This window comes from Aedes aegypti, chromosome 2, assembly GCF_002204515.2.
Source record: "Aedes aegypti strain LVP_AGWG chromosome 2, AaegL5.0 Primary Assembly, whole genome shotgun sequence".
Taxonomy (NCBI): Eukaryota; Metazoa; Arthropoda; class Insecta; order Diptera; family Culicidae; genus Aedes; species Aedes aegypti.
Genome location: NC_035108.1, coordinates 136984330 through 137128508, shown reverse-complemented (window position 1 = coordinate 137128508; position 144179 = coordinate 136984330).

The following is a 144179-nucleotide window of genomic DNA, read 5'->3' as shown; positions in this document are numbered from 1 at the left end:
CAGTGACGAACTACAAATTTTCTCAATTTTCGAAAATTGTGAAAATTTTGTGAAAACTATAGGTTCAAAAGTTACAGATAGGTTGAATTTTGACATAAAAAATGCACCAAGACACTAAGTGATATATCAGAAAAACTACGCGTCGTTGCATCTTGGTGTCTTGCATGTCTTGTCGTGGTGTCAGCTTTTTCAATAGTTATCAAAAATTGAGGCACTTTGTAGTTCGTCACAAAAATATGAGAAAAGTCGGTTGAGAAACGGCGGAGATGTAGCTCTCTGAAGTTGACCATTTTGTATGGGAAAACGGCTTTGGTGCAATAAGTGCATTCTATACTGCTTTTCTTGACTCTTACAACCTATTACAATTACACTATCGTTATGTACATATTTATATCACAGTACCTAAGGTTTTCAAAGAATATTTGGCACAAATGAGCGTATAACGGAAATGTATTTCACAGTGCCAATTTTATCACAATCTAGTGGAATATTTTTACAAACAGAATGTTACATTCATGTTTCATTTATTAAATGAAACTAATCTGAATTTGATTTGAAGTTTTGTCTAAGTGCAACATTTGCGCAGAGTTATTAAAATTTAAAATGGTTAGAACACAATTTTAAATTTACTCTTGTTGAGTTTTATAAAATAATGAAATAGGATAAGGAATGATTAATAAACCTGTTCTCCGTCCACACATTTTGATGAACGGTGACAGTAGAAGGTTTTAAGATTTGTTTCGGCCTAATTAATATAACTTAGTAATACTGTCCACACCATAATTTGTACTATTAGGGTAACTCCTTCTTGCTATAAGATGACAACAGTCTGTATGTGTCGTCTCGGCACGATCGTTTCTCTCCAATCAATCAGCCATAGTGGAGTGGATTACAAAGGAAGACGTGTGCTCCCTTTCGAAGCGGTCGTGATGGGTGATGTCCCAGTTGCAGTTTGATGTTACACATTGGCGAGCGTGATAGGCTTTGTTACGAATATTTTAGTTCGATACCATAGCAAAAAAATGAACTTTTTCAACGAAAAATCATCATGCGGAAACGACCCATTGCATAGTGTAATAAATATAGCATGGCCGAGACGAAGCAAACCAAGATGGCTGGTAGGTAAATTCAATCATGTTGGAGCGAGTTGAGCGAGTTAAAAGAGCCGCTATAGCTTGCAAAAATAGAAATGATAAACCATAGAAGAATAATGTCGCTGGTGTTCCCTTTGTTCTCGCTCAGAAACATGTTGGGTATATAAGTGTCAAACTGCATACATTTTCGCGTTGACATTTATAGCCCCGCCTATCTCCGCCAGCAAAAGATGTTCCTACTGCGACGCCAGCGACATTCTTCTTCTATGGTTTATTACTTCTATTCTTGCAAACGATCGAAGAGTGAGATGAGAGAACTGCTGAGCAGTGGTGGAAAGAATCATGTCGTTTACGCAAAATGAACCAATATTAAGCAGGATCCACGCTCATACGCTCACGAGCCAACAGCGACCGATTTGATCACAGATTCTTGCATCGGAGAACCAGAACAAAACAAATGTAAAAAGAGCGTGATTGCTGGATGAGCAGAGTCTGCTCACAGCCGTTCTTTTTTCCTTTCATAGCTAATTTTGTGAATAATTGGATGGATTATGATAATAATAGATAGATTACAAACTAATGTACGACAGTATTGAGAAAATTGACCGATATGTGGTGTTATTGTAGAAATATCACAGGGAATCGGACGCGTGATTGCATGTCAAAATAAAATTATGCGATGCCCTTTACAGTATATGTGTTCGGGCGATCGTGAGCAAAGAAAGCAAGAACGCAATCGCACAAAATGAACCACCGATGCGGTGGCATTTTTCTGGTGTGCATGAACACACTCTGTTCACCGTTTTACAGCACTGCTGCTGAGATCGGAAGATATGGTGATAGGGTGACGACTGTTTATTTCGTTCTTAAACGCTAACAGCTGGCGCCAGCGGCAAAAAGTACAGACAACAACCTTTTGAACATTCAGTTTCTCTCACTGGCCGTCGAACGGCAACATTGATGCTTGTATTCCACTTACTTCATCGCACTACGCTGGATTTTAAAATTTCTCAAACTTCCAACACAAGCGCATGGAAGAATGATAGTCAAAAACTGTCAATACGTATGGAAAATAATGAAAAACGAGAATTACAAGCATAACAAGGGTTCTAAAAACATAAACACTCATTTCTCAGAAACGGTTGCATCGGTTTGTACCATTTTGTCACAACAGACTCTCATCTCAATGTATTGTTTTGACAATCAAATAACCGAACATGAGAAATATTCTGGAGCCTGCGATATTTACGTGGGTTAAGGCGTCGATCTTCCAGGGAATTTTGGAATATCCTTATCAAAACCGTTACAGATTTCTAAAACGGAAGAGTTTTTTTTAACTCGTGAAAAATAGTGCAGAAATCATGAGAATCAAAAAAAGTTATTGTGATTTGAATATTTATATGGGGTGAAAAAAATAAGTTGCCGGTAGAGGGGTTAATAACGTATAATAGGGCGATATTCAAAACTGAAAAGGCAATAGATGGCTCTTTTTCAATGGTAGTAAAAACGAAATCCTGGAGCAAAGAAAGCACCATGGAAGATGAACTAAACACAAAAAGTTATGTATTCATTTTACACTTGATTTGTAATCACTACTTTTTTGATCCAGTTTCCTAATTGCAAGTTTTTTTTTACGATTTTCATTATTTTCCATACGTTTTGACAGTTCTCCGACTACCATTTTTCCATGCGCTTGTGTTGAAAGTTTGAGAAATTTAAGAATCCAGCGTAGCGCGATCAGTGAGTGGCATACAAACATCAGTGTCGACGCTCGGCGGCCGGTAAGAGAAACTGAATGTTCGAAAGGTTATTGTCTGTACTTTTTGCTGCTGGCGCCAACTGTTAGCGGTTATGAACAAAATAAACAGTCATTACCCTATTGGATCCCGACTAGAGGTACATAACAAAAATATAATAAAATTTTATACGATTAAGATAATTTTGTTAGACACTTTTATCCACAGAAAATATTTTGATAGACACTGTTATCCACAGAAAATATTTAAACAAAAAAATTTCATAATGTCATATCTATTTTGAATATGTTTCTATCTGATTATTTTGAACAGTTTTATAATAAATTCAAACACATATCAGTGCATTTTAATAAGTCATGATATTTGGAAATTTACCTTTTTCTGTACTTTGTTGATTGATTGTTCGGTTTTAAGTTTTTTCATGCATTTTATTTCAATCTTATGCTTTATTGTTTCAACATTTACTTAAAATATATATCTACACTGTTGTTAATCATATCATTTAACTTTTTGCAACTATTAACTAACTTATGATAACTTCGTTTTTATTTGGGGAGAATGAAAGCCAAATCTATTGGAATTGTAAAACCATCCAAGCGTTAACAAAATGATTTGATCATCATTTAATAATTGACTTTTTGCAAGTAATTTAAAATCCAATATGGCGGCAAATTTTTTTTTTTTTTTTTAAAGGAGCTCCCATGTTTTCTCTTTGCTATCCCTTGCTATTGTTAAGAGGTTGATGGTGAAATTTCTGAGTTATGGCAGTTTGAGTGAGCTTAAAATAGTCAAAATTCGATGGGCCCTCAAAAACTGTATTAATTATAACTACGAGGGGTCCATCAGATCTTCCAACCAAATGCAGTTTCTTTACTTCCTCGATAAGAGTTTCCGAATGAGCATAAATTTGGATATTTTAAAAGACCAGGATCTCATTACGAGCACTCGAGTTTTTTGAGCGATATTTCAAGAAAACCAACAAAACTTCTTCGCAGGACGATCAATTTTTCTATGATTCAAGTCATCTACATTTGAAACTTGAAAAAATATCGCAACTGTTAGCAATTTGAGATAAAACGGCACAGACGCTCAAATTTGTACAAAAAAACCCTCATTCAAGCATAAGATCAAAGTTATCTGATCTTCCCTTAAAGTGCTGAACTCCACAAAAAAAAGCGTGGAGATTCGAACACGCATAGTCATCATTTGTTATATGACTGTCATCGAATTAGAGACTGTCATCAAATTAAAAGCGAAAACCCGAGAGTTAAAGTCGAGGAACGATTTTCCATAGATTCAGTCAACTTGTTTAATTCGCGGATGGTATGAAAATATGCGGGGCAGTTAGCGTGCACACCAAAGAGAATAAAGACAGCAGGTTAGATGCTTTGATTTTTTGAACTGAGGAGGCATGAACTGCATTCCCGATCACTGTAATCCTGTTCATGTAGATTTTGAATCCTCCCCGCTAACAAATTCCTTCTTGTAACAACAATGGAGATGCAAAGGTGATTTTGGTCTCTTGTAGTAGATGTCACACTCATAACCCTTGTAGTGTAATTATTTAACCTTAACATCCCCACAACATTATTAAATCAAATCGCTTACGCTTAGCAACGCTCAACCATTTTTCATTAAATCAGCACTTTATCATTTCCATAGAATTCAACGTTTTGAAGCTTTCTCACGACCATAAGTCTTCAACGGAAAATGTCTCCAGTTTCACAGTCTACACGCGCCATTCTAGTAGCGCTAAGAATGCTTACGTAGTAGAAAACCATACGTGGGAATATAGTATTTTTCGAGTCTCACCTAATCCACATTCCATCAATATGTAACGACAGAACTAATGGATAAAATAAACGACACTTGTGTTTTAACTTCAAACCGAGACAGATGTGTATCATCCGAAATCCACGGAACAATTATTCGCGACGGTTCACCACATGGCGACCTGTGAGCAGTGATTTTTGTGATACGAACTTTGAACCAATCAATACTGAAAATGGGAAAGTCAAACTCCAAGATAGTGAACAACAGCGGTGATCCACAAAATGTGATAATTAACCAATTAGAAGAACACTCGGAACACCACACTGCGCACGACCTAAAACTGACAGTGATTCTGGTAGCGGTGGTACTTCAATTTCTGCTCATTTGCTACCTATTAGGGTCGATGTACCAATAGCCGCATAGCTAAGAACAAATATTCGTATAAAATCGAAAAATAAAGCCTGCGGAATTATTTTTACATCATCTGAAAGCTTTTTATCTTGGCTTTGTGGAACAATTATGACACATACGAAAACTCATGTTTTTGTATTTATTATCGCTTGTGCCACTATAGGAACACATGTGCCTATAGTAGCACTATTCCTAATTTCTGTTCCTATAGTAGCACTAGCCTCACGGAATAGGCAAAACACAAATCAAAACCGTTTTTTTACAAAACTTTTATATTTTTCCTTTGAAGTGTGGATCAAAAGCGTTCGATTGATGTAAAAAAGTTCGTAATTTATCAACTATTTTGTTTTATAACAAAATAGTTTCTCTTAGTAGTGCTACTATAGGAACAATAGGTTAACTATAGGTGCAAGGGAGCTAAAATTTTAAGCAAAACTATTTATTTTGATCATTTTTTGAACAAAATCGAGCTGTGTGTCAATGGTACTTAGATAAACAGCTACTGATCTTCATGTCAAAAATTATTTTGCTACGATTACCAGCGAAACGTCCGTAAAAAGCCACTAGTGCGACTATAGGAGACCGTCCACTAAGGGAACACCGACCCTATTAAAAAAACATTCCCGCAAGCAAGCGCTCAAAGCAGCGCGAAGTGTGGCCCAGTTGCAACATGTGTGAAAAATACTAAAATGGGCCGACGGAATGCGTTGTGTTTGGTTTCAGTCGGAATGAATAATGAGTGACAAAAACAGTTAAAATATCCAGCACAGTGAAAGCATCCATAATGTTTCGAACTGGTTCTGCGAAAGTTTTGAATGGCAAAACTAGTGACTTCTAACAGTGGCAATGATTTGCGAAAAAAAGCAGTGCCTAACTGAAAAAAAAACAACAGTGTGCATTCAACATGTTCAGAACTGAAGGTACGAATGTTGTGAATCAACAGCAGAAAATCCCTTCAATAGAGAATAGTTCAAGTTCAATTCAATGCTAATAAATTCAAACAGTGTTGAGTGAATTCGTTTTTAAAAATGATATTGACGCAGACTGTTGCTCCATCAGAAAATAAGTGAACCTTTTTATGAAACATTGAACAGCTGAAAACAGTGACATGTGAAAAAAAAAATACTTACTAAAAGATTCATGAGAGAAGCCGTACACCAGAAACATGAACCCAGAAGAAGGATCCCAACCAGCATGTCGAGACGAATCATAATGTAAGTTACTTTAAGTTTTCTTATCTTTGTAAAAAGTATAATCGTATAATCATGACCTATCAATGGGTGTGACACAGAATAAGCTAATCATTGAAGAAGGAATAAAAGTGTTAAATTCAATCTTAAGAAATTTGAATAAAGCTCCAAATAGGAGATACAGAAGATTAACGCTAGAATTAAAATTGAATAAAGCTAAATTGACTAACAATAAAATTATAAACACTCTAGCTGAGGTAGAAGCTGATCTTGATGAATCAGAATTCAATTTTCTCAACAAATGCTCTCGACAAGTATACGGTAATATACATGTCTTAATATCGTCCAAGTTGGAATGGGCTGGAACACACAAAATTAGTTTGTTTTCGATAACATATGCAATTCTTTTTATAAACAAATTAAAACAAAAATCCAAACTTGTGAAGCCTGTACCTACCTTGATACCTTGATGGCTACAGCGTAGCATCACGCCATTGCCGGGCGTATTGTAGAGCTCCATCTTCGTCGGTCTTGGGCGAAACTTCTCCAGTTGCCCCGAACGTTTAGGGTCGCCAGGTCCTCTTCCACTGCGTACAGCCAGCGTATTCGTGGTCTTCCCCGAAGTCGCCGGCCTCTACCTGGTTCCCTGCTGAATATTATTTTCGCAATTCTTTCTTCCGACATTCGCACTAAGTGACCAGCCCACTGAAGTCTGCCGTATTTTACACGATTGATAATATTCGCATCTTTGTACACTTGATACAACTCGTGATTCATGCGTCTGCGCCACACACCATTTTCGAGTTTCCCACCGAGTATTGTCCGCAGCACTTTACGCTCGAAAACACCGAGAGCTTTCCGGTCTGACTCTTTCAACGTCCACGCTTCGTGCCCGTAGAGAGCCACCGGAAGAATCAATGTTTTATACAGGGCGAATTTAGTTTCGGTTTGCAAGCTGCGGGACCTAAGCTGGTTACGTAGTCCGTAAAAGGCCCTATTCGCAGCCGCAACACGTCTTTTCACTTCGCGGGAAACGTCGTTGTCACATGTCACAAGTGTTCCAAGGTAAACAAATTCTTCAACAACTTCAAACACATCCCCATCAAACACTACCTCAGCACTTACACCACCATGCCTGACTCTATCTCTACCTGCAACCATGTACTTCGTCTTGGTAGAATTGATGGTCAGGCCTATCCTTGCTGTCTCCCTCTTCAGAGGCACGAAGGCCTCTTCCACTGACCTGCGATCGATTCCAATCAGGTCTATATCGTCCGCAAAGCCAAGGAGCATGTGCGACCTTGTGATAATAGTGCCATTTCTTTGCACGCCAGATCTCCTAATAGCACCCTCAAGTGCAATGTTGAACAGTAAATTCGAAAGTGCGTCTCCCTGCTTCAATCCGTCTAACGTCACGAACGAGGTTGACACCTCGTCTGCGATCCGAACACTTGATTTCGAACCATCCAGCGTAGCACGTATCAGCCTAATTAGTTTCGCCGGAAAACCATTTTCAGACATTATCTGCCAAAGCTCATTTCTTTTCACTGAGTCGTACGCCGCCTTGAAATCAATAAACAGATGGTGAGTCTGCAAGTTATACTCCCGGAATTTGTCTAGGATCATTCGCAAGCTAAACATCTGGTCCGTTGTCGAACGGCCCTCACGAAAACCAGCTTGGTATTCGCCGACGAAGGACTCTTCGAGCGGTCTCAGTCTGTTAAACAGGATGCGCGACAGAATTTTGTACGCCGAATTCAGCAGGGTAATTCCTCTGTAATTGGCACACTCCAGTCTGTGCCCTTTCTTGTAGATAGGGCGGATGAGGCCATCCAACCAGCCGGTGGGCAATTCTTCGTCCTCCCATACCTTCAGAAGTACTCGGTGGATCGACTGGTAAAGCTGCTCGCTTCCGTGCTTGAGAAGCTCGACCGGGATCTCGTCCTTCCCAGCAGCCTTACAGTTCTTCAGCTCGCTGATAGCCTTTTTAACCTCTCCTATGGTCGGTGGGTCCACAGCTTGATCGTCATCATCTATGTTCATCCTGTTCCTCGCTACATTTCCATTCTCACCGTTCAACAATTGCTGAAAGTGCTCCTTCCACCTGGCAGCCACCGCCGTTTTATCGGTCAGCAAATTCCCTTCTCGGTCATTGCACATGGCGGGCACTGGTACGGTATTGTGCCGCGCACCATTGACCGTTGCATAAAATCTCCGCATATCATTTCGGTTCATGCTTTCTTGTGCGTCAGCTACCACACTTTCTTCATGCTGCCTTTTCTTTCTGCGGTGGATTCGCTTTTCTTCGGCTCTCGCTGCCCTGTACCGCTCTCTGTTCTGTCGGGTACCGGCCACAAGCATACGGCTTCTGGCAACATTCTTCATGTCTGTCACCCTCTGGCACTCTTCATCGAACCAGTCGTTCCGTCTTCGTCGTTGACCAGTGCCGATCACTTCCCGCGCCGTTGTTGTCACAGCTTCGTGGATAGGGTCCCACAGGCTGTCGACGTCTCCAGCAACGTTGACTCTTCCCAACTTCTCGTCTAGTTGCTGACGGTACTGCGCAGCTACCCCACCAGTCGACAAGCGTTGTATATTGAAGCGTAGCGTTCTGTGTGTTGCGAAACTCGTGACGCTGGATAACCGCGCCCGAATTTTAGCTACAACGAGATAATGATCCGAGTCGATATTAGGGCCTCGGAAGGTCCTGACATCAATGACATCTGAGAAATGTCGCCCATCAACCAGCACGTGGTCTATTTGGGAGCAGGCATCGCCACTCGGGTGTCGCCAGGTGTGTTTGCGGATATTCTTTCGTGCGAAGTAGGTACTGCTGATTGCCATCCCTCTAGCAGCAGCGAAGGTTACTAGCCGCAGGCCATTATCATTGGTAACGGAATGAAGGCTTTCCGTTCCAATAACGGGTCGGAAGAAATCTTCTTTCCCGATCTGCGCATTTGCGTCGCCAATGACTATCTTGACGTCTTGTTTTGGGCACTCTCCGTAGGCCTTATCCAGGCTCTCATAGAACTCATCCTTCATGTCATCGGGCTTATCGTTCGTTGGCGCATATATGCTGATCAGGCTGTAGTTGAAGAACTTGCCCCTCATTCTCAACACACAGATTCGGTCGCTTACCGGTTTCCACCGAATAATTCGCTTCATCTGCTTCCCAATCACTATGAAGCCAACTCCACGTTCTGCTCTGTCGCCACCGCTGTAGTAGATGTGGTACTTGAATGAAGTGTTGGCGATGGGGTCCACCGCTCGGAATTCGCGTTCTCCGGTTCTCGGCCAGCGTATTTCCTGGATAGCTGCCACGTTCACGCCGACATTCCGCAGTTCACGAGCCAGGAGCCCAACACGCGCGGGTTCATTCAAAGTTCTCACGTTCCAAGATCCAACTTTCCAATCGTTGTCCTTTATTCGTTGCCGGGTCTGTTGCCGTAAAATCAATCCGTTTGCTCTACTTTTGCCTTTCTTGGTTGGTGAAGAGTCTTCGATAAGCCACCTAACCAGGGTTGCGCTACCTACATCGTGCTAGAGGGGCTGCCTCCTCGATGCTGACACGATACAGCATCGTCCGCTTGTTCTTTACATGATGACCACGGTCATAGCCATCACAACCATCCACCTTTATCAGGGCTTTGGACCTGTAGCTCTGGTTCTCAATAGTTTCAAGTTCTTTCGGACATGCTACTATGGTGAGCCGTCATGCGCTAGCGGTGAAGCCTGTAATACAACCAAAAATGGCAAAAATAGATATCAAAACGGGTACCTCACTCATTGAAATATATGAAGGTAACCCGGAAAAGTTGGACAATTTTCTTGATTCGGTAGCGCTTTTCGTTGACTTAGTCGACAGCGCAAACGCAGAATCTACACCAGCGGCACAAGCAGGAGCTAAAGCTGTCGCGATTCGTTTTATCAAAACACGTCTCGCTGGTGCTGCAAGACAGGCAGTACCAGAAAACGCCACATTAAACGAACTTGTAGATGCCTTAAAGCAAAATTGCTCTTCAAGAAAAACCGCCGATAACATTTTAGCTAAGCTGAAAAATGTTAAGCAATCTTCAAACACAGAAGCATTCTGCAATGAGATTGAAAAACTTACTCAAGAACTAAAATCAGTTTACATAAACAACAAGATCCCGATTGATGTAGCGACAAATATGGCCACCAAAAGTGGTGTTGATGCACTAATTTCTGGGACTAAAAACCCAGACACTAGGATTATTTTGAAAGCTGGCACGTTTACCAAATTAAATGATGCCATCCAAAAACTGCAAGAAAATGAAGTGTCGACTTCTGCCGGCCCACAAGTGTTCTATCAACAAAAGAACTGGGGTCGTCCATCTAACAGAGGCCGTTCATCTTACAGAGGTCGTTCCTCTTACAGGGGAAATGATCGACGAAATTTCCGATCTTCACCACCACATCAGCATTCCCAACGCTATGCATACCCACAACAGAACTACAGCCGACCACAAAGAGGTTTTAACAGACCTTTTAATAGAAATACGGTTTACTATGCACAAAACAATCAGGCTCAACCAGGGCAGCAGAATAATAGTGCGAATCCGCATGCGCCTGAACAAAATAGAAATGATCATCATGCTCATCCCCAACAGCAACAAGTACCAATTGGACAAACACAACATTTTTTATAAATCCATCGAGGACAGTTTTTACTGTTAACTTGTCCTCGCCTAGTTATGTACATATAAATGCAGAGTTTTCAGATTCGCAATGTCAACTCATTGTTGATTCTGGCTCTGAAATTTCTCTAATTAAGTCTAATAAAATTAGAACAAATCAAATATACAATCCTTTTGATAAATGTAAAATATCTGGAATAGGAAGTGGTGTTACCGAAACTCTTGGAAACACTTCAACATATATTAACTATGATAACATTAGATTTAATCAATCATTCCACATTGTAAATGATAATTTCCCAATACCAGCAGACGGCATCCTAGGAAGAGATTTTCTAACCAGGTACCGGTGCTGTATAGATTATGACAGTTGGCTACTGTCGATTAATGTCAATGATGATATAATTACTATTCCAATCAATGACAGGAATAACAGAAACATTATTCCGCCACGGTGCGAAATAATAAAATTAATGCACTTACCACAAATCGTTGAAGACAGTGTAATAATAGCAGGTGAAATTCACCCTGGTGTATTTTACGCAAATTAAATTATCAGTAAAACTAGTTCGTTTGTCAAATTTTTAAATACAACGGACGATTCTGTCGCGGTTCCAAGTAATTTCAACCCGCAAATATTCCCACTAACCAAATATGATGTAAACGGCAATCTAAAGGCCAATAAGTCGACGAAAAATAGAAAACGAAAATTATTGAATGAATTAAAGCTTGATCATTTAGAACCCAACTTAAAAGCCAATGTAGAACAGCTTTGTACGCAGTATAATGACATTTTTTCACTCGATGACGACAAATTGTCTACGAACAATTTTTACAAGCAAGAGATCAAACTAAATGAGCCAACTTCGGTATACATTAAAAATTACAGAATACCGGAGTGCCACAAGGCTGAAATTGAACGACAAGTAAAGAAAATGCTAGATGATGGTATAATCCGCAATTCATATTCTTCATTTAACTCTCCGGTTTTGCTAGTCCCTAAAAAAACATCGGAAGGAGATAAGAAATGGCGATTAGTAGTGGACTTCCGCCAATTGAATAAGAAAATCCTTCCGGACAAATTTCCATTACCACGAGTTGATGAAATCCTTGATAATTTAGGCCGAGCGAAATATTTTTCGACGCTTGACTTAATGTCAGGATTTCACCAAATCCCACTGGAAGACGAAAGCAAAAAGTTCACTGCCTTCTCAACTGGCACTGGACATTTTGAATTTAATAGACTGCCATTCGGTCTTAATATAAGTCCTAATAGCTTCCAACGCATGATGTCGATTGCGTTGAGTGGCCTTCCATCTGAATGTGCTTTCCTTTACATTGATGATATCATCGTAGTAGGATGCTCGATAAAACACCATATATTGAATCTACAAAAAGTTTTTGACCAACTAAGAAAATTTAATCTGAAACTCAATCCTCAGAAATGTCATTTTTTCAAGAGTGATGTAACGTATTTGGGTCATCACATATCAGAACAGGGTATATTACCCGATAAATCTAAATTTTCAGTTATATTCAATTACCCGGTGCCCAAAACTGCAGACGAAACAAGAAGATTTGTTGCTTTTTGCAATTATTATCGACGTTTCATTCCTAAATTCGCAGAAATAGCTTGTCCACTTAACAAACTGCTTCGAAAAAATGTAATTTTTAAATGGGACGAAGACTGTCAAAATTCATTCAACATTCTAAAGAACGAATTACTTTCACCGCGTATTTTGAAATTTCCAGATTTTAAACGTGACTTCATACTGACAACAGATGCCTCCAAAATGGCTTGTGGAGCTGTCCTTGCTCAACGGTATGGTGATACGGAATTTCCTATCGCATTTGCCAGTAAGGCATTTACAAAAGGAGAATCTAATAAGTCCACACCTGAGCAAGAGCTTCTAGCCATTCATTGGGCTATTACACATTTTAGGCCGTATCTTTATGGTCGAAAGTTCTATGTTAAAACAGATCACAGACCGCTGATCCATTTATTTTCTATGAAAAATCCATCAGATTAGACTCGCATCAGATTAGACTTAGAGGAATACGATTTCGAAGTTATTTATATAAAAGGAAAGACGAATGTAGTTTCCGATGCATTATCTCGAATACAAATTAATGCAGAGGGTCTTAAACAATTGTACGTTATAACACGTGCAATGAAAAAAAGGCAAAATGGTGCAACCCCTATCAGTACTCAAGCACAGGAACCTGATCAATTCCGAGTGTATGAGCCACTTGGTAGCCAGGAAGCATTCATGCTGCCAAAATTATCATTTGTGAGAAACAGTGATAATACTTTAGATGTTGTAATATACAAGAAAAATTACACCAAAGGAACAGCTTTAGGCTTCTAGATTCCGATAAACGGAAATAAAGAAACAATATTAATGCATATGAACAATATTTTAAAAGAAATTGAAAATGGGGCGCCCACGATAAATGCTAGTTATACCAGAGAAAATACTGGACGGAACATACCCAATAAGATAGCCATGGCAAAAAGTGACATAATATTCAAATATCTAAGCATGGATCTATTTAAGAAAATCGGTAATTGTATTCTAAGGAATACTACCGTATTATTATTTAAAAAACCCAAGGTCTTGACAAGTCGAGACCAGGTAAATAATATACTACAACAATTTCATAACTTGCCAACAGGAGGACACTTAGGTATTAACCGGTTATACCGAAAGGTGAAATCTATGTATACATGGCCTAATATGAAAAAATGCATTGTTGAATTTGTCAATGCATGCACATTATGTAAACACAATAAACACTTTCCTAATGTGAAAACAAAACAAATAGTAACAACAACCCCAATGAAACCGTTTGACGTTGTGTCTATAGACACCGTTGGACCGTTTACAATGACCGAAAACGGAAACCGATATGCGATTACCATGCAATGCGATTTCACAAAATATGTGATAATTGCCCCAATACCAGATAAATCAGCGAATACCGTAGCTAGAACTGTCATAAATAATTGTATCCTTCAATTCGGTCCCATGAAAAGTATCAAAACGGATCAAGGTACCGAATATAAAGGAGTATTCGATGAAATTTGCGATCTTCTTAAAATTGACCACACATGCTCTACGGCATACCACCCACAGACTATTGGTGCATTGGAAAGAAACCATAGGTGTTTGAATGAATACCTTCGGATTTTTTCCAATGAAGCGAGAAATGACTGGGATACATGGATGCCTTATTATGCGTTCTCTTACAATACCACTCCTAACGTAGATCATGATTATACTCCCTTCGAATTAGTTTTTGGAAGGATATGTAATACTTTACAATCAACTGATACTAAAATTCAACCTTTATACAACTTTGACTCATACGAAAAGGAACTAAAATACAGAATGCAAGTAGCACATACAAGAGTCTTAGAGGAAATCCAGAAAACAAAGAGCAATAGAACAAAATTTTTAAACGAAAATTTACATACAACACCACTTCAAGTCAACGATACCGTTTACCTAAAATTGGAAAATAGACAAAAATTAGATTCACTAAATGCAGGTCCTTTCAAAATTTTAGATTTAACCGAGTCTAATGTAGTAATAAAAATTGGTAATAAAATATCTACAGTCCACAGATCAAGATTAATTAAACGTTAATTATTTCAAATATTTGACTCCAACGTTCCCGAGAGGGGGAAGGATAAGGTATGAATGAGAAATTTATACGAACAAACTAAAAAAAATAAAAGAAAAAATAAATAAAAAAAAAATAGGAAAAGACAAAAATGTTAAATCACAACATCAGAAGCGAAAGATCATGTAAAGAATAAAAGTGTATTTTTTAAATTGTTTGTAAAGGCTCGAACAATGCTAGTTCCCAAAATCAATACAAAAGAACAACTCATTGTATTACGTTGTTCTCCGCTAACGGGGAAGGTGTAGTGTAATTATTTAACCTTAACATCCCCACAACATTATTAAATCAAATCGCTTACGCTTAGCAACGCTCAACCATTTTTCATTAAATCAGCACTTTATCATTTCCATAGAATTCTACGTTTTGAAGCTTTCTCACGACCATAAGTCTTCAACGGAAAATGTCTCCAGTTTCACAGTCTACACGCGCCATTCTAGTTGCGCTAAGAATGCTTACGTAGTAGAAAACCATACGTGGGAATATAGTATTTTTCGAGTCTCACTTAATCCACATTCCATCAATATGTAACGACAGAACTAATGGATAAAATAAACGACACTTGTGTTTTAACTTCAAACCGAGACAGATGTGTATCATCCGAAATCCACGGAACAATTATTCGCGACGGTTCACCACACCCTTCTGTTTGCTGATGATCGTAAGGACGTGTATGGAGTCATTATTGTCTTATCAATGTTAGGAGTTCTGGAAAGTGTGCATCGAATATAGATAGTGGTTACATCTGTTAGTTTTCGAAAATTCCTGGGAGACTGATATGGAAGAAAAGAGAAATATTATCAAAAATTCAATAAATATGCTCACGGCGATGATGGAATTTTCTACATCCTCATAAAGAAACTTCCTGAAAATAGCTTATCATTCTTAGTTGATATATTTAACAAATCTTTTCAGTTGGCATATTTTCCTGACAAATGGAAAAATGCTAATGTAAAACAATCCGTTTGCTCTATTTTTGCCTTTCTTGGTTGGTGAAGAGTCTTCGATAGGCCACCTAACCAGGGTTGCGCTACCTACATCATGCTAGAGGGGCTGCCTCCTCGGTGCTGACACGATACAGCATTGTCCGCTTGTTCTTTACATGGTGACCACGGTCATAGCCATCACAACCATCCACCTTTATCAGGGCTTTGGACCTGTAGCTCTGGTTCTCAATAGTTTCAAGTTCTTTCAGACATGCTACTATGGTGAGCCGTCATGCGCTAGCGGTATTCTAATTGCTTATGTTGTATCAATTATAAAACCAGACAAAAATCCTGCAAAAATTTCAAGCTATCGTCCAATCAAATTGCTCTCCTCCATTAGTAAACGTTTTGAGTTACATAGAATACCCAATGTTGAAACATTCGAACAAATGTCAAATAAAATAATATTTTTTTTTTTTTTTTTATTAGTATCATTCCAAACATTACATTCATTCCTTATATCTAGGTGTTCTGTGTTATTTGACAACACTATCATCCTAATTTGGTAAAACAAATTTAAGATTTAATTAACATTTTGTTAACAACATATTACAATTCATTTGCCGTAGCAGTTCAGTTTTTTTACAGGTGAGTTGATTTCACCTGCTTATAAGAGAAAAAAAATGTTTTTAATATACTTAACCTAACTTAACCTAAACATATAACGCATTAATCGTGGCAATAGAAGATTGTAACGATTTTTGCCTGAAATTATTTATTATTTTATTTGACATTTGTTCCAATGTTTCAACATTGGATATTCTATGTAACTCATTGGTACTATACCAGGGAGGAAGCCTCAGAATCATTTTTAAAATTTTATTTTGAATTCTCTGCAGAGCTTTCTTCCTGGTATTACAACAGCTAGTCCATATTGGTACAGCATACAACATGGCTGGCCTGAAAATTTGTTTGAATATCAACAGCTTGTTCTTAAGACAAAGTTTTGATTTTCTATTAATAAGGGGATAGAGACATTTTACATATTTGTTACATTTGGCTTGAATGCCCTCAATGTGATTTTTGAAAGTTAAATTCTTATCTAGCATGAGCCCTAGATACTTAACTTCATCTGGCCAATTTATTGGAACCCCTCTCATCGTGACAACATGTCTACTTGAAGGTTTCAAATAAAGAGCTTTTGGTTTATGTGGGAATATTATTAGTTGAGTTTTGGAAGCATTAGGAGAAATCTTCCATTTTTGCAAGTATGAAGAAAAAATATCCAAACTTTTTTGCAATCGACTACAGATGACACGCAGGCTTCGTCCTTTGGCGGAGAGGCCTGTGTCATCCGCAAACAAAGATTTTTGACATCCCTGAGGTAGCTCAGGTAAGTCAGATGTGAAAATATTGTATAATATTGGTCCCAAAATGCTGCCTTGAGGCACACCAGCTCTTACAGGAAGTCTTTCAGATCTGGAGTTCTGATAATTAACCTGAAGTGTACGATTTGACAGATAACTTTGAATTATTCTAACAATGTATGTTGGAAAATTAAAGTTTTTTAATTTTACGATCAAACCTTCATGCCAAACACTGTCGAATGCTTTTTCTGTGTCTTGAAGAGCAAGACCAGTTGAATAGCTTTCAGATTTGTTGGAACGGATCAAATTTGTTACACGTAAAAGTTGATGAGTGGTCGAATGTCCATGGCGGAATCCGAACTGTTCATTGGCAAAAATTGAATTTTCGTTGATGTGGGCCATCATTCTGTTCAAAATAACCTTTTCAAAAAGTTTACTGATGGAGGAAAGCAAACTGATTGGACGATAGCTAGAAGCTTCTGCAGGATTTTTGTCTGGTTTTAAAATTGGAACAACCTTAGCATTTTTCCATTTGTCAGGAAAATATGCTAATTGAAAACATTTGTTAAATATATCTACTAAAAATGTTAAGCTACTTTCTGGAAGTTTCTTGATGAGGATGTAGAAAATTCCATCATCGCCAGGAGCTTTCATGTTTTTGAATTTTTTAATAATTGTTCTCACTTCTTCCAAATCAGTCTCCCAGGCATTTTCGAAAACGTTCTCTTGATTGAGAATATTTTCGAACTCCTGAGTAACTTCATTTTCAATTGGACTAGTAAGTCCTAAATTAAAATTGTGCGCACTTTCAAACTGCATAGCAAGTTTTTGAGCTTTTTCGCAATTAGTTAGTAATAATTTGTTTTCCTCTTTCAATGCCGGTATTGGCTTCTGAGGTTTTTTCAAGATTTTCGATAATTTCCAAAAGGGCTTAGAGCCAGGGTCCAATTGAGAAATTTTATTTTCAAAATTTTTGTTTCTTAATTGAGCAAAACGCTTTTTGATTTCTTTCTGCAAATCCTGCCATATAATTTTCATAGCAGGATCGCGAGTGCGTTGAAATTGCCTTCTCCTCACGTTTTTAAGACGGATCAAGAGTTTAAGATCATCGTCTATAATCACGAATTCAAATTTTGGAATTTGGACATTTTGGAATTGCAATGCTCCGGGCTTCAACAATGGAATTTGTTAAAGTTTCAAGAGCATTGTCAATATCAAGTTTAGTTTCTAAAGAAATGTTAACATCAAGATTGGAGTCAACATACGTTTTATATATATTCCAGTCGGCTCGTAAATAATTGAAAGTGGAGCTGATAGGATTGAGAATCGCTTCTTGGGATATTTGAAATGTAACAGGGACATGATCAGAATCGAAATCAGCATGAGTAATCAGTTGGCTACAAAGATGACTAGAGTCGGTTAAGACCAAATCAATCGTAGATGGATTTCTAGAAGAGGAAAACATGTAGGGCTATCAGGGTATTGAATTGAGAAATATCCTGAAGAGCACTCATCAAATAAAATTCTGCCGTTGGAATTACTTTGAGAATTATTCCATGACCGATGTTTGGCATTAAAGTCACCGATGACAAAAAATTTTGACTTATTGCGAGTCAATTTACGCAAGTCAGTTTGGAGCAAATTAACTTGCTGCCCAGAGCATTGAAAAGGCAAATAGGCAGCTATGAAAGTATATTTACCAAACTGTGTTTCAACAGAAACACCTAAAGTTTCAAAAACTTTAGTTTCAAATGATGAAAACAGTTGATGTTTTATACGCCTATGAATGATGATTGCAACTCCCCCACATGCCCCATCGAGTCGATCATTACGATAAACAAAAAAGTTAGGATCTCTTTTGAGTTTAGATCCAGGTTTTAAATACGTTTCGGTAATAACTGCTATATGCACGTTATTAACCGTAAGAAAATTAAACAGCTCGTCCTCTTTACCATTCAGAGAACGAGCATTCCAATTTAAAATATTTAAATTATTATTTGGATCCATTAGAAAAACGTAATCCAATAACAATTTGATTTGTAAATTTTACACCTACTTGGACTGCTTCAGTCATAGTGGTGGCTTTGAACATTGCATCAATCATTAGATTCAATTGTTCAGTTAGAAAATTAAAATCAGAGGCAGACATGTCATGTGATTTCCCATTGGAATTTCCGGTAGACGAAGAAGCATAGTTACCTGTGGCGGTAGGGTTTTTTCCATTTGATTTGAAACAAGTAGAATGGGTACCCATGGATCGAACAGGGGAGGAGTTCGAATTTCCTGCTACGATATCGGCAAAGGATTTGCCGTGGGTAGATACATTCGAAATAGAAAGATTCGAACGGCTACCCGACGGATTAAAATTAGTTTGTGAATGAGCATGATTATGATCTTCCTGATGGGTATGATTCATGATCAAGCGATCGTTAACTGAAAAATGAGCATTGTTCGATACTCTACCAGGCAAATTCCGGAAACGACCGTTATCGTAACGGATATTATCTTTCATCTGCCTGGCACGAGCCTCAATGACCTTTTTGCGTGAAGGACAATTCCAAAAATTGGACTTATGGTTAGCCCCGCAATTACAACATATGAATTTGGTGGTATCTTCCTTCACTGAACAGACGTCTTTGGCGTGAGAAGAACCTCCGCAAATCATGCATTTAGCATCCATGCGACAATTTTTTGTACCATGACCCCACTTTTGGCACCGACGGCACTGAGTGGGGTTCTGGTAATTTCCTCCAGGTTTCTGGAAATGTTCCCATGTCACACGGACATCAAACAAAAGTTTTGCTTTTTCTAAAGCTTTAATATTATTTAGTTCTTTTTTGTTAAAGTGAACTAAATAAAATTCTTGAGAAAGCCCTTTCCGAACAATGTCAGATTGGGTTCTCTTTTTCATAATGATTACTTGGACTGGGGAAAATCCAAGTAAATCATTTATTCCATTTTTGATCTCTTCAGGTGATTTATAGTCACTTGAGAGACCTTTCAAGACAACTTTGAACAAACGTTCAGTTTTGTCGTCATAAGTAAAAAATTTGTGCTTCTTCTCTTCAAGATGTTTGAGAAGAAGCTCACGATCTTTAAGAGTTTCCGGCAAAACGCGACAGTCTCCTTTCTTTGCGATTTGGAAGGAAACCTTGATTCCCCTAATGGAGTTCAAGATCTCCTGCCTAAATCCCCTAAATTCGGAACAACTGACCACGATAGGCGGCACTCTTTGCTTCCTCACTTGAATCAAAGAGCCTGGGCTAGAGGCTGCTTCGATTTGGTGTTCGGAAAATTTGTCTAGAACATCGAACTGATTGCTCATTTCGATACAATTATTCATTTCACCCTTGGAAGAAAGTTCGCATTCCGGGGAAGCGTCCTTTCTTCCATTCTTGCCACGTGTAGTGACAGTTTTAAAACCCACTTTTTTGGAAGGAAGTAGTGAATTCAGAGATTCACCCTTCCTTTTGTTTGTTGTTGATACCATGTTTAATTAATAAACGAAAGAAGACGTGACCTTCGAAAGGTTTTTTTCCCAAAACGGTGTCCAAGAAGGATTACCACCGCTAGCTTTCGCCAACGGGTCCAACGAAAAATCGAAAGCACGGGTCCAAACAAGGATCGTAAAGGGATCAATAGTAGAAAAAATAGTACTGAAAAGTACTGTTTTAGTAGCACTGAAAAGTACCGTTTTTAATTTTAGCACTGAAAAGCACTGTTTTTGTAGCACTGAAAAGTACTGTTTTATTGCTTTAGGTAGTTTTTAAGAAAACTTCCAAGAGCAGAGAGAATTCGTGTACGCACAGCACGAAGGTACGATGCGCACTTGATAAAATAATTATTAATTTCAGGCAAGAATCGTTACAATCTTCTATTGCCACGATTAATGTGTAATATTTTAGGTTGAGTTAGGTTAAGTCAATTGAAAGCGTTATTTTCCTTTTATAAGCAGGTGAAATCCACTCACCTGTAACAAATCTGAACTGCTACGGCAAATGAATTGTAATATTTTGTTAATAAAAACTTAAATTTGTTATACCAAATTAGGAAAAGAGTTGTCTTAAAACACAGAACACCTAGATATAAGAAATGAATGTAATGTTTGAATTGATACTAATAAAGAAATGTTCTACCGGAAACTAAACCAGAAAAGTATACCATGTCATGGATAGTTCCGCAAACTCACTTTGTATCATATCTCATCTAATTAAACATTTAAACATTGTCTTAAATCTATCATTAGCAAGTTTTCACCTCGCTTCGCACCGAAACACTTTTACGCACAGGCCGCCAACAAAAAACACTTATCTCGGTAGAAACTTCCCGACAATTCGAAGAGTGCTTCCGGCGTAGAATTTGTGCTGAAAAATGAAATTGCGACCACCCACCTCACCTCACCGAATAGCTCAGAGAGGAGTCACAGAGATAGCGCGATATAGATAACAGCTCACAGCACCGAATGCCAACAGCAGAACAGTATACAGTAGAGGAGCACACGTTGCAGCTTCGTGTCTCGTGCGCAAAAGGGTTTAACAGTACTTGGTTCGTTTTGTGAAAGTTAACCCCGAGGCACCAAGCAGGGTGGTTTGGTTTCGGTAGGAAGAAGAATAAAGGCTATTTCCTTCCAAATAAACAAGCAGCTCATCCCGCAGCAGTGCGCGGAGGAGTAATAGAACCAATTTTATGGTCTAAATGAATAAAATCGTTTGAAATGCTTGGTATAAATTTATAAGCTATAAGAGCTTAAATGTTATTGCTTTGAATAATTTTTTAATAAGAACGCAAAGAATTCCAACGTAGGTCATAATTTACTTTATACGAATTAGTTGTTACTCTACCACATGTAGTATTTGGTGACCTTATCAATTGGTGTATAACTGTTTGACAATGGCTGACCTGTGCTGATTGAACACCTCACATGATTTTTTCTTTAATATTGTTGATTTTCATCATTAATTTGCATTCCACTAGAAACGAAAGTGACGTTGCTCATATGAATTTTATTAGCACGCATCAGCACAAAATAAAGATAGATCAACAAGAATTAAAATTTAATCATAGCCTTAATATCATGGTTGATAGCAGGATTTTTTTTTATAGATAGGGAGACTTAAGGCTTCGGCACCATTCGACTATTATCGGCAACCAAATTTCAAACGCCAAATACCGTTTTGCATCGAATTCCCGGACGCTTCGAAAGCCGGACACTCTGATCAATTTCAGCATTTTCTGCTGTTGAAAATAACATCAAATGTAAATGTTAGCATTCCAATCAAATAATACATTAAAATTGAACATTTCAAATGTATTGGCATCGTAGTAGGTGGCGAAAATTACCGGAAAAACATAATCGCTTGTCATCGTGCGTACTTGTTTTTGCACTGCTTAGCCAGTTGGTTAAGATTCAGTTGAATTTATTCTTCCTTATTATTCAAAGTTTAAAAGCTTTTACACGTTGTTTTATGTTCTAAACGGTTGATATTGTATTCGAGTAAGTGAGACATGAAGTGGAATTGTTTTGAAAATGGATAAATTGCGTGTTTTTAATACAAATTGCAGGTGTCCGGATTTCGAAGCAAAATTCTGATATGTTTCAAATGCCGGACGCTCATGTTTAAAACTTCTGGTAAGTAGTAATAAACAAAATTTGGACACTACCGTTAACTCTTGATATGTTTATTATAGAAATCTGATATTTTCCCTATTGCCTGGTGGTTTCAAATGACGTGAAAGTGCTTAATCTTGAAGAAAAGCTAATCAAATACACGTAATTGAACTATATAGTTAAGTTCCATACATGGTTAACGAATAGAAATTGTTTTCAGTCTTAAAAATCAATTCCCAATGTGAAGATGAACTGTGAATGACTTCAAAACACATTTATATGATGATAATGAATGATAATGTGTTTTAACAATATATATGAGAATAAACATATACCTGTTTTATATGATTCAACAATTGTTCTGAAAATTAGATGAGAAACTCAGATTTTAAAGCATAGTTGTTCTACAATGAAACCAATTCTAATCTTGATTGTTTTATTGAAGATATTGTGAAGTAAATCTTTATCTTAAAAACGTATTGAACTACAAAGTGAAACTCCGATTTTCGATCATACATGGACAGAGAAATCAAATTGTGCAATGACATAGTACGATACCGTGTTGCATCGAATTGCCGGTCGCTTTGAAAGCCGGAAAGTGGTCTTTTTCAAGGTGTTTTTGATCCAAATTCTATTTCTCGCATAACTTTTGATCTCGCCCTGAAAGCCATTGGTAACCATGTGTGTAGCTCATTGTTTCTGAGCATTTGAATGGATTTTCATGTTATTTAACAACACTATGTGGAAGAAATGATCTTTATCTACCTGTCCGTTATGTTGGTTTGGATGCTTATTCTTTCATTTGCTCAGAAACAACGAGCTACACACGTGGCTACCAATGGCTTTTAGGGCGTTATCTCAGAGTATGCGAGATTTGTTTACCTGGAATCCATATGTCCACGATGTCTTCTACATTCTCCAAGCATAAAAAGTGTCAAACAATATTTTTGGGTGATTCAAGGTCGGTATCCGGGATTCAAATCATCCGCACACTTAGAATCAACACGGTATATGTGCCCCAGTACCTTCGCTCACAGTAAGTCAATTGTGCGTACCACAAAATAGCATCATATTTGAGTAAGTTAACTACAAACTATTTTAAGTTAATTATTTAAATGTCAAACCACAACCACTCATTGGTTATTAAAAGTGAACATGCTCAACGGATTACCTCATTGCATATTCAATGGTTTTATTTATTTGCTGAGAATAGGAACCATCGATTATTGTAGCATCACTTATTTGACCTAGACCTAGAAAAATATCAACATAAGCATAAGCATAAGCATAAGCATAAGCATAAGCATAAGCATAAGCATAGATGACCGTACAATTCGTAGTTGCTACTCCGTGATTGACCAGAACAATCGAAGTTGCACAGGGAATTAATGAATGGGGCTTGGGATTAGCTTACCATTCTTCAATGTGCACAAATCGAGAGCTCAAATTTAAAAGTCAATAACGGTGCCGGCCACGTCCTTACGGTCATCGGGGAAGGGAAGGAATGTTAGTGTGACTACCGTTGTTACTAGAGACCGAGATCACCTCTGCATCTCCCCGGTTGTCATGGAGAGGATATTGGGTTAGTGGGATAAGGTAAAGATCTGGGAGTCACCAATGTTTGGTGATGCGAGCCATGATATAATCACGCCTAACCGGATTCGCGAAATAATTCGATAATCGCATTAAACGCCGAACAAGTGTTCGTCACTCGCCCACGCAAGAGCAAGCGACGCGATCAATAGATCAAACACTACTAGCGATCCGCGGCGCTTTTTCATTTCTCTGAGCGAACGACGCGCGACAAGTTTGATCCTGCCCCCATCGCCCGCCCCCGCAGGAGCAAGCGTCAAGGTCGAAGGATCAAACACTACTTACGAACCGATCACTTTTTCACCGCTTCACTACCGACGCGCGACATATTTGATCCTGCCCTCATCACCCGCTCCCGCAGGAGCCAGCGTCAAGGTGGAAGGATCAAACACTACTAACGAACCGATCACTTTTTCACCGCTTCACTACCGACGCGCGACATGTTTGATCCTGCCCTCATCACCCGCCCCAGCAGGAGCAAGTGTCAAGGTCGAAGGATCAAACACTACTCTATTCAAAAGATGTTTTTATTAATGACGAAAACTGAATATTACATGTATATATTTTAAATTATATGAAACAGGAATAATGCCGACACTTGTAGTGACGAACTATACATGGTTTGTTTGAAAATTACATATGAGTATTACTGTGCATTTTGTCTCGATATGGTACAAGTTTTAAAAAATACGTCAACATTCACAATGTCGAACAATTCAAAAGATAATTTTTAATAACGTATAAAAGAGACAAATATATGTATATTGAAATTGTATAAGAAAACAACATAATGCCGACACTTACAAAGTTTGTTTTAAAATTACTTAAAAGTTACGCTTTCAAGAAAATATGTGTTATCACAAGAATGAAACGAACTCACCAGTTGGTAATCCATCCTCGACTGAACACAAAACTGATACTGACAGCAAAACTTCTTGGCGTCCCGAAAACAAACCGTCTTGCTTGTGCCTTCCAAATACCTACCCAGCAAGACGCTCCAAAACAGAAAAAAAAATCTTAGGAGCCGAAAACACGCGCGAAACCGTGAGCCAAATCTATCGGACGACGCAAAACCGAACTGTCCTGCTTGGGCTTCACGAAGCACTACCCAGCAGGACGCTTGGAAACAGGAAAAAAAAAAATTCCGGCGACGAAAACATGCGCGAAACCGTGAGCCAAATCTATCGGACGACGCAAAACCGAACTGTCCTGCTTGGGCTTCACGAAGCACTACCCAGCAAGACGCTTGAAAACAGAAAAAAAAAAAAAAATCTCCGGCGACGAAAACATGCGCGAAACCGTGAGCCAAATTTATCGGACGACGCAAAACCGAACTGTCCTGCTTGGGCTTCACGAAGCACTACCCAGCAAGACGCTTGAAAACAGGAAAAAAAATCTCCGGCGACGAAAACATGCGCGAAACCGTGAGCCAAATTTATCGGACGACGCAAAACTGAACTGTCCCGCTTGGGCTTTACGAAGCACTACCCAGCAGGACGCTTGAAAACAGGAAAAAAAAATCTCCGGTGACGAAAACATGCGCAAAACCGTGAGCCAAATTTATCGGACGACGCAAAACCGAACTGTCCTGCTTGGGCTTCACGAAGCACTACCCAGCAGGACGCTTGGAAACAGGAAAAAAAAAAAATTCCGGCGACGAAAACATGCGCGAAACCGTGAGCCAAATCTATCGGACGACGCAAAACGAACTGTCCTGCTTGGGCTTCACGAAGCACTCCTAGACCTAGAAAAATATCAACAGTACAAATACCAGGTGAATGAATTGTTAAAACTCGCCTTTTTTTTAAATTGCATTCTTCTATGTTCTGCATAGAGTTTAGATTTCATTTAGAGATTAAACTACCGAAAATAGATTGCTGATGCATATTAAATTCCCAACGACGGATATATAAATTTATCACACACCATTGGTACTTCAACACAACTTTTTTTGGTAACCAATAAACAATTATTTAGCTATTAAAATTAAAAATAACGAACGTAAGAGTCTACGGAAAAATTAAAAGGATCAAGACCTTCTGTTACACACTGATTAAATGGTTTGTGTAATTTTGTAGTTATTTAATATAAAGCAAAACAAATAGAATATTACTTCCAAAGAAAAATAACATTTAACATGCTTTATATACATGTATTTTTTGAAAAATGTTATTTAATGATATTATCCAAGTGTCCGGAATTCGAAGCAAAAGTGTCCGGGTTTCGAAACACTCTCCAAAGAATGTCCGGATTTCGAAGCATAACGCATCTTCCTTTTTCTATATTTTTAGTGATTTATTACAAATTTTAAGCTTTTTTTATTCAACTAACAGGCGAAAATCATATTTATTTCGATAATAAGCAGAAAAAAATATTCATCATACTCCAAATTTATAAACGAAACCACTGTTTAATGCTCCAAAGTGCTTTAGTGTCCGGATTTCGAAGCAAAACGGTACACAGTATTTTTCTATCAAAACACATCAATTAAAACATGCAGATGATTTTCTGCCCTGTCCGCTTCCCACTGACGAGAATTCCCAGGCTGTACAAACAATATCGCCAGAGATGTCATCAATTCAAATGAAGACGCCTCAAAATGCGACTGATTTGGAGCTGCCGAACAGATTCGCCTGCAGTTGTTATGGGAAAGTTGCCGAAGAGAATGAGGCTGCCGACAATGCACAGTGGTCCAGGAATCAGTTTTACGCGGAAAGATGCGTTTTGAGCTTTAAGGCCGGTTTGCTACTGACAAGAAAAGGAATCGCCTATCTCGATGCGTGGAAAATTTCTCCCAAGAAATGGTCAAGAAAATCACTTTTTTCTGATCGCAGTACGCAGTTGAGAAGAAATGTCACTTCAAAGGGGGCTTTCTGTAGGAAATTTCTTAACCCTTTCAGTCAAGGAATTTCTTTACTTTTCTTGAGCGAAACAGCATACTTAGCTTTAGAATGAAACATTAGACAAAAACGGTCTTCTACAAAGTTGTTTGTATTAGTTAAGCCCTTTGTTTGGTGTTATTGAAAATTAGGGTGGACCACATTTTCATAGAAATTGTGTAACTAACTTTCTTATTTGTAGAAATTATACTATACATGCTTCAGCAAAGTTATAGAAATAGAAAGTTATAGAAAGTTTTTTGTATCTCTTAAATTGACCGATTTAGAGCTTTTTTCCTGCAGTGACATAGGGTGGTCCGAACAAAACTGGTTTTCTGGCTCTAGAGTTTTCAATTCAAATTTCTCATCAAAGTAGTCTATGAAACACTTTTAGAACTTTAAAAAATGCGTAATTTGGTGAGTGAAGAAACTCGCTATCTCCTTCCGTTTAGGAGTTATTGTTGTTTTTCTTCCAAAAACATGCCTACTTTGATTGTGAATTTCTCTGATTGGGGCAAACATAAAAAATATCTTGTACCTGAGAAGCAGGCTTTATCCCATTTGTGTTGTAACGCCAGAAGTATTTTATGTTTATCTTTGTCTATTTAGATCTGAATGAAAAATCTTGAGTTTGACCTGTCGCACGATGAAACCTGAGACGAGACTCGCGGAGACGGTCTTCTTTTTCTCCGATTGCTGAGTTTTTTTTTTTTCTTATGCCACTCAGTGTTTTCATCAATCATGCGCATGCCGTTCAAACTCTCACATGAACAACTCAGCAACAAAAAAAAACTATTTATTGCGTATACATCACACCGAAGCATTATCAGCATATTAAGTGAAATTCCTTGCTAGCATACGTAGCAGACATTAGAAATAATAAATCTTGTGTTTAGATTTATCAGCATCTTTGGAAAAAAAAACTGCTCAACTGACTGAGGTGTCTAATAACAGATTATTTTGAATACAATACTTTTCACTTTTTCAGCCATAAAAACGACGGGCTGCATTTGACGTTTCGTGACAGCGAAATCTGGGCTGCATATGACGTTGAGATTTTTCTTCGCGAGTCTCTCTCAGGATGAAACTGGGAATGGTAATAGTAGTAGGCTTGGCGAAAATGTCGTGACTCTCTCACTACAGTAGCTAAACATTTGTGGATCTCATCAAGTAGCCTATTGTGGGTGCGTGAATTTTTTAAATCTGTTAAAGTGTCATCGTAGGCTGTAAATGCGGGAAATGCCGTGGGTAATAGAACATTTTTCTACAGTAATTTTGGCTTGCCCTTAGAAACGGGTGGTTTGCTTCTTTCAAGGCACTATAACAGCGGTAGGCGTAAGTTTCACTGGCTCCGATGACTGTGATTAGCTTTGCTTAGCTAATGTAGCGTGAATCTCATTACTTTTTCCAACTCTGTATATGATGGTCTGGAACTGCCTTCACCAAACCCTACCGGAAGCGGTTCCAGAACACTCCAACCAAATCTGGCCAAATCTAATTGTTGGTTCTCTTGATGCTCTTGTGAATCGGAATGAAAACCCATTAAATTTTTTGAAGCGTCGTAGCGTTGTGCGTATGAAATCCTGACTATAATATGTGCCATTGTGCCATAGTGCCCAGAATGGTCATACTCACAAAAAATGTCCAGGGCTCGGTTTTAGAAATCCATATATTTTATATAAAGCTAAAAGAGTGAAAATCATTTAAAAAAATATTTTTGAGGGTGTTTCAAAGTCGTGGGCCATTTTTGACATAATGTGTCACTTGTTTTGTAGATTGTCATTCCTTTACCTTTTCATGGATCAATTATGATCTCATGTAAAAACAGAAATATTATAGACGTTCCTGTATGATATGCATAGTAAGGCTTTAAATGATTGAGTGTATTTTTCATATGTGAAAAATACGTTAAAAATTAAGCAATTTCAGCACTTTGTTCATTGTCTTCGCAAATCAGAATCAGATGATTTTTTAATCAGTTAAGATTACAGAACATTAGTACAGATGTATATCTATCACTTCCGATACGTTTTAGAGTGTTATTTGACATCTAGGAGTCAGTATTCATGTGAGTAATGGCAATAGAAATATACTCACTTAGTAACTACATAACTTTATTTGAAGCATGTTTTTAAATATGTTCTTACTCACATTTAATCAAACTTCCGCCACCAAATGATCATGTTTGAGTAGGAAAATGAACCTGTGAATGTTCTAGCTGCAAATATTTGCAAATAAGTTGGCAGCGTGCCTTCAAAGTTGAGAGTTTTTACCAATAAAGGCAATGATAAAAATACTCATCGAATTGATTAGATACCAGTATATTTGTAGCTAACAGGAATGAATATACAAAAAAAATAATTTTTCACTACTCATACTTCAATTCAATATGAATGCACATACAACATTGTATATTGATTTAACAAGTTATTTTAGTGAGAGCGCTGAGACAATAAAATCCTATTACATTAGTATTGGTACAACAGCCATTTGACTTCCCAAACAGGGTTGCCACATATACAGATTTATCTGTATTTTACAGATTTTCGCGAATATTTTATGACCAAAAATCTGTATATACAGATTACAGATATTTTGCAAAAATACAGATATACAGATTCTGTATACAGAACTTTGCCCAAATTATACAGATTTATACAGATTTTTGAGCAAATTACAGATTACAGATATTTTGCAAATACACAGATATACAGATTCTGTATACAGAATTTTGAATTTTTGGAATAAATATTTTTGAAATCCCTAAAATTTAAGCTGAGTTGTAGTCTGTTGTGACTTTACTGCATTTAATTTACAAATGATTAGTATTCGCTTGAATTTCTTAGTAAATCTCATGATTATATCAATTTTTAGGTATACAGATTTAAAATACAAATATTTTTCTCTAGAATACAGAAATACAGGTTCCCAAAGTGTGGAAAGAATGACATGAAATTGTTCTTGTATTTATTTTGAGCATCAAAACAAGATATTCAACGACATTCCAGCATCTTTATATATAGTGCTAAAAAAATAAAATTGTGAGAATAAAAATATTAAGAAGCAACAAAATTTAACCAAACAATTCATTAATAACAGTTGTAAATATTTGAAACTTAAGGTTAAGCATGAGCATGAGCATGAGCATGACTGACCGCCCGCATATGCTACTCCGTTATTGCAAGAACACAGGGAACCAACAGACGCTACTCGGGATCAGTAGCATCCTCCATGTGTAAGTACTGGTGCTCTCATTATTATAATAAACAATAACGGCGCCGGCTGCGTCCAAATGCAGGTCAATTTGGGGATAGGAGGGAAATATTGACGTGTTACTTGCTTTATGGAATCCGAGGAGTCCTCTGTACTTCCACAAGTAAACACTGGGAGTTATGATATGGGGGAGGGAATCGTTTTGGTAAACGATAAATATATACCGTTTTGCCTCATATTCCGAACACTTAAGGCCAACAGTGACTTTAAATGCATCTGATTGGCATAAATTAGCTGATATTTGTGTAAATTTTAATTTCTTCGCAAAGCCCAACTGTTAGCTATTTGGAGTACCGATAATAATGTTAATTTAATTAGTTGTAGTATTGTTTTTACGTAAAAGTATGGGACAACATTTTGATTCAAATGCCGAACACTGTGTTAATTCTGTCTCATATTCCGAACACCTTGATTCAAATTCCGAACAGCACGAATAAATCGTATTCAAATGAATAATTTCGGAAATAAATTTAGCTAAGCTTGTTCTACTGGTCGCAAACTAGACAATCATCACTACTCCCGCGGTATAAATTATATTGGGGACGTTAAAATTAAATTGCACTTGACTGACATTTCCTTGTTATTTGGTGACATATTTCAGCGAAACATTTCAACCGACTCACCATACAAAAACCGAGTGTTCGGAATATGAGTCTGTTCGGAATTTGAGACAAAACGGTAATTTCAAATGAATGCGCCTAACCGGATTCGCGATATTACTCGATAAACGAATTGAACGCCAAACCTTTCGTCACTCGCCCTCATAGGAGCAAGCGACAAGATCAAAGGATCAAACACTACTAAAGCGTTCCGCGACTCGCGATACTATTCCACAATGCCACGCAAGCGACGCGCAACACGATTAATTCTGCCCTCATCACCCGCTCCTGAAGAAGCAAGCGTCAAGGTCGAAGGATCAAACAGAACTCTTGAAACTTAAGGTGAAGATGAATCGAAGCCAAACTTCAAATTTTCAAGAGCACGGATCTGGAGAACCAAACACCGGTTTGAGCTGGAAACCTAATCGATTGGTCACCACCAGCAAGTGACCAATCGATTAAGTTTTCAGCTTGAACTGATGTTTGGTTCTCCAGATCCGTGCTCTTGAAAATTTGAAGTTTGGCTTCGATTCATCTTCACCTTTAGGTTAATTACAATAAGTGCCATGTTCGTTATTTGATTTTGGTAGAGATTTGCTGTGATTTATATTTTAACCATCAAATCGGCATTAAACTACTTGTGGGGTTCGTTCACGTAACGTAACGTAACAGGGGACACAAAAATTTGAAATTTTCCATACAAAAGCAGTTACGTGGAAGAGGAAGGGGGTCTAAAATTGGCAAGTTTTGCGTTACGAAATATTTGAATGATCCCTGTAGTCAAAACTCCTTGATTACAATGAATCTCGGCGGGTAAGTAGCTTTTTCCCAAAAGCACAATTGACTCTGAACAGCTCCGAGCACGTTAACGAATCACTTTGGTTTCGGAGCATGACAGATGCGCATTATGACTCTGACAGCACAAGTAAAAAATATCAGATTTCTATCTTTTATCTCTACAAAGTTAAATGTGTTGCATGCACAGTTTAAAAACAGTATATAACTTAAAATAGTATGATATTATTAAGCTTCAAAAGCATGTCAAAAGATTTGGAATCGTTGGAGTATTCATGAAGTTATGGTCAATCAATGATTTCTTTTTTAGTAAAAAGGGAGAAATTTGGAATTGAGTTTTGATTTTAGATAATTTAATGTTGTACAAACTTCTAATAAATATAACTTAGAAGAGAAATATGCTAAGAGCTTCAAAATTGGTAAAAAAAAATTAAAAAGTTTCATTAATTTTACAGAAGCTCAAATTTTATAACTACACTATACTCCGTCTTCAGCCATTTAGCTGCACAGACTGTAACTATACACTAGAGTTTAGGAAACGATGCACTAAGACTAGACAATGGACAGCCATGCTCCAGTGGTACAGCCTTATAACATTTCTGATGAAAAGTTTTAATGGCTGAAGCGGTTATCAAACCCACACCCCATACGCTTAACTGCCTGACGACATTAACCGCTCGGCGTCGAAGCCCACAATGTTCTCTCATTCTTTTTAATAGGGTCCTAAAATGTTTAATGAAATCTCGTTTTTATTTAATAACACAAAAGAGCATGTTACTGCAACTACTTTATCAATTTTTCACACTCAAATAACGGCAATATCATATTTAAACTTTAATTTTTAAATTGGGTCCATTAATGAACTTTGACACTTTTGATCATGTTTGACGTTCGCTTAGTCGTCAAAAACACCACTGTTAGTTTTAACATTGGGGTTGTTCCTACCTGACATTTCGGAAGGGGCACGGAGAACAGAACACATCCAAAATTTGAGTTTGAGCCAAAAGGTGTGACAAAATTTAAAAATAAATACCAAAATGTTTTTTGAACTTGAACGAACGAAAAACATTAAAAAATTAAACGTACATGTATTTTTGGCCTAAACTTGAGCGTTTGAACCTGAAATTGAGACAGGGCTTTAGGACCCTATTATCGTTTAGAAGTTAGCTCTGGTAGAAAATTGAAAAAAAAATCTGTAGACAAATGATTTTTCAATCAATGACTATGTTAACTTTGCGTATTTTGGTTGTCTTCATTAATGTTGAAAGTTCTTAATAATTATTATAAAGTGAATAAAGCTTAAAATATTCGAAATTCGGCTCCACCATGTTCTCTGAAAGTTAAGTTCATAAAATAATTAGGTACGGTTTAAAAACATGAGTATAAAAAAAATCCGACTTGTAACCAGGAATTTTTCCAGTCACTCCTCTGTGCAGCGTGGCGGCAGTTCCAGAGGGAAACTTTTTTCGCTGCTCCCGCTCAGCACAATAATCACAAACACAAACAGCAAATGATAGAAGTATTTTCATTCGTATTCCCGACAATTACCTCTTGTTTCTTGGTTGTTTTCGGAAATGGAAACTCGATTGGGGAATGGGCGGCAAGCTGGGGCACTGCCGATGTTATGCGAGATCATCGGTAAGTAAAAGTTAGCGGGTGAACTCTTTCTGCTGATGAGTGATGCTCTCGAGCTGCAGCTGTGTGCTTCGTGCTTCAACTTTTTTTTATTCTTCTAGAATCATGTTTTATACTTTGTTTCAGGTTGAGCTCAGCGCCGAGAGAGTTTGCAATGCTAGACATACTGTTGCCGTTTCTTTCCATTCGCGATAATTGCTTTTGGCGAAAATTAAACTTTTTCGCAAATCATTCGAGTTGGTGATCTTGTACGGGCTCAAGCGATGATGGTTCAAATATTTGGTGGTTTGTTTTCTTCGTGAAAGCAGTAATGAGCACTTTGGGATTTTAAATCCTTTATATGTGGAACGGAACGCGTATCATTTTAATTCACATTCGAAGCATTAAGAACTCCATGTAAGGTTACATTGAAAAAAAATATTATCGAACGCCATGTTTAAAAGGTGTAGAATGTTAATTGAAGTGCTCTAGTTATGTGTGTCATTTAGCATAGGGTAATTTACGGTCTCGGCACCATTCGACTTATATCGGGAACCATAATTGAAATGCAAAATAACTCGCATTTTTTTTATCGAAACTCTTTAGATTTTTATTTGTATTGTTAGCTATACCCTGATACAGTATAAACCGCATTTGAATAAACTTATTTGTTTCTGAGCACCAGTCGATTGTAAATATAAGGTCTGCCCCGGAATTTGAGGGTTAACTTACTAAGTTATCAAACGGAGATTTTTCCGAAATGATTTTTCAAAATATAACAATCTTATTGTGACTACAATAACGATATAATATTGTACTTTGAAATGATAAATACGTCCATTTACGTGCTAATTGAATAATCTAATTCGAAAAAAAAATAACTAAAAAAAACGCAGTTTCTCAAATACCGTGCTGCATTAATACCCGGACGCTTAAGCTGGGACCAATGTTCAAATTCTATTTTGAATAGATTTTTTTCTAGAAATATATAATGTTCTGTGCTGCTACACATTCATTCAAATCTTGTTCAAGTGACGATAATGAGTGTTTGATTGAAAATGAAGATTTTATCGTTTAAATAGTCAAATTAATGATGCTTGTCTTGTCCTTAAATCCGGACACTTGGAACAAGCCTTGTCTTGAAATCCGGACACTTGTGAATCAAAATCCGGACAGCAGAATTACATCATGAAATATTTGTGTAAAAAAGATAATAGGCTTACCTTAATCCAATTAAACTCCACATTGTTACGCTTTTGATGCACTCATTTACTCTACGTTGCTCACAAAATGTGAAATGTGTGTAAATTAGTGTTTTTATTACCTCAATCGATGTCATAGATATCCGGTTAGACGCTTGTATCTTTAAGTTGCAGCAATACATAAATCGCACATTTTATTTTAAATTAAAACGAAGTTAACACATAACAAAACACTTGTATTGAAATAGCTTCAAGTTTTCTCTGCATATCACTTTAAAAATGTTCTTTAACATATGCAAATTGAGGAACATTTCCTCTCGTCCGGATTTCGAGCCACTGGTCTTCAATCCCGGACAGTCTATTCCAACACTTATAAAGTAGTATTTTCACCATATTTATCCATTTTTGTGTCACTGTATTGTTAATGTATAGTCCCGTTTGCACTTATACTAAAAACTCCATTCAAATAATTGAAATTAATCACAATATTTTCAATCCGAACTTGATGGAGCTTCCATCGACGCTTAACCGAGAAGAACTTGCACTGCGAAGAAAAAGTGTCTGACTGGAACAACTTTTCTGTTTTTATTTTTATCAATTGTTTGGCAATGATTACTAGATCACATGTTTCATGAAAATGATAAACAATGTTAAAGGTAAACGTGAAGTACAAAATTTAACATATTAGCATATAACTTTTCGTTCATTTAATCAATATTATCAGAGTGCCCGAATATTGGTACCAAGGTATGTAGAAGGGAGGTAGTTCAATGTGTCAAATAGAGCATTCCACCATATTGGAAAACAATATGACAGCTGGCAGGTTTGTAATGTTTCATCAGGTCAGTAAGCCTTGAGATCCTAGCAACATTTTTCCCGCCCCTCAAACCATTTTGCTTTGCTCCTGTCAATCAACTAGTTTTAGCATTCTCTTTTTGCATTCGACTCTCGAGGGGTATGCTATTTAAGATCTCAATATGTGTTGCAATCATTCATCTCAGTGACATACGTTCTGATTCGCTGAAGACTGATGTTTTAGGAGTATGGTCATACATAAATGTGGCACTATGAACGCCTCTGTCCATTGCAGTAACAGTAAGAGCCCGTTCATAAATTTCATAACGCTGGAGAGTCTGGATTGGTGTCCTAATGATGCTACATCTCATACTAAAACTAAAAAAAATATCATTCGAATAGTATCCATTGGGGAACGTGTGTGTCCGGAATGGCCAATTCTAGCGTTATGAAATATGTGAACAAACCAAGGGGTGGATCACTTGTTCAGTGTACTTCGAATGTACATCAAATTGCATCAGATGCATTTTTTCGACATTCCAATCGACTTAGCCCTGATCCGCACCATCGTGTCGTGCTATAGTAATGCATCGTTGTTTGTTGTGAAAGGGTGAAAGCCTAATTTTCTTTTCTATTGTATTTATAATATGCAACTAAATAATTAAAGACTTCATTCATTTCAGATTGTTGAAGAATGGAAAAATATACTATTTTTGAAATGCATGCATGTTCGATGCCGTTCGTAGGTCTTTGAGGCATCAAGTTCCTGAAGTTCCTTCTCATAAATGCCAGCAAGTGACCAACCAATTATTAGGCTGACGGGATATAACGGTATTTGATTATCAGGGTCATAAAGCACGCAAAACAGTCACTTCCGGATGCAGTCCTGCTTATAACAGACATAAAGCTGCGTTTCCCCGTAACTGAACTGCATACTATCCACGGAGAGATTTAACCCGTTTTGATGAAGCTGTTGCCCAAATGCCGATATCCGGTTCTCAATTTACTTTACAGGTACTAGGTAAATGTGTTTAGTTCCTCTGGTCAACCGTTTTTGAGTGAGTATGGAAGAATGAGTTTGACACTTTGACAAAAACAACAACGAATTGTTGGAGCAAGCCATGAATTGAAAATTTGTCGAGTGTGTATTTACGTGCATTTAAATGCATGAAATTATTCCGATGCATCAGATGCATCAGGAGTGATCCACCCCTTGGAACAAACCCTAATCGGCGGCTGTATGTACGGTTACCTACATTTTTGCACATTACAGGTGTACAAGTAGGAAGAATTGAATTCTGTACACAATAATAAAAATCTCAAAGAATAGCAAATATATTTAGAGCTTTTTCGGGAATACACAACACACTAGAAATATATAGATTTTTATTTATGTAGCAATCTCGAAAAACGTTCAAAATTAGACACAATTCAGCGATATTCCTGCTCCATTTTGTCTCTCACAGTTGCAATGGAAAGTCTGAAAATGTGATTATAAATTATTCTCCAAAGCTAAAAACTTCTCTCTCAATACATACAAAATAAAACCGAGTAAATCACAATGGCTCCAAGATTCCTTAAACAAGCTGAAATCTTCCATGTACACCAGATTAAATGCACAATCACGGTATTCTTAAATTAGAAAATTCGAGTAAGGATTGAATTTGAACTGTAAAATACGCTTACCAACTTTTTACCTACGTACTCGGAATCGGTCTTCTCTACAGCACCCATTTTCTATTTGTTTTCCGAAACATAATAAAACAATAATTGTGCCATGGAAACGACATCAATCAGCGGAGGGGAAAGAACATCGCCAGCCGGCCGACTCGCCAGCTGCCATTTTCTACCCCCCGCTGTTTATCATTCCCCGCATCCACTGACTGCTTAGATCAATGTACCTTTCTTCAAAATACCTTGATTGGTACCGTCCGGATTTTGATTCACCACGGTATTAACTTTTGATTTTGAATCATATAAAAAAACCCTACGCTATCCGACTTAATCATCCAGCGGTCATGAATAAATCAATTCAAGTCAGTCGTCCGAGTTCGCGTGCTGATTGCACGTAAACTAATGCCGCTATAAATATTCACAAAAAATACAACAGCATATTCCCGAAAAACGAAAACCTGAAGAAAATCAAAATTTATGCCATACATTTTGCGCTTGCATCCAAATTTCTTTCTATGCTCCGGGAGCCAAGCTTTTTGTGTTATGAGCTGTGCAAACTGCTTCGATGAAAGCCAAAGTAAACTACAACTAGGAAAATCTGCCAACTACAACAACAACAACGACGACTACGACGACTGCCAAGGCGGCCGGCGACGACAACAGACGGCACCATAAAGCCCAGGATTATTCCTAAAGTATGAATACGAAAGCTGCCATTAGTACTAATTAAGTCAAAGCATGTCTACATGTTTTAACTGCTTGTCTGCACTAGACTTTGCTTTGCTGTTTTCGCTGGCTGTCTCTTTGTTGTTGTTTCTGCTGCTTGTGTGTACCAATTTTTCTTCCTTGTTAGATTGTTTATGCTTTCTCAAACCTTTTTCATTGTTCTCACAACTGTTTTCTGGCGCTGATTCCCAATGCAGGATTTTGATATGAAAGATGTTATTTTAGAGCAGAAAGCTTTCTTGTATTAGGACAAACCAGTTCGTCTTGATAATAAATCTTCGAGCTGTTTAGTGGAATACCTACAGTATTGGACAAAACATTTGCAACTTTTTCGATTTTCCATACAAAATGACCAACTTTGATAAACTATATCCCAGTTATTTATGGACCGATTTGAATGAAATTTTCACAGAAAATCAGAAATAACTTGAATTTTAACATATATTTTTGAGTGATTTTTCCAATCACAAGTTAAAAAGCAGTAACAGTTTGACTAAAGTGAATTTTTTGACGATTTTTTATAATTGACATAACTAAACATATTGAAGAAATATCTTCATGGTATCTTCAGCAAAGTTGTAGATTTTGAGTAGATGAATAAGTTTGCTGAAGAAAGTTTTTGTGTAGGGCTATCATATTTTGAGATAAAAAGTTTTGAATTTTTCTTCGAAAATTACTATTTAGTCAAACCGTTATTACTTTTAAACTCGCGATTGGAAAAATTATTTGAAAATATATGTTAAAATTCAAGTTATATCTGATGTTCTGTGAAAGTTTCATTCGAATCGATCCATAAATAACTGAGATCTAGCTTACCAAAGTTGGTCATTTTGTATGGAAAATCGAAAAAGTTGCAAATGTTTTGTCCAATACTGTATAAGTACCTAGATAAAAAAAACGAATTGAGTACTATACTATTTAATTCCACTATTTTTTTGTAACTTTAATATCGGTACCCAGTACTGTAAAGGTTAAAATCAATGCCTTGCGGAATTTTGCATCCGATATTTGTAAAAATAAGTGATCAATATTGAACAACCCGATTTTTTTTAATTGAGGACCGTGCAGAAATAATGTCATGCTATAAAAAAAGGGAAGCGTGAAGAAATCTAGATTGATTTTTGTGATCTAGAATAATGAACGCATCTTCATCAAATGGGGCTTCGTGGGGTGCGGTTAGTGTCGTCAGACAATGAGCGTATCGTGTCATGGGGTGTGGTTTCGATTCCCGCTGCAGCCATTGAAACTTTTCGTGAGGAATGTTTCTCGGCTGTACCATTGGAGCATGCTTGTCCGTTGTCTAGTGTTAAGTTACAGTCTGTGCAGCTAAATGGCTGAAGACGGTGTCCGTGTCTTTTTTTTTTTTAAATAGTGAAAATGAATCAAAGGCATACCTTAAAATTTCAAGAGCATAAATCAAAGCAACTAGTGGTTCGTCGTGTTGATTTGTATTGCGAATTGGGTTAGACGTGAATATATCATGGTTTACATCAGAGCGTTAATGATTAATCATAAATTTAATCATGATTAATGATTAATGATTATGATTAATCAAAAATGTTAATCATTAATCACAAAAAATCAAAAGTTAATCATTAATCATTAATCATTAATCATTGAAATATTATGTTTTAATCATTAATCATTAATCATAATCATAAAGATCGCTAATTTTATTCACTAATCATAATCTTAATCATAAGTCAAACATTTAATTAATCATCAATCAATCATTAAACAAATTTTACAAACTTGCCTTCCAAAATAAATTTTGCATTTTTATATCTTATGACATAAACAATGATAGTTTATGCCTAAGGAAGTTCCAAATCAAACCAAGTAAAGCATGGCTTTGCTTGGTATCCGCGGACGTTACCATAAGACTAAAAATATCCTTAAATATATCCTTCATATAAGACGGTGCATTTTCTGTATTTGATCCGAATCCGAAGATCCGGTTGGAAGCTTGTGAGTGGTACCATTCTACAAGAAGGGGCAGATCACCAAATTTCGACCTAGCACTAGCTCTTTAGCCGTTCATAAGATTTGTGTATACTTTGTATGAAATTCCGAAAATTGGCGCAACATTTTCAAGATCAAAAATTATTCCTCTTCCCCTAGTACCGTTTTGATTCATATTACGGACACTTAAGGCCTCAATGAAGTACAACCCATCAGGAAGCATATAAAATAAATCATTCTGTATGATTCCTCGGCACTATCGAGCCTTCAAAACACTTAGCTTTCGACTGGTGGGCGAAGATTTTGTTTCTGTTACATAAATAATTTTAAATAAATATAAATGTGTGGACTTCCCATGATTCTTATTCCGGACGCTTCCTTACTTTTGCCTCATACTCCGGACACTTTGATTCAAATTCCGGACAGCTCATGAAAACCATATAAACACGAGTCAAATCATTATTTGAAATTGGTAAACAACTAAAAAGGCGTCTAAGGCAGTTGAGTATGACAAATGTCCATAGATATCTATAGAAAATTTTGATTTAAACGAGCATTAAAAGTGTGAACTTTTGAACGGCCAACAATTGAAACATTTCATGCGAAATGTTTCCCATACAAAGTAGAGTGTCCGGAATAAAAAGCTGTCCGTAATATGAATCAAAACGGTAGGTGGTATTCCTGTCAATAGCTCCTCGCTGTTTATGTTCACGTTTGGTGTTTGCAATCTAACATCGCCTGCAGATATCCACTGAATATAGCAGAGCATTAAGTGAATCTTGATTAAACATTTGATGATTATAAACAATAAATCATGCATAAAGCTTTTCAACTTGAACAGTTCTCTTCAATAATGAGTAAAGTGTTTATGGCTCATTCGTTGCATAGGTCAAGGCGTGTAAGTAGCATCCATTCATTACATAGCGCTAAAAATTTGAATTTTTGAACCCCGGAGAAAGCCCTCCGAGCTTTTTGTATAAACATTTTCAAAATTTTGTTTGAGGCTCAGACGGTGAGATCCTACCCCTCCCCCTTCGAGCATTACGTAATTTGTGGACGGTGCCTTAGGGAGATGCCATTTAATCATTACTTTTATAAATAATCGTTGATTAATGGTAAATCATTCAGAGGCTAATGATTAAATGCCCGAAAGTATGCACTAAACATCTTGAAGTATGCAACAAACAAGTTATACATTGCATAATTTTTTGCCTTGATTAGCAATAAATCTGAAATAAAAATCTTTTGAACTTTGTTTCAGCAAATTTTTAATTTCAAACCGTTTTTACTGAAATTTAGATTCAAAACAGATAGAAACAATATTTTCTAGTTTTTCATAAAGATCTGATTAGGAAATTTCTAGCAAATGTTCAAACAGATTTCGCCCAACATTTCTCCAAGAATTAAATTGTTTAGTCATGAAATTTCCTTGAATTCCCTGGGCATAGAGTTAATAATTGTGGAAGTGCTCTTAAGAACATTAAGCTGAAAAGCAGATTCTGTCCCAGTGAGGACGTTAATGCCAAAAAGAAGAAGAAGTAATGAAATATTTGCAGTGCTTTGTAGCTTGTTCAAAAGATCAACTCTCAACTGCTCAAAGACATTTCAATGTACATAATGACAGCTCGCTCGAAGAAAAAATTGCCGGGGGTAATTCAAAAGTGATTTTCATACTAATATAAAACGCGTTATTAAAATAGTTTCAGGACACGGACAATTTTAAATTTTTGGGTTTGGTTCAAACTTCAACGTAGATTCAGAATATACATAAAACTCGATACTCCTAAACAATCAAATTCTCCCGAATAATTTTATATCTAATACTTCAATAATTCCCTTGAAAATGAATTCAATGGCTTGGTTTTAAAAATTCATGAAGTTCAATATATGGAAAGCTAGGTTTCAGAACTGTCAATGTAGTGCTCCACTTTCACAACTAATTGAATTTTAACACTTCACTTTACAAAAAAAATACTTATAGTCACTAGGAAAGCGAGCAAATACCATTAAACTTTTATATATAGGATAGAAATCCGAAAATTGGCACAGAATTCTTATTGGTCGAAAATTCGAGCTATTCCCCTATGATAATATTATAATCACAAGATAAGCAGCATATTAGAGTTTACCGGGGTTTGCTCGCCTTACTAATGAGTTTTTCAACACTCTTCTAACTTGAAGTAAAGTGTTGAAATTCAATTACCAATATTTTGAATACTTTCTCCGGGAAATCGACAAACCTTAACAACCCGGCATCCTTCTTTATCAATAATGCTTGAGACATCCGTTTAAAACTTGATATTCATGAAGTTGGATGTGTCACAAGCTACGCTTTGCAAAGCCTATATATTGACCACTACCTCCAGGATACTGGCTTTTGAACCAGAGCAATTAATCTTGATTTATAATTAAACACTGTGATCAATTTGCCATAACGAAGTTCAAAAGATTTTTATAGGGTAAAAGCACCGGTTTTGGCCAGTCTAAGAGAAAGTGTAAATAAAAATTAAATGGAAAGCAGTATTTATACTACAAATATGTCAAATGCAAACTTTCAATCCATATTATCTGTGTAAAATATCAAAACTGAGCTAAAACCATTTTTTCGCTTTGAAAATCCCGTTGGTCAATACGGAACCAGTTTCATCTTCCAGATTTAACTTCGGTTCCTTAATTGGCCAATCGCATTGATTTCTCATGAGAGTGGCCAAATTAGGAGTGCTCTGGCTAAATTAGGTGTATGGGAGTTAAAATTATAAGGAAAATGATTTGTTTTTCTTATGTTTGAATCAATTTGGACGAGTAAATGAATGCAGCTCTATCATGTGAATGTGATCTACTGAACACAAAAGGTTTCATGCTGATTGGCTATGTAAAACGGTGTATAATCTACTATGGCTACAACTGGCGTATGGCCAAAACCGGTGCTTCTTCCCTATAGGATTGTTTGTTAATCATGAGTAATATCATCATCATTATCTAGTCTTAGTGTATAACCCATTGGTTGCATACTTCAAGTCGCTTAGTGCATCTTTTCGGGAATTTAATCATTAGTTGATGAATGATTAATGATTAATCAAAGGTTAATCATAAAAACAATAAATAAATGACTTGAGATGCCCAAAACACATTTAAGTATGCAACGAATGCATCACTCTCTCGAATTCACACTTCAAATATGAATCAAATATCTCTCATCGTGATTTTTCAATCATGGTTAATTTACGCTCTGCTCTCGAACCAAACTTCTTTAGACTCGGTCTGCCAAAAATGAAGCTTGATTAATCGTTAATAACTTTTGGGACTCGATATGAAAGTGGCTACTGACTCTTCGGGGGGACTACTCCAGTACTCCCCGTAATTGAATTCGGAACTATTGTAATTTTTGAATCGATACCCTTAGTTTTAAAGACAAACAGCAATCCTAATATTTTCGGAATTACGTTAGAATACAACTGAAAAACATAATTTTGAACAACTACCGTCAAACTAAACGTTATATACACTTCGCATTTGGATTAAATGGAAAAATGAAAATGTGTAAAAAAGTGAAATTTGCGATAAATTTACACGTCTTCTTGATGAGAATCGAGACACACCACGAGAGGACTAATGAACGCAGAAGTTAACCTGAATTCGATTTGAACTCAATAATCACACACTACTCGCCAACGACTTGTTGGACGAGATTTGTATAGTGCTCACAATGGGTCGCGACGTTATCAATATAAAAACGATAGATGATAATTAAAAAACGTATTATTTTGAAATTGAAAATTTTGATCAAATTTGATATTAGGCACGTAAGGGTTAATCATAATCATTAATCATAATCACTAATCATACTGACAAGGGAAGGTCACGATGGTGTTACACGGGGTTTTCAACCGGAGTATTTTTGTTAGATTCTACATGTCGAAAGATGAAAAACCCCAAAGCCTTTCGGGTGATGGACCAGTGGTGTAGTCAAGAGGGGCGCTAAAAGGGGCAATTTTGCACGTGTACTATATTATTAAGCTAATTGGAAATTTGACAAAAATATTTTTTTAGTATCTATTGTGAAGGTAGAGAACAGAATTGACATTAGTGTATGTTTAAAATGTATTTTCCATGCCATTGACGTAACTAACATGTAATATGGACACCAAAACAAATTTGGTTTTATTATAATAGTATACCAATACTAAACCCATCCCGATTGTGCCTATGGTATGGAAAATACATTTTAAACATACATTAGTGTCAATTCTGTTCTCTACCATCACAATAGACACCAAAAAATTATTTTTGTCAAATTTCCAATTAGCTTAATAATATAGTATACGTACAAAATTGCCCCTTTCAGAGCCCCTCCTGGCTACACCACTGGTCCATCACCCGAAAGGCTTTGGAGTTTTTCATATTTCGACATGTAGAATCTAACAAAAATAGTCCGGTTGAAAACCCCGTGTAACACCATCGTGACCTTCCCTTGTGAGTTTAATCATTAATCATAATCACTAATCATTTAAAATAGTAATTTAATCGTTAATCATAATCATTAATCATACTTTAGCTTAATAACCATTAATCATGACTTCAAAAATTTTAATCATTATTCATAATCATTAATCATGATAAAATTGAATTTAATCATTAATCACTTAATCAATCATTGAGACCCGTTAATCATTAACGCTCTGGTTTACATCACCAACCATAGGTGACTCCCAGTTCTTTACCTTATCCCACTGATGATGATTAGATGATTAGATACTACCATCTATTGTAGCAAGGCAGCTGCCTATAGCACTGGAATAATCTGAGAAGCGATTTGATCAAGATTGTACCATAGTTTGTAATCAATCAGTCCACTGTATGAAGGGCCAAAAACAGATGGGCGGACCCGCAATCAGAGACACTTGCACGAAACCCGCGGGAATTTAAGAGAATCTCCTTCCAGAAGAAAGTTTTCACAAACAACGGTAAAATCGAGCCCTCGATTAACAGAATAAACCCAATAGATGGGGTCGAAGAGCCCGCCCTTTATCCACGAAATGTTAACAACAGGGAGGAAGCAGTCCCAAGCTCCCTATCCAAATCGCTTCAATTGGGTGCCCTGTTGGTCCCACCCAACCCAAGTATAAATTCAGTAGTTTAAATATTGTTATAAATATGATATTTTATATAATGATATGGAAAAATCTCACCAAATTAGCTGGAAACGTTGAAAATTGTCGTCATGTTCATGTCGCCAATTTCATAGTATGTCCTCCACTCTATGTTTTCGTACATCACATCAGAAACTCCTCACTTGTGCTTTGTAGGCATGAACGTGCTTTCGTTCGCATAGTATCGAGTTGAATGAACCCTAGACCACCATACACTATAAAATCAGCAGACAAACCAATACCTAATACACGCAGCTAAAACAATACCTAATGTTTACACACAATGCTGAATTAATGTAGCATATTTACAACACCCATCATCAATACCATACCACCCCAAAAAGTTTAAAATCATCCTGAAGTAATGAAATTTTTAACGGGTGTCACAAACTCGATAAAGCGACTCAACACTTATGGCGGGTAGTGTATACTGCTTTACCGGAGAAGCATCCATGATTCGATGCTGAGAGCACACTTTTGAAACGCGTACACATTTAATAATAGTATACTTCACACACATACTTTTGTGTCTCAAGCCCACTCACACCGATAATGACTCAACTAAAAACAACAACACCATTCACTTTTCACACTTTCTGCCAGCACTCTCTCCGTCTCCAATGACGCAATTTATGCGTAAACTCCTCCAAATCATTGCATTTTTAACGGAATTCACTTCATAGGTACTCTTTATTTTCGGTATTATTTTGGAAGGCAACTTTTCACTACTCCATCTTTTTTCACCCAACTGCAATGAATCATTGCCGCGCCGTTTCCCTTTGCCCCTGCTCTATCAATCAATTGGTGGCGTGGTGTGCAACGAGAACAAGACCGAAAGCGAGAAAAACATGTGCATTTATTTTCTTCCGTTTTGTTTTAGCAAACTATGCCTTTTAACTATTTTTAATCTGGTCATTTCGATAATCAGAGCCTAGCGCAACACTATTCACATATTGGACCGAATTATTGTATCTTTTTTCCTATACAAAATTGCACTTTTACAGCACTCTAGAACTTAAACTTGCGGCGCGCAATAGTGCTGCCAAAAACTCCCCTGTTCTTTACCTTATCCCACTAACCCAAAATCTTTCCCGTGATAACTGTGGAGATGCAGAAGATTCTCCGGTCTCTATTTACACGGAGTAGCAAATACGAATTGTACGGTCATCTGTGCTCATGCTCATGCTCAACATTGAGGGCTCTTGCATCGCTAGAATATTGTGAAAAGCTTTTTTTGCGTTTGTGTGGGCGATATACTACATAGGAGTAAAAGCATGTGCTATGTCGTTTTTGTTTGAAATTAAACTCGAAATTTCGCGAAATTCCGTTTTATTCCGTTTGTTTTCAATTTTCCGCGGAGATATTTTTACAATATGGCGAAACGAAACGAAACCGTAAAGTAAAAATTCCGCCTGTAACGTGGTGCATCAATACCCGGACGCCTAAGGCGCCCCGAGTGTTCAAACTCTAATAAGAGTGTGTTCTTTCAGGAAATCCTCAATTTAATATTGTTCCAAAGATTATTTCAAGCCCAAGGATGGAAATCTAGTGATCATGATAAAACAAATGATGCATCGTGGTTGTTCTTTATCATGCGATCATAGCAACAACGACAAACCCTTAGTCGTCAAGCCATCACAACAAACTCCGCTCCGCGAAAAATGAATCGCTCGGCCTGTGAGCTGACGATCAATTGTTCGCGAATCAAAGTCATAATTTTGGAGGATTTTTCTGATTGCACTCCACGATTTGTCTCCTAGCTTGTCGTTTATCATCTGAAAGTCAATCGTGCGTGGTATGTGAGAAAGTTTATCCGTGAATTTTGGTCTGATTGGCATTAATCGCAACATGTTACAATATCCGACAAACCCTTTGTCCTACGACAAACAGTTCATCGGATGCTCGATATATCTATGATCATCGCGCGTGGTGAGATGTTGAAATCATGTTGCTACAAGAGCGACGGCCCTCTTGGACCATTCAGATACCGTGTTGTTTGTCGTTAGAGCTGATTTTTTTCCATCCTTGTTCAAGCCAGATCTTTACGATAGTGATGAACTTTCTAGTAAAAACAATGATTTTACCATAAAAATCAGTCAAATATTGAAGCATGTCTTGTCTATAAATCCGGACACCTCATGCAAATGATGTCTTTAAATCCGGACACTTTTGGATCGAAATCTGGACAACTGTGTAAAAACTGCAATTTCCGTTTGATTTTAAATGAAATAATATCGACACGCAAATGAATAACAATATTTAATGATCTTGAAATCTACGTTTGCCCTACAATGGCAAAAATAATGGCACGTTTGTACTAATATTCATTTGATTACCGTAAAACGGGGTAACTTTGATAGTTTTTTTTTCGAAGAAAACTTGAATATTTATGCATGCTGTTTCAAAGAATTTTAATTCATATTTTTAAAACAAGTACTGGTATCCTAACTATCGATTCCAGTTGATAGATTTCCAAAAGATTTATTCTTAATGGATTTATAATTTTCCATATAATTGAAAGTCGGTTTTCTGTTTTGGGGTAACTTTGATAATGAAGCATCACTCGAACAAAATTGAATGAATTACAGAACATTTGTAGGGCGTTGCATATCTTTAGGCGTTTAACGCTATATGGAAATTTCTGACTTAGATTACAAAAATGGTCCCAGTTTGTAAAAATAGTATTCGCTAAGAGTTTTGAGATCGAATTCGAGTTCTACTATAACTAGGCTATCAAGTATAAATGACGAATTCATTATGACTTCATCAAATAGTGATCGTAGAACAGATTGTTTGAGAGCATTTCAAAATTGCTAAAATCTAATAAATTTTCCATATTTGCATATAAATCCTCAAATGTACTTGCTTCCAACGGAAATAGCTTTAACATGAAGTGTCATACTAATACTCTTTACTTCTGCATTCGTTTTGCTTAACAGATTAACAGGAACTTTGTTATTTCGTTTAGTATGTTGAGAGTCTCGCATTATCAAAGTTACCCGCGTCCCATACAACATGACAGTTCCGTTCACGCTTGTTTTTTCGACTTTCCCGGTGAATATTCTGGGATTTTTATACACACAAACGCGTCGGAACACTTGACGAACAAAACGGAAAAATAATCATTCAAATCGGTTGACCCGTTCGGAAGCCATTTCGTGACATACAAACACCACTCCATTTTTATTTATATAGATTATTATTGTCTTTATTAAAGAGACTTTCAGCCCTTGGCTGGTTCGTCTCTCTAGAGTTTTGAGTAGTGACCTAAACCCGTCGATCAATATTTTTTTTTTCCTTGGAACCGGTAACGATAGTCCTCTAAAAATATCTCCTAAAAATCACTCAGGGATTCCACGGAAAATTCCATAAGGGTCCTCAGTGAATTTTTGTATGACCAGACCAGATTTTTTTCAGATATTAATTAGGTAATTTCACTTGGAAATCGAGATCATCGTATAGATCACGGAAGAAAATTCGAAGAATAAGAGTGCTGGTCAAATCCCTGCATTTAGAACACAATGCGGGCCAAAGGGTGTTTAAGAATTCATTCCGCTTGAATTTTTTAGTCTGGTAGCGGTATGAATTGTTTCTGTATTGTCTGACTTCTAGATTTAAAATATGAATTTCAATCCGCTGGATGAAATATTTGCGTTATTTATTATCAAACTATTTTGGTAGGAACCGATTTTGGATATTAGGATAAAACCTTTTTATGATTGGTCTGTGGCATGTCGTCTAATTGAATCTGGATGAAAAATCATAAATTTTGAGCAATCGAATATTCCGGTCATATCACGCCCTACCGGAGCTGCTAAGGAATTATTTCAGAATGGCTAAATCTAGTCGTCTATGACTAGATGCTCTTGTGAACTGGAATAAGCAATCATGACAAAAATAACCGTCATACCATACAGGCATATTAAATTCTAAATATAGGCAAACCCAGTTCCTTATAGGTATTAAATCCTATCTTTCGGTCCAAATTCAAATTCAAAGTTCATCACCAGAATCGGAAGACTACTCACTCCTTCAAAATGAAAAGAGAGCCAAACTCGGTTTTGACCTCTTCTAGAATCGCTCATAAAAATATTTGTTTATTGATTTGCCGAATGTCGATTTGTCAGCTTCATCTACACTAAACGATAGTTACTGCTTTAATTATTTTTTCCAGTCGAAAGAGCCTCATTGATCTACGAGGACAGACATAATTTTGCTCAATTACTCACCATCAATATTTGATCAATTTTTCCGACTGACACCGCAGAAAATTGCGCCAATTAGTAGCCATGCATAGTTGATAGCTGGATATCATCGGGGTTCGACATAATCACTCCGGGTGAAATTGATCCTGCTGGGAGAAAGTTCAGTACACTCGTTTCGCGTGTCCCGCAGGTGAGGCCACTGAGCAGAAAAACACGTACCACTAATAACTGCGGTGGGACTTCACATGGAGGAAAAACAAGTTCGCTCCATAGCAGGTATGCAGGTGACAGTCCAAGGAATCATGCAGTCAATTACTGCTGAATATGTATGCGAGCCAAAAGGTAAAGGAAGACTCCTACGAAGGCGGCAATTATCCCTGCAACACTGCCTGACTAATAGCTGCTTTATGTTCAATTGAACAATCTATGAAATGTTGATGTGATTTAGAAATTCCATTTCAGCGTTCTGTTTCCTGTTGGGGGTATAATCTGCCCATAACTGCATATTTGTAACATTCGACAAAAGTAGGCAATGAGTAAATGGAATACCAAGTGTGAATTTTATGGCAGTATGGGAGGAAACTAAAATTTCTAAAAATTACCAGGAACTCAAAAGTGCTTATTTGAGACTGAAATTGTGTACAACTCATATCATGTAGTAGGTTAATAGTCAGAAAATAATTCTGATAGAAATTTCATTGCTACTGCATTACAAGGCTCATTTATAATCTCAATGTGACTGTTATGCGGTTATAATTACCAATGTGACAAAACAACTTGGTATTTTTTTCGAATTTTCTAGAACAATCTCACAGATTTCAGTAAGTTGATCGAAAGTATTTATCATTTGATGACTCTCCACGGTATTAACTCCAATTTGTCAAAAATGTCGAATGTGACTGTTATGCAGTTATGGGCAGTAATGTGGAGCAACCATTTGTTGGCTTACATGCACGTTCACATGTTGTGATAAGAAGCAAGAACTAGCAAAGAGGCACGTGCATTAGGGTGTTCCAGAAACTTTATTTTTCTATGAGTAAATTTGACCATTTGTGAGGTAAAACGTTTTGAAAATATAATTTTTTCAACATAACTTTCAAAATCTATATAAAAATTAATTGTTTTGGTGAAATATTGAACCTAAAAATACAGTTATGGACAAAATAATAAGACCACCTCAGCGAAAAATCGTTCGCCCATGCGGAACCTCAAAACGACTTTTAAGAAAGTTGAATTGGCCTACATAAATGCTTTAAATAAGCATATCTTTCATCTTAGGTAGGCCACCATGACTTTTCGGTCATTGTTTTTCTGGGACACCCTAACGTGCATTTTAAACGGAGGTTTCGCTCAGAGATGCGATTGCATGTGGTGGTGCAGTATTACACACCAGCTGACTGAAGCAGCTCCTTATGGTGGCGCAGACAAGCTCCTATGTCGGAACGGAAGGATGGCGTGTAGCTATAATTGCTGTAAATGTCACGCCATAATGGAAAAAAAAACGCTCTCTCTCTGATATCGAGCTTGCAATATAAAAGTACGAACACGACGCGCTCGATTGTTTTACAAATTGGATCGCAATTTGCGTGACTAATTCATGTGACAATTGCGGTAAGTTCTCATAATTTAGCAAGAAGGGTATCACCATGTGTTTGAAAAATGGTTACCTGATATTTTGATCTCTGGCCACTAATTGTATTCGAAAGAAAATATTGTGACCAATATATACTAAGAATTTTGACCTTTTTTTATCGAAACAAAATCGGATGAATATCCTACAATTAAGAAGTAAAATATTAAAAGGATTTTTATCAAAATACTCCTCTTTTTTGAAAACATATCAGAAAGGCATGTATTTTCCAAGAATTATGCCAAATGTCAATTCATGTTACCTTTAAGATTTCAAGCTCTCTTTGCATGGTCTTTTTTGCAGCCGTGGTTTCTAACCACTCGGCTAAGGAGGGTCCCCATTTTCGTTTTTCATCATCATGAAAAGAACATTCTACATATCACACACTGATGGTGAATCATATTTGCATGTCCACACCACAAGTCATTGATAAGAATGTATATGAAAAATGGTTTTCTGATATTTTGATCTCTGGGCAAAAGACAATTTTGTGATCAATATATACTAAGAATTTTGACCTATATCCATAGAATATCATACAATTTAAAATGTATTAATAAATCCAATTTCTAATAGATGTTTATATAAATACTCCTCTTTTTTTGAAACATATGCTAAAAATTATGCTAAATTCTAATTCAGGTTGCCTTTAAGTTTTTAATTTATCTTACGTTTTTTGTTTGTAGCGCCTGTTTCTCAATTTAGTGTTCTTATGAGCACTTCCACAGTAATTAACAGAGAGCATTCTTTGCCAAAGTTACCATTTTCGCATTCGTGTCTCGTGTGGCAGGTACGATAATGCTCTATGCCCAGGTAAGTCACGGAAATTTCCATTACGAAAAGATCCTGGACCAACCGGGAATCGAACCCAGACACCTTCAGCATGGTTGCACTTTGTAGTCACGGGCTCTAACCACTCGTCTAAGGAAGGTCCTCATTTTCCTATCTCATCATCATGAAAAGAACATTCTACATTTCACGCACTGATTGTAGATCATATTTGCATGTCCTAGAAAAAAGCATATTACTAATCAATAAGCTATAATCAAAAAGCAAAAGCTACAGAGTAGGAAAAAAGGCTAAGCATATTCGCTCCTTAACATCCATTCGTCCATTTCCTACCATGTCCTGCCGAATAGCACATTCCATATCTTAGTGGTGCGGTTTCATTAGGGCAAATTGATGCAACCATGTTTTTTCGTCCCTTAATGAAGTAGCTTCCATCAGTCTAACGATTTTGTACCATGTATCCGTTCTTCCCATGTCGCTATCAAGCTAATTTGTGAAGTCCGAATTCGCCACATATGAATGCATGCATTGCTGGGATTGTGAAATGTATAATTTCTAGTCGTTAAGCATTGTGTCAATTTACTGAATTACGTTATGTAAATTGTGCCAGGAATTCAACATAACGTAATGCCTGTGATGCTTGCAGAGAATGGTCACACTTAGCGAAAATTTGTTCCGTTACATTGTAATTACTTTCGGTTGCGAACGTCAAACTTATGAGTACTTAACTTCAGCAGCTGTGGTAGATAATGTCTGAACATGGTTTTCCAGCGCAACTAATAAGGTTGATTCATACAATCCTTCATTTATATATTTAGTAAACATCTAAACAGATAACACTGAATGAACAATTTCACGCCACAATTCTCGGTTCGTTGCCGCATCTCTCCATCTTCGGTTCTACCCCACGCTCGGCAAATCGAGATGCACTTGATCCGCTCACCTAGCTCACTGCGCTAAACGTCTTCTTGTACCAACCGGAACTGAAGCGAATACAATCTTCGCAGGGTTGCTGTCCGGCATTCTTGTAACATGCCCTGCCCATCGTATCCTTCCAGCTTTGGCCACTTTCTGAATACTGGGTTCGCCGTAGAGTTGGGCGAGCTCGTGGTTCATCCTTCGCCGCCACACATCGTTTCCCTGCACACCGCCAAAGATCTCCTAAACACCCGACGTTCGAAGACTGCAAGTGCATGCAAATCCTCCTTGAGCATCGTCCACGTTTTATGCCCGTAGAGGACTCCGGCCTTATGAGTGTTTTGTACATGATACATTTGGTGCGGGTGTGAATCTTTTTTTTACCGCAGCTTCTTGGGGAGGCCATAGTAGGCCCGACTTCCACTGATGATGCGCCTCCGTATTTCACGGCTAACGTTATTGTCAGCCGTTAGCAAGGATCCAAGGTAGACGAACTCGTCGACCACCTCTAACGTATCCCCGTCTATCGTAACACTGCTACTTAGTCGAGCCCTGTCGCGCTCGGCCTCGTCAGCCAGCATGTATTTTGTCCAACTTTTGCTGCCTCGCGTTTCAGGCAGGTGTACAGGTCTGTCACCTTTTTAGGCTCTCGTAAAGATCGTACCTCGGCTGTTGAGCCCGGCTCTCCGCATAACATCTTCTAGCGCAATATTGAACAACAGGTACGAAAATCCATTACCTAGTCATAGTCTCCGGCGAGATCCAAACGAACTGGAATGTTTGCCTGAAACCTTCACACAATTTTGCACACCTTCCATCGTCGCTCTTATCAGTCTAGTGAGCTTCCCGGGAAAGCTGTTCTCGTCCATGATTGTCCATAGTTCTACGCGGTCGATACTATCGTATGCCGCCTTAAAATCGATGAAAAGGTGATTCGTTGGGACCTGGTATTCACAACATTTTTCCCACGAACTCGCGGACTATAGGTGATAGACGACGGAAGATGATCTGTGATAATACTTTGTAGGCTGCATTTTAAATGGTGATCGTTCGAAAGTTCTCACAATCTTACTTGTCGCCTTTCTTGTAGATGGAGCATATTACCCCTTCCTTCAACTCCTCCGGTAGCTGTTCTGTTTCCCAGGTTGTGCCTATCAGCCGGTGCAGACAAATAACCAGCCTCTCCGGGCCCTTCTCTATGAGCTCAGCTCCGATATCATCCTTACCAGCTGCTTTATCATTCTTGAGCTGGTGAATGGCATCCTTATTCTACAACTACAACGTCGCCAGTAGCACAGCAGAAGACACCAGCATGTGACATCAGAGCGTTGCAAGGGGAGAATTCAAGACTCCAAGGAGGACTAGCGTTTCAAATCCCATCGATATACGATATACGAATGCAAAAATGGCAACTTTGGCAAAGAAAGCTTTCTGTTAATAACTCTGGAAGTACTCATGAGAACACTACACTGGGAAGAAGGCTATGTCTCAGTAAAGACGTATAATGCCAAGAAAAAGAAGAGATCGAAAAGAATGTCAGGGCAGGAGTAATGTACATCACGAGATTAGCATAAAATCCACTATGAACGCAGCCCAAAACGAACATAAAGCGCTAAAAATGAGATCCGACGAAGCCGAAAAGGCACTACAAAATGCTAAGGAACAAACATTTACTGAAGTCCTAAAACCCCTAAAGCACATTCCAACAAGCCGTCGAAGAAGCGTGATAGAGACTCGCCAAGAGAAGAAGCGGAGTCGAAAGAACAGAAAAACGAGAAGGGTAACTAAAGGTAGCTGCTGCACGAAGTAGAAAACGATGCAGGACGGCAAACCGTCTGGAGCCAGCAGAATAGAGGGAAGAAACACGGTGAAGAAAGTGAAAAGAAAAGAAGGGTAAAAAGAAAGTGACTATCCACTCGCGGCGTGAGTGGTCGATAGGGGACGCCATACCTGTTAAGGCAAGCGACCAAATCACGCACGCAGTGATTCTTCGTAAGGTCAGAGATGATTCGAAGCTGAAAGACCTCGGAGAGTACGTGGTCAGAACGAGGTGATCAAGAGCTCGGCCTATCATAAGTTGATTGCTAAATCGTTGACAAACAAGGCAAGTGTAAAAGCCAAGGGGGTGGTCACTCTACACACTTCGTCGGCACATTTTTTTTTTTTTTGTGCCTTCAGAGCGCCAAAGGTGTGCCAAGCGCGCCAAGCTTGCTATTATTTGATATGCTATAAAAACCCAATGAACTGAAATTATGGGAAATCATTCTAAGAAAACATTGACATCTGTATTTTTCTTGTGTTGACATTACGATTCCTTCAGAAGAAAAACCTGAATTCTCCTCTACCAGGCAGGACTTCTTATTGAGCGACAATATACCGGGATACGTTTCACATAATCGCAAGGGAAAAGTACAGGATGGCCATTTGACTTCAATAAAAGGTTTTGGGAAACGGGCCAAGACAACGCCGGTACTGAGATACGGAACGTCAACAGTTATACCACGTTATACGGAATATGATCTTGATGGCGTGGTGGAAAGAAAAGAGGTGTAGCTGTGGGCTCTTTTTTTGAGTGAATAATTAAAAAATAACAATAAAAGTTTTAACTCAGGATGCAGTGGTTGAGTGCAGATATCTGGACGAGATCACATCCAATTATGATCTGCAACAGGAGTTGCGATCACAGTGCGAAGATGTGGCCATGACAATTCGACTTTCCAAGTCGTACGATGGCACACAGCTAGCGACGATTTGGCTACTACAGGCCGCAGCCAACAAACTGGTGGAGAAGGAAAAGGTAGCCACGGATGAGGTGCTTCAAGTGCATGAACTTCGGATATCAAGCGGTACTCTGTAATGGTCCGGACAGATCCGAGTTGTGCAGGAAATGCGGGGAGACAGGGCACTTCGAGAAAGATTGCACGAAGAGACCAACGTGTTCACTCTGTAAACCGGATGAAGTAAACACCCATGTAACGGGCGGCTTCAAGTGTTCTGCGTACAAAAAGGCGATTTCATCACGACAGTAGTGAAGGTAACGCAGATCAACTTGAATCATTGCAACACCGCACAGCAACTGTTGTGGCAGTCAACAGTGTGGCGGACAGGACTGCGCGGCAACGCCGAGAAACACGACTTTCGTGCAGCAGTGGAAGACGAAGGCCTTCGACAAAGAACTTTTCGTCGAAGCACTTCATGTGGCCAGCGATATCTCGGATCTCGATGCGGTGGAGCTGCACTCTTCGCGCCGCTTGTCTTAAAGCCAGGAGACGATATCAGAGAGCGAGCCACGAAGAAGTCCGAGAAGAGCAGAGAATTGTGTGCCAGCAAGCTAGAGTGACCTTCAAACGTCAATGGCGAAAATTGGCCCGTTGATGCCGGTCAAAACGCGAGCGGACAAACTGAGAGTCATCGTCGAAGGTCTATTCCCAAAGCATGACCGTACAATGTGGCCGGCCACACCATATTGCAACGAAGAGGTAGAAAATGCCGAAGCACTTAAGAACTCCAACGATGAGCTTATAGCAGCGGTGATAGCGCTGACGCTGAACAAGGTCCCTGGTCTGGACTGAATCCCCAACGTAGCACTTAAAGCAGCGGTCCTTGCGTATCCAGGTATGGTGAAGAAGGTTATGCAGAAATGCCTGGACGAAGGATTAATTTCCTGAAATACAGAAAATTGTTGCCGAAGCCAGGAAAGCCGCACGGGGATCCAGAATCACAAAGGCATATATGTTTACTGGATACACTCGTAAACTCTTGGAACGGGCTATCCAGAGTGATGAGAGCACAGCACAGAGAGCGAGAACGAACTATCAGAAACCCAGTTTGGATTCCGGAAAGGGAAAATGACGGTGGACGCTATTTGTACGGAGTAAGCTAGATCCTCCGTCAGAGAATAGACCAATTAGACGTCACGTAGTATCGGTAGTAAGGCGCCGAGGCGGCTGCAAACCGGAAGTCACCCTCCAACCGGAATTGTAGACCCGGCCCTGACATTTGGCCGACCACCATTGAGTCAGAGTAGGCAAGATCCTTCGCCGTAGGCTGGCTGAGTAGATCACGAAACAGCACGAACAAATGATCGTCGGGACGCCTGTGAACCGGAAGCTTCCTTCCACCGTAATCGCAAGACCGACCTCAGCATCTGCCCAGATAGCATCGATTTGGAAGATCTCCCGCCGCAGGACAAATCTTTGTCGAAGTAGGATAGTACCACCGTCTATTCTGAGTAGTGCGAGCGTATCACCGGCTGGAGTCGTCGGAGCGCCGGTAAACCGTAAGTCATCCTCTGTTCGGAATCGCTGGGCCGACTTCGGAACTCTACCGGCCAACAACGGAGTATGAACATTAATTAATTAATTAATTAATAAATATTATTTATAACGTTATCGGTTTCGGGAGATATTCTTCCATTGGATTATGCTAGCTTCACCGTCGGGAACTACGACGAGTAGTATCGATCACGACGAACAGCCAGTTTTGGGTCGTCAGGGCGCTTGCGAACCGGAAGTCCCACCTGAACCGGAATCGCAAGATCGACCTTGGCATCCAACCGGTCCGCCTGTAGAGCATGACGAGCAGAGTAAAGTCTCACATGGCCTTGGCGCGTGGCCGGCCCCAAAATGGGAGAAGACGTAGAGCCATTAACAAGCCCTCCACCCGCTGAAATAATACCATAAGATAATCCCAGGGGGACATCGGACTTGTAGCCAAAGTTGAAGAAAAGTGGCGTGGTACCGCACTCGAGACGTGCATCCGCAGTAGACGCGTTGAGTCAAAGACCGTAATAGACCGTTAAGTGAGAACCATAGAGCCTAAATTTCATGTGCTCCCAGATAGCCGGGTTAGGTGAAAGTTTCTAGCTTTGCTAGAAGTGCGAAAATTATATTAAAAAAAAGAAGAAAAAAACTTTAGTACATTTTTCTTTTCTTATTCGTTGTTAAGCGCTAAGAGGTTGTTAACCTAAGGTTCCCTACCCACCGTGATGGGTCTGAACACCTTATATTTAGCTTCTAGGGAAGAGCATTTCTTATATTAGAAGCTGGATGCCCTAACACAGCGTCTGAGCCACTCCTTATTTATTTCGAGGAGGAAATCCGAAAAAAGATCCATGTGTAAACCACTTAGGGGGCCTTCCTTAGCCGGGTGGTTAGAGTCCGCGGCTACAAAGCAAAGCCATGCTGAAGGTGTCTGGGTTCGATTCCCGGTCGATCCAGGACCTTTTCGTAATGAAAATTTCCTTGACTTCCCTGGGCATAATGTATCATTGTACCTGCCATACGCTATACGAATGCGAAAATGGCAACTTAGGCAAAAAAAAAGCTCTCAGTTAATAACTGTGGAAGTGCTCATAAGAACACTGAGCTGAGTAGCCGGCTCTGTCCCAGTTGAGATAACGTCTCAAGAAGAAGAAGAAATATATACCACCTAGCTAGTGGGATCATCCATTCAAAAACGTATAAAAGTGTTTTGTTCCTTTATCTGTGGCTAAACGTCCAGTTGAAACTCTCAATAGTTCACTCGAAAGGTAGTTAATGAGTTAATCTTATTTTGTAGGTTTTTTGTTAAAACAAATTATTATTATCTGTATTAGCACAACCTATCTGGCAGAGATGTCATTGAAACAAATTTTCTGGTGTAGCACACTTAAATAATCATAACACAACATCCAAGGCTGTCCTCCGATGAAGAACACTACCAAACAGCTGCATTTTGGCCGATAATTCAACTAACTGTAATTGATTGAACGAAAATGATAGACATAATTGATTAACATTTAATAGTGGTATGTTGCAGACGTGTTCCGACCGAAGAGCCACCGGGTATTGAAAACAATTTGTACCTTTTATCGTTGATGTCATTTTGCAAAACCATTCTCAACTTCAGTTGCTGCTCGCGGTGGCCTTCGGGATATTTACGGAAAATTGGCAGAAATTGTCACTGCATACTACCAAACAGATATCAAATGTGTAATCAACGAAAAAAAGTATAATTAATCTTGTTGTCAACAACAGAACACATTTCAAGGGGAAAATAAAAAGTGCCGTGTGTTGTAATAATTCGAAAATTTAAATTTACTGCAAGCTTAATTGACTTAACAATGATGTATTTTCCCTGGTGGTCAATGTTTTGGACCTGCTGAATTTGGCACACCATGTCAGCAGCATCGGTACTGAAGTTATTAACAAATTCTGGATTAGCTGTGAAGTTCAAAGCATTTACTATCTCTCTGGCAACAACCGTAGGGTAAGCATATATTAACCTGATTAGGCGAATGTTATTAAAACACATCTTTAATAACCATTCTTTAATTAGCCTCAATTAAAATTTCACTTGCATTCATCCTTGTTGTTGTTGTTATATGATACCGTATTAGAACTGATTTGTTGAAATGAAAATTACTCTGAGCATACATAAACTTAGCATTTTCTTCCGTGGTACCTCTACCCAACTTTCACTGCCATGCTCGCCAAGATATCCCATCATATTAATTATGCTTTCAAACTTCACAATCTTTAGAGCAATCTTTCAATTTATTATCGTAGCAATTATAAGCCGCAGCTTAACTTTTGTTAATCTTTCGTACTCACTCAAACTGAGTGCTTGTCTTTCTATCATCGCAGCAGCTGTCAGAGAGGATGATAGCGAGTTCTCACTTTCTTCCTCTTCCAGGCTGGTGCAATAGCGCAAAAGCCCTGCCAGTGTAGTTATAACTACACATTTACACATCATAGTCTTAAACTTCCCGTCTCGCAAGATGGCTCTGTGGGTGTCGAAATGGTTTGTTCAACACAAAGATTGTTGACACCTTCTCTTCATGCTAGGAGGATGCTCTTGCTTGAGGAGCGGTAAAGGTTTTCCATTTTATTAGAGCTTTATGCAAAGATAAGGCAAGGAAGATGCAATTATTTACTTTTCAGTTGAAGTGGATCACCATTCAGAATGATGGGCGCGAGAATGAGTGGAATCGAGAACACATTGAAAACCGTATTCGTATGTTTGTTTTTATTTGACAATTGACCAAATTATATTTTGAATAAAACTCATTCTATCCATGACGTATTTAGGAAAAATGGGTCAATCAGCTTAACTCCACTCTTTGCCACATTACGTTTTCACTTCCATTTCCGTTACACTTAAACCTCCATTTACGTTAATTTCTTATTGTATAATTCCAATCACACAATAATGCGCAATATAGATTTAGGCAACCAAATTTCCATTAAAGTAACGAACCTCTGAACCATTACGTAAAATTAGGTTTCAGTGTATTCTTACTTTAACAAACCGAACAGAGCATTTTCTTCTCCCCTACAGAACGCATTTCCCGTGAATCACACCGGACGAAGATGCTTGCCTGGGACGCCAAATTGCGCTCTGATAGTGTCACACTGAAGAGGACGAGCAATTTTTCAATTTTATTGGATTTTACCTTCTGTTGCCGTGAGGATCTGTGTGGATGGCCGATGATGGACGCCCGTGAACCATCACCATCAAATCGATTTTTACTGAATGGTTGGAGGAATGAATGCGCTGTCGCTTTACCTCGGCGATACAGTCCGATTCGCACTAAGAAAACCTTTGGGGTTAGTTTTCTCGAGAGCTGAAAATTTAACGTTCAGCAGAGTGTGAAAATGCGACGTTTTCGATTCACTTGGACGGTTATGTTCAGGCTTGAGGTGAGGGTCACTCGCTTTGATGTGGCACGTGTCGCGATGGAACGGATTAATGTTTGAAGAGTTTAATTGAAATAACCAGGAAAATTGAATTGACAATGGACGACAATGTAGATTCAAATGATGAGGTACAGAATTGTAACTAGTGGTAACGGAGGTTCTTATCACGCTAAAGACGTCTGTCCAATGAAGATACCGATAAATTCATATGCGCAAATTGCGGGGCAATCATAAGTCAAATTTTTGGGCTAACCCTTTGCGTAGGCGAGTCGTCGAGGCTCGTGTCAGGCAGATGATCAGTAACAGTCCGTTACGATAACGGTCATTTCCGGAATTTCCCTGGTAGAGTATTGAACAATGCTCATTTTTCAGTTAACGATCGCTTGATTGAGAATACACGTCAGGAAGATTATAATCATGCTCATTCACAAACTAATTTTAATCCGTCAGGTATCCGTTCTAATCTTTTAATTTCGAATGTATCTACCCAAGGAAAATCCTTTGCCGATATCGTTGCAGGTAATTTGAACTCCTCTGCTCTCCATACGAGGAGTACCCATATTAATTGCTTCAAATCAAATGGAAAAAACCATGCCGCCACAGGAAACTTCTACTCCACCTCTTCGTCTATCGAAAATTCTGATGGAAAATAATCAGATAACGTACCAACTTCAAGTGATATGTTTGCCTCTGATTTTAATTTTCCAACTGAACAATTGAATCTAATGATTGATGCAATGTTCAAAGCAAGTCACCACTATGACTGAAGCAGTCCAAGTCGGTGTAAAATTTACTAATCAAATTGTTATTGAATAAAGTTTTTCTAATGGATCCAATAAATAAAAATTTAAATGCTTTAAATTGGAATGCTCGTTCTTTGAATGGTAAAGAGGGCGAGCTGTTTAATTTTCTTACAGATAATAACGTGCATACAGCAGTTATTACTAAAACATATTTAAAACCTGGATCAAAACTAAAAAAAGATCCTAAATTTTTTGTTTATCGTAATGATCGTCTTGATGGGGCATGTGGGGGAGTTGCAATCATCATTTATAGGCGTATAAAACATCAACTGTTTTCGTCATTTGAAATTAAAGTTTTTGAAACTTTAGGTGTTTCTGTTGAAACACAGCTTGGTAAATATACTTTCATAGCTGCCTATTTGCCTTTTCAATGCTCTGGAAAACAAGTTAATTTGATCCAAACTGATGAAAATTGATGCGCAATAAGTCAAAAAAAATTTTGTCATTGGTGACTTTAATGCCAAACATCGGTCATGGAAAAATTCTCAAAGTAATTCCAACGGCAGAATTTTGTTTGATTAGTGCTCTTGAGGATCTTTCTCAATTCAATATCCTGATAGCCCTACGTGTTTTTCCTCTTCTAGAAATACATCTACGATTGATTTGGTCTTAACCGACTTTAGTCATCTTTGTAGCCAATTAGTTACTCATTCTGATTTTGATTCTGATCATTTCCCTGTTACATTTCAAATATCCCAAGTAGCGATTCTCAATCCTATCAGCTCCAGTTTCAATTATTTTCGAGCCGGCTGGAATTTATACGAGACATATATTGACTCTAATCTTAATGTTAACATTTCTTAACGAACAAAACTTGATATTGACAATGCTCTTGACACTTTAACAAATTCCATTGTTGCAGCCAGGAGCATTGCAATTCCAAAATGTGAAGTAAAATTTGAATCCTTGATTGTAGACGATGATCTTAAACATTTAATCCGTCTTAAAAACGTAAGAAGAAGGCAATTTCAACGCACTCGCGATCCTGCTATGAAAATTATATGGCAGGATTTGCAGAAAGAAATTAAAAAAAGGATTTGCACAATTGGTCGGTGTTAAGTCAGAGGGGACCAAGTACAAAACTTGGGAAAATTGGATTATTCTCTCATTAGATGCGAAATTACCTTACCTCCGTTTCACTTTGACCAGATTTGATGAATGCTGTAAACTGCGAGAGATATGTAACAAATTTACTTTGGATGATCAATAAAAATCGATAAAAGTGTGCAGTCAGAGAGGACCAAGTGCTTATTACCATAACAGCGAAAATGATTAACGCGCTGAGGAATGCGAGGAAATGAAAAACTTTTCAAGAGATTTGTCAGATTTTTCGACATCGAATGATTCTTCTACTTATCCATCAATAGAAATTTATAAATGTTACTTAATTTGATGCATTTGATTTTGATTTTTGACCATTTACCACATTTGGAAGGGTGGTCAGAAATTGCAACAATTTCTGTGCAAACAGAGCGGACCAAGTGTCAAAAAGCAATAAACTGAATGATTATTGCATTTTGAGTCAATTTCAGAGTCCGATAGAAGTTTATGGCAGTTCTACGGTGTATGTATGGAATGTGCTAGAACCCGCTTATTGGACCAGTTCATTTTGGTCGGTATTCAAGATTTTCACTTGGTCCACTCTAAACTAAACACATATTTGAATATTTCTGTTCTTCAATGCAATGACCCTGCAATACCTTAATTTTCAAGCTATCGTTATGCCACTGATTTCGGTATTGACGATATAGATTATTGAAGAATATACGATACTGGTGTCGAAGGGTCTTGATAATCTGCTTATCTTATAGATATGCACCCAGTTTAACCATTGAAGCATTGAATGATTATTATTTTCTTAGAAATTGTTCAGTCAGAGTGATCCAACTCACTAAACGGTGATCTTTAGTTCAGTCAGAGTGGACCAAGTACACATAGTCCATCAAAAAATCGTTCTACCAGAGCTTTGGATTATGATTTTTATGATTATCACTTCACATTATATTATTTGAAAGTAACACAAAGATGTGTAGAAATATTGAACCAAAATTTAAACGAGTTTAAAAATTACAGAGCGTTAGACTTTAAACCGATTTTTTTCAAAATATGAAAAATGTCACTTGGTCCACTCTGACTTAACGCCAACCAATTAAGAAACAAAAATTTTGAAAAAAAAATTCTCAATTGGATCTTTTTTGGAAATTATCTAAATTTTTGAAAAAACCTCAGAAGCCAATACCGGCATGGAAAAAGGAAAACAAATTATAACTTACACATTCCGAAAAAGCTCAAAAACTTGCTATACAGTTAGAAGGCACGCACAATTTTAATTTATTACTTACTAGTCCAAGATAGCCGTAGCGGTAAACGCGCAGCTATTCAGCATGACCATGCTGAGGGTAGTGGGTTCGAATCCCACTTGTCGAGGTTCTTTTCGTAAAGGAAATTTTCTCGATTCCCAGGGCATAGAGAATCCTTGTACCTGCCACACGATAAACATATGCAAAAATGGTCAATCGGCAAAGAAAGCTCTCAGTTAATAACTGTGGAAGTGCTAATAAGAACACTAATCTGAGAAGCAAGCTTTGTCCCAGCTGGGACGTAACGCCACAAAGAGAGAGAGAGAGAAAGCTGAGGGTCGTGGATTCGAATCCCACCGGTCGAGGATCTTTTCGGGTTGGAAATTTTCTCGACTTCCCAGGGCATAGAGTATATTCGTACCTGCCACACGATATACGCATGCAAAAATGATCATTGGCACATCTCGCGAAGAAAGCATCCAACAACAGTGCACTTTTTATTTTGGCTTTGTGCACTAGCAGAAAGCTTAGAATAAGAAGATCAGAAATGTTTTCCAACTATTTCTCCAGTTTAGTGCATTTGAAAACGTGAGTAGGGGCACAAGCCGCCCATTGTGGCAACCATCTTCGGATTCCGAGATGTTTCACCATAAAATACTCATTTTTTTCATGCTCACTAGTGCCCCCTAGTGTTAAAATTGCAAACCAAACTGTCTGTCTTCAGAATGTCTTTGACCTTCTGGACAACTTTGCTGAAGACTCGAACTTTCTATCTCATGTGGATCACAAGATAGAACATGCTAAAAATACTGAATTTCACATGCTGCTTGATTTGCAAATGTCCTTTGCCTGCCGAACAACTTTGCTGAAGACCGCACCATAATAGGCTAATCCTTTTGAAACTAAAACAACGCGCAAGATAAGATAAGATCGGACACCTGGCTTCTTTAAGATGTTCTTCTTTTCATCCATGAGCCCAATGGACCGATGCACGAGTTCACTATTCGACATTTTAGCGGTGCCGTGTTATTTATGTGACCGTAGCAACCAGTGAATTCGGCACCGCTCAAACGTCAAATTAGTGAACTCGTGCATCGGTCCATTGTGAATTTTCCACCCTTGCGTGTTACGTTAAACAGTGTAGCCATTTGTATGGAAGATGGTACACTATTTCACAAAAAATATTTCCTAATTACACTGCGGAACACGTTTCTGTCTCAAGCACCAAAATACCGCTATTCAATCAGTTAAGGGTTGCTGAATCCATTGCCGTTTTCAAAAATATCATAGCACGTTTAGTTTTTGAGATATTGGCTGTTGAAAATGCAAAAATAGACTATTTTAGCCAACTTGCATGCATGCATTGCTTAATTAAAGATTTCAAACTTTATGTGTATAACAATACTTATTGGCAAAGTTCATAATACTTTCGATGCAGAAAAGTTATTTTTTCATGGTTTAAAAAAGTATTGTATTTTTCCATATAAGAATAACGACGAATTTTGTACGGAGACAGCAAGTATGTCAAAAAAATCGGTTTAATTCAAATTTAATCGCGCAATTTCAATCAAATTTAATCCAAAATGAAAGTTCAAATGCAAAATAGCATGCTTAGTGGATTAGATAACAAAAAAGTTTGATAAATTATACCTTAAATTATATGTAAACATCAATAAAACCAGTGTTTTATACAACTTTGGCGACCTGTAGCTGAAAATTGTGACGTGGTGGAACATTTCTGAAAATGGCATCAGATTCAGCAACCCCAAATCTACTCGAGACACATAATTTGATCCTTGAGACACGCAAAAATGTTATTTTTGTTACTCTGTATTATTATTTATTTCTTAATTGTAGTAATTATATGAATTATAGTGTATCTCTTCTTCTTGGTATTACGTCCTCACTGGAACAGAGCCTGCTTCTCAGCTTAGTGTCCAATGATCACCATCACAGTTATTAACTGAGAGCTTTTATTGCCAAAGTGGCCATTTTCGGATTTGGATTAAGATTCCCTTCAAGTCCTTTAAAAAACACTCAAGGCAAGTACAAAACGAACTAATTGAAGCCCAGTACGACCAATATAACGCTGCACAATCTGCATCCGGCTGTCAGCTTAAAAAACGGTATGTCCTTCTCATTCACGCAAATCTCAATCCACTCGTTACGCACTTCCGGGTCCTTCGGGAACCGATAAAAATGGTGAACCGGATGAGATTTCCTGCTCCGTATATAGTTAAAGGCTTTGCACTTAATTTCGATCTGATTTCGTTTCACTTTTTTGTTAGGTTTACATCGGTCGGCTACGAACTTTTATGCACAACCGCAAAAAAAAAAAATACGACCCAACATAGTAATCCGGCAACACGGGCAAAACCAAAACAAACGCATCCGATGGTAACTTTTCACACGCAGCCACACACTTGCAGACATCAAATTCAACCAATCAGCGACTGGATCACAAACTGGATTCAATTTTATTCCCAGTTGTCCTATCTTTATCTTAGATTTGCAAATATCCTTTGCCTGCCTAACAACTTTGCTGAAGACCGCACCATAATAGGCTAATCCTTTTGAAACTAAAACAACGTGCAACAAGTTTTGGAACTGTCAAAAACGAGTTCATAATCAAAACATTGGCTTCTGCATTCGGAACGTGTGTCCAATTTTCATAATTTTCGCGAACAAAATCATCAAAAATATCAGCTACGATGGAACAAACAGGTAATAAACTATTTTTCATGTTGCTGGTATATGCAAGAATTGAGGTAACGAGTGTGCTAGATGGATTTCGAATGGATTTTCTGTTTTCCGTAACATTGATGCTATTTGTTTTGTTTCAGCTGCTGGAAGTCCGAATGTGGAAAAAGTGTCAGTTTCACTTGGGCAGATACTCGAGAATGTTGGAGATTCTGTGAGTCCGCTACGGGAAGGCCAGAGTGTTTTCTACTCGGGGCACATCGTTTGCATTGGATACAACCATAAAAGCCAAGAATACTTGCACTTGACGACATACGTACTGCAAAGTTCTCACGCGGCAGATGTTCCGCACGAACTATAATTGAAGATCGGTACAGACTACCGTAAATGGTCGCTGGAGTGTTCTTGTAAAGCAGGACCTGCACGATGCAAAAACATTGTTCCGTGTCTGTAGCATCTTTGCCGGTGAGTATAAAAATAACAAATGTTATTTTAATCAGTATTGTGCTGTGCTGTGTCCGTAAACATCCTAAGGCTTCAGTAGCATTTCGAATAAAAAATATCGCGTATTAAGTTAACAAAAACTATAACTTTCAGCATCTCCTAATTCGGCGGTCCAGAAACATGTCGATGGAAGGGAACTCAGTACCCCATTACCCAGAACAGAACCTCTGAACATACCGGACTTCGAAACCTATGTGTCTAAGGAAGAGCCACAACAAATGATCATGGATGTCCAACAATTTTCGTTGCAAGATGAAGAATTTGCTTCAGACAATAATAAAAAAATGTGTGAGAAAAATGTAGCAAAAAATGTTCAAATTATATTGGATGTTGTCGAGTGTCAGTTGAACGATCAATACTTACCCTGTAGGAAATCTGAAGTTTTGAAATGAAGATGACAAATTTTCAAACACCGCACTTCTATATTCGGAAGATCGAGTGCAGAGTTCTACAATATGCGCCTGGTGGAAATTTATAGATCAGTTGCTTCCGTCGCGTTTTACAACCTTTTACACAAAATTCTGTTGTTTTTTTTTTTCGATAATTTATCCTTCCTGTTAGGAAGAATTGAAGGTACTGCAGAAGTCCTCAGCCGTTTTTGTTTTACTGAAACATAAATATCACTGTTAACTCCACGTTTGTCAATAGATTGTAGTTATTTTACCTTCAATGAAATAATTCTCTTTGAAGTGGTCTCCGCAAATTCGATTTCCAGGATATCCACTAAGCTTGATGAATTTCATCCATTTTTTGAACACAGCTCTATCTTAATGATGAACAGGAAACAGTTGACAATCACGTTTCAAGCAACTTTCGACAACACAAAATTTATTTTCTCGATGGTTTTGTTTGCCGTACATTTTTGGTTGCTACTCATACTGCCCCGATGTGTAAATATTGAGGTTTTATATGAAAATGGTTATTTATCTGTTTAAGTTTTAATTACCTACAACAAAATACAAATGACATAAGAAATCATGGTTCAGGCTAATTTAAGAACAAGTCCATTTCTCCGGTTAAGATTTTGGATTGTGTTCGTTTATCTAAATGTTATTGTTAAATGTGTTATTCATTGATGGAAACAATTCAAAATAAGTACATTCTAATTGTATCAAGATTACGTTTTCTGGATCTGTACTTCCAGATTATGTAATGGTTGATAATGTTATTTTTCACGTGCGGCTTTATTATCCAAAGCTTATGCACTGTGATCAATGCCTTCTGTTCGGTCACACTTCTAATTTTTGTTCAAATAAGCAAAAATGTTTAAAATGTGGAGAACTTCACGATTCATCCACATGTAAAAATCAATCTGAAGTTTGTATTTATTGTAAACATAAACATAATTCTTTAAATGAATGTGTCGTTTATATTGAGAATCAGTCGAAATTTAATCAAAACATTAGAAACAATATCCTTATGTCTTATGCTGAAGCTATGAAATCTTCAGATAACATTGCTTCTCTTAACACTCAGGAAAATGTTGGTAATTATATTTACAAACCTCCTAGAAAAAGAAAAAGAATCAACAATAAAAAGTTCAATAATCAGAACCAAATTTTTGAACCTCAACCATCTACCTCGTTCGATTCAAATTTCCCCCCTTTGAATAACTCAGCTTCAACTAAAAACATTCCTGGATTTCGTTAAATAGAAGTTGACGCATCCAATAATAATAGCCAAAACTCAAACAATTCGCCGAATGAAAGACCTAAGGAAAATTCAGACGGATAGACGAGTTTGCATCTAAAATTTGTCCTGATTTTGTTCCCAAATCCATAGAGTTTAAAAATAGAAGTCAAGATCATTTTCCTGAAATTTGTAGTCCACTTACATTAGCAGAATTTAATTTAGCATTGTCAATTACTAAAAATACTTCTCCAGGAATTGATAATATTAAATTTATTGTTTTGAAAAATTTACCTGATGATGGAAAGCTTCATTTACTTTCAATATATAATGATTTCTTATCTCAAAATATAATTCCCTATGAATGGCGTTTCATCAAAGTCATCAGTATTCTTAAACCTGGTAGAGATCCATCATTAGCTGATAGTAGGAGACCCATTAGTTTGTTATCGTGTTTGCGCAACATTTTAGAAAGAATGATACTGAATCGTCTAGAATTGTGGGCAGAGAACAATAACATTTTTTCATCTTCTCAATTTGGATTTAGAAGAGGTCGTAGTACTCGTGACTGTGTTTCACTTTTGGCTTCACAAATTCAACTTTCGTTAAGTAAAAAACAGAATGTAGTTTCCACTTTTCTTGGTGTTTCTGGAGCCTATGATTCTGTACTTATTGAATTACTGTTCGAAAAGATGAATTATCTAAATCTTTTAAATTTAATCTCCAATTTCATTTATAATTTATTTTCTTTTAAAATTATGATTTTTTTTCATAATGGATCCTCAAAATTATCAAGATATAGTTATTTTGGACTTTCACAAGGATCTTGTTTGAGTCCATTTTTATATAACTTGTTCACCAGGGATATTGCATCAATTATTCCAAATGGTTGTTATTTGCTTCAGTTTGGCGATGATAATGTTATTTCTATTAGCGGCAAAAATAGAGAAGTCATTAGAAATTTCATGCAATGTGCCTTGAATAACACTGTTCGACAAAAAAAGTCGATCTGAATGCACAGAGACCGGACACCCCAGGCTTGAAAGTATAAAAATAAACAAAAATAATGACGTTTTCAGAATGTTCGTGTCTGCCCCAGGTCATTTTTAAAATATACTTGAACTTTTTGCATTTTTTATTTAAAAATCTAATCTAATCAATAAACCGACACAGTGTTTTATATTCAGGACAGCGGAATTCATGTGCCATATAATGTTTTCAACTTTAAATACAATATGAAGAGTTGTAATAAGATTTGCAGGGAGCTCTCCGCCCTTTTTTTGTATCCTCCCCATTTTTAAAGTATCGCAAATGATGGAATATTTGATATACAGGGGGTTGTCAAAATAACAAACACACAGGCAAAAATTGGGCCATCTATGGAATGCTGTAACTTTGACAAAGTTTGACCGATTCCAATTCTTTAAGAAGTAATGGACGGGTCAACTAATCTAGTTTTGAGGTGCATCTGGTGCATATTTAACTAGAGGTGCATATTTAACTAGAATGGCCACTTTGGGGACCTCTTATAGTTCCCTAAGGAATCTATCATTGGGGACATTTCGATTTTTATACCAAAACATATCATGCGACAGTTTGTTCTTCATGTCTTGTCGTCAATGTGGCCACAATGTTTAAATATACACATTGAGTCAACAGTTGCCCTATTTACGACAAGACATGAAGAACAAACTGTCGCATGATGTGTATTGATGTAAAAATCGAAATGTCCCCAATGATAGGTTTCTTAGGGAACTATAAGAGATCCCCAAAGTAGCCATTCTAGTTAAATATCCATTTTCGGTCTAAAGTTGACCTATTCATGACTAGACATGAAGAATGAGCCGTTGCACAATGAGTATTGGAGCTCAATTCCAATTGTCCCCAATCATAGGTTCCCTAGGGGACACTCGGTGGTCCCGAAAGTGGCCAATTCAATTAAATTCCCATTTTGAGTCTATAGTTACTTTATTTACGACAAGGCATGAAGAAAGAGCCGTCGCATGATATGTTTTGGTGTAAAAACAAAAATGTCCCCAATGACAGGTTCCTCCGGGAAATTCCGTTGGTCCCATAAGTGGCCACTGTAGTCAATTATCCATTTTAGGTCTACAATAGCCCTATTTAGCACGAGAAATGAAAAATGAACCGTTGCACGATATGTATTGGAGTTCAATTTCAATTGTCCCTAATCACAGGTTCCCTCGGGGACATCCGGTGGTCCCGGAAGTAGTCACTGTAGTCAACTATCCATTTTGAGTCTACAGTTGCCCTATTTACGACAAGATATAAAGAATGAGCCGTCGCATGATATGCTTTGGTGTCAAAATCGAAATGTCCCCTATGCAAGGTTCCCCCGGGGCACTTGGCGGCGCCATGAGTGGCCAAATCTGTACAAGACTCATTTTCAATCTATAATAGGGTATTTTATGATAAGAGTAGTGCGTGATCCTTTGACTGCGACGCTTGCTCCTGCGGGGCGGATGATGCGGTCAGGATCGAACGTGTTACGCGTGGAGTGCAGTGAAAAAGTGTATAGTATTTTACGGAAACCCCAGTGCGGCGACGGAGAAAAACTGCTTCACATCCTGGTAAAATCGTTCTTTATTATTGTTTACTTCACGGTGTCTCTGGTAGAAAACATTAATATAAAAAAATCAGTATCGCTGAAACACCCACCAAATGAAAGCTTAGGCTTTCCCCTTTCATTTGAGACCGGTTTGGAAATGTTCTATCGGGGGGTCCTGAACATTTTTTTTTATTTTAGTAAGAGATACGTACCATAGGTGATCTTCTTCCACCAATAGTATGATACAATGAATCGCTTGTACCATATGATGACAACTCAATCGAACCGTAGAAGGCCATGACAAATATTTCTGGACAAACATTTGAAAAGGGCTGGAGAGGTCTTGAGCCTTTTTTCAGAAACGTTGCTGTTGATCCCTTTTCAGCTCGTCCATGCAAACTAACACCACTATCAGAAAGATTAGTGTTAGTTCTTCCTGATACTAGTATTGGTGAACGTGATCGAGTTGAATTGGGCTCAACAGCATCTTACGAAGTCATTGTTCACCAATGTCGATGTGCCATTTTTAAATGTTTGTCCAGATTTCCATAAACAAGCTTGTTTTTGTGGCAGTGTTGCTGTTCAGTTGATTATAAATTTAGTAAATAGTAAAATTGCATATTTTAAATCAAAATTAATTCATTTATACAAAATTAAAATGGTTGTATTTAGTATTTAAAATTTTCAATAAAAAAAATGTTTAGAGATTTAAAAGATTTTCAATAAATAACCCTTATTTAGATTCAGTTGTATGCTACCGTCTTAAAATTCAAAAATATTTCCATAAGATATTGCTTTTTACGATTAGTAATAAACAAAGCGTTTGAGAAAACATTTACTCATGGATCATTACATTACAAATGGTTTCACAGATTGCACAAACAACTAAATTGGCATCAATAGTAGGGAAATCGGCGCTGCATTGCTTAAGCTGTCGCATTCTAAGGTTGTATAGCGAAAAATTGGTGATTGTGTCGCGTGATAAGTTTATAAATTCATTGTTTTGGGTCAACATTTTGGTTTGCTGATTAGAGGTATGCCTGTCAATAATTACAATAAATATATCCCAATTATCCACATTTTCAATTCCAACGGAAATCGCGAACCTGCCCCAACACCACGAATACAATCGTTCGAAGATTTGCGTATTGTGTTTAAAGAATATGTTGCAACCGTTATCGGCAATAGTGGTTGATATTTTTGAACAGCAAATTTTTCACGACATCAGGATTAAAGTTTGGTATTATCCTACAAAAATATATCGAGCTTGCACGTTTATTCGTTCAGTAACCAATTCAAACTTTTGAATATAGCTTTGTATAAAAAAAATACAATTTAAAATCTACCACTCGAAGCATGTTATGATGTGAGAACAACAATCTCACCAAAACTAAAGGCAAAACGTGGTAGACACAGTAGTGTAAAAAGTAAGTGCCAATTGAATTGGTTGGTTGTCAAATCTACACGGTTTACCACCCAATGTACAGCATAAAAAACCATTTGTTCGCTGATGACTTGTTTTTGATTTTAAAAAAATGTGATTTGAGAACCAGATGAACGTTGCAATTGAGCAGCTGTCGATAATGCAGAAACTGAATTAAAACCTGTTTTGGAAGTAAAATGGGATCCAAGTTTGCTTGCAATTGAAATTTATCATACTATTCTGTAAATTATCAATTTTCAATGAAAAAATGTATTTCAGGCGCTTGATCATTTTGATCAGGTACATAAAAGTTGTTTTCAAAGGAGTCTGGATGATGATTTTGCAGAAAAGGTTGAGAACTTCTCTAAAACGTGGATTGCTCTCCCAATAGCTGGAAGTACCACATTGGCGCTATCATATCCCGGAGTTTTGTAAAATCACAGGAAGTGGTTTGAGCAAATACGGAAAACAAGCCAGTGAAACCGTGCATTTCGATCTTCAAGTTGCATGGAATCATGTTAAGGTTCCGGAGAACTCCGAAGCATGTGATCGACAGCATCTTTGAGCTTTAGTAATGTACAATAGTGAACATTTGTAGGCCGTATTAACCGTATTTACTGTATCGATATGTCGTGTTTATTATAATTGGTTTAAATAGAATGGTAAAGTGGTAAATCCTTTTTATTAATTGGTTGACTATTCGTAGAAAATTTTCTCATGGCTACCTAGATGAGCATGCAAGAAAATGACTATGTGAACCATAATTTAGAAATCAGTACTGAAAAAACGACATTGTACTGTTTTGAAAAAAATGTTCAGGACCCCCCGATAGAACATTTCCAAACAGGTCTCAAATGAAAGAGAAAAGCCTAAGCTTTCATTTGGTGGATGTTTTAGCGATACTGATTTTTTTATATTAATTTTGTTCTACCAGAGACACCGTGACTTTACTCACTTATTACCAATTCAAACTAAATACGTGCCAGGGTCGAAAATATAATTTTCGATTCGAGAAGTGTAAAAACATTGCATATATCCATTTGATATCTGGATGTTTTTATGCGGGGCTTACTGTAAATGAAAATGACCTCAGAATGTGTGTGTATTTACTGCCATTCTTGAAATGGGTCGTTGGAATTTCAGTAGAGCTATCACCTTGCATCTCCTGGGCTAAAATTGTCTGCAGATATAAAGATATCGAAGGGTATCATTAAATACATGCATACAATTTTCTTCCATAAAAGCACTGCCGGCCATTGGGAGGTGGATTGTATCACACACACACACACACACACATATGATTTTGACAACCTCCTGTATATCAAATATTCCATCATTTGCGATACTTTAAAAATGGAGAGGGTACAAAAAAAGGGTGGAGAGCTCCCTGCAAATCTTATTACAACTCTTGATATTGTATTTAAAGTTGAAAACATTATATGGCACATGAATTCCGCTGTCCTGAATATAAAACACTGTGTCGGTTTATTGATTAGATTAGATTTTTAAATAAAAAAAATGCAAAAAGTTCAAGTATATTTTAAAAATGACCTGGGGCAGACAAGAACATTCTGAAAACGTCATTATTTTTGTTTATTTTTATACTTTCAAGCCCGGGGTGTCCGGTCTCTGTGCATTCAGATCGACTTTTTTTGTCGAACAGTGTAATATTGATTCAGGGGCTCATGAGCATGGATTTTCATTTTCAGTTCAAAAAACTAAATATATCATATTTTCAAGAAAACATTCTAATATAACCATTGCACATTGGTCCCAAAGCCATATCTAGGAAGACAAAAATGATTGCGCCTAAACCGTCAATTTTAGATAAATAGTGTCTTCGGCAAAGTTTCTCCCTATTTTTCAGACATTTTTTTCAGAGATGTGAAATTAGGGTGGCCCACATGGTTTACGAGAGCAGCACATAAACTTTTTTGCTGACGCATTTAGGACTACACAATGTTCTACAATGTTTTAGAACAACCGATTTGGAGCAACTTTGCCGAAGAACCCAAATTTCTATTTCTTATGGTTCGCGAGTTATGATTTTTTTTAACAAAAAAATTAGGGTGGTACTGAAAAATCAGTTTTTTCTTGATAACTTTTTATACGATAATTTCTCGCAAAAACTTTGTTCCGAGCACTTTTAGAATTTTTGATTGCGCAAATTTTTGCCGAAGAAACTACTGTTCTATCTCTTATGGTTACAGAGTTATCAGAAATTTTCTTCGAAAAAATGGTTGTTTTCAAATGCCGATATCTCCGAAAGGCGCAAACGGATTTTCAATCTTTTATCGGCATTATAAAGATTATTTTTTTCTCTGTTTATGGTGAAAAAACTGTGGGGACGTTTTTTGTTTGAAGAGATTGACAAAATTTTGAAAATAATATGTTTTTTAACCGAAAATTGTCCATAACTTGAAAAATATTCGAGATAGCTCTTTGGTGCCTTCAGCAAAAATGTGCAAAATTGAAAGTTCTGAAAGTACTTCATACAAAGTATGCATAAAAAATCAACGCTTTAAGATATATTCACCATAAACTGCATTTTATATGGTAATGAAAGCGAAAAAAGAGATATTTGCTAGAACAATCGAAATAACTGTATGTAAAGTCATATAAAATTGAATACACATGTATTAATATCGATCATAGTAAGCGGAATCTAAGGAGTTGAAATAAGGAAAATTATTTGCTGAAGCAGTTTTCGAGTGATCAAGGCCCACTTTTGGTTCGTTACCTTAGACAGGTATTTGGGATTTATATCTGGCTCTTGTTAAAGATTCATGCATTCTTCAACAGGCGAATGCTACCCTGACTAATTCGTTGTGGCAGATTTATTAGATTTGATTGAATTGAATGGGATAAGTTGGATGCCCAGATAGAATTATTGCAGATACTTCTATATTTCTATGGGAGGATATCACGGGAAGCAAGGTTTTGGTAATTTGAAGGAATTCTTCAAAGTATACGTTTTGTTATCGTTTGGGGTTGATAATATAATAAACGGGACCGGTATTTAACGAATGACCTTCTGCTTAGTAAGCCGAAGCGGTAGCAATTTATAACTAACCACGGCATAGGTTAGCTGGACAAACATTTTGTCGCGAGAAAAAACAAGACTTCGTTTATGGATTAATGTTCCATGGATCACTGTTAAAACTGTTTCAGCAACTAACTTTCCTCAACTCCTAAAATTTCGCTTACTGTGATCGATCTTATTTCATTACATATATTTTCAATTTTAAATGACTTTACATACAATTATTCCGGTTGTTCTAGCAAATATCTCTTTTTTCGCTTTCTTTACCATATAAAATTCGGTTTTCGGTGAATATATCTTAAAGCGTTGATTTTTTATGAATACTTTGTATGAAGCACTTTCAGAATTTTCAATTTTTCATATTTTTGCTGAAGGCACCAAAGAGCTATCCTGAATATTTTTCAAGTTATGGACAATTTTCGGTTAAAAACATATTATTTTCAAAATTTTGTCAATCTCTTCAAACAAAAAACGTCCTCACAGTTTTTTAACCATAAATAGAAAAAAAGATAATCTTTCTAATGCCGACAAAAGATTGAAAATCCGTTTGCGCCTTTCGGAGATATCGGCATTTGAAAACAACCATTTTTTCGAAGAAAATTTCTTATAACTCTGTAACCATAAGAGATAGAACAGTAGTTTCTTCGGCAAAAAGTTGCTCAATCAAAAGTTCTAAAAGTGCACGGAACAAAGTTTTTGCGAGAAATTATCGTATAGAAAGTTATCAAAAAAAAAACTGATTTTTCAGTACCACCCTAACTTTTTTGTTAAAAAAAATCATAACTCGCGAACCATAAGAAATAGAAATTTGGGTTCTTCGGCAAAGTTGCTCCAAATCGGTTGTTCTAAAACATTGTAGAGCATTGTGTAGTCCTAAATGCGTCAGCAAAAAAGTTTATGTGCTGATCTCGTAAACCATGTGGGCCACTCTAATTTCACATCTCTGAAAAAAATGTCTAAAAAATATGGAGAAACTTTGCCGAAGACACCATATATCTAAAATTGACGGTTTAGGCGCAATCATTTTTGTCTTCCTAGATATGGCTTTGGGACCAATGTGCATTGATTTGTACCTCAATGGAATTGAAATTGAAGAAGTTGAAGGGTACAAATATCTTAGTATATGGTTTGATTCTAAATTGACTTGGAACATTCACATCAAACAAATTCAAAAAACATGTTCGAAAAGAATTAATTTTCTTCGCACAATCACGGGTACTTGGTGGGGTGCAAATCCATCTGATTTAATAACGCTTTATAAAACTACTATCCGTTCAGTTATGGAATATGGTTGCTTTACTTTTGGAAGTGCTGCACAAACATATTTTGTTAAACTTGAAAAAATACAATTTCGTTGTTTAAGAATTTGTTTGAGACTTATGAATTCAACTCATACTCAATCAAAAGAAGTTCGAACTGGTGTTGTTCCACTCAAAATTCGTTTTCAAGAACTAAATTGTAAATTGTTGATGAATTGTTTCTCAAATAATCATCCAATTATCAATGTTTTGAAGCCTCTTTTTGAAATTTTCCCGACTAGCAAAATATTGGAACCTTATATTCATTGCTCCACTGAAAGTATTGTACCAGTTCCATTGAATGGTTTTTACAATTGTAAAAATGATGTTCATACTTATCAACCTTTGATTGACTTGTCTTTGTTTCATGAATTAAAACAATTTCCAAAACATTTACATCCTTATTTTGCCAATATCTTATTTGAGCGCAAATTTGATGGAATCACCCCTGCACAATTTTATTTTACAAATGGTTTGTTTATTCAAGATACTGCGGGTTTCGGAGTATATAATGAATTTTCGGCTCACTTTTTTAAATTGCAAGCTCTTTGTTCTATTTTCTTAGCAGAATTAATCGCTTTATACTTCGCTTGCATTTTAATAAAGGAGTGTCCACCAAATATTTACATTGTTTGTTCTGATAGTTTGAGTTGTCTTCATGTTTTGAACACCATTTCTTTCAATTTCAAAACTCATTATATATTATTTATGTTGAAAAAACTTTGATTTGACTTACACTCTCAGGGATTTATCATAAAAATAATATGGATCCCTTCCCATTGTAAAATTTACGGTAATGAGCAGGCTGGTTCATTGGCTAAACTTGGTGTTGCTCGAGGGCTAATATATAACCGTAACATTTTTCCTTCTGAATATTATCCCAAATTAAAACAATATTCCATTAGTAAATGGCAAATGCGTTGGAATTCAAGTGATAAAGGAAGATGGTGTTATTCAATTTGTCCAAAGGTCAGTCTTTTTGCGTGGTTTCAGAATATGTCAGGTAGTAGAAATTTTATTTGCTCTTTTTCACGACCGATATCGAATCATTATTCATGTAACAGTCATTTATATCGCATCAATATTAAGGATTCCATTTTGTGTGAGTGCGGAATCTATTATGAAGATATTGATCATATTGTACTTCAATGTTCAAGATACGTTTTATCAAGAGAAAAATTATTTAACAATATAATCAATTTTGTTCATCCAATTCCTGTTTCAATTCGGGATATATTGGGTACAAAGCACTACCCTTTACTTAAACTTTTATTTCAATTTTTAATCAATATTTCATATATTGTTTTTTTTTTTATCTTTATTAACGAGATTTTTAGCCCTGGGCTAGTTCATCTCGGGACCAACGGCTTTACTTCCCTTCCGAAGGAAGTCGTCACTGAGATTTTTAGTGACTATCTCGGGGATGGGATTCGATCCCAGGTCCTCGGCGTGAGAGGCGTGTGTTCTAACCACTACACCAGGTCCGTCCCCATATATTGTTTGATACTCGTTTTTTTTTGTATTTTAAAAAAAAGATACTCGCTTTTTTGTATTTTTTTTTTTATTTCAGATATCAAGATAGCGTTTGGATGCCTAGATGATGCTTAGAACCCCCCCTCCCCCTCATCCCTTTTTTTCAAGATATCAAAGGTCACTCAAGTCTAGATTATGTTGCAGTTTTCAGCTCTGTTATGGTCCTTTTGTGCCGTATGAGCCTATAGTTTAAGTTGTTTTTGTTTTGTAACGTTATAAGAAAAGAAAAAGAGATTTTGTGCCTTTTTGAGAAAGATTTCGAAAGGAAATCACTCAAAGGGACTTTTCCCTCAAAATAAGTAAATGAACAAATAAATAAATAAATAACAAAATCAAACTTTTGTTTAGTGAATCGATTCGAATTTTGTAAAAATCAAATTCAAAGACGGGAGAAAATCAAAATGTTTGCAAAACTTTGTCGAAGCTCTATGCATTTGAAAGCTGTGCACTTTTCACGACTTTTATTTTCATCCAGCGCCTCTGGTGACGATTTTTACCTAAACTAGTCTATAGATCATCAGCATCTCAAATATAGCATCATGAATGTTCCTGTTTTGAGACGATTCTAAACTTTTCATGGTGATTCAATATTCAACTGAGTGTTGCAATACTTTTTCAAACGAGTCCGTATTTATGACGGTTAGTGTATATGCACGGCGTGTTTATGGGAAAGGTTTATCCCAAAAAATAGGCATCGCTAAATCTTTCACCATTCGAAAATATAGGTTTTTAGCTTTCATTTGACGTGTTCTCCAAAAAAATCCACCGAGGGATACCGAACATTTTTGTTCTTATTTTTAAATGTAATCATTGCAAAAGACAGTTTCGTTGGTCTTAAGCTCGATAAAAGTTTTATTTACATATAAAAGTTCATAAAATAAATATACATACATATCTATTGAGAGTTTCATTTTGTAAAAAAAACTGTCCTATGTGATTTTGAGGATTTATTTAACTATAGCACACTTATTCGATTAGATATGCTGTAAGTTCGACTGTTCACTTATTCATACTGTGGAAGTATATCTTACCGAGCACTGTTTCTTTTCATGGTTAGAATACATTAAATTTATTCTTCTTCTGTCTGGCATTACACGTCTACTGGGGCATAGCCGGAATCCCAGCTTAGAGTTCGTTGAGTACTTAGTTATTAATTGAGAATTTTCTTTGCCAATCAACCGTTTAAAACTAAAAGTAGAATGGATCAACATTACAACAGCCTGCGAAATTAAATGGAATATGCTTAAACGCCCTGTTACCCAAGCCTTAGCAAAAAGCTTAAAAAATCCTCATTAAGTATATTATTGAGGCACCTGGAGTAAGTGACACTCCACAGACTTTTTTAAAAGTATTGAAATTATTTTGATGTTTTTAGCTTGCAATTTAAAAATTTATTTTTTTATTTATTTATTAAACAAAAAATTTAGAAAGAGGGAAAAACCCCTTTGAGTGATTTCCTTTGAAATCGTTCTCAAAAGGGCACAAAACCTCTTTATCTTTTCTAATAACGTTATAAAAAAAAACTTAAAACTAAAGGCTCAACCGGAAATGATCCATATCAGAGCCATAATCTTGAGAAGGAGTTTCAGTAACCAAAAATGGGAGATGATGGAGGAGTTCAAGGGAGGCCGTAGTTCTTGATTTCTGAAACGAAATAAAATAAAACGCAAAACAGTATCATATAACATAATGAATATCATTGAAAAAATCGTATACAATTTTAATCATAGGAAGCGATCTAATACCAAGAATATCACGAACAGATACAGGTACAACGGTATCTAAATTCTTGAAGTTATTTATAAGTTTTTTCCTAGGCAAAATATAATTTTTGCAATAAAAAACTATGTGATCTATGTCTTGATAAGTTTCACCACAATCACATAAATTTGAATCTATAATGTTAATACGATATAAATGACTATTACAAGTATAATGATTAGAAATAAGTCTTGACATCGTACAAATCAAATTTCTACCAGCAGATAAATTTTTGAACCAAGGTTTTTTATTTACAATTGGTAAAATGGAATGACACCATCGACCTTTGTCACTAGAATCCCAATCAACTTGCCAAGAATTCAAAGCATAATTTTTAAATTTTGCGTAATATTCCGAATGAGCCACATCTCGTTTATAAATAATTCCACGAGTAGCTCCTAATTTTGCTAAACAATCAGCTTGTTCATTACCAAATATATGACTATGGGATGGAACCCAAACAAATCTAATAATAAATCCCCGAGAATGCAAATCATATAATAATTGTCTTAACAATAAAATTAAATAATGAGCTTTAAAATTGAAATTACATGATTCGATAGAATTGATACAGCTCAAACTATCTGTACAAATGATAAATATGTTTGGAGAATAATCCTTTATTATATTACATGTAAAATACAATGCAGTCAATTCAGTTACAAAAACTGAACATGGAGATTGTAATTTGAAAAAATATGCTACATCCATATTATACACTCCAAATCCTGCATTATTATTAATCAATGATCCGTCAGTGTAATACACAAATTTTTGATCAAATCCACAAAATTTACGTTCAAAAAACAATTTAGCATATTGAATACACATATTATTTGGTATTTGATTTAATTCCCAATGTAAAGATTTATCAATATAGGGTTGAAAAGAATGTACATTTATATCACAATTATAAAACGTATTTGATAAAACAGGTAATAGGGAGACTTACGGCTTCGGCACCATTCGACTATTATCGGCAACCAAATTTCAAACGCCAAATATACAGTATTTTTCTATCAAAACACATCAGTGGAAACATTCAGATGATTCTTTGTTCTACCCGCTTCCCGCTAGCGAGATTTCCGAGACTAAACAAACATTATCGCCGGAGATGTCATCAATTCAAATGAGCACGCCTCAAAATGCGACTGATTTGGAGCTGCCGAAGAGATTCACCAGCAATTGTTATGGGAAAATTGCCGAAGAGATTGAGGCTGCCGACAATATTCACACTGACAAGGGATGTTCGCAGCGTTGTAAAAACGTTTCCAAAAGCATTTTTGACAAGTCTGTCGGTGTGAATCGATAGAGGATTGAGCAACGCATAAATGTAAATAGACAAACACGGAATTTGTCTGCTGATGTCCGAGAAAATTACAAAAGAAGCACGGCGTTGGCTTAGGCTGCCGAGAATACGTAAGTTCCCCTATATGCTCTGTAGAACAGTGATTGAATGAATTCAACATTTTACTAGAAGGATTTAATTTATGTAAATCTTTTAAAATATTTATTAGCGGATGCTTATTTGTGAAGCATTGTACGAGGAATTTACAATTTAGTTCATGAAAACGAATTTTAAGAGGAACAACTCCAGATAAAACTTCAACAGATTTAGTATGAGTCGAATTCATTAATTTCAAACAAATTCTTAAACAACGAAATTGAATTTTTTCAAGTTTTGCAAAATGAGTTTGAGTGGCACAACCAAAAGTAAAACAACCGTATTCCAAAATTGAGCGTATTGTTGTTTTATAAAGAACTATCATATCAGAAGGATGAGCACCCCACCAAGTACCAGTAATAGTTCGGAGAAAATTAATCCTTTTGGAACATTTTTTCTGGATATATTTAATATGCAAACCCCAATTTAATTTTGAATCATACCAAATACCAAGATATTTATATTCATATACTTGTTCAATTTCATATCCATTAAGAAATAGATTTATATTTACTGTAGAATGTTTACGTGAAAATATAATATATTTAGTTTTTTGCACAGAAAACGTAAAACCATTCTCAAAAGCCCACTTATCAATATTATCCAAACAAATTTGCATATAATGACGTATTATTTCTCTATTACATCCACTAATTGAAATTACCTTATCATCAGCGAATTGGACTAAAAAACAACCATTTGGGATAATAGATGATATATCACATGTAAATAAATTGTACAAAAAGGGGCTCAAACAAGATCCTTGAGGAAGTCCAAAATAACTATTACGGGTAAATTTAGACGTAAAAAAATGCATGATTTTGAATGAAAACATGTTATATAAAAAATTGGATAAAATTGAAGGAATTTTATACATATTTAATTTTTGAAAGAGTAAATCAATAAGTACTGAATCATACGCTCCAGACACGTCTAAGAAAGTCGAAATAGTGTCCTGTTTTTTGTTGAAAGAAAGCTGAATTTGGGCCAAAAGTGCTGTGCAATCACGGGTACCACGACCTTTTCTGAACCCAAATTGACTTGGAGATAAAATATTATTTTTTTCAGCCCATATCTCAAGACGATTTGAAACCATTCTTTCCATAAGTTTACGAAGACATGATAGTAAACTTATTGGTCTACGACTATCAGCCAATGAAGCATCTTTTCCTGGTTTAAGTATACTTACTACTTTAATTGAACGCCATTCTAATGGAATAACATTTTGTAAAAGAAATGAATTGTAAATTGAAAGTAAATGAGCTTTCCCATCGATCGGTAAATTTTTAAGAACGATAAATTTAATGTTGTCAATACCTGGCGCAGTATTATTGGTAATAGATAATGCTAAATTAAACTCATGTATTGAAAATGGAGAACATAATTCTGGAAAATAATTGGTTGATTGTTTGGTTTTAAAATTAATAGATTGAGGAACAAAATCTGGGCAAATTTTTGATGCAAATTGATCAATCCAATTATCGGAGTACTCCAATAAAGAAGGAGAAGAATTATCATAATTTCTTAAATTTCTTGCTACAGACCACAATGTAGACAATGAAGTGTCACTATCAAGATTCTCAATAAAATGTTTCCAATAATTTCGTTTCTTGAATTTAGTAGTACGAGTAAACCAAGCTTCTGCTTTACAATATAGTAAATAATTTTCTCTAGTACCCAAACGACGAAATTTTTTAAAAGCTTCCGATTTATTTTTAAGAGCAATAGAACAATCGTTATCCCACCAAAACGTAGGACGAATATTTTTTTTAATATTACAAAGAGTTTTCTTTTTCTGCGATTTAAGTAAACTATCCATCATAATTTTAATAAATTTAATATAATTTTCAATTGGGGAATTTAAATCTTGCAAATTAATTAGTGACACAGAAATTAAATCCGAAAACTTACTCCAATCAACGTTTTTGGTAAAATTTGGAAAAGAAGAACTTACATTATTACTATTTTGCGTTAAATGATTCAAGTGAATCAAAATTGGAAGATGATCACTATTATTTGGATCATTTATTATGTTCCAAGTAGATTTGAAAGATAAATCAGTTGAACACAAAGATAAGTCAATACATGAATTTTTCAATGGAGGAACAGCAATTCTGGTAAATGATCCATCATTTAGAATATTTAAATTATATTCATCAATTAAATCCATTAATAATGAACCACGACCATCAGTTCTATCACTACCCCAAGAATAATTATGAGCGTTAAAGTCACCCAAAATGTAAAATGGATGAGGAACACTATCTAAAATCATTTTCAATTCAGATATTAAGAAATTTGCATTGGGAGGGATATATAAACAAATAATATGAAAATTGTAATCTATATGTTTTACAGAAATAATAACATATTCCAAATGTATATTTAATGATAAATTTATATATTTGAATTCAATGCCATTACGAATACCAATCAAAACCCCACCAAAAGAAATATCTCTATCTTTACGAATTATATTAAATGATGGAATGCGTAATACTTTTGACTCCGTTAACCAAGTTTCATTCAAACAGAAAATATCAATTTTGTGATGTTCAAGCATAACTCTCAATCTATCTATTTTAGGAAGTAAACTTCTACAATTCCATTGTAAAATATTCAAAATACCATTAGAATTTGAAGCCATTACGATGAAAATAATGAAGCAATGATGGGTCCAAATGTATTCAATTTATCAAGGATGGAGGAGAGAAATGGTAAAATCATTTTAATTATCTTTTTTCCAAAAATCATTGAATCCCAACATTTCTAATAATTCTTCCAAAATTCCTAAAATTGGGGAATTTTCATTAACATTTTTGTTATTATTCGACGAATTGGCATTTGTATTCATATTACAATTTGATGGATCAGATTCTACTCGTTGAAAACCTGGAATTATACGGGAAGAGGAAGAATTTAACCGAGGAAAATTTTCATTAAATGACTTTGTATTAGAATCAAATTGAACCTGAACTTCAGGAGAAGATTTTTGAATTCTTTTTCTTTTAGAAGGGGGTTTATAAATATAGTTATCTAAATTCGAAGTGTCATCAAGCTCATCATCAGTTAGAGATTCATAAATATTAGGAGCAGTTATATCCTTAGAATTTTTCAAAATTTCAGAATAAGAGGACTGATTTCTGTTTTTCAGTTTTTGATTGTATTTGGACTGATTATTAATGTAAACAGGGCAATCTTTCAAAAGGTTATGTTTTTGATTACAATATATACAAAGCTCAGAATTTTTAGTGCAATCTGATGATAAATGTGGTTGACCACATTTTGTACATTTAGGTTTATCGGAGCAAAATAAATTCGTATGTCCAAAAAGAAGGCATCTTTCACAATGCATTATTTTTGGAAAATAAAGCCTAATGCGAAAAATAACATTATTAACTTTTACAAAATCAGGAAGAACTGATCCAGCAAACGTAATTTTCATACAATTAGAATGAATATATTCAGAGCCTTTATCGTTCAATTTTAATTTTGATAAACGTTGACAATCTAAAACATCAACAGGTGAAATGGCTTGATTTTTAAAAATACCAATTCCGTAATTTATCACTTCATCACATTGAAGAGATTCATCATATAAAACACCATTAATTTCACAGAAATTACATGGTGCATATACACGATATGAATCTGAAAAAAGTTGCGATTCTAAAAGTGAATTTGCATCATCACGAGAACCAAAAACAACACGTAATTTATCAAGTGAAATCTTTTTGATTTCCTTGACGGAAGAATATTTTTCATATATTTTGGCCGAAATCAACAAAACATTTATAGGTATTTGTTTTTTTCGAAAATATACTACAAATGGACCGGCAAAAGAAATCGGATATATTTTGATACGAAAAGGTTTTGCAGTAGAAGATGATGGTCCCGGAGGAGGATCACCATCTTTTAGAACTGAACCATTTACATCAAGATCCATGATTGGGGTGCAAAATTAAACAATTTAAGATAAAAAAAATCAACACGAATATGAAAATAAATATATAATACAGTAAAAATGAAAAGATACTTAGCAACTTGAAACTCCACGTAAAATGTCTGGAAGATGAGACTTCAAGCTTCAAACCAAAAGCGTACAACCTCCTCTTGAAAAAATCCTACTCCGCACTAACGATACTTCTTGACGTCTTCCGCGCCACACAGCCTCAATCGAATAGTCCTCTCAATCTTATAGCTTCAAAAATAAATCTCGAGGAGATTTCACGCTCCACAAGTATCACGCCGACTCCAAAAACTTCCGCCGCACCACACAGGAAACACCAAGATAACGCGCCACACAGGAAACACCAAGACACCGCGCCACACAGGAAAAAGTCCACTGCCGCACCACACAGGAAGAATGAAAATCAGCTACTCGAATCACAAATGACTCGAGTTCGATCTTCGAATCGCTTGAAAATTTTTTCTCTGAAAATAGAGAAAAATGTCAGTAGCTTGAAAAAACAACTTCTTGCCAGTTCAACGCCTACTACAGCAATGAATTTAAAAATTTAATAAGAATATAGTGGAAGATATTTAGTTTTTTATATCATATTAATTGTGGAAAATATGAAAAAAATAACCCAGCAGCAAGTGATATTGATTTGTAAAAATGGTTCAAAACAGTTCTATTTCGTATCAATCGTTTGGCAGCGTCCATTTATTACGTAACGCTAGAATTTGAAATTTTTGGCAACCTCACCGCATCCCCCTCCGTAACGTTTTTTGTATGTAAAAATTAAACGCTCGATTCTATTCCTCCCTCCCCTAGAGCGTTATGTAGTTTGTGGAAATTTCAGGATGGTTGATTAGATCTCATCGGTCGAGTATATTTTTCTTACACACAATATAAAAAAAACATTAATGATAAGCGAATCAAATTCTCAGTTAATGAGTAACCGAAGAACTTTTATTTGAGGGCCTGGCTTTGTCTCAATAGGGGTGTAATTCCAGACAGAAGGAAAAGAGAATTCATCTTTTCTAAATATGAACAGAAACAGTAATACACTATAATCAAATACCACACACACATTTAAATCCGAATGCCGATCTCAGCTGTGCAAATCTCGGTAATTGGTCGTTTGTTGACATCTTAGTAAAAGTGACGTTTGGTAACGGCACCCAAAGGTGCTGTTTTAGGTAAACTTGATGTTAGGCTGACATATCAGTTAAAATTAATTTGCTGACCGCTCAGCTGTGTGGATCCCGGTAAAAGAATGAAAATTAGTTGAACTCAACTGAGTGTGTCCTCCACTCTACGAGTAAGTGTCCTATCCACAAGATCACATAAGACAGTTATGTCTTTTACAATATGTAATCTTATATATCTTTGTTATATCAACTTTCATTTGAAATGTGGGCTACCATCAAGCTTGAGAGAAAAAAAAACTGTCTTTTACCATGATTATATTTGAAAATATTGTACTTCAAGGAACAAAAATTTTAAATAAAAAAAAAATGTTCGGGATCCCTCGGTGGATTTTTTTGGGGAACCCGTCAAATGAAAGCTGAAAACCTATATTTTTGAATGTTGAAAGATTTAGCGATGCCTATTTTTTTCGTGATAATATTGTTCTACGCCGTGTATGTATTGTGTAGTTTTTCGGTAGTTGTTCAAACTCACACTAGGCTGGTTAGCCTTAAAACACGAATAATAATTAGCAAGTACTGGATGATCAGATATAAAATACACAAATATATGCTTTGTTACCTACGTACAAAAAGCGAGAATCAAATGGGGAAGGATAAATGTACTGGTACATATTTGCCATAGGAACAGTATTCTCAAACCTGTATTTATAATATAAATCTCGCTAAACTTATAGCCTGTTCTAAAATCAATCATTTATGCGTATATCGTGTGGAAAGCACGAAGAAATTATAGAGAAAATTTCCATCCTGGAAAGATCCTGACTGGCTAGATTTTGAATTAATGACCACGGTTTTGCGGCGTGGCAGTGCATTTACCGCTACAATTTTTTTTTCGGCTTGTTGAGACGAAAATTGGAACACCTAAGCTTGCATGAATAAAAAAAGGTAAACGAACTGTTGAATATACTTTCGAACAATTTTAAGAGTAATCCGTTTGTTATAGAAGAAAGATCAAATACGAGGTGTATCCTGGATTAAGTTTTCACAGCAAATGGACTGTAGGCCTGACCACTGCACAAGTCCCTTTGATTCAAAATGGCTTTATTGTTTTTGATATCGTAGTCTATGCTTTGTCGTCTATATGCATTCATACCTATACCGTTCCCCGATATCGGCATTTACATTTTCATTATTCAAACATTTTCAATTTAATCCTCTTTGGGTTTTTGTAGGCAACATTTTTTACATTGATATGGAATAATTGGTCCTTGTTGGTAACGCTAAAATAACATGAAAAATCGCAAAACCAGTTAATCTGCAAATTTATTTCTGCTTTAACATCACTGCGTAGAAGCCCCCTGTTTTAGAACCCCGTATCCCGAATATTATCAATCAACTCAAAACAAGGAAAATGCATTCCTCCACCCTTCGTGATTCATAACGTGTTTTGCCCAATTCCGAACAGTGCTTCATTAATCCTAATCCTCTCCAACCACACTGGGTGCACTTTTGATTTGTTCACCCCGATTGGCCAATAAAACAGCTGCGAGCCCCTTCAGCAAGCTGCCTCCGTCTTCGAAGTAATGGAAAAAGTTTTCGTCTTTATTGCGTAAAGTTTTGGTCTGAATTTATGCAAATCTAATCAACCTGAAGTAAACCTCCACCTGCAATCCAACGCCAGTCAAGAGAGCCAGTCGGAAACAGACGTTGGTGGTGCACAAAAATACGGACGCCGAGAAAAAAAAACTTTTTTACGCCCCCAAAGACTAACATCATGATTCAAATTGACAAATGGATTGGCGTAAATCATCGAACTGAGAGAGCGAACAGAATGATTTACTGTCTTCGATTGCCACCGAAGAGAACGGAGAACGGCTTCCAGCTCAGCTAGGTTACCCAAAGCAGCCAGCCAGTCAGTCAGTCATTCAGCAAATAAACCACGGAAATCAATAAGTCAGTGATATGAAACTCACTCACCGGACCGGACCGGAATCGTGGCAGTAAATTTTCACATTAAAGCAGAAGTTTTCCTCCAAACAATCATTTTTCCAATTTGAACGGACCCATCGAGGTCGGTCGTTTCCGGCTTGGTGCGTGCATAGCTACCCAAAGTGAGGGACAAAAAGTTTTCCATTCATCCTAACTGGGTCCGACCAGGGCGAAGGGGAAGGGGAGTGTTTGCGTGTGCAGTGCATGAATCAGAGTACCGTTAAAAGGGGTAACATTGATCGGAATGGCCCTCCTAGCAAGAAGCACTGCACAGTGGTCCAGATAGCAAGTTTACGCGGACATGAACTTTTCGACGTCATTTTGTGGTTTTAGAGTATAGGTTGCTTCCCAAAAGTGTCTCGAAATTAGTTGTACTACAATTCGTACGGAAGGGATTTTTTTTCTGCACTAATCGCAATAGTGTCCTATACGCCAACTTTTTAATGTTAATAGATAGCAAGTTGGTATGTTCAGCAAAGTTGTAGCATATTTTAATACAAAAATCTTTGCACAACAAATTTTTTCTCTATCTCTTATACTTTCTGAGATAATTGACTTTTAATATAAGAAATGAAGAAAATCATTTTTTCACTCATAAGTCATTTATTTACAAATTTTAGCAGCCTACTATGTTCTACAAAGTTTTTAGTACTATTATATTCTACAACTTTGGTGAATATACCACAGTTGTGTTTCTTCTGGTTTTCTTATTGTAGGAGATATTAATTTAAAATCATGCCATATTACAGGCCAAATAACTCGCAAAGATGCACTTGGAAATGAACCTACCTGTCACACCGTGAATATTTGAGTGAAATTTGGTGAATATATTATGTTTATATATATATATATATATATATTTTTAAGACTATTTTCAATGACGGGTGATTTGCAATTAAAACACATCAATTAGTCATCTTTTCTATAAAACACACAAAAGTCATGGCCGCCGCGATTCAGCATGAAAGAATCAACACCGGTTTAGATTTTGTATAGTGTACTATATTTGTTAAAAAGCATAATTTTCAAAACTTTTTCAATAATTCTTGCGCTTCTGCGTGCAATTCCGAATGCTTCTGTGCGATTCGACGATTTGTCAGTGAGATCACTGGATCTGATGTGAGTAGCAATCGCAATTGTATTTTTGTTACATGGTTACTATGACTGATTTCAATACGACTTTAACTACTGTAATAATTACTGCTATACATAAATCAAAGACTCAAGTTAAATCAATTGAATGCCTCTCAACTCTTGCAACATATTACCATTTATTACTTTTAATACGGCATGATTTCAAATTAAAATCTTCTTTGGGACGTTACGTCATGTAGAAGAAGAAGAAGACAATAAGAAAACAAGAAGAAATACAACTGTGGTATATTCACCAAAGTTGTAGAATATAGCAGTACCAAAAACTTTGTACAACATAGTAGGCTGCTAAAATTTGTAAATAAATGACTTATGAGTGAAAAAATGATTTTCTTCATTTTTAATTCATATAAAAAGTCAAATATTTCAGAAAGTATAAGAGATAGAGAAAAAATTCGTTCTACAAAGTTTTTGTATTAAAATATGCTACAACTTTGCTGAACATACCAACTTGCTATCTATTAACATAAAAAAGTTGGCGGATAGGACACTATTGCGAATAGTGCAGAAAAAAAATCCCTTTCGTACGAATTGTAGTACAACTGATTTCGACACACTTCTGGGAAGCAACCTATACTCTAAAACCACAAAATGACGTTGAAAAGTTCATGTCCGCCTAAACTTGCTATCTGGACCATTGTGCACTGTATCAACATTTATCGATTGAATATTTTTAAAGCATGGTGGTACTTCTGTTTCTTATCTTCACGACCAAAAAAAATGTTCCTGGAGACATATAATTGATTCATGTGCGCCGTCAGTAAACAAAAATATAACGCATTGTGTTATTATTCATAGCTGAATTATAACAAAATTAGTTGTTTTCTCAACATGAAATTAAAATCAGGTATATCCGACCAGTGAATTACAACAGAGTTGTAACAGATTTTGTTATTCAGTTAGGACTTTTTTTTGCAAAATATGTTACACTATAACCTCAATTTACGAACTAGATCGGAGGTGCGTAAATTGAATCAGTGCGTAAAACGAGGTAGTTCAGTTCATAAAACGAGGTTGTGCCGTTTAGTGTCTACTTGTATGAAATTAATTGATATTATTTGGAAAAAAAATATGCTCTTTTAGCATCATTAACATATTATCAATACTAAATCAGGCCAAAATGTGTGCAAGTTAAGGTTTTCCAAGAACTCTTTGGAGTTAGAGCATATAACTCTACATGAGTTAACGGAGATCAATTTATCATTTTTATGTAGAAGAATCTCTCACAATACTGGACCCTAGTTCATCCAAAAACTTCCTGTAATATATACCTGCAATGTACTGGCATATTTAGCGATCCTCTGATGTTTTTTTTTGATATGGCACAGGTCCTTATCTATTCTAGTAGTCTATCTTATCTATCTAGTAGTGAAATGAGTAATTTTATAATTTGTGCCGATGTCCTAGGTCCTCCAAGGACTCCATTGAATATAGGCCTTGGGATCTACGACCGTAATAGGAGATTAGAGGTTAGTTTTCAAATACTCCACAGGCCCCTAACCATTCATGTGAGTAAACGGTATATTGTAACAAATTGTGTGGATGTCCTAGGTCTTCAAAGATCTATATCGAATATAGGTCTTAGGATCTACAAGCGTAACCAATTATCAATAGATGCTTTTTTGATATGGCAAAGGTCCTTATCTATATGTAGCAGTTAAATGAATATTGTTATAATTTGTACCGATATCCTAGGTCCTCCAAGGACTTCATTATATATAGGCCTTTGAATCTACAAACGTAATTAATGGTCTATGGGTACTTTTTTAATGTAGCACAGTCTCTTAACCATTCATTTAAGACAACGAAATATTTTATTGATTTATACGGATGTTTTTGGTGCTCCAAGGACTCCATTGGAAAAAAGCTTTTGGATCTACGGCCATAATAAGTGATTAGAAGATAGTTTTAAAATGCTCCAAAGGCCCCTTACCATTTCTGTGGGTAAACGGTGTACAGTAATGACCCGATTTTGTCAGCCTCGGATTTTGTCTACCCCCGATTTTATCCACCCCCAATTTAAGTACCCTTTTTGATCCGATTTTGTCTACCCCCGATTTTAACATCCTGTTTTGCCCGATTTTGTTAGCCTAAAATTTATATTAATTTTATCAGCGCAAACACGTCTATACTGGCAATATTGGGTGCATAAAGTCAATTATGACCTTGGCCACGTTTATACAATTATCTTAAGACAGACATTTTGAAATTTTGAGTGATTATCCAAGAAACTCATCAATGTTACCTTGGATTACGGTACATAGGAAATGGGAGTAAAAACAATGTTTATAATAACGAAATCATAGAGCTAAGTCCTAAAGTTAAAATAAAACTTGAAACCTGTAGAAAAAAAAATTCCCGATTTAAGCTCTTTGCCAATTTTGTCAACCCTAAATGCAGCATGGGGCTGACAAAATCAGGACATTGTACTGACTATATTGTATGAATGTGTGCGGATGTCCTTGGTCCTCTAGGATCTCTATCGAATCTGGGCATAAGGATATACAAGCGTAACCAATCAACAATAGATAGTTCTTCAATATTGCAAAGGCCTCTTACTGTCCATATTAGCAAACGAAGTGTTGTATTGAGTTATGTCAATGTTTTTGTACTTCTGAGGACTCCACGATACATAGGCCTGAGTATCTACAAACTTAAGTAGTTGTACATTGATGATACTTATTTATAGCATAAAATCTAAACTCTTAAGGCTAAGTAGCCCGTCATTCATATTGGTAGCCTTGTTGATTTTGCAGATTGCAATTTCAAAGCGATAAAACTCAGTCATCTAAAGTAATATTGATTCATAAAAGTATCACTACTTGCGCTTACATATAAAAAGTATGCTGATACATTTTCAGCAATGTCAGTGCAAAACCTAGAGATTTTCTTGAATTCGCAATCGCGAGACGGATTGGCCACAATCATCGATGCCCAGTACAAATTTCAATGATGGCCTACTTCGCCTTAATATAAGCAAATGAATCAATGTACTGATGTTCATGAATTTACTTCGTTAAACAAGTGACGTCAATTGAATTTGCGTAAAAAGAGACTTCGTCAGACATCTATTTTCGTCAACAATATTCTCCGAATGTAGGTCGCCATCTTGGATTCCAAATTGACGTTGGAAATCGATTTTTGTCATCCCCTCATCGTGCCCATTCCGAAAATACCCATATTGTATGGGTTTCCAAAGATTTTTCCAAACCAGATGTCGCCATCTTGGAATCCAAAATGGCGCCAGACGTCGATTTTCGTTATCCCCTCATCGTGCTCATTCTGAAAATACCCATATTGTATGAGTTTCCAAAGATTTTCTCAAACCAGAGGTCGCCATCTTGGATTCTAAAATGGCGTCGGACATCGATTTTCGTCATCCCCTCATCGTGCCCATTCCGAAAATACCCTATTGTATGGGTTTCCAACGACTTTCTCAAACCAGAGGTCGCCATCTTGGATTCCAAAATGGCGTCGGACATCGATTTTCATCATACCCTCATCGTGCTCATTCCGAAAATACCCATATTGTATGTGTTTCCAAAGATTTTCCCAAACCAAAGGCGCCATCTTGGATTCCAAAATGGCGTCGGACATCGATTTTCGTCATCCGTTCATGGTGCCCATTCCGAAAATACCCATATTGTATGGGTTTCCAAAGATTTTTCCAAACCAGATGTCACCATCTTGGATTCCAAAATGGCGCCGGACATCGATTTTCGTTATCCCCTCATCGTGCCCATTCCGAAAATACCTATATTGTATGGGTTTCCAACGGTTTTCCCCAACCGGAGGTCAATAATTTCCCACAGAACTGTCAAAACTCAATTTACGCACTGCGTATAAAAAGTGACTTAAATTGAGTTAACTTCGTAAAAAAAGTGAATTGAATTGAGGTAGCGTAAGAAATGACTTCGTAAATTGAGGTTTTAGTGTATAATGTAGGCCACGGTGCTCCCCTGATCGTTATTATCAGAAAAAAACATCTCCATCAAATCTGTCGTCACCAGTCGTTTTCTATAGCTATGCTGTACGTCTGGGCAAAATTAAAAATAAAATGTGCTGCCCGTTTTGACTTGATCGCAGGAAAGGTTTCTAAATGGAAAGTTTGCGCTATTTATACCCTATGACGAATGTGATGAGTACACTCTCCCCTTTACCAGTCAAAATCGGATCCCTTGATGAAACCAAGAAATGACACCGATATTGTCCATGCATCAGAATTTCATCACTTCTTCAAACTAGAGAACAAAATAAAGATAAGAAAAAAAATTTGTTTTATTCGACTCATTTTTTATCCTTGTTTCAAGATCATTCTCGGCAACTGGAAAACCGAGACTTATCACTTTCAACAAGGTTTAAAAATGTAACAATGACTAAATGTTCCTTTGATAACTATAATATCCTGTCCTTCCGTTTAAAGCAGTAATGGCTAGACTTGAATGATAGATATTTCCCCATAACACACCACGGAAAGGTGATCTACCTGCGTTACGAGCGTTTACGCCCTTTTGCTTGTATAAGTCCACAAGTTCAAAGGAAATCTGAGATATTCTAACGGTTTTTTATTGACCGTGCTTATCAGAAGAAATATACCATCAAAATTTGATCCACCTCTCCACCTCTGGGTGGAGTTGAGTGCTTTGCGAAGGCCAAAGTAGTCCGATTCATTTTCCGCGCGCTCTGAGTGATTTTTTTTCTGTTAACACTTTCATTTGCGCGCCCTCGGAGTTTTTTTTTATATTCCTGCTTATACGTGTTGACGCTGCGATTGTGACTGTTCAGTCGAGGATGGATTACCAACTGGTTAGCTTGTTTCATTTGTATCATGACATTTATTTTTTATGAATTTGTTGAACTATGGATGGTTCGTCATTTTAAGTGTTGACATAAGCGCTTATTCATGTTTTATAAAATTTCGAGATTCAAACTTTTTAAACAGAGGTTACATGAATCGCATCACTTACCAAGGTGAATCCTGATCATGTAGCTTTGAAGCCCTCCCACTAACAAAACTCCTTCCCGTGGCAACCATGAAGATGCAGAGGTATACTCGGTCTATAGTAACATTGGATGTCACACTAACATTCCTTCCCTTCCCCGATGACCGTAAGGACGTGGCCGGAGCCGTTATTGACATAACTAATTCCAGAGTCTTATGGGGCCCAGATAGCCGTAGTGGTAAACGCGCAGCTATTCAGCATGACCATGCTGAGGGTCGTGGGTTCGAATCCCGCTGGTCGAGGATCTTTTCGTAAAGGAAATTTTCTCGATTCCCAGGGCATAGAGTATCTTCGTACCTGCCACACGATATACACATGCAAAAATGGTTAATCGGCAAATAAAGCTCTCAGTTAATAACTGTGGAAGTGCTCATAAGAACACTAATCTAAGAAGCAGGCTTTGTCCCAGTTGGGACGTAACGCCAGAAAGAAGAATTTCAGGGTCCTCAAAAATGTACATTGAAGATGGTATGCTACTCCCAAGCTACATCTGTTGGTTCCCTGTACAATTTCGATTATTCTTGTCAATCACGGAGTATCAACTACGAGTTGTACGGTCATCAATGCTCATGCTCATTTCTAACCTCTGGGCGGAGTTTTGAATGAGGAGATAGTCAAAAATTTGAGTGTGTGGATTTCCCGATCTTTTCGATGTCAAAATTACGTAGGAGTCTTGGATGAATGCAATAGTGAAAAAAAAATCAATCAACCCAATTCATGAAACGTAAGTTTCAATACTTGAAATACGTTTAAGAATAGTGAGAAAAATTCATAATTGCTTGGATTAATTGAATGCAAAATCCTAATACTTACAGAGCTTAATTTAACATGTCCTCTTTAAAAATCAACACTCAAATCAAACCTCACTTGAAAAGATTCTACCGCATAACCCCGAGTTTCTTTTCCCCTAATTTAATTTATCCGAGCGTCATCACCCTGAACTCAGCATTACGCTGAATGCTATTGTCCCGCTTCTATAATTACCTGGTATGACGTGATAATGGAATTGAAAATAGTAATATTCTGGGAACTGGAACTCGTGGTGTTGATCTTCCGGTATTCGGGGTAGTGAAACTTAGATATAAGGGGTATAATATCAAACACATTTACATTATGTGGTACAAACAGCAAAGTACAAAGAGCAATTCTTCTTGAATGCTGCGTAAATACCAGGTTTTTTTTTGCTAGAAAATCGTAAATTGTTCTGTGGCCTTGTTGATTACCTGCTAATCAATCTACCATAAAAGTGTTTGAATCTTACACAAACTGATGATTTATATGTAAACTTTCATTCTTTTTCGATCGCAAACTGTGCCTGTGAAGTTAAGGCTCACCCGCTGCTATAATTGGTGAAGACAAAATAAAATAAATCATACTTTGGGAGCTAAACAAACTTATCCTAGGTGACAAAGACAAACAATGAAAAATAAGGCTCTGTAACTGCTACGATTTAAAAATCCATAAAACAAAATACTAGCGGGTGTTCTATAATTTGTATGATTTTCTTCCATTTTGTATCGTTGTTCATTTTATTTATTCCATACCCTGCTACCCATAATCAAGAACTCAAGTCAAAAAGTATTGTGTGCCGTCAACATATACATCGATATACAACATGAATTGCATGTTAACTATCCAGAACATTGTTGTATAAGTACTTAATTGGTAACATGTTGGAATTGGCTCCGTCATTCCTTATAGCACTCGAGCCTATAAAAAATCAGTTTATTGTGAAACTTTGAAACAAATTTTAATGGAATACTTCTTCTAATAATCACGATCAATGAAAACACGCTTTAATATCTCAGATTTCCTTTAAACTCCAGAGATGAACCAGCCTTAGGCTGAAAATATCTTCAATAAAGATAAAATAAATAAATAATAATCCTTTGAATTTGTGGACCTCTTCAATCGAAAGGGCGTAGCTTCAAAACGGGCCCTTCGATTTTTTTAAATTTTGCCCTGGTATGCTGCTTAGCTATAGAAAATGACTGGTAAACACAGATTTGATGGGTATTTTTTTCTGATAATAACGGTCAGGGTAGCACCGTGGTGGGCCGGTTTGTATTTAAAATGATAAAAACAATAACAAATTTCAAATCAAACAAAAGTATGACTCATTTTGTTATTTTCTTTAATTAAATTATAACAAAGTATGTTATTTTCTTTACATCAATTAAAACACACATGCATGAGCAATACCCGACCAGTGGATTAAAACAAAATTATAGCACAATTATATCAAAATTTGTTACAAATAACATTTTTTATTCATTTTTATTAGAAGCACTTTGAGTTGATGGAGGAAATTATAACATAATTAAAACAAAATCAGCTATAATAACAAAGACTGTTTCAAATTTGTTTCAATTCAAAACATATTTATAAATTATTGTTATAAAAAGTGAAAACAATTGCTTATAACAAAATTTATTGATTTGTTTGTTCTACATCTTTGTCAAAAAAGTCACACAGGCAGCTTAAAATCCTTAATCCTTTTTTTTTAAACTAGTCAACTAATGTTAAAATCAAAGGCGTCATCCACATCATTGAATTATCTGCAACATTTGTCATCAGGGTTGTGAAATCCGTATGCAGTTCGATGTCCGGGGGTCCACAGCAAGTTGAAGTTGCGAAGTTATCAAGTGGGCGCATGAAAATTAACGCATTTGAGAGCACTGCTACAGTCAATGTGCTTGCTTTTTTTTGACGGAGGATGGACGTGCTCCCCAAAGCACGGTCCTCCGTGAGGCATCTTCTGGTGGCTGGACGTTTTTTTGTGGAGGGGCTGGAAATCGAACCCATGACCTTCCGCTTATGAAGCGAAAGCGTAACCTCAAGGCTACAGACCCCCCTAATGTGCTTGCTGACAATATCAAAAATAAATAGCCTTTGCAGAAAAGTGCGACGACCTGACAAGGAGTGTAATCCTATTATCGCGCATCTGTACCCATATGCAGGTAGATTATCGGGATCAGTCCACGAAAGTCATCGGAGAGCAAATCTAATAAACTTTTCTTGGATCCTTTCGATGCGCGTTACGTGTACTGCATGAGACGGAGCCCAAACTCCATATTCAAGAACGCTTCGAATCAAGGAGCAATAGAGAGACACGTGCGAAGGTGATAACCTAACACTTGACAGCATTGGCTAACATCCCATTGATTCGAAACCATGAAGTTAATCGATTGATATCCTCCTGGAGTGCACAACAATCAAAAATCGATTTGATCACACGGTAAATTTTCAGATCGTCGGCATACAGTTATTTACAACAAAGTAACTGATCACAAATATCGTTGAAGAAAAGTTCGAAAATTAGAGGCCCCAGGATACTACCTTGCGGGACACCTGAAGGAATGGCAAACACGTCGGACTTAGCGCCGCGAATCTTGACGAATGCTTTCCTTGACGATAAATATGATTTTATCCAGCTAGCAAACCATGCCGGAAGCCCGAGGCGGCTCAGTTTTGCTATAGCGATAGCGTGTGGAACTTTGTCAAAAGCCTTGGCAAAAGTCTTTGTAAATGGCGTCTGTTTGTTGGTGTTTCTCATTGCTGCGGATAACGGTATTGGTGAAGCTCATCAAGTTCGTAATTGTCGAGCGCTATTTCAATAATCAATGCTGGAATCCCGAGATGATACCATGAACTGCGGGATACAACTTGTCGTGCAGAAGGCTTTCCAAAACTTTGTCCAGGCAGTTGAGAATCGAGATAGGACGATAGTGTAACACTCTGTGAATGTTTACGGACTTGAAGATCGGCGTGATTGGGGCAAGCTTCCAGGCATCTGGAAAAACTCCATCCCGAAGCGAGCGGTTGAAAATGGATGTGACAGGTAATGTTAACGAAGATGCACAGTTCCTGATGAAGAACGGCGGGATGCGTCTGGGCCAGGACCTTTCGAGATGTCAACTGAGCTGATGGTTTGCTTGATTAATTCGAGGCTGAAGTCAGGCCGTGGCAGAAAGATATTGTAGGACTGTAATTGGTCTATGTACTGCTGTGAAGTAGGCGGTTAATTATTATCTTAAACGCTCCGGAAGAAATAAGCAAATAAATTTGCCAAGGAGGCATCACAGGAAGAGCTATGGTTGCAGTAGGTAAGGTCTGTAGGAATGCCAGATGATTTCTTGCGAGAGTTTACGAAGGACCAAAAGGACGTCGTATTGTCTCTTAAACTAGTCTGAATGTTATCCATGTACTCGCGGAAACAAGCTTCAAGCAGACTATTGTATTCTGCTTCAGCAAGCTCTACAGCACGCATCTTCTCAGAAGTTCTGGAACGAAAATAGCGTTTGCGGGCTTTACGTAGACGGTTTCGCAAATTGAGTAATTGCGGGTACCACCTTGGCTGTCGGAGTCTCTTAGCAGGTCTATGGGTCTTAACGGGACAGTATCGTGTATTATTTGATAAATGTTGTCATAAAACACGGATACAGCTGCATCTACGTTGGAAAGGGAAACCAACTGATCCCAGTCTAAAGCCGATATTTTTGCATAGATGACACTGTTCTGGTAATAAACGGTCAAGTGAGAAAGATTGGGCAGCGTTGGAGAAGAGTTGGAAAGACTATTTGCATCGACTGGTTCTGCGAGATGATTCGGCGTCGGTTTCCAAAAATGTTGAGTCCTTCGTCCTTCATCTTCGATAAACTCTCGGAATTCGATCTCTTGCGGCCAGGATGCAGGATCCAAAGCCTTAGATTTATATTCCGGGTCTACACCATTGCCATAACTGCATACCAGTCACATTCGACATTTTTGACAATTTCGAGTTAATACCGTGGAGAGTCATCAAATGATGTATACTTTTGATCAACTTACTAAAATCTGTGATTTTGTTCTAGAAAATTTGAAAAAAAAAAATACCAAGTTGTTTTTTCACACTGGTAATTGTAACCGCATAACAGTCACATTGAGATTATGCGTGAACCTCGTAATGTAGTAGCAAACAAATTTCTATCAGAATTATTTTCTGACTATTTATCCAATGTACAAAATTTCAGCCTCAAATAAGCACTTTTGAGTTCCCGGTAATTTTTAGAAATTTTAGTTTATTTCCATGCTGCCATAAAATGAACACTTGGTGCTCCATTCACTCAATGCCTACTTTTTCGAATGTTATAAATATGCAGTTATGGGCAGAACAACTTTGAAAGAAATGAAAGACAGTATCGAAAACTGTCGACCTCTCGGAATCAACTATTTAACAGCGACTTCATCTACACGCAAACATTCCTTGGCGAGCTTCTCGATGTCAGTTTCTGTAGCTTCCGGTGATATTTTTGTGAGATATACCCAAAACTGATCAGCGGGACTGTCCACGCGAACTGATATGTTGACAGCCGACGGACCGATACCGCGAATAATTTTAGCCGGTTGGTCGGATTCCGCGGCCTCTTCGTCAAGTCGTCTCTTAGGAGAATTAGTATTTCCAAACTTGAAACGTCGTGGGAGGGGTGAAAATACAGCTGGGGAAAGCTTGTTGAAACCTCCTTCGATTTCCTCTCTTATTTCTGCGAGGAGACTCTGCTTAATCTCACTTTTGATGTCTTCGAGAAGTTTTTGGTACGTATCGTTCAATTGTTGCGGCATTCATGGACGACAGAGCGTTTTTGAAGCGTGCATTACCCATCATTTCACGACAACCACTACACATCCAGAAAATAGCGGGTTTTTAGCGGCATATTTGTTTGTAAAGCTCTTCCGATATTGTTGCACACGAGTGGAAAGTAGCTTCACAAAAACCGCCACAAACAACTTCAGAAGCAGACATGCTGCGCGCGCAGCTATGACAAACTCCTGATGTAGCCCTGAATATGTTTAACCTGAGAGAGACTCGCGAAGAGGAAAAATATCAACGTCATATGCAGCCCAGATTCCCCTCTCACGAAACGTCAAATGCAGCCCACCGTTTTTATGGCTGAAAAAGTGAAAAGTATTGTGTTCAAAGTAAACTGTTATTAAAAACCTCAGTCGGCGGAGCAGTTTTTTCCAAAGTTGCTGATAAATCTAAGCAGAAGATTGATTATTTCTAATGTCTGCTACGTTTGCTGGCATGAAATTTCACTCAAATGGCTATTTATGATTCGATGTGATGCAAAATTAATCATTTTTTGCTGAGAGGTTCATGTGAGGATTTGAACAGCATGCGCATAATTGGTATGCGCATGCGCATAATTGGTATGCACAAAGTGGAATAAGAAAAAAATTCAGCAATCACAGAAAAAGAAGACCGTCTTCGCGAGTCTCGTCTCAGTGTTTAACTACACTGGATGGCAACAACAGTGGGGTTGCTCTAACTGCAGTGCCAGCAGTGACAACTAGATGACGCCACTAGTGCGGATCTGAGACGAGACTCGCGAAGACGGTCTTCTTTTTCTGTGATTGCTGAGTTTTTTTCTTATTCCACTTTGTGTTTATACCAATTATGCGCATGCTGTTCAAATCCTCACATGAGCCTCTCAGCAAAATATGATTGAGTTTGCAACACATCGAATCATAAATAGCCGTTTGAGTGAAATTTCATGCCAGCAAACGTAGCAGACATTTGAAATAATTAATCTTCTGCTTAGATTTATCATCAACTTTGGAAAAAACTGCTTCGCCGACTGAGGGTTTTAACAACAGTTTACTTTGAACACAATACTTTTCACTTTTTCAGCCATGAAACGGTGGGCTGCATTTGACGTTTCGTGAGAGGGGAATCTGGGCTGCATATGACGTTGATATTTTTCCTCTTCGCGAGTCTCTCTCAGGTGCGGATCGATGACTGGAGTATGACGTTGACAGAATGAGCACAATACGAGATTGATTGTTTTCTATAAATCTTCAATGCATACAAGCGCACACAAGTGGTACAGCAAGCGTTGTTTATCTTCACGAAAACGATGACGGCGATGAGGAAATATTTCTACCACGATGATGATGATGGTTTTTCGGATTGCGCAATGAGAAGGTGAGCGGAAACAAACGTTTTGTATTGGCTTGGAATGCGTGAGGTGAGTTAAATATTTAACACCATACAGGTATGTTCCGTTTTTTTCAACACGATCGGCAATTTTCGGTTGACAAAAACGGAATAATTTTCTTGATCAAAATATTTTACAAATTTTAAAACACAATTGCAGTTTTGCTAGGATAATTTACAATTTCAGCATATAAATGCACAGTATTGATGTTTCGGAGCTGTGATTGGTATTAAGATTGTTCATTCGTATAACATCGTAAATAAAGTTGATTGCAGACTCCAATCGATGAATATGATTATTTAATGCGATAAATCTTTAAAAGTTTAAGTTTTGTTGATTAGATATTCATTGTATTTTTAATAATAATGAACATTAAACCTATAATCACATATATGAGGTTTACATAATGAGATGCGTCATATTTGTAAAAATTACTACAAGGAAGTGGGTCAAGCTGATAATTGTCTTTTTTTTTCGGGAAAGATTTGACACGAAACAATATCTTTTTCTTCTGCCCATTCTCATCCTTTTGCTTTTTATAAGAACAGTTATGTGATAAAAAGGCTTTTCCTCTGTTGGGATGTAATGTCATACAGACGTTACATCCCAACTGAGGAAGAGTATTTTTCTCAGCTAACTGTTCTTATAAACACTTCCGCAGTTATCAACTGAGTTTTTTTTTTTATTTTGCTAAGGTACATTTTGCACAATTTTGCACACATTTGACATTCGATTGGTGATAAAATATGGGGATATGTTGCGATAGTTTTGCATGCTTAAATTAATATTTACGGTTTCATGTGTTTTTAATTGCAAAATCTATTCTAAAGAATGATTGGGTGATTTTTCTTCACTATCGCTACCAACTTCGACTGGGATGCACTAATCGTCATTCTAGAACAGCGTCATCCTTACCGTTTAGTTCTGCGTTGAATCGAGAATTGGCTGTTTGGTAAAACGATGTTGAATAGGTTTGTACAAACTCCAGAACAAGCATAGCCAAAATAGAACTTTTTGGTTAGAATCACTTTTACTAAGGTTTATGAATAAGCGTAAGGTAGTTGGTATAAGCTCTTTATTAAAGTTTTGGTCTCCGCGAAGAGGTGCGTTTCCGCTCAAAAATCAAGATACCAACAAATTTCTCAAACTGTTAGCAATCAACCCTTTTATATCTTCCCTGATGCAAACTTATTGTATGAAGATTACGAATATTTCAATAGAATGTTAAGTTTTGCTGGACCTCTTCCCCTACTCTTGAAAAAGGACCTAATCAATGGCTAATGCTAATCTGTGTAATGTTATCAAGTTTGAGAGATGGAAGATAATGTACAAAATATGACGGGATCGACAGTCTTATCAAAAATAATATGAACTCAATAATGTTCCTTGCCATTGCTTAAATACTATTGAGTTCATTCTCAGGTACCGTATCCGGGGTAACATGGATTATTTTTTTTTTTTTGAATATTTCTTAAATATTTCGTTTAAAAATGCAAATGCTGCCAATTTTATATTTTTAAAACACGTACTGCCACTCATAGCTAGTGACTGTACACTGTATTTTGCTTTTTAAAAGATTTAAGCATGTATAAAAAAATGTTTTGAGCGACTTTTTGATTTAGCTGATATGGGGTAACATTGATCACCTATGTAAACAACGTTCGGTAATATCGAAAATGTCGTCACTTAATTAAATCATGCCCCCTGAAGCCGTATATGAAGGCCAAACGCTTACAAGTCTTTTACTTTTTGAGTTATTGTAAAATTAAAAACACATCGAACCACGGAATACGCCTTAATGTTGGCAAGGGAATTCTACATTTTTAACAGTAATTCGTTAATGTTGCCTAATTGAGCATACTTATGAAAGTTTTGACAAAAGAATCGTTTTTGGTGATGCCATTTTTAGTGAGAATCGCATTTTTCTTGTTCATATCGTTTGCAGAACTTATATGAAACATAAATCTTCGGTAGTATCATCCTTAACCATTGAAATAATTGTTTCGAAAAGTTGACAAATTTACGCATAAGGTAAACGCAATTTTTGCGAACATCTTCACTTTCATAAGCTTATGAATATGAGAAAGCGAAGCACGATTCATGATTTGGAAATGTTCTACCAATAAACGAGTTTACGAGTTGAGTCATTCCGATCAATGTTACCCCGCTGATCAATGATACCCCGGATTACGGTACATTATTTATAACAAAGAACTGATCATTCTCATTGTTATATGCTTATCACGATTCTACCCCATTACCCCGGATGCCATTTCCCCGAATGCCATCACCTCGAATTCCATTACCCCGAATGTACCATAACCCCGAATTCCATCACCCCGAACGCTATTTCCCCGAATTTACAATTATCTTGTCATGATGACATTTTCACATGATTTTGGAATGCGGGGTAATGTCATTCGGGGTGATGGGTCGTTCGGAGTTTCGGAATACGGGGTTATGGCGTTCGGGTTAATGGCATTTGGGGTAATGGGATTCGGGGCAATGTTATATGAGAATAAGGAGAGATCTCTGCAACACGAATTCCAGACGATGCTAGATTATACTCCTGTACATCATCAGAGCTCAGTAACATACTCTAGAGCAGCGTGCTGCCGTTGCCTCTTTGCGTGAGACTGAAAAAATACTGAGCAGAGAGGCATCGAAAAATCAGCGAGGAAGATGCAGAACAGAGAAAAAATCAATAACAAAAGTGCCATAACAACTCCGCGGGTACTGTTTTGTTCGGGCGGGACACTCAAGAGTTCTTTCAAAGTGTGGGTAAATGTGACCTTAGCAACATGAGAGAAAGAGTACCATGCACTCTCATTCGAATCATTTGAGGATCTGTGTTGAAAATGTTGAGTGCAATTTTTACTCCTCAATATAACATCAAATTGCCTCGTTTTTGCATCGCAGGGGAGTTCTGTCAAGCCTGGTTGCTAGGACGTGGTCAGAGCAACTATCGAATGTTGAAGGATGCATCAATATTGTCCATCAGCCCATGCTAAATTTGAAAAATTCTAATTAATTAGCGGATAGGAAGGAATCAAACCTTATTGAATCGTATATGACTTGACACCTACCATGTATCGTAGGTGATCAACACCAACATAATGTCGAAAATTCAACCCAGAGGCTATTGAAAAACATTTAAATAGCTTCAATTAAATTTTGAGTTTATACTCCGAGCATTTAAAAAAAAATAGGAAAAAAATGTGTTGATATATACGGAATAATTTGTTGACAAAATCGTAGCGTGACAAAAACGGAACGTGATAAAAACGGTACATACCTGAATTTCAAAATCGGCGTTATGGAAAATAACAAAATGAGTTATACTTTTGTTTGATTTGAAACATAATAAGTTACATTTTTGTGTTGATTATAACATATTTTGTTACAATTTTGTTTAGTGTAGAGGATAATATGTTATAATTTTTGTTATTTTAATTACTAATTAAAATTTGTTTAATAATCAAAAATTTTTGTTTAATGACAAAAGAGCAATACAGATACCCCTGTATGATACCTAATACGAACAATCTTTCTGAATGTCTGTCATTACAATCTTCTTCATCTTCTTGGCCTTACTTCCTCTCTGGGACAGAGCCTGCTTTTCAGCTTAGTGTTTTTATAAGCATTTCCACAGTTATTGACTTAGAGCTTTCTTTGCCTGAATTCCTAATTTCCCATTCGTGTGGTAAGATAATACTTTATGCCCAGGGAAGTCAAGAAAATTTATAACCATATCGAACATGACATAGCAATTTTACATTATTGTCATAGGAATAAAAAATGTTAGCACCCAAATTCTTCACTGCAACAATTTGGCCAAACTTAAGGAAAACGACAATCATTTACTGCATGTTACTATGATGTTAGTTTTTTTTATTTATTAGTATGAAATACTAACGGTGTGCAACGGTGTTCAATTTCACCCGATTTTACGGTAGCCGGGCTCTCATTTAAGTCGGCCTGCTTTTGATGCGTGCCTAACGCATTCAAATGTGCCGACATTAATGTTTGTTTATGACCGTCTGTCCCGACCGTATCAGTCACGTATACCTATCGAGTACTGTTGTTTTAGCATTCGATTTTCATCCCACCTTAGACGTTCGATGCGTGCGGTCAGTGCAATGGATGTCCTGAAGACCTGGTCATATTTTTTGCTGACGTTCAAAACTGCTTCCCTTGTGGTGGTTGTGGTTAGGAGGCGCGTTCCAGGTTTTTTTTATTATGTTTCCAATGTGGAGGTTTCGGATAGATTATACGTCGTTTTTCATCGAGTACTAATAAACATATCATTACATAGTAGTAGCTGTCAAGAAAACAAAAGGGTTATTTCTTTTTGGAGATTTTTTTTCAATTTCCGAGGTATTCCTCGAAAAATTTGTCTTGAAATACTTCAAACAATTTTTCCAAAATGTAAAAAAAAAAAACAATCGAAATGTACCAAATTCATTCCAAGCTTGTTAAGCGTAGGTTGTGACTTCTCGAAGGGATTTTATGAAGCTCTGTGATGGCTTCTGAATCCTTGATGACTGTTTATCATGAAATTCTAGAAAATGAAGCTTTAAAACCGATTTGTGTTAAAATTACACACTTGTATTGATCCAAAAGAGACGAATTTCGTATAGCTTTATTAAAGAGGGTATAATTGTGGCAGTTACGCCGAAAATAGTATTTTATCGTATTCCTCAGGTGTGCAACTTTTTAACCATGCGATCTCTTCTCACAATAACATTTCCTTTTCTTTTGCACCAGGTGTAGCTTTTTAATTGCACTTCCCATGCTGCTGCTCAATGAAATATTTGTTCTATAGTTTATTAGTCTTTATCCCGGGATTAACAGATCAGGACGATTCTGTTTTGTCGTACCGTCCGTCCACTCGTTTCGCAAAGCAAACGTTTTCAATTTTCCAACTTTTGTGTCCAACGGAAGCAAAACGACAATCCAACTGTTTTCACCCCGGCCAAGACCTAAATCCGGATCATCCTCCCTGGCAGCAGTAGTCCAGGCTGGGCTCTTATCGTCTTTCAAATGTGTCTTTTTCGATTTGGTTTCTCAAGCCTCCAGGATGTGCTCTGCCTGGTTTTAAATCTATATGAACTGTTCTAAGGATTGCTGGCACCCACGTAAGGACTGTTCATTTTATAATCTGGACATGTTATACATGCTATATCCTGTTGATTTCTTAATTGAATTGCAATTAGTTTTCCGTAAATCGCTCAACTAATATAGAACGATATTGGGAAAACGTACTACTCTACTCTACTTTCAGTAGGATTGTAAATCATACAAACATATAATATTTTCTAATATAATGAGGGTAGTTGTTTTATGAAAAGTAATGTTTAACTTTGTTGGGGTTGTGGTAAATCTATTTAATTCTTCAATCGAATGAATTTTTATGAATCCTGAATTTCCATAGCATTGATGTACAGAAAACAGATAAAGATTTCATCAATCAATAAAAACAAGATAGATCATAAACAAGGTCTCTGCTTTATAACATGAACAATCCTTACACAGGTTCAGCTTGTTGCTCGCCCGAAAGATGTTAAACAGCTCTTTTTGCGTTCATTTGCTGTTGGGTGCTAAGACCTTTGGAAGGGTACCCGGTTGCCAGCAACCCACGAACGGACATTTAGATTAGGCCTACGCTGGCTGATTGTATACAGGGTGGTGGTGTAGCCTCGGGATTCAGCAAGCTCATAAACGGGGATAAAAGTAAATGTTGAACCGAGATTACTTCCAACTCGATGAAGGAACAAAAGAGAAAGGCACTGTGCTTCTTCCCGAGTAGAAGAAAATTACTTCAAAATACCAGGTGTTATATACAGGTGTTTTGTTTTTAGATGACACATTAAGGTTTTGATAACTTGTTCATATTTCAACTACACACAATAGATGATGATAGTCCTGAACCTATTTGCCTAGATTTTCGAAAAATTGAGCATCTATTCAGCAGGAACACCGTTTTTTGATGAAAACGTGAGGTACGTTCAAAAACCCGCGTGGTACGCAGTTGGTACATTCACGATACGGTATTAGTTTTCATTTTTGTGAAAAGTATCCTGCTGGATAGATTGACATGGCTTCATGGCCGTGCGGTTAATGTAATCACCCAGCCAACCAAAATGTACACATAATGGATTCACCTTTTGCAGTAGGGTCGGTGTTTCCTTACACAGAAAATAGTAGTTTACGAAACAAGTGGCAGAATGATGATGTTTACAGCTTAAAATGACATATGCGTATACATGAATTCTGAGGATCATCCTTCAAAAATTCAAAAAATATATTTACCTATTAAGCATTCCAGTTGATATTGATTTTTTCCATCAGAATCCTCCACCGCACTCTCCTCCCTCTCTGGCTACGCTCATGAGTACCGAATAATACAAATATTATGGTATCTGCATAGTATCTAATACAAATTTATCTTAAAATAATGTGCTCTTCGGGTATTGGACGTCAGATTAATGCCTTTTATATAGGTAATAGCGTTCAGGGTAATGACCCTTTCGTAGTAATGATTTTCAAGGTAGTGGCTTTCGAGGCATGGGCGTAGCCGATGGAAAAAAGTCAACTAGCTGACTCAGTATTCATAATTCCAAGAATTCAACTTGAAATCAGACTTCTGCAAAATATCATTCCAGAAAATTTGGCATGGTCTTGAAACTCCCTGGCCAATGGTAGAATTTTATCTTGTGTTTGATTTTATGGACCAATATTTAGAGTTCACAAAACCAACCAGCTCCACATATTCCCCAGTAAGTGCACCTGAAATGCAACTACAGTCGCCTCTCCACATCTCGATATCGAAGGGACCATCGAGATAGGGAGAGATCGAGACAAATAGCATTAATGTATTGAACACTAGATTGAAAATCACTCCGTTACTAGGAAAATAATAAACAAACAAACTTCATTTCGAGTTTCCAAATTGTTCTGAATCACTTAAATCTGGTCTAGTATCCTTTGATAATGTTCCTATCGACAAATGGAGAGAAAGTTGAGAACGAAAAATCAACAGGAACTCATCGAGATATGGAGATATCGAGATAAGGAGGATATCGAGATATGGAGAGGGAAATCGTATGCAGAATGAAGGGACCGTAGCAATCATCGACATAGGGAGAGATATCGAGATGTAGAACATCGAGATGTGGAGAGTCGACTGTAATTGTTTTTTTTGTTTTTCCAAGGAATTTTAAATCGTTCCCCGAAGTATGCTTCAATGAGCCGTCAGCAATATCTCAACTCTTTTTTCTGGAAGGCATCTTTGGAATTTCGCCAGAAATAACTTCAAAACACTAGAAATGGTTTCAAGATTTCTTATAAAGGACTTACTGGAAAGTTTAAAGAGATTCTTCCAAGTATTTGTCTAGAATGAAACTTTCGACAACTCTCCTTCATTTTTTTAAAGTAATTTTTTACTCTCGAACTTGGTCAGGATAAGTCTCATGGGGTTCATGAATAACTTCATGAACTACTTCAAGTATGTCGCCAAAAACTCCTTTCTCTGATATTTTCTCTGTAAATCCTTTATAGAATTCAAACCTATACTATTTATTTAATGGTACTTATTTTTCCTCAAAAAACTTATTGATGTTTGCATTTGAGATGCAAATCTTGACTAAACGTCCTCCAAATGCGGTAACATAAACAATCAAAGGACACTTAACAACGATTATATAAATCACCGCCACCTTAGCAAGAACAATCTATCTTTGACACCGCATTTCTTGTGAAAAATCTTACGCGTTTGGTGTTCCCGCATTTGATATTTGCATTTCAAACGCACACGGCAATATATATACATTTCACAGAATCTCTCTTATTTCCATTCTCGAATTTTTACAAAGTTGACCTAAAATTCATGATCATTCTGTGCAATTCCACCAAACATTGCTGAAAATATCGAAGGATCCCTACAGGAATCATTTCAGGACGTTTTCAAGGATTTGATCAGGCAGTAATTTCACTGAATACAGACAACTCTCAGTAACTCGATACTGAAGAGACCATTGACTTAGGGAGGTATCGAGATACAGAGCACATATTTTTAATTTTTTTTCTTCAATTTAACAAAATACATTCATAATAGTAATATTGACGTGAAAATAAGAAAAGTTTCAACACATTACCCCATTTGACACTTTTTGACAGACTGATTTTTTGTATTTTATCACCTGGGAATAGGTTGCAAACCTGCATTTCACTTTAAGTACAATCATATCGAATTCATGAATCCTTTTATCTTTCGAAGTACATTTGAAAAAACTAAATATGAAAATATCGAGTAAGAGAGGTAAACTTGCATAAGAAACTGAAGCAGATTGCATCGAGTTAGGAAACATCGAGGTAGAGAGGCATCGACTTTAAAGCAGTCAGGCGATAAAAAACTTTGGAAGAACTCCTTGAAGAATGAAAATTACCCGTAGGGGGATGGAAATTTTGGCTACACCCATTTTTGGCAGTGATTCGGGGTAGTAGCGTTCGTGGTCATGACATAGTTTCTGCTAACTTACTATGGTATATTACTAAGAAATTATGGTAGCAAACTGCCATTCTTTTCTGCTCGGGTTTTCTTCAGTTTTCTTAGATTGTATCGGTAGGGATGTTGAATTGTCTTTCAGTTCAATATTCTTCACAACGAACTACAAAACCTGATCGCCCCTACAACATAGACACAGTTAAGGCTGTGGACCAATGTCAGCAGCACAGAATCGACAGGAAAGTTTAAGCTTCAGAAAATGTAGCAATGCGCCCCCCACTGCCACACAGAATTTTGCCGTTCCTCTTAGTCGGTTTTTCTGATATCCTCAAGAATCACACGCAAACCTTCTTTTGGCTCTTATCCTTCAATAAGCAAACGTACACCCACAAGCTCGGTTTTTTGCCACGGGCCAACCGGATCTGTTAGGGGCGATTTTTCAATTTGTATGAAGGCGATAGGATAAAAATAATTCGAACAAAATAAAGGAGATTTGCCGAATGAAAGGAATAACTCAGACGGAAATTGGTACCGAAGCGGCCACCGAGGCTAAGTAATGCAGTCACGCCGACGGTTTTTGCTTACTTTCGGGCAGCTCTCTCTGTGTCTATAGTAGATTCCGGTGACAAGGCGAATTGGGGGTATGGGTTATAAGTTTCGTGTGAAATTGATGGATTGGTTGGTTACTGTTCCGATTCGAGGAGGTTATAGGGATTTCAGGCTAGGTGAGAAAGTCTTTCGTGTTGTGCAGAATTATAACGAATTTTGTCGGATTTGTTCGTTGAACGGACAACAAAAACAAACATATTAAAACTCTGGTAAAATTGATTCAATCAAAGTTGAATAGTTCCTAATTATTTGTTTTATAATATTGTGTGTATTTATGAATGAAAGAGACGTATATGAATGTTAACTAACGTGTTGACTGGAAGTGTTCGAATGCTTCGAATCCTGGACACCGGCCTTAAATCACCCAAAAATAATTTCTTCGATAACTTTTATGCATGAAGAATGCAGAGGACATTTTAATTATGGATTTAAGGCGGAAAAATCGGAATTCAATCCAAAAAAATGGGGTGGGTAATGTCTGTTACATTACCGCGGGGTTGACGTAGAACTACTATGAACATAACTTCGATCAACAACATTGCGGTAGCTTTTTGATATAGGATGTTTGATGATAGGTGCAGTGATTGTGAGTTTTCAATTACGTTATGGTTTTAAGGGAGATCTGTCATTTGGTTTTGCCAACCAAAGCGTTGGCATGATATATTTTAAACCCTAAAACTTTTTGCTGGCTTAACGAAATTCCTTGATTAAACTCATGTCGTTTTTTTACTGAATTTTACATACCTGTCCAAATAGTTTAATAACTGTTTTAAAAGAGAACGTTGATTTCAATCAAATCTGTAAATAGAGGTGCTAGGGAAAACTTGACTTCATTTGCTTTTCACTCTCCGCTTGGATCGCATCTCAGTAGGCAACAGATCGGTTTGCTCTGACCGGGCGTGCTTCTTAGGCACAGACATCGATAGCGAATAACCACACAACGTCCAATATCACGAGTAGAAATCTTGAAGCGTGGGTCAACACCTCCTCGTCCGATGAAATTTGCGGCGGCGATGACGATAGCTGGGTGAACGCAAACAAGCGGTGAACCGCAAAGTGAGAATGACTCGCCCGACCGTGTTCATAGTTCGACCGCAAATTCTCCTGTGGACTGCTTCCTCTTCTTCTTGGCGGCGGCAGCGGTGATGGCTTTAGCTTCGGACGGCATCTTCTCTCGCTCGCTCGATAGTTTGATTTGAGCGAAGCAAGACAAACGGGGCGTCCTTCATTATCGATGTCTGTGCCTGATAAGCACGCCCGGTCAGATCAAGCCGATCTGTCGCCTGCTGAGATGAAATTTTCTCTAGCATCCATATTTATAGATTTGCTTGAAATCAACGTTCTCTTTTAAAACAGTAATTAAACTATTTGGAGAGGTATGTGGGATTCAGTAAGTAAACGACATGAACCTTTGATTTCTTGTCTTTCGATTGAGGTGCTAATCAAGAAATTTCGTTTCCGGCCAGAGTCATGCATCAAAGATTGAGTACTAATCCCTGACTACATCTCTGGCTAGTCAATATGTATAAGCAGGGATTGAATCCTGAGAAAATTGAGAGAATCTCTCACGTATCGCTCTCTGTAACTATCATAACATGCTGCACATTATGAGAGACTGTTTATCGTATACTGCTACAAGTTTGATCAGATTGGGGGGATAGTAGTGCATGATAAAACCCCTCTAAACATGCTCCAAGCCTGGGGGACACTATTGCTATTGGAAGTTCGTGGATTGTTTATCGTGCCAGTTAAGAAAAACCCCTATCCCCAACGGTAAACAAGCGAGAAAAATGGATTTTATCATCGCTCTCTCGTTGGGGCTCTCGCTCGCTGCTTCCATTTATCAGACTTGTTACACCTTGCGATACAATGACGATCGTGGACCGCAACAGATGGGATGTTTTTCTTTGCTTGCTTTGATCGTGCTTCATTCTCAAATGAGAGCGAATTTTGCAACGCCTGTGTATAAGTATTAGTGTGATAAATAGACACGATCTCGGGCACGGCTGCAAGTAATAAGGGACGGCATTCGCGATAGGACATTGAAGTGGAGAAGAGGTATCGAGTGTTGGGTCGGACCACAACGCTACACCAGCGAAAAGTTATAAACGTTTAAAATATTTCATGCCATCGTAACGCTCTTGGTTTTGAAATTCCAATTTAACTCCTGTATAGAGAAGAAAGACGTAATTCTACGTCAAAACACAGTGGAAATGCCAGTGTCCGGCTTTCGATGCATCACGGTAGTCTGCCTATATTTACATGGTCGACATAATCACCAGCATACCTTCTAAAAACCTTGAGCACTATCATTGTTGGGAACATGTGTTTTTGGATTGCCAGCTACATTCTTGAATATGTTAACAATTTCAATCAGATAATCTGTGAATTTGCTAAAAATTTAAGGTCGGAAATTGACTGAGAGAGATTTTTTAGTTTATGTCATACTTCTGTCATCTAAAAGCGCATATGTCAGTTTTTCCGCCGAAATAGTCAGTCTGATGAACGATTATGTGGATGAATTGATATAAAGATCAGGTCACTGTCATAGGAACCTTGTTTATACACTAGAAAAACCTTTTTTTCGGATAAGTTGGTGTATGTACTCAAGTAAGTCCGTTTTCCTCGTATAATTCAAATGTTTTCTAGCAAATAATAACCGTTCGCAAATTCAACGAATTGAAGGATGAGCCTGCCTACGGCAGAAACCCCCTTTGTATAAAAAGTAATTCAATTCAATTCAATGTTCAACGCATTATTAGGTGAAGAATGCATAACAATGAAAAACTGAATTTTTGTCATATTGGCGCTTACGTTGACTATGCAAACATGGACACTAGTGTAAAATAACACAGTGGAACAAGATTATTTCTCATGCAACAATTTGCTGCTATTTTATTAATTTCAGTTCACTGAATCTTTTGTCGTTTTCAAAAACGTCAAAGTACGCATGTTTTTTATTTACATATTAATGGTTGAAAATGCTTTATTTATCGATTTCAATTAACATGCATGCAAGTTTGCTAGCTTGTATGTTGATTTTTATACTGCAGAAACCAGCGTTTAGGTCCTAAATATACGTAACAACGTAGTTTGTAAATATTTTCAAAATTAAAAAGGTGTTTTTTGATGATTTGGAAAAGTATTGTTCCTGACCGATTTTAAGTCACACAATTTTAATCAAACTATGTTTTAAAAAAAAAGTTAAAGCGCAGTGAGTTGAATTGCAAAAAATAGTAATTAATCATTGTCAAAATTTCATGTGAACATCAATAAAGATTAGTGTTTGATGCAGTTTTGAAGACCTGTAGCACAAAACTGTGATGTGCTGCATTTTTGATAGCGTCAACTGATTTATCAGTCTCAAATTTACCAGAGATACACACTCTAACCTTTGAGGCCCGTCATTCATTTTGGTACCCTAAAATGGGGTGAAGTTGATCACTTTCAAGCGATTATGTTCAATAACATCCGGTGGGATGCATGTATTATCATCTTATTATTTTTTAAACCAGTACTGATTTGATGTTTATCGATTTATGTAATCGTAATTCTGATAAAATGGTATTATCATAACAGAAACAATTTTTAGAAATCAAAAAATGAAATTATCGATTCCGGAGTGAAGTTGATCAATTACTACACTGCCCATAAAGGCATAACTGTCCCATATTGAATTAGTAGGCATTGAGAAAATAGCGATCAAAGTTTTAAGTTTACATTTTCATTTGTATGTTTATAATTTTCTAGTAAATTTTCGAATGCCATATTCATTTAGCTGCACCCCACAGAATACTCATTTTCCTTATATTGATCAGTAAAAAATATAAAGTTGAACATGGAATTAGTAGTTGCTATTGGGGTTCAAAGTTCATATAGAGACTGTTATGCCTTTATTTTTCAATATGGGACTGCACCAACTTCATATTTTTCCAGAACATTTTCAAACAAAGTGTATAAATGTTCATATGCGTAGTGAAGTGTATATTAAAACATGAATGTTGCGATGAAAAGAGCTGTTGGTTCGAAAATCAATATGGGACAGTTATGCTTTTATGGGCAGTACGAAAGGTTTCCAAAAATAAGGAGATAAGCGACTCACTAAATTTGAGGTCACTGAATCTTAATCAAGTCTCAAAAATCTTATAACTTGTTGATAAATCCGTTTATTTCATAATTAAACTTTGTGAATTATAGAATTAATCACATTAAACGCCTAAAGGTAGGCAATTTCTTTAGAAATTAGCAACCCGTTCACGAAAAGAACATTTTTTCTTCTGAAAATGAATTTTTAACGTCAATGCTGATTCGCGACTGGGTTCAGAAAACAAATCTGGAATGTATGAAACAGTTTATTCAAATGGCGTCTTTCTATGGCCTTGGCAATAGTCGATTGTTTAGAGATGAACCCTTCAACAGTTTATTAAACTTTTCTTAAAAGTCCTGTTTTTCCATGATATTATTATTTCTATCGTCAAATAAAAGTTAAGGAAATCAAGAGTAGATATCCTTTACAGAAATCCTACAGAAATTTTGATAATTGTAATCAAATTTTAGCTCTCACAACAGACTGTACATGTGGGTTCAAGTATGATCAACTTCTCCCCACTGATCAACTACACCCCGAATTACGGTAACCATTTTGCAAAAACGATTATCCAAGATCCCACAGGCGGTTTGTCGTTACACTGCCAGAATGAGAGTCAGCATTCGCCAAATTTGGTCGCTCAAGGGTCGTTGCCACTTCCCTTGGAACGCCGCCTCAATGCCGATCCTCATTGGAAGCAGGCAAACACACCATTCATCAATGAGTATGCGGAGCACGGGCACATGAAGCTAGTGGGCAATCTAGAAACACACCTACCTACGTATTTCCGTCCACATCATTATGTAGTTCGACCAGACAGCATCACCATTAAATTGCGAGTGATTTTCGATGCATCTTGCGCAACCGACACAGGAGTGTCATTGAATGATGCTCTCATGATCGGTCCACAAGTGCAGAATGATCTTGTCGCAATCATTTTGCGGTTTCGTTTTCCTCAGTTTGCCATCATCTCTGACATCGAGAAGATGTATAGGAAAACCGGGATGGATCCAATAGATCAAAAGCTTCAACTAGGCCATCCTGAAGCTGCTGCTGTTGTGGGCAAGGATTTTATACTACCTGCTCACCGGTGCCGACAGTGTTGAATAAGCTCATGAACATGTTCTACAATTATTCCAGCTGCCCACAGATTCAAGTCGTTCCTGAACACTCAAGGGATTAACTTTTTTTCTCGATCTCGCAACTATCTCTTCGGTCAAAACTCTCCGTCTACGATGGAGTACTCGCACTGACGAATTCTGTTTCGAGGTACCAAAACACAGCGGCGTTCATCCTATCACAAAGTGAATTGTCCTTTCGGACAACGCACGGATGTTCGACCCCCTGAGGATAGTCGGCCCAGTGATTCGCTGCACCAAGTATTGCTGCGATTGGAATTTATGAATTATGAGATGCGTTAACTCTTGCCTATGGTGCCTTCATCTACGTTAGGATAGTTGCGTCAAGTGGCGACATCTCTGTTAATCTTCTCCAAAGTGGCTCCACTTGGAAAATCGAGAAGAAACCCTACGATAAGTCTGCCGCGGCTACATCTAGCTGGCACGCTGCTTTCAAGCCACCACTTCGAAAAAGTCGAATCCAGTACCCAGATCCAAGCCAGGAGTTTTTTTTTTTTGACGGACTCCACTATAGTCTATCATTGGCTATCTTCTACTCCTTCTCGTTGGAAGAAGGTTTGTGGCCAACCGGATTTCCAAAATTCAGCGAATCACTGCTAAAGAAATCTGGTCATATCTGCCAGAGCTAGAAAATCCTGCGGACGTCGCCTCCAGAGGAATGCATCCGAATGAACTGAAGCAATTCATTCCTTGAAGGAGTAGTCCTGATTGGCTTCGAGAACCGGTTTTCTTAGGATATCGCGGATGTGAATCGCGATGGGTAAGTCAAACTCCAGTCTGAAATCACTTCTTCCTCGATTGGAGACCGGCATATTGCGGCAGCCAGCTGAGGAACGTCCACTGACAGAAATGATTCTGAGGTTTTACTAACTCAACAACCACCACGCTGGACCACAGTAAATAAAAGCCGCAGTTCGGGAACGGTTTTGGCCGCTTCATAACCATGCACGACAAGTGGTACATTCGTGCCTTAGATGTTCTCGCTGCAAACCTGAAGTTGTGGAACAGTTGATGGGAGAGTTGCCATCCGAAAGGGTTACTACTACGCTACCATTAGCCCGCTCAAGAGGTGACTACTATATTATTTATTTATTTGGTTTGACATCAATTATCTTGATAAAACCTCGCTAACAATATTTCGCCAATTTACTCGCTTCATGGCCGCCTCTCTCCATCCTCGACTGCGACCCACGCTCTCCAGGTCCTGGTGCACTTGGTCAATCCGCCTAGCTCGCTGCGCCCCACGCCTTCTTGTTCCGACCGGATTAGTGGCAAACACCATCTTTACAGGGCTGTTGTCCGGCATTCTTGCAACATAGCCCTTCCAGCTTTAGCCACCTTCAGGATACTGGGTTCGTCGCAGAGTTGGGCGAGCTCGTGGTTCATTCTTCGTCGCCACACACCGTTCTCCTGCACGTCGCCGAAGATCGTCCTCAGCACTCGGCGTTCGAAAACCTTAAGAGCTTGCAAGTCCACGTCTCATACCCATAGAGGAAAACCGGTCTTATGGGCGTTTTTGACCAGTTCGACTCTTGTTGCTTCGCGTTTCAGGCGGGTAAACAAATCTGCCACCGTTTCACATTTGCTCCCGATAATATCCATCCACGAAGCAAATAAATTGTCCGGATCTCGTGAAAATCGTGCATCGACTTTTAAGTTCGGCTCTCCGTATGACATATTCAAGCGCAATATTGAACAAAAGGCACTAAAGTCCATCGCCTTGTCGAAGTCCCTGCCGAGACTCGAACGAACTGAAGTGTTTGCCCGACATCTTCACGCAGTTTTGCACACCGTCCATCGTTGCTCTAATCAAACTTGTGAGCTTCCCGGGAAAGCTGATCTCGTCCATGACCTTCCATAGCTCTACACGGTCAATACTATCGTATGCCGCTTTGAAATCGATGAACAGGTGGTGCGTAGGGACCTGAAACTCACGGCATTTCTTGAGGGTTTGCCTCACGGTAAAGATCTGGTCCATTGTCAAGTAATCATCGATGAAACCTGCTTGATAACTTTCCACGAACTCCTTTGCTTTAGGTGATAGACGACGGAAGAGAATCGGGGATAGCATTTTGTAAGCGGCGTCCTGATTGCACGAAAATTTTCATACTCCAGTTTGTAGCACTTCTTGTAGTTAGGGCATATAAAGCCTTGCTTCCACTCCTCCAGTACGTGTTCCGTTTCCCAGATTCTGATTATCAGCCGATGCAGACAAGCGGACATCCTGTCCGGGCCTATCTTGATGAGTTCGGCTCCGATACCATCCTTCCCAGCGACCTTGTTGTTATTGAGCTATTGAATGGCATCCTCAACTTCCCCTTTCGTGGGAACTGTTTGGTTTCCACTGTCCACTGTGTTGACGTAGCCGTCGCTTTCACTATCTTGGCCTTCTGTGTCTGTGTTCTCTGTGCTATTCAGGTGTTCATCGTAGTGCTGCTTCCACCTTCCAATCACCTCGCGTCCGTCCGTCAAGATGCTCCCATCCTTATCCCGGAACATTTCAGCTCGCGGCACGAAGCCTTCGCGGGATATGTTGAGCTTCTGATAGAACTTCCGCGTTTCTTGAGAACGGTACAGCAACTCCATCTCTTGGAATTTCATCTTTTCCAGGAGGTGCTTTCTGTCCGGAATAGGCAGGTTTGTATTTCAACTTCAGTCTGTATCATTCCACGTTTTGCCGCGGACCATGCTGCAGCATTGCAGCTCGTGCTGCGTGCTTCTCCTCCAGAACCTCCTGGCACTCCTCGTCGAACCAATCGTTTCTTGATCTCCGTTCCACATTTCTGACAATGCTTTTGGCAGCGTCGTTGATAGCTGCTTTGACTATCCTCCAGCAATCCTCAAACCATGAGGTAGTAGTGATCATGCTGCTGACCTAAACCATGTATATGCGGCGTAATACAAACGTGTCTGCTATTACAGCTATAACAATATACTGTACGAAGCAAAGGACGACACAAAGGCGAAATACTACCCCAAAGTTGAAACCAATCCAGTCAGCGTGGGTTGGTGAAAGTTGATAGCTATTACCTAGAAGTGCAATCAATCTGTTGGACAAGATGTAGATCTCTCCACTGATGTTTTTATAGAAGCCTCTACTGAAATCTTCAAAAAAGTCTACACAAAATTTACTTTGAAGCCTTCACAAAAGTATTCACAGATTTTTCTACATGAGCCTTTACAGAAGTTGGGACAGAAATCTCCAAAGATATCACCACACAAGTCCTCACATAAAGTTCCGCAAAACCTCAACAGGGGTATTCACAGAAGTCTACTCAGAGGTCTTCCTAAAAACCCCAACACAGATGTTCTTACAGAATCGGAGATCTATGGAGCCAGATATTGCCACATTGATCTCCACAAAAGTCTCCAAAAAAGTCTCCCTAAATGTATTCATCTAAATCTCCACAAATAGATTCACATACAACTCATCATAGTTGTCCACTGAAGGTTCCCACAGTGTGATACGGTCTGGTAAAAAAATAGCGAGAAACTAAGTTCATATTTGGGGTTTGGATAATGAAGATTGAACTGAAATTTGAAAACTGAAGAAGAAGTGTCTATAAATGAGCGTTAAAAAGGTTTTGCTGTGTTTTAAAATTCAAATTTAGGATGCAATTTCCTATTTTTCCTTCAAAGATTCAAACTGTACAGTTCATCAACGTAACGAGTTTCAAATTACTCTCCTCTTCTCGTTACATTTTTTCACCAAAAAAACAAATTCTTGTCAAACAATGATTCAAATGGAATATGCATATATTGTTGAACAATGCTACCAATAAAAATCCCATCCTTTTCCCATTTGCTGCCAGGGGGGGGAAAGTTCTTCCATTCAAAACTATCCCGTATCGCTTTCTTGCGCAGATCTGCTTTTAGTAGCATCCAACCGCCTGCCTTTATCCGTACCCACTGGATTGAAACGGCAAACATTGTCCTACATCGTTGAACCAATCCGATCCCATCCGCCTGTCTGTCTATGGCAATGCGATGGCGAGCACTAGAAGTGGCTCTAATGGAAAAGAAATTGAAAATCACCCCTTTTGTTCGAGAAGATCCTTTGCTCGGAAAGGGGAAAGCTGTCGTCATTGAGATGTGCACAAGAATTCGGTTATTTTTGAACATTTAAACTTGATCAGCAGCATATTATTTGCATTTGAAAAATAGTTGAACCACGATTACTTTTTATTTATTATTTTGCATTTTTTTCGTAAATGAATTTCTATTCGAATAATCTATGTTGATTTTTATCTTTGGTCATCTGATTTTAAAGACATTCCGATGTTTGATAGAAGACACACACTCTCCATATAAGTTATAAATGTCAAAGTGGTTTGAATTATATTCAAGTAAGAGACTTTTACTCCAACACTCAGACAAATGGACTATCGAAATACATAGGAACCACTTATGAAAATTTGCCACAATAAATCGGATTCATAGCTTTGCCTAATGAAACCAAAATTTTGAAACAAAAAATGTTTTCGCGGCAACCTGGAATCGAACCAAGGACCTTGCGATCGACAGGCCCGTGTGTACACCATGCGCCTATCGATGGTAAAACGATATATAAAGCGTTCGTGTTGCAAGAATTTTCGATGGTCTAGTTCACATCGTGAAGTATTATAAAAATCGGTCGAGATTTGCAAAATATATGGCTGTTTGTTGTTTTTGCACTTGTAAATTGTAATTTTCGGTCGAACTTTCATTGCATAGGATAAAATATAAACGAAATCTTATTCGATTTTTTATGTAACGATGATTACCGAAGTATGTTTCATCCAAATATTCACTATATTCGTGTCACAGAAATAACATCTGTTGTGTTTTACTCAGGGAACTTTTGAACCCACATTTGTTTCGAGCTTTTGCCCCACCGAAGGGGAATCAGTTAGTTAATTTTAAACTATTATTATAACAATGGAGCAATATGTATTATTTGTTTGTTTAAAACCGCTTTGATTTAGCTGGTAAATGTTGAACTAATGCTCCAACTTACCCTTAAGCTTTTTATTAGTTTATTATGCATCTATAGTCGTATCTTTATAGTTTCACGCTTTCACGCTGGCTTTCACATGGATTTTTTTACTGTGTTTTATCTATCTCTGAGCAATTTTCGCTGAAACCAGGCCGCCATCTGCACCCGTCGTTAAAATTCAAATTTTTTGTCTTGGGCATTTCTTCACGTGATATGTCTCATATTTCCCTTGGAATACATAGCAAACTTAGTGGCTTCGTATAGAGAAATAATATAGCTTTCATTTGAAGTTAAAAAAAAGTGACCATTTCAAATTTGACCGCCATTTTGAATTTTGTAACAAAAATCGATGTTTACCATTAGCGCACCCCTCTTTTAAAATTCTGAGATCACCATCAGAAAGCTGAGGAAAAATTGCGTAAGATAGGCTACAAAAACTAGGTGAGCAATGGTATTTACCCTATGACATGAACGATTTTCTAAATCATGTTCCACGATGTTGACGTATATGGTGAGTGCAATCAATGCAAACATTAAATTTTGTACAACAAAGAAACAAGTTTTCAATCGTTGGTGTTTAATTCGATTCAGATGAAGAATAGGAGTACTATTTTGAGTGAAAAATCTGGCGGTCATCTTGGATTTTGATGCCATTTTGGTTTTAAGTAGTAAAATGAGTTATCACCTTGTTATTACTCAACATGTACTGGCTTAACTAGCTTCAAAAACAAATTATAAAATAGGATTTGTTAACGCATATTTGATGCCTGAATAATCTTTCTGCATATTTTCGAGTTGAAAAATAGCATTATTCCTTTTATTTATTTGGACTAAAAGCATTGATTGAAATGAACAATCAGTTGAACAGCTGAGATAAGATAAGAAAGAAAGAATCTGATTGTTTTTTTTTACCAGAGGCCTCATAATTCAACATGATGAGCGATGAGATGGTAAAGAGATTGCATCGAAATCCAAGATGGCCGCCGGATTATCCAACCTCAAAATTATACACCTGCGTTTCGGCATTACGTCCACATTAGAACATACATCTTTCAATTTCGCTATTTTGCACATATATGTTGGGCGGTAGTAAAAACGATATTTATGGCTCAGAAAATCAAAGATTTTTTTTGCTCAAAAACTTAAGATTTTCATTCTAAATAAATGCACTTTTGGCAATATTTAACGTTAAAACTACATATATTACCACAAGACTTACTAATGTCCCAACGTGTAATCTATGAACTTTATTCAATGAACAACATTGCACATGGTAGAAAAAGTTAGTTCAACCAATGTTTTCATTTATTTAATTTGTTGAATCATTTTTCCTGAATCCAAAGATATGTCGAAAAATTATTCTGTTATCAAAAATCGCATTATAAAAGAAAATTCCTATTAAATAACCTGTATTTAAAATAATATAACTCAGTATCAGGCTCCTTTCCAGTAGGGACGTAACATCAAGAAAGTAAAGATTAATAAGAAGAAGAGTATACATAAAATTGTTTTTATTGGTAGCCTCTAAATTTGACATGCTGAGTGCTCAATCAAGGTGAAAAATTCATTCTACTACTTAAAATCAAGATGGCGTCAAAATCCAAGATGGTCGCCAGATTTTTTCTCTCAAAATAATACTCTTATTCTTCACTCGACTCGAATAAAACACCAACGATTGAAAACTTGTTTCTTTGTTGAGCAAAAAATAATGTTTGCATTGATTGCACTCGCCATATACGTCAAAATCGTAGAACATGACATGACATCGTTCATGTCATAGGGTAAATACCTTTGCTCACCTAGTTTTTGTATTTTGTATTTTATTTTCCAAACTAGATGTCCAACTATTGCCCATTCCATCCTAAACTTTCCGGGAACGCTTTACTTTCTGGCATAGAATCGTATATAAATATGTCGCTGGAAAGAAAGACACATCCGTCTTTGAGATGTCGCACCTTCTTCAACTTCTAGCACGCAGGGAAAAGAGTTGTCTCGTTCGTAACGGATGAGTGTTGCCAAGGCTTCAATTGAAGAAGTTTGGTTTTTTAACATACATCAGAATACTATTCCAAGTCAACTTTGCTTCTAATGTGGTTCAAGGCATACAGCCAAACCACATTGATGTTCTTATACACATTATCTTAAAAGGTGACAAAAACTTTCAGATGTTTACTCACAACGAAGACGCTGCTCAACAGATTTCTCGGTATACTCTGGTAATCGCAAAGAAAAAATGTTCGCCGTGGGACCAGCCGTTCAAAGAGGGGAAATGATAATAAATCTTTTGTTTGTTCACGAGGGTTTCAATTACTAGTAGGTGCCAGCAGTGGACGGCATGCTCCCAACCAAAAGAAGTGGCTTGCCATATGTGTGATGTCTCCTTGGCGGTCCGTCTAGCCAGCAACCGCGAGGGTGAAAGTGAGTAAGACTTACAACTTCAGTGACAAGGGATGCGCCAAAATGAGGGTGTAGAAATTAAACATCCGCTCTATGTTGGGGAGCAGTGCATTGAGTAAACTCGAGGGAGCATTATTTATGATTATGTGCTCATCTAATGGAAAAACAAACTCGATTACTGGTCGGGAATGGGTTATGTGGGGAATCCTGACAATCAGCTAATTGATTAATGATTATTGAGAGTTTTATGATTCAAAAATTGTAGTATGGTTATTATTATCATCATCAACATAAACTAAGGGTTTACTAAGTGACCAACGACAGATTATAAATGCACATTGAAAGATTCTTCAATCCCCTCAATAAAAAAAAACATACCTACCATGATTTCTTCATGGCTACAGCGTAGAGTTACGACATCGCTAGGCTTTTTCTAGATTTCCATATTTTTTGGTCTTGGACGAAATTTCTCCTTATCCAGTTGCCCCTCTTTCACTGCGTACAGCCAGCGTATTCGTGGCTTTCCACAAAGTCGCCGACCACTACCTGTTTGTACACCATTTCGAAACTAGTATTGTCAGTAGTATTTTACGCTCAAAAGCGCTGAAGGCCTTCAGGTCTGCCTCTATCAATGTTCAAGCTTCTTAGCATGTAGGAAGACTTCTCACTGCACGAGATTTGGTGTGGACATGAATCTTTTTTGACCGCATCTTCTTGTGGAGGCCATAGTAGGCCCGAATTCCACTGATGATGCGCTTCCGTATTTCATGTCTAACGTTATTGTCAGCCGTCAGCAAGGATCCAACGTAGACGAACTCGTCGACCACCTCTAACGTATCCCCGTCTATTGTAACACCACTACCTAGGCGAAATTATGCTTGTCAATTTGAAGTTCTTTTTTCCAGGTAGTTCTTGCATAACCGTTATTGTCCACAAACATGCTTTTAAAGAAACTTTAATGAGATTTAAAGAAATTAACTTAATGGAATTACTAATAGCGTATACTCCTTTAATAATATTCCATTACGCACCTTATTACGATGCAGATTTTAAGACCAATATTAAAAGAAGTTCATGGATGACTCATACCATCTCTTAAATGCAATACTACAATCTACAAAATCGAAGCATTATATTGCTCTGAACAACCTTTCACATGCAAAAATTTCCAAAGCTCATAGATCAATCTTGTTGATCTCGAGACTAAATTTCAGAGTAATCTGAAGTTCGTGGCAGGTATGACCAATGATATTATAATAATTTATAATAATTCATAAATCTAACACGTCTGAACTGAACTACAAAGCATAATTTGGAAACAAATAAAATTATTCACGCAAAACTCTTTACTTCAATATATTATTTCCCATTGAATTGTCTCAACTCAATTTACGAACTTCGTAAAAAAAATGAATGAGGTACGAAAAACCTCTGCATAAGAGGCAAAAAAGCTCAAATAATATCTCATATATAATCTACAAACAGACTAGGAATTGTGATACCTCAATAATACATTATGGATTACCATATAAAAGTGAAATTCAGTTGACACTATGAAACAAAGTACTCAGTAGTTCAATACCTAAAGCAGAGCTCAATAGCTCTCCAAGAAAATAGGTATTTATGATTGTTTAATCAATATTTTCATCACCATTAACCAAATTGAGATGTTGACTACTAAACAAGATCATGGTATGATATAAAAATATGGTATTCATAGATTCGTGCGACTTATTTGTTCCTTCAAGAACAATCTACACACTATCAAAGTTATCCCATAAAAGAAAATCAACTTTCGAATATTTGGAAAATTAAAGGTGTTTCAAAATACAGTCGCCTCTCCACATCTCGATATCAAAGGGACCATCGAGATAGGGAGAGATCGAGACAAAGAAGATTCATTTAATGAACACTAGATTGAAAATCATTCCGTTGCTAGGAAAATAATAAACAAACAAACTTCATTTCGAGTTTTCAAATTGTTCTGAACCTCTTAAATCTGGTCTAGTAACCTTTGATAATGTTCATATCGACATATGGAGAGAAAATTGGGAACATGAAATCATCGAGAATATGGAGAACACATCGAGATATGGAGATATCGAGATAAGGAGGATATCGAGATATGGAGAGATAAATCGTATGCAGAATGAAGGGACCGAAGCAATCATCGACAAAGGGAGAGATATCGAGATGTAGAACATCGAGATATGGATAGTCGACTGTAAATCGTTAGCTATCTTTCATCTGCAACCGATAACTACACAGCAAACAATTCTCAAATTCACGAGGCACGTAAACTTTTATGAAGGTCATGTTAAACAAGTTATAACTAAATATTGCTCATGATCTTGCATCCAACATTCGTCAAAATTACATGCTTTCTTGCATCTTGAAAGTGAAATGGCATACGACAATATTCGGTTTATACGATTATACTCTGTATATTCTGTCAAAAATAATTCACACGAATGGACCGGTGATTCGGTCATTGCATGTGCAGTATTAATGATTTATTTTTCTGCCTAAAATCATGTAAACCGATAATAAAGCGAATAACGTGCCATACAAGCTGGTATACTTGTATCCAAGTCGAATGAAATTGTGCAATTATCCATTTTCAACAGCCGATATCTCAAAATAAGAAGTGCTAGGGTGCCGGTGCCATTAGTGGACTACCTAAGCTATAAAAAATCATAACAAAATAACGAAAAGCCTTAACAGAGATTTTTTGGCGTCAGCAGAAAGATTTCAACCTCTACTATATGGTAAAAACTATAAAAAGAGTGATTAAACTAATTTTTTAGCATAAAACCGCTTGTGCCACTATTGGTACACGTGTTCCAGTAGTTGCGCTAGTGCTCCAGTAGTAGACGTTCGAGAATGATACAAGGCATTTTAAACAAAATGGTAAATTTTTACATAGGATTAACATTTTTCCCTCGGAACAGCAACTAATATCTTTCGAATGAAGCATAAAGATCTGGGACTTTTCTCCATTTTTATACATCCATTTTTTAAACTGTTTCCATCCGTTGATTTACTATTGGAACACGACGGCTAATACTGGTGCAAGGGAGCAAATTTTTTGCGTAAACTTAATTATTTATTTTACTTTTTCATAAGATAAAAAGCTGAAATTTGGCAAATCTACTAAACTAGAGGCGATCTATCCACCAAAAATAGCACATGTCGTTTTTATCGAAAAATGTACGTTTTATTCCATAGTCCAATCTACTGGTACATTACAACCATTGCACATTGGTCCCAAAGCCATATCTAGGAAGACAAAAATGATTGCGCCTAAACCGTCAATTTTAGATGTATGGTGTCCCAAAGTTTCTCCATATTTTTCAGACATTGTTTTTAGAGATGTGACATTAGGGTGGCCCACATGGTTTACGAGATCAGCACATAAACTTTTTTTCTGACGCATTTAGGACTACACAATGTTCTACAATGTTTTAGAACAACTGATTTGGAGCAACTTTGCCGAAGAACCCAAATTTCTATCTCTTATGGTTCGCGAGTTATGATTTTTTTTAACAAAAAAGTTAGGGTGGTACTGAAAAATCATTTTTTTCTTGATAACTTTTTATACGATAATTTCCCGCAAAAACTTTGTTCCGAGCACTTTTAGAACTTTTGATTGCGCAACTTTTTGCCAAAGAAACTACTGTTCTATCTCTTATGGTTACAGAGTTATCAGAAATTTTCTTCGAAAAAATGGTTGTTTTCAAATGCCGATATCTCCGAAAGGCGCAAACGGATTTTCAATCTTTTGTCGGCATTAGAAAGATTATTTCTTTCTCTGTTTATGGTGAAAAAACTGTGAGGACGTTTTTCGTTTGAAAAGATTGACAAAATTTTGAAAATAATATGTTTTTAACCGAAAATTGTCTATAACTTGAAAAATATTCGAGATAGCTCTTTGGTGCCTTCAGCAAAAATGTGCAAAATTGAAAGTTCTGATAGTGCTTCATACAAGGTATTCATAAAAAATCAACGCTTACACATATATTCACCATAAACCGAATTTTATATGGTAAAGAAAGCGAAAAAAGAGATATTTGCTAGAACAATCGAAAGAACTGTATGTACGTCATTTATAATTGAATACACATGTATTGATATCGATCATAGTAAGCGGAATCTAAGGAGTTGAAAAAAGGAAAATTATTTGCTGAAGCAGTTTTCAAGTGATCAAGGCCCACCTTCTGGTTCGTTACCTTAGACAGATATTTGGTATTTATATCTGGCTTTTGTTCAAGATTCATGCATTCTTCAACAGGCGAATGCTGCCCTGACTAATTCGTTGTGGCAGATTTATTGGATTTGATTGAATTGAATGGGATAAGTTGGATGCCCAGATAGAATAATTGCAGATACTTCTATATTTCTATGGGAGGATATCATGGTAAGTAGTAAGCCGAAGCGGTAGCAATTTATAACCAACCACGGCATAGGTTAGCTGGACAAACATTATGTCGCGTGAAATAACAAGACACCGTTTATGGAATAATGTTCCATGGATCACTGTTAAAACTGCTTCAGCAACTAACTTTCCCTAACTCCAAACATTTCGCTTACTGTGATCGATCTTATTTCATTACATATATTTTCAATTTTAAATGACTTTACATACAGTTATTCCGGTTGTTCCAGCATATATCTCTTTTTTTAGCTTTCTTTACCATATAAAATTCGGTTTATGGTGAATATATCTCAAAGCAATGATTTTTTAAGAAAACTTTGTATGAAGCACTATCAGAACTTTCAATTTTGCACATTTTTGCTGAAGGCACCAAAGAGCTATCTCGAATATTTTTCAAGTTATGGACAATTTTCGGTTCAAAAAAATATCATTTTCAAAATTTTGTCATTCTTTTCAAACAAAAAACGTCCTCACAGTTTTTTAACCATAAACAGAGAAAGAAATAATCTTTCTAATGCCGACAAAAGATTGAAAATCCGTTTGCGCCTTTCGGAGATATCGGCATTTGAAAGCAACCATTTTTTCGAAGAAAATTTCTGATAACTCTGTAACCATAAGAGATAGAACAGTAGTTTCTTCGGCAAAAAGTTGCGTAATCAAAAGTTCTAAAAGTGCTCGGAACAAAGTTTTTGCGAGAAATTATCGTATAAAAAGTTATCAAGAAAAAACTGATTTTTCAGTACCACCCTAACTTTTTTGTGTAAAAAAAATCATAACTCGCGAACCATAAGAGATAGAAATTTGGGTTCTTCGGCAAAGTTGCTCCAAATCGGTTGTTCTAAAATATTGTAGAACATTGTGTAATCCTAAATGCGTCAACAAAAAAGTTTATGTGCTGATCTCGTAAACCATGTGGGCCACCCTAATTTCACATCTCTGAAAAAAATGTCTGAAAAATATGGAAAAACTTTGCCGAAGACACCATACATCTAAAATTGACGGTTTAGGCACAATCATTTTTGTCTTCCTAGATATGGCTTTGGGACCAATGTGCATTGGTACCGGCACCCTATGACGTTTTAGAAAACAGAAATTGAATCAGTTACCCCACATAAGCAAAACAGAGACCTTGCACGAAACCCGGGGCCTTCCTTAGCCGAGTGGTTGGAGTCCACGGCTACAAAGCAAAGCCATGGTGAAGGTGTCTGGGTTCGATTCCCGATCGGTCCATGATATTTTCGTAATGGAAATTTCCTTGACTCCCATGGGCAACGCCAACAGCCCAACAAATGGCTGCTCGACATGTCATCGAAAAGAAACTGCTATATTTTGCAGGATATCCAAATGATTGACCACTCGGTGGTGATTATCCCATGCTCTTTTAAATTAGATGAGAGAGATTTCCTCCCCTCGGGGCGACGACTTCAAAACATTGATCCAGTTTGGAAGGGACGTAGCAAACATGGTGGAGCACATGATCCTGACACAACAATATCAGCACATTAGCATACTGCAGAAATTGGTGGATAGACTTCCGCCAAATCTAAAACTCCAGTGGGCCTGCTTCAAGCGCAACTACAACCCAGTCACGTTCATCGATTTTATGAAAGACCTTGTTGCGATGGTCAGTGACGTCACTCTTTTGACTGATTCAGGACTGCAAACGGTCAAGAAACGGTTCTCCGACATTACCCGGAAAACCATTACCCGGAATGCAATTTACCGGAAGACCATTACCCGGAAAACCATTTACCGGAATGAACCATTTACCGGAAAACCATTACCCGGAAGGACCATTTACCGGAAAATTATTTCTCTGTTTCTCGCCTTTTTCATTAACGTTCTTTTAACCGTTTTACGGGACTTCAGGTCAGTATTTTGACTTGAAATATTTTAAATGATCACCAACGATAATGAACAGGGGATGTTCTTCCTTCAAAAAACATAAGCATTGAAGAGGAGTCTAAGATACTTCGTACTTGATCATGTCAATATGCACCATCTTCATATATTTGCATTTCATAGATGATTCACCCTTCTTTTAAAAATAAGCTGTTCTTTCAGCTTGTCTTGGCTGAACTGGCTAAATTTGGCTACAACTATGTAACTTTACTTTCGACATTCGACCGTCTAGAAGGTTCTCCAATTATCCAAATGTTTATAAATAAGCAATGGTTAGAATTTTTAACACGATTGGTTGTGCTACTTTTCGCCGAGTGTCAATTCACCGAATGTTGTTTCTGTAAACGTCAATCAACCAAATGCAAATGCTTCGTATATCCCTTTTTCTAGAATAACCCATTTCGGGTCATCTGATACTCACCCTTCTTTATTTGGTTGGCGGTTCTTTCGAGTTCCACCGATCTCGGCATTTTTGGCAAAATGTGTTTAATCGAAAATGACAATACCTTCTTCTTATGATTGCTTACTATTCTTTCTAGTATATTATACTGGATTCGGGGTACAGACATTCAGAGTTATGACATTCGTAGAAAAATAGCACAATCAAGGAAATTCAAAGGAAAAGTAGATCTATTGAGGTTCAATATCTCGGAATCCAGAGATGGACGTCACAATGGCGTAAAGTGTCCCTACTCTCTATCACCAAGGCACTCTTAGTTTCGTCTTGATTTTTTAGATTTCCTCAAACCTGAAGACTAAATCAAGGCGTTTTTTTACGGCGACAGCGACATGCGCTGCATGCACAGTTTGATGAGCGTGTCTAACCCACAGCGATTTTCGTCGTGTCAGTCTAGATGGTTCCATATAAGAGTGCTTGCAACGACTCAACAACGAAATCACGTCGATTTTTTGTCGAATTCGCTTAAAAAATCGTATTGATTTGGGGGAGCTTTAAAGCTAAAATGAGAATTGCACTGTACTGCACAGTTTTTTTTTTTTTAATTTGTTGATGCAATATTTAAATTGGATTCTAAACTGTTTTAACTGAAGGGGATAAGAAAACTATCATAAATCCAAACATTTTCAAATGCTGGGATGTTCCATTTACTCCAATGCACCCTATCTTAATTGATAGGCGATTTTTTCGATTTATATTGACCTCGTTAATATTTGACATCATATATATATATATGATTATCTTATCATTATTTTTATCCTTGCCTGTGATGTTTAGTTTTATAGCCCAAATTTGAAGACATAGTTTTTCGATCTGTAAGGAGCCGGATCCTATTCTTGACATTTTTGATTCACTTCGGCAGTGGGGTTTTTCGAAAGCTACTTAATTCATATTTGGCCACAATGTGCGTCGTATTGTAGTGCTTCTTTTTGCAAAATTTCAGATAATTCTATCGAGAAAAACCTCCCTCCCATGTCAAAGTGAATCATGGAAGTGCCCAAGTAGCTCTGCACCATATCAGGCGATTCTTTTCTAATTTAATCGCAAATAAATGACATGTGCAATTAAATTTTGGTATCGAAGTGAGGCTGTTTGTTCATCAATTGTCATTAAAGGCGGCTGGGACGTCTACCTCTGAGACTCTACCGGTTAAGCCCTGTGTCTATTGCCGCCAAACGGGTCATCAAATCGCCTATTGAATGTGGACTAGCGATGGAAGGTGCTACAACTGAAAGGATTGTGCAGGATATGTTTAATACCTCATCGATCTTCGCCATGCCGGTCAAAACTGTAATGCGGAGTAGGAAACTGTCGCATGCGTCATCATGGTTTGCTACACGTTAGGAAGGCAGAGTCAGGATTACCATCGTCGGCATCTAAGCTGGAGAAACATGTTGTACAGCAACTTCTCCATTCAGCAACTTCTAGTGCACTGTTGCGCTATATTCCTGTGCACTTCAATGGAAAAAGCGTGGTGGAAGCAGAAATAACGGATCAGCTGGGCGCTGTAGGACGTGGCGAACCGCTCCATCTCGGTGGGACAGGAGATATTTCAAGAACCTAGAAAGAATCCCAGCTCATCCAAATTGGCATTTCTGGACTCAACATGGAAAATGATTTTTTTTTTTTTTGAAGGGTAGAACTGTGAGCAACTTGAAGTTACCGATTCAGACGGTGGATTAGGATGCGCTCTGTTCAGACCATCCATATTTGAGAAACCTGCCAATGCGTAGCTACATCCAGGCTTGATAGAAACTCCTCTGCGATGCAAAGAGGAGGCGATTTTGCCGTTTTTCTGAGGAAAAAAACTGAACTCAAAATTTTCAACACAGATCCTCAAGCGATTCGAGTGAGAGTGCAATAAAATGCGAGGATTTTTTCAGGCATCTTCCTTCCTCATTTTTCGTTGCCTCTCTGCTTAGCCTTTTTCACTTCCTCGCAAAGAGGCAAAGGCAGCACGCTGCTCTAGAGTACTTCACCAAACTTTAATGATTCTAAGGAGTATTATCAAGCCTGGCTACATCAATGCCTCACCTCGCCTCATCATCGGGTCTGATAACGCGAAGCTGATAAATGCACTGAAAAGCCGGGAAAGCAACACAGGAGAACTACTCTCTAACAAAAAATCATTTAAATTTACGTGCTTTTAGATGCACATAAAAGAAGCGAACCTTTTGACATAAAATTAAATCTGTTCTCAAAATTACATGACCCTGAAAAAACCAAAAAAAAATTACACGCCAGGACGTAAAAGTCGTTATAACTGACTTTCCCAGACAACCAGAAATCGCATGAAAGTTCATGTTACAACTCGTTTATTCATACTAATTACATCAAAATCGCAAAACACCGTTGATAAACTCGTCAGAGCTTCCTCGCATAAAAAAACTTCTCTTCTGAGTTCATTAGTACATTTTGTTTCGTCCCGTACACTCGTACAAAGTAAGTCAAATCAATCCGTAGCAGCTGTCAAATCGTCATTTGTTATCATAAGTTAAGTCGCATAAAATCACAGGTTACTTCGGTGGAATATTTATACACTCGCATTGTATGTTATTATTCATCACATAATATATGCAGTGCCGTAGCGTGCGGTTGGCCAGGTTGGCACCCGCCAATGGCGCCAGACATCAGGGGGCGCCAAAATGCGTGACGCATATGGGCATTATTTGGAGATACATATTTAAAATTGTTTTTTTTTTTTCTGAAGTCACAGTATCTAGAAAAACAATCATATACCTAAATAGCGATAGAGGGCTTATGAAGCTTCACAAGCAAAGTTGTGTCGTTCTTCCTATGTAATTAATTAGCTCTATGTTGAATAATTCATCAATAAAAAATTTCTGAGATACGGACCTTCCAATAAAATAAAAACATTCAATAATTTCGAAAACAGTTTTTGATAGCAATGATAAATCAGTTTATGCTTACTTGAAAAATAACCATAAAATTCTAAACTGGAATAAAATTCTATTGACTGGTAGTTAAAACTGTACGATTCTACAAAACTGCCGGAAGGATTTTCAAATTACTCGGCACATTATTTAAGCATAAAGCATAATCCATGATATAATCACGCCTAACCGGATTCGCGAAATAATAAGATAATGGCATTGTACGCTGAACAAGTGCTCGTCAATCGCCCACGCAAGAGCAAGCGACGCGATCAATAGATCAAACACTACGAACGATCCGCGGCGCTTTTTCATTTCTCTGAGCGAACGACGCACGACATGTTTGATCCTGCCCAAATTACCCGCCCCCGCAGGAGCAAGCGTCAAGGCCGAAGGATCAAACACTACTCCTCAAATTACTCGGCACATTATTTCCTCAAAAAATAAGTCATAAATACCACCTTTAGCCAATATCGTAAAAGAATACTAGGTGGGTTCCAGACAAAATTTTTAGCAGAAATCTTTGGTATGGTTAATGGTGTTCTCACAGAACCTCAAGCCAGTTTTGCATAAAGTCATAAAAATTTGATTCAATCCTGCGCACAATTATCACAGTAAAAAATAAATGGAATAGGGTATTTTTGTAACAACAGATTCTCAAAAACAATGCTCAGAACTGACTTGACAGAGTTCGGTATTTAATTCACTTTTAATATATTTTAATGAAACTTCTTTTGGTATTTTGAGTTTTTCCTGAAAATAAAATCTTTAACTATTTTACATAAACTTTTTGTGAATAAATTCTTAAAAACTATTCTTGTATAATTCAAGGCAAAAGTATTCGACAAAGTTTTGATTATACAGAGAATTTATCGAGCACTTATTGAATATATGCTGCAACTGACCCTCGTTTTTTAAGTCAACAAGATATTGTTATGAAAATTTATAGAGAAATAATAAATAAATGTCTTCTAATTCATCTCTAATCATATAAACAGTAATTTTATTTACAATTGTTTAAAATAATCTGAGGATGTTCATACAGTTCATATGTAAAAGAAATTTGAAAGATTTTGTATGCCTTAGAGTATTTATTGAGTTTAATCATGCTATTTTTTGACAATTTCTATGAACAATAATTACAAGAAACACTCTAGAACTGTGAAAAGAATCCTTGATAATTTTCTGAAATTTTACGTAGACCTGAAAAAAATAAAGTACTCTGAACTAGGGGCGCTCAAATCGCGGTTCGCCAAGGACGCCGTAAGGCCACGCTACGGCTCTGAATATATGCACGCATATGGCCTCCACTTTTGTACTATTAGGCCTTTTCACGACATCTTATTTTTTGACGTTGGATAACGTCTTACGGCAACATACTGGGGTACAATTTCGAAAAACGAAAAATCGCTCGCGTCACGAAAAGTGGTTAGATTTTGACTGTTAATAACTTACTATCGCCCGGATAGACTTTCAAGATTCTTGCACCAATCGATTGGAAATCTTTCTACAAATCGACTCCAATAATGGAAAGTAATGATTTTCATGACTGAACTATTGAAAAATTGGTAAATATCGAGGCATGTCTTGTTTTCCATAGAAAAGTACATTTTTCTTATATATTCCTAACACAGACATCATTGCGCGATATCTTAGCCACTTTCGTCATTCAAAGGGAAACGCCCCTTTCGGTCTTCTTCTTACTCCTCTTTATTCTTTCGTGATCAGTCGAAGCCAGCCAAACTCCAATCAGTCATGCGCGTCGACCAGCAAGCGGAGCAGGACTTCTATCGGAATATATTTTACACGTTCGCTGCTGTTTATTCCGAAGCTAAAAGCTGCGGGTTCCGTGAAATCGCTCATCATGGCCATGGATTTGATAATTACCGTCGGAGGAGTGAGCAAACCATCGAAAACAAGGATGGACAAGGAAACTAGGAAGCACAAAATTACCGACGGGATTTTACGTCAATCGTCTCCGGTGATCTTTTGGTGTGTTTCTGTCTAACAATGGAATGAAAACCCAGTTCGAACGACGGTAATTACTACCAACTGTCCTTTTCAGGACGATCATTTCATTTTAAAAGAGTTATAAGAATTTGCATGCAATCACTCATCATGGCTAGATACTGCTTTTCGAGAATCTCTGTGCCAAGAAATACATTTCCCATTGTGCGCGCGCGGGGTAATCTTCGACAGTGTGTGCATGAGTCGGATAAATTGCGGACGGCACTTGCATGAAGACTCCATCATGGTTTTTAAAAAGACACCGACACGTTAATGCTTCCAGTGGACGATCAAGTCCTTTGAAGGAAACACCACACTAGACAACGGACTAGCATGCAACGCCCAGTGGCACAGTCGAAATACATTCCTGACGAAAAGTTTTCCGGACTGAAGCGGGAATCAAACCCACACCCCTAGACTCGATGCGGCTAAATGGTTGGTAACACTAACCGCACGGCCACGAAGCCCACATGTCTCGCATTTAGCGATGATTGAGTAATGCCGTTGTCGTCGTTGCTACGTACATGCATATGGATGCTAGAGCGATCAGTATCAACTTGTCGAACAAAGAGTTAAAGCTAATCAGCAACAACTTTGTTGATATTTTGAGTTGATAAGAAATTGTCGATTGAATCGAAATACGCACACAGAGACTGCAAAAATGCTACCGCCGCCCGACCCGAGCGACGGAAACCTAGGTAAAACTTTGTTGGTCATTTCGCTTCGTTCAAAACTAATCAACCGAAATTATAATTGATAATTAAATAAATTTATTAATCAATTAATAGTTTCTTTCTAAAGTTTTATCGGCTCTATCAGTCTTAAGGCAGCTAAAACGACTTTTGCTTCTACTTCTCCGACGTTCCGGCGTATATTTCGCCTTCTTCAAGGCTTTAGAAAGAAATTAGTCATCACAGTCGAAAGCATTCACCAAATCAATTAATAGTAATAGAAGAAATGTGTCTGGTTTTAACTCTTTAACGTCGAATGCATTGCAGTGGCCCTGAAAAGGGCCGTTTTGTTTGAAATTGTTCTGCAATTGAATTTAAGCGCGTTCGCTATGGATACGTCGAGTCAGCCTTGTCCTTCGGCATGATGGTAACACGCTTGGCGTGGATCGCGCACAGGTTGGTATTTTCAAACCGACCATTTACGCCACGCTCGCTTCCTACAGGGCAATGACGGCCGAGCTCTGGAATCGCAGATCGGTCTTGATCAAGAAGTGCTAAGCGATTTCACGGCCTGGCAACTTGGAATGGCAACTTGCGGATCAGCAGCTCTGCAACAACGATGGCTGTGTCCCACACGATTCGCAAACGCTGCACCTGTTATGATGTTGAGCTGGGCTTCTCAGACTTCTCAGCTTTAAATATAAGTCGTATATTTCCCCCTTGTCCATGGATCGCATCATCGACCAGAAGTGACTCCCAGATCTTTTCCTCCCTCACTAATAAACACCCTTCCCGTGGTGATTGTGGAGATGCAGATGTATTCTCGGTCTCTAGAAGCAACAATCATTACACCCTAACATTCCTTCCCCATCCCAACTGACTGTAAGGACTTGGCCGGCGCCGTTATTGATCAATAATATTAGATCTGTTAAAATTGCACTTCGAGAGTAAGCGGAAACTCCCATCTCTTATTCATTTGGATCGTAGTGCAATTCTGACCAGTTCCGATCAATCACGGAGTAGCAACCATTGACATGTACAGTCAGTCTATGCTATGCTATGCTATGCTATTAGGCCTTTTCGCGACATCTTATAAGTGAAATGTTGCACATACAAAGCCTCCAGATGATTTCGTTATACGTACATTTTGGTTGACTGGGTTTACATCCTGGCGTGTAATTTCTTTCTCCTCCTGTCATTCTTTGAGAACTGAGATGTTATGCGCGCATTCTGGTACTCCAAAACTCTTACCTTCATGATGCTTTTGGAAACAAAACTAAATCCGACGGGCATCAACAAAGAGGAACCAGTGATCACTATTCTAGGCGCCCACCGCGCCAGTTCCACACGAAAATAACAATTTCAAACGTTGCTCCTTCAAAAACATCCGCACAACATACAATGCGAAAACGTTTACACAAAATACAACAAACAGGGATATATACAACTACTCTAAATCGATCACTTTACAAGAAACCAAATAATGCACTGGCTAGCTGATCACAAACTTCACAATCAAGCACGATTTATTTCCACTCAATTTGCAATTATTTTCTCGTATAAACACAGAGGAAAAAAATCGCGACGCACAACACCGGCCATGTTGAAAGCAAACTCAATGATGCCGACACCAAGTCTGACGTCAAAGTAAAAATTCATGTAAATTTGCGTAAATTTCTTCTAAAATGACAATTTTAGTCTAATGTTCATATATTACGACACATCTCGTGTGAAATCAGGAAATTGACACAAACGTTTTTGAATTCTGTAAAAATGCATTCTGGACTGAAATCTTAGTCTAGTTTTATTTGAAATCATATTTCGTTGCATGTTTTTCAATTATAAATCATAAGAAACATATTATTGAGTTATAAATGGGACTGTGCACAATATATTTAAGTGCATGTTCAGTTAGGTCAAATGTAAAATTCATTTTTTTAAGAGTGTATGGGCGATTAAGACTCGGCTAGGATGGTGTCTATTCGGAAAAAGCTCTAGCGGAAGCAGTCCTGGATAATACGTGAACATTCATGCTGAGCGACCCGAGGAAGATGCTGAGATGAGCAATCTGTTCAAGTAGTTTCTTGCAGTCGATGAAGTAAACGTCAAGCGAAACAAATCGAAGGAAGATCAACGAACGCTGAACATCATACACTACACCACCAGAAAAGTTCATGGTAGATGGGAAACTGGGTAGCTTTATAAATGTGATCTGCCCTTTGGGGTGTTAAGGAACCAACGAAGCCAGGAAAGGTGCGTCTGATATGGGACGCTGCAGCCCGAACAGAAGGACTTACATTCAAGGACATGTTAACAGCACTTCCGGTCGTACTTCTGCGCTTCCGTCAGAATCGCAATGCCTTAGTGGAGACATCAACAAGAAACATGCCTTATATGCCCTATCTATAAGAAGGGCGAAAAACAGGAGTGTGAAAATTATCGTGCAATCACTATCCTAAACGCTGCCTACAAAATGCTATCCCAGATTCTCTTTCATCGTCTATCACCTATAGCAAACGAGTTCGTGGGAAGTTATCAAGTAGGTTCCATCGAAGGCCGCTCGTCAACGGACCAGATCTTTTCCGTGCGGCAAATCCTCCAGAAATGCCGTGAGTACCAGGTTCCTACGCACCAGCTGTTCATCGATTTCAAGGCGCCATACGACAGTATTGACCGTGCAGAGCTATGGAAGATCATGGACGAGAACAGCTTTCCCGGGAAGCTTACAAGATTGATTAGAGCAACGATAGACGGCGTGCAAAACTGCGTGAAGATGTCGGGAGAACACTCCAGTTCGTTCGAGTCTTGACGGGGACTACGACAGGGCGATGGACTTTCGTGCCTGTTGTTCAATAGTGCGCTTGAAGGTGTCATGCAGAGAGCCGAACTTAACAGTCGAGGCACGATTTTCACGAGATCCGGACAATTTGTTTACTTCGCGGACGGCAGACAACAATGTTAGTCGGGAGATACGAAGGCGCATCATCAGTAGAAGTCGTGCCTACTATGGGCTCCAGAAGAAACTACGGTCAAGAAAGATTCATCCCCACACCAAATGCACGATGTACAAAACGCTCATAAGACCGGTAGTCCTCAACGGGCATGAGACGTGGACTATGCTCGAGGAGGACTTGCAAGTTCTTGGAGTTTCCGAACGCCGAGTGCTAATGACGATCCTCGGCGACGTGCAGGTGAACGGCGTGTGGTGGCGAATGATGAACCACGAGCTCGCTCAACTCTACGGCGATTCCAGTATCGTAAAGGTAGCTAAAGCTGGAAGGATACGATGGGCAGTAAGCCGTCCCTTATTTTACGAAAATGCGAAATGTTATAAGTTCGTCATTGTAAAGTGCTCGTTTTGGTAAGAAAAAAATCAGGTAAAAATTTTAAGTCTGTACGAGGACGCTAAGTGGTCCCCCAACGGCCTGTAAGTATTAGGTGTAGATGACCCACTTGCGCCAAATTGAGCACGCTGCTCTAGTGCACGCAACATGAGTACGAAAAGCCACTAGTAACAAATTGATAATCAGTATAGAATTTAAATGAAAATAATATTTTATACTGTGGATATCTTCATAACACTGCACGCTGACATAATATTCAGAACTACAAAGGGATCGTTCAAATATTACGTAACGCAACAGAGAGGGGGTATTCTGTTGTGTTACGGTCCATGCAAAAGCTTGGATGGGGTCTAAAATTGGAAAATTTTGCTTTACGTATTATTTGAATCATCCCAAAGAAAACAAATCTCTATGTTGATTATCAACGCGCGCAGGACAAGACAAGAGCAGCGAGCTCGATTTTGCGCACGGGGTTTTCTACGCCTGATACCTTCAGTGCCGTTGGGGGACCACTTAGCGTCCTCGTACGGACTTCAAATTTTTACCTGATTTTTTTTCTTATCAAAACGAGCACTTTACAATGACGAACTTATAACGTTTCGCATTTTCGAAAAATAAGGGATGGCCTAATGGGCAGGGCATGTTGCAAGAATGCCGGACAACAACTCTGTAAAGAAGATGTTCGCTACGAATCCGGTCGGAACTAGAAGGCATGGGGTGCTGCGAGCTAGGTGGATTGACCAGTTGCACCAGGACCTGGAGAGCGTGGTTCGCAGTCGAGGTTGGAGAGAAGCGGCCATGAATCGAGTGAATTAGCAAAATTTTGTTGGCGAAGTTTTATCAAGATAATTGATGTAAAACCAAATAAATAAATATTAATTAATAAATAAATAAACACATCACTGTAAAATGATATGGTACCATCATCAGAAGCCTAAAAACATTACTTTAAAAAATGGGAAATCAATTTTTATTTGATTTGCGCCTTATTTCACATTGTAAGATATTTCTTATTTCATCATATTTAAACAAAGTTTATTGTATGTGGCAAATTACAAAAAAAAATCGAAAATAAAACATGGCGAATTAATGAGAAATTGATCTTATATTCGCCACGTCGATTATAAACACAAAAATAGTATCTAACCTGTTCCTTTATGTTCCAAAACATGACTTGAAAGCTTTGTCCTATTGATACATTCAGAAGCTTTTTGATTTTTTTTTTCAAATAGTTTTCCTTAGGGTTACACAGATGATTTTGTCAGCACATTTTTGAAAACTGCTCTCGGCTCCTCTTCAAAATGGAACGGTGACAAAAAAAGTTCTCTGCGAAAAGGGATTGACAAAATCGGGTCATTGAAGTAAATCACTATTTGAGCCTTCATATAAAATGGCTCATAAAATCAACTTAGGTAATATACATTTTAGCATTAATAACTTACGATGACGCTTTTAAAACCGTGCATTGGATAATGATATGTTAAGAGAATGTTATTAGAATTCAAAAACCTGCATTGAACAACTTTTGTGCTGTTTGGCTTTATCGTAACTTATGGAAAAGTCCCAACGTCGCCAACATGTAGACAAGTAGGATTCGGTCAAGCAAAATGAACCCGAACAAAAAATAAACGCTAAATTGCTCTATGATCGATTTTTCCACCAACTAGCATTTTACTCTTCCTGTACACGTACACGCATCCGCAGGTATTTCTTTAAGTTCAGCTTGGGTAAATACTTATTGCTTTCATCTTTGCGAAGCTTTATTTCATCGAGGCAGACGGTTGGGTTTGGTCTTCTTTTGATATCGCTACAGCTCTCCTGAATTGGCCTGGAGGAATAATGTCTGCTTGGCTAAAAACTTCTTGATTCAAAAAGTCGAGAGTTGAATCAATGTTTAAATGTACTCGAAAAAGGAAAACCTAAACAGGATAGCATAGGCAGTAGATAGTTTTTATTTGGAAACATATACCGTACTATCACCAGTTATGAGCATTGTTTGTAAATAGATGCCTGAGATTTTCTGTTAGTAAGGTGGACACTTTGTTTATGCTATATCTTTTTTATTTCTTGATAAAATCGTTATCGGTTTTCTGTACATCGTTCAACTATTATTCTACAATTCTATGAAAATATAAGATCCTCGAAAATGCTTTTTATTGAAGAGTTAAATAGTTTTTCCAAAAACTCTTAAGAAAAACTGATTGTCAAAGTTTAAAAAGCTTGTTCAAAACTGGTTTAAATTACTAAAGAAACTATATTTGTATAAACGAGGGCTTAATCGTGAGTTGAAACCGCAGCCTTAAGTATAAATTGTCTCTTTATGGTCATTTTACTAAAAAGTCTCATACTTTTAAAATCATGTACCTACGCATATTCATCGATCTACAGCAAATTGTTAACGTTTTTCTCCGACTATTTCCATTGGTAATCTCAGAATAACATATTATGAAAATAATATGTGGAAAATAAAATCGATTTTATTATAGCAGTGTTGCCAATTTTGATGATTGTCATTGTGCTTTGAAAGGTCTTCTAAAAATAAAGCAAATGTTTTTCTATTGTGCTTTAAATGTGACGTGGGGACTAATTTAGGGACTCTATGAAGGCGTAAATTATTTTTAATAATAATACTATATTAGAACTTCCGTCAGGACGTACTTTAAACCAAAAAAAATATACAGTCGCCTCTCCACATCTCGATATCGAAGGGACCATAGAGATAGGGAGAGATCGAGACAAAGAACAAATCTTTGATGAATACTAGATTGAAAAACACTCCGTTGCCAAGAAAGTAATACACAAACAGAAGTCATTTTGCGCTCCTAATTTGTTTTGGATCCCAAAACTTTGGTCTAGTAACCTTCAATATTGGTCATATCGACATACGGAGAGAAAATTGAGAACAAACAATCAACAGGAACACATCGAGATATGGAGATATCGAGATAAGGAGGATATCGAGATATGGAGAGTGATGAGATGAGTGAAAATGTATGCAGACTGAAGGGACTCATGAAATCATCGACATAGGGAGAGATATCGAGATGTAGAACATCGAGATGTGGAGAGTCGACTGTACTCATATCAGTTCCCTTAAAGTTTAAAATATATTTCTCAAAAAATATTTAGGAAAAATGATTTTTTTATATCTGTAAAATTGTTGCTCCAAAAATAACTTGATTTTTATCATCAGGCTTCTGATTGATGATGCTTTCGAAGAACAAGCCTTTTTTGAAAATAAAGAATAAAGAATGTTGAGTTTTCCAGCCAATTTCTAACAATCATTGATTTTGATAACCACAAAAATCGACCGTTCTAAACGTTTTTCCATATTCATGTGCAATTAAATTATTTTGAAGAATATTTTATTGCTACAACATTGTACAATACAAGTCGAACGATGTACAGAAAACCGATTGAAATTTCATTGATAAATAAAAAAGATACAGCATGCACAAAGTGTCCCTTTTATAAAATGAACAGTCCTTAAACCTAACAAGTGGATCAAATTCAATATCTAGGTCCTAAATTGAACCAAATATTGCGATTTTTTTTTGAAACAATAAATAGAATAATGCATATCGGGAAAACTGGTGCATTATTCCTACATCAATACCATTGGCAATAACATTTCTGACGCAACGGACACCGAGTTCCGATTGCCCCTTGTTATTGGATTCGAAAAAAGGAAAAAAAAACGATGATGATTGTAATGCAGTTGGGTTAAGGCAACGAAAGCGAAAGCCAAACGGAAGCACCTGTCCCAGTGTGGAAAAGGTAGGATGCCAGACGCGTGATAGAAAACCGGAAACAGTACGCTAGAACAGAGTCCGCAACGCACCCAAAATGTTGAGCGAAATTGGAAGGAAAGTTAACGGAAACTGTACGTGACCGAAATCCTTGAACTAATGCGAACTGTGAATACAGATGTAGGTATTCGGGAGCTTTGCGAATAGATGATAATGCTTTGAAAATGGCAGTTTTGCCTTGCCGTGTCGACATTGTAGCTGGCCGTATCTGATTGGAGAAGTTGGTAAATTTGTTAGCTCTCCACTCATGGGTGATTCATAACACATTTTAGCCAATGAATGTGGGTTGAAGTAGCAAGCCGAGGAAAGTCCCCGGTTAGTTAATAATATTTCAAACTAGTTACTTAAACGATTCATCCAGTTGATTATGCTAATCAATTTTCAAACGTTTAGTTCAAAGTTCAACATTGGGAATAGGAAATTTTAAGTTGAGTTTTTTAAGCATTATGAGAAATCTTCCATTTTTTCAAGTACGAAGAAAAAATATCCAATCTACAGCAGATGACACGCAGGCTTCGTGATTTGGCGGAGAGGCCTGTGTCATCAGCAAACAAAGATTTTTGACATCCCTGAGGTAATTCAGGTAAGTCAGATGTGAAACCATGGTATAATATTGGTCCCAAAATGCTGCCTTGGGGAACACCAGCTCTTACAGGAAGCCCTTCAGATTTGGAGTTCTGATAATTAACCTGAATCGTACGATTTTACAGATAACTTTAGATAATTTCAACAATATTGAAAAATCAAACACAGTTAAAAATAATGAAGATTACACGTTATGTAAACTTCTTTTATGTGATGTAAACATGACGTCATGTAAATTTAAGTCTGGAATCATGTAAATTTGTGTAATATGTCATGTCATCACACAGAATCCTGCTGGATTACATGACATATAATTGAAGTAGATGAAAAAACCGAATTTAGTACTATACCATTTAATTCCACTAGAGTTTGTATCCTTTGACAGATACGCGTATTTCGACCTCAACTGTAAGGCCGTCTTCAGTGTCGTGTACTAGACTCGACTTAAACCAAGTCGAGTCTAGTACACGACACTGAAGACGGCCTTACAGTTGAGGTCGAAATACGCGTATCTGTCAAAGGATACAAACTCTAGTGGAATTAAATGGTATAGTACTAAATTCGGTTTTTTCATCTACTTATAGGTATTCTACTAAACAGCTCGAAGATTTATTATCATATAATTGAAGTTTACATGACATGTCATGTGAATATCCATTATATAGCACGCTCCAATTATGTGCATTATATGTCTCAGAAATTTACACGTTTCATTCGTACTGTGAAGTTCTTCAATTTTGCATTATTGTTAAACCAGTTTTCGCCGTTAAAAACGACGAATTGAAGAAAATAAAAACACACTGCTGTTTCATTTGCAAAATAACAAGATAGATGTATTTATTTTTATCGATTGGTTGATTTTAAGAGCACTTCACTTCACTTGTGATATTTTCTCTAAGTGGACCTTAAAAAAAGCCTTTTTTACTAGGATGACGATGATAAGGATAATTTTTATCCGCAATGTTTTGGTGTCTTGCAGGTGCTTCAGTGTGTCCAATACAGGTTTATATTTTACTTTCACTTAATTTCATGAATAATTAGTTCTTTTTTTATTTTTACTCATCAATATTTCCACCTTCATGTCTCTAGAAAGGAAATAAAAGTTAGAAAAAGACAGCGAATTTGTTTTTCAAGCTGGTTTGGGCATCCGTATGTAAATAAAATAGCGCCATGATAAACTTTT